At 36.4% G+C, this 126,593-nt stretch overlaps 22 protein-coding genes and 1 pseudogene across 43 annotated transcripts; 16 read left to right on the top strand and 7 right to left on the bottom strand.

Annotated features, from left to right (window-relative positions):
• The first annotated feature begins 3,718 nt into the window (after nucleotides 1–3,718).
• Nucleotides 3,719–8,330, top strand: LOC125213976 (secretory carrier-associated membrane protein 4). Its single transcript, XM_048114804.1, has 12 exons — nucleotides 3,719–3,912; nucleotides 4,857–4,961; nucleotides 5,049–5,111; nucleotides 5,549–5,582; nucleotides 5,668–5,790; nucleotides 6,258–6,320; nucleotides 6,407–6,500; nucleotides 6,602–6,647; nucleotides 6,734–6,801; nucleotides 6,948–6,996; nucleotides 7,652–7,717; nucleotides 7,974–8,330. Exons 1-12 carry the CDS (start codon nucleotides 3,850–3,852, stop codon nucleotides 8,004–8,006), a joined length of 807 nt encoding a protein of 268 aa, XP_047970761.1. The 5' UTR covers nucleotides 3,719–3,849; the 3' UTR covers nucleotides 8,007–8,330.
• Nucleotides 8,331–9,516: 1,186 nt separating this feature from the next.
• Nucleotides 9,517–12,467, top strand: LOC125213975 (phosphoribulokinase, chloroplastic). Its single transcript, XM_048114803.1, has 5 exons — nucleotides 9,517–10,297; nucleotides 11,141–11,225; nucleotides 11,435–11,519; nucleotides 11,611–11,855; nucleotides 11,988–12,467. Exons 1-5 carry the CDS (start codon nucleotides 9,768–9,770, stop codon nucleotides 12,237–12,239), a joined length of 1,197 nt encoding a protein of 398 aa, XP_047970760.1. The 5' UTR covers nucleotides 9,517–9,767; the 3' UTR covers nucleotides 12,240–12,467.
• Nucleotides 12,468–12,592: 125 nt separating this feature from the next.
• On the bottom strand, nucleotides 12,593–15,032 carry LOC125213974 (plastidal glycolate/glycerate translocator 1, chloroplastic). Its single transcript, XM_048114801.1, has 8 exons — nucleotides 14,692–15,032; nucleotides 14,275–14,590; nucleotides 13,904–14,165; nucleotides 13,719–13,834; nucleotides 13,476–13,585; nucleotides 13,209–13,386; nucleotides 12,999–13,128; nucleotides 12,593–12,892 (listed from the first exon to the last, which is right to left on the bottom strand). Exons 1-8 carry the CDS (start codon nucleotides 14,980–14,982, stop codon nucleotides 12,742–12,744), a joined length of 1,554 nt encoding a protein of 517 aa, XP_047970758.1. The 5' UTR covers nucleotides 14,983–15,032; the 3' UTR covers nucleotides 12,593–12,741.
• A 1,562-nt stretch (nucleotides 15,033–16,594) lies between these two features.
• On the top strand, nucleotides 16,595–21,778 carry LOC125215688 (CSC1-like protein At1g32090). The gene is made up of 11 exons (XM_048117187.1): nucleotides 16,595–17,405; nucleotides 18,327–18,479; nucleotides 18,685–18,820; nucleotides 19,080–19,181; nucleotides 19,285–19,404; nucleotides 19,507–19,587; nucleotides 19,660–20,000; nucleotides 20,108–20,353; nucleotides 20,459–20,783; nucleotides 20,865–21,098; nucleotides 21,192–21,778. The coding sequence occupies exons 1-11, from the start codon at nucleotides 17,092–17,094 to the stop codon at nucleotides 21,609–21,611; spliced, it is 2,472 nt and encodes an 823-aa protein (XP_047973144.1). The 5' UTR covers nucleotides 16,595–17,091; the 3' UTR covers nucleotides 21,612–21,778.
• Nucleotides 21,779–23,212: 1,434 nt separating this feature from the next.
• LOC125215686 (probable phosphoinositide phosphatase SAC9) lies at nucleotides 23,213–35,524 on the top strand. Of its 5 annotated transcripts, none has more exons than XM_048117186.1 (14): nucleotides 23,213–23,483; nucleotides 23,849–23,931; nucleotides 24,674–25,269; nucleotides 26,445–26,577; nucleotides 27,407–28,623; nucleotides 29,234–29,341; nucleotides 29,474–29,644; nucleotides 30,284–30,526; nucleotides 30,603–31,079; nucleotides 31,399–32,223; nucleotides 32,389–32,586; nucleotides 33,309–33,764; nucleotides 33,918–34,145; nucleotides 34,893–35,524. In XM_048117186.1, exons 2-14 carry the CDS (start codon nucleotides 23,919–23,921, stop codon nucleotides 35,172–35,174), a joined length of 4,947 nt encoding a protein of 1,648 aa, XP_047973143.1. In that variant the 5' UTR covers nucleotides 23,213–23,483; nucleotides 23,849–23,918; the 3' UTR covers nucleotides 35,175–35,524. The 5 variants fall into 5 exon arrangements, with proteins under 5 accessions (XP_047973143.1, XP_047973140.1, XP_047973142.1 ...); XM_048117183.1 differs by having other exon boundaries at nucleotides 24,671–25,269; XM_048117185.1 differs by having other exon boundaries at nucleotides 23,845–23,931.
• Nucleotides 35,525–41,794: 6,270 nt separating this feature from the next.
• On the top strand, nucleotides 41,795–44,477 carry LOC125216366 (4-coumarate--CoA ligase-like 6). Its single transcript, XM_048118056.1, has 6 exons — nucleotides 41,795–42,969; nucleotides 43,056–43,245; nucleotides 43,320–43,465; nucleotides 43,545–43,612; nucleotides 44,012–44,114; nucleotides 44,203–44,477. Exons 1-6 carry the CDS (start codon nucleotides 41,923–41,925, stop codon nucleotides 44,314–44,316), a joined length of 1,668 nt encoding a protein of 555 aa, XP_047974013.1. The 5' UTR covers nucleotides 41,795–41,922; the 3' UTR covers nucleotides 44,317–44,477.
• A 1,938-nt stretch (nucleotides 44,478–46,415) lies between these two features.
• LOC125209093 lies at nucleotides 46,416–48,154 on the top strand. 2 transcript variants are annotated; one of them, XM_048108695.1, is made up of 2 exons: nucleotides 46,416–47,811; nucleotides 48,013–48,154. In XM_048108695.1, the coding sequence occupies exon 1, from the start codon at nucleotides 46,456–46,458 to the stop codon at nucleotides 47,809–47,811; it is 1,356 nt and encodes a 451-aa protein (XP_047964652.1). In that variant the 5' UTR covers nucleotides 46,416–46,455; the 3' UTR covers nucleotides 48,013–48,154. The 2 variants fall into 2 exon arrangements, with proteins under 2 accessions (XP_047964652.1, XP_047964651.1); XM_048108694.1 differs by having other exon boundaries at nucleotides 46,416–47,805; nucleotides 48,013–48,152.
• A 992-nt stretch (nucleotides 48,155–49,146) lies between these two features.
• Nucleotides 49,147–50,790, top strand: LOC125215434. Its single transcript, XM_048116856.1, has 2 exons — nucleotides 49,147–50,508; nucleotides 50,641–50,790. Exon 1 carries the CDS (start codon nucleotides 49,147–49,149, stop codon nucleotides 50,506–50,508), a length of 1,362 nt encoding a protein of 453 aa, XP_047972813.1. The 3' UTR covers nucleotides 50,641–50,790.
• Nucleotides 50,791–52,175: 1,385 nt separating this feature from the next.
• Nucleotides 52,176–53,967, top strand: LOC125209201. The gene is made up of 2 exons (XM_048108808.1): nucleotides 52,176–53,565; nucleotides 53,667–53,967. The coding sequence occupies exon 1, from the start codon at nucleotides 52,225–52,227 to the stop codon at nucleotides 53,563–53,565; it is 1,341 nt and encodes a 446-aa protein (XP_047964765.1). The 5' UTR covers nucleotides 52,176–52,224; the 3' UTR covers nucleotides 53,667–53,967.
• Nucleotides 53,968–57,734: 3,767 nt separating this feature from the next.
• On the top strand, nucleotides 57,735–59,872 carry LOC125212890. Its single transcript, XM_048113177.1, has 2 exons — nucleotides 57,735–59,440; nucleotides 59,662–59,872. The coding sequence occupies exon 1, from the start codon at nucleotides 58,022–58,024 to the stop codon at nucleotides 59,438–59,440; it is 1,419 nt and encodes a 472-aa protein (XP_047969134.1). The 5' UTR covers nucleotides 57,735–58,021; the 3' UTR covers nucleotides 59,662–59,872.
• A 3,257-nt stretch (nucleotides 59,873–63,129) lies between these two features.
• On the top strand, nucleotides 63,130–66,033 carry LOC125213579. The gene is made up of 3 exons (XM_048114202.1): nucleotides 63,130–63,872; nucleotides 64,483–65,429; nucleotides 65,505–66,033. The coding sequence occupies exons 1-3, from the start codon at nucleotides 63,568–63,570 to the stop codon at nucleotides 65,849–65,851; spliced, it is 1,599 nt and encodes a 532-aa protein (XP_047970159.1). The 5' UTR covers nucleotides 63,130–63,567; the 3' UTR covers nucleotides 65,852–66,033.
• Nucleotides 66,034–66,214: 181 nt separating this feature from the next.
• On the bottom strand, nucleotides 66,215–69,273 carry LOC125213580. Of its 2 annotated transcripts, none has more exons than XM_048114203.1 (4): nucleotides 68,951–69,268; nucleotides 68,274–68,386; nucleotides 68,092–68,176; nucleotides 66,215–66,618 (listed from the first exon to the last, which is right to left on the bottom strand). In XM_048114203.1, exons 1-4 carry the CDS (start codon nucleotides 69,170–69,172, stop codon nucleotides 66,529–66,531), a joined length of 510 nt encoding a protein of 169 aa, XP_047970160.1. In that variant the 5' UTR covers nucleotides 69,173–69,268; the 3' UTR covers nucleotides 66,215–66,528. The 2 variants fall into 2 exon arrangements, with proteins under 2 accessions (XP_047970160.1, XP_047970161.1); XM_048114204.1 differs by lacking the exon at nucleotides 66,215–66,618 and adding an exon at nucleotides 67,792–68,001 and having other exon boundaries at nucleotides 68,951–69,273.
• Nucleotides 69,274–71,080: 1,807 nt separating this feature from the next.
• On the top strand, nucleotides 71,081–79,762 carry LOC125213283 (protein TOPLESS-RELATED PROTEIN 2-like). Its single transcript, XM_048113736.1, has 25 exons — nucleotides 71,081–71,811; nucleotides 72,195–72,374; nucleotides 72,464–72,577; nucleotides 72,693–72,851; nucleotides 73,008–73,191; nucleotides 73,290–73,416; nucleotides 73,512–73,621; nucleotides 73,767–73,905; nucleotides 74,082–74,191; nucleotides 74,307–74,376; nucleotides 74,482–74,555; nucleotides 74,641–74,736; nucleotides 74,809–74,904; nucleotides 75,174–75,301; nucleotides 76,098–76,332; nucleotides 76,422–76,589; nucleotides 76,684–76,791; nucleotides 76,891–77,034; nucleotides 77,311–77,421; nucleotides 77,505–77,687; nucleotides 77,813–77,941; nucleotides 78,560–78,655; nucleotides 78,767–78,952; nucleotides 79,062–79,234; nucleotides 79,370–79,762. The coding sequence occupies exons 1-25, from the start codon at nucleotides 71,732–71,734 to the stop codon at nucleotides 79,554–79,556; spliced, it is 3,387 nt and encodes a 1,128-aa protein (XP_047969693.1). The 5' UTR covers nucleotides 71,081–71,731; the 3' UTR covers nucleotides 79,557–79,762.
• A 619-nt stretch (nucleotides 79,763–80,381) lies between these two features.
• On the top strand, nucleotides 80,382–83,103 carry LOC125213286 (ATP synthase mitochondrial F1 complex assembly factor 1-like). Its single transcript, XM_048113743.1, has 5 exons — nucleotides 80,382–80,529; nucleotides 81,195–81,517; nucleotides 82,115–82,194; nucleotides 82,271–82,329; nucleotides 82,586–83,103. Exons 2-5 carry the CDS (start codon nucleotides 81,206–81,208, stop codon nucleotides 82,888–82,890), a joined length of 756 nt encoding a protein of 251 aa, XP_047969700.1. The 5' UTR covers nucleotides 80,382–80,529; nucleotides 81,195–81,205; the 3' UTR covers nucleotides 82,891–83,103.
• An 848-nt stretch (nucleotides 83,104–83,951) lies between these two features.
• On the top strand, nucleotides 83,952–85,687 carry LOC125213287 (myb family transcription factor PHL11-like). Its single transcript, XM_048113744.1, has 6 exons — nucleotides 83,952–84,302; nucleotides 84,623–84,699; nucleotides 84,762–84,813; nucleotides 84,989–85,046; nucleotides 85,126–85,195; nucleotides 85,286–85,687. Exons 1-6 carry the CDS (start codon nucleotides 84,179–84,181, stop codon nucleotides 85,586–85,588), a joined length of 684 nt encoding a protein of 227 aa, XP_047969701.1. The 5' UTR covers nucleotides 83,952–84,178; the 3' UTR covers nucleotides 85,589–85,687.
• Nucleotides 85,688–86,051: 364 nt separating this feature from the next.
• LOC125213284 (protein ENHANCED DISEASE RESISTANCE 2-like) lies at nucleotides 86,052–94,640 on the bottom strand. Of its 5 annotated transcripts, none has more exons than XM_048113740.1 (24): nucleotides 94,362–94,640; nucleotides 94,066–94,167; nucleotides 93,639–93,992; nucleotides 93,297–93,371; nucleotides 92,463–92,516; nucleotides 91,660–91,725; nucleotides 91,417–91,520; nucleotides 91,087–91,154; nucleotides 90,885–91,004; nucleotides 90,668–90,708; nucleotides 90,454–90,554; nucleotides 89,944–90,039; nucleotides 89,316–89,380; nucleotides 89,157–89,228; nucleotides 88,857–89,012; nucleotides 88,390–88,619; nucleotides 88,272–88,311; nucleotides 88,028–88,182; nucleotides 87,816–87,917; nucleotides 87,615–87,659; nucleotides 87,395–87,535; nucleotides 87,063–87,158; nucleotides 86,560–86,661; nucleotides 86,052–86,330 (listed from the first exon to the last, which is right to left on the bottom strand). In XM_048113740.1, exons 3-24 carry the CDS (start codon nucleotides 93,780–93,782, stop codon nucleotides 86,193–86,195), a joined length of 2,211 nt encoding a protein of 736 aa, XP_047969697.1. In that variant the 5' UTR covers nucleotides 93,783–93,992; nucleotides 94,066–94,167; nucleotides 94,362–94,640; the 3' UTR covers nucleotides 86,052–86,192. The 5 variants fall into 5 exon arrangements, with proteins under 5 accessions (XP_047969697.1, XP_047969694.1, XP_047969699.1 ...); XM_048113737.1 differs by having other exon boundaries at nucleotides 93,639–93,972; XM_048113742.1 differs by having other exon boundaries at nucleotides 90,885–91,001; nucleotides 93,639–93,972.
• Nucleotides 94,641–97,474: 2,834 nt separating this feature from the next.
• On the top strand, nucleotides 97,475–99,537 carry LOC125215707 (cell division cycle 20.1, cofactor of APC complex-like). 2 transcript variants are annotated; one of them, XM_048117219.1, is made up of 5 exons: nucleotides 97,475–97,639; nucleotides 97,742–98,014; nucleotides 98,093–98,362; nucleotides 98,452–99,015; nucleotides 99,105–99,537. In XM_048117219.1, exons 2-5 carry the CDS (start codon nucleotides 97,772–97,774, stop codon nucleotides 99,246–99,248), a joined length of 1,221 nt encoding a protein of 406 aa, XP_047973176.1. In that variant the 5' UTR covers nucleotides 97,475–97,639; nucleotides 97,742–97,771; the 3' UTR covers nucleotides 99,249–99,537. The 2 variants fall into 2 exon arrangements, with proteins under 2 accessions (XP_047973176.1, XP_047973175.1); XM_048117218.1 differs by having other exon boundaries at nucleotides 97,483–97,537.
• On the bottom strand, nucleotides 99,304–102,425 carry LOC125215708 (MOB kinase activator-like 1A). The gene is made up of 7 exons (XM_048117220.1): nucleotides 102,169–102,425; nucleotides 101,431–101,479; nucleotides 100,648–100,756; nucleotides 100,279–100,372; nucleotides 99,999–100,132; nucleotides 99,665–99,828; nucleotides 99,304–99,552 (listed from the first exon to the last, which is right to left on the bottom strand). Exons 1-7 carry the CDS (start codon nucleotides 102,189–102,191, stop codon nucleotides 99,481–99,483), a joined length of 645 nt encoding a protein of 214 aa, XP_047973177.1. The 5' UTR covers nucleotides 102,192–102,425; the 3' UTR covers nucleotides 99,304–99,480.
• A 1,163-nt stretch (nucleotides 102,426–103,588) lies between these two features.
• Nucleotides 103,589–107,424, top strand: LOC125214509 (growth-regulating factor 4-like). 7 transcript variants are annotated; one of them, XM_048115565.1, is made up of 5 exons: nucleotides 103,589–103,888; nucleotides 104,208–104,535; nucleotides 105,043–105,430; nucleotides 106,703–107,166; nucleotides 107,258–107,424. In XM_048115565.1, the coding sequence occupies exons 2-5, from the start codon at nucleotides 104,289–104,291 to the stop codon at nucleotides 107,263–107,265; spliced, it is 1,107 nt and encodes a 368-aa protein (XP_047971522.1). In that variant the 5' UTR covers nucleotides 103,589–103,888; nucleotides 104,208–104,288; the 3' UTR covers nucleotides 107,266–107,424. The 7 variants fall into 7 exon arrangements, with proteins under 7 accessions (XP_047971522.1, XP_047971521.1, XP_047971517.1 ...); XM_048115566.1 differs by having other exon boundaries at nucleotides 103,590–103,888; nucleotides 105,043–105,427; XM_048115564.1 differs by lacking the exon at nucleotides 107,258–107,424 and having other exon boundaries at nucleotides 103,589–103,713; nucleotides 106,703–107,204.
• Nucleotides 107,425–107,919: 495 nt separating this feature from the next.
• Nucleotides 107,920–109,956, bottom strand: LOC125213228 (cadmium-induced protein AS8-like). 5 transcript variants are annotated; one of them, XM_048113646.1, is made up of 4 exons: nucleotides 109,879–109,956; nucleotides 109,014–109,266; nucleotides 108,624–108,874; nucleotides 107,920–108,249 (listed from the first exon to the last, which is right to left on the bottom strand). In XM_048113646.1, the coding sequence occupies exons 1-3, from the start codon at nucleotides 109,939–109,941 to the stop codon at nucleotides 108,639–108,641; spliced, it is 552 nt and encodes a 183-aa protein (XP_047969603.1). In that variant the 5' UTR covers nucleotides 109,942–109,956; the 3' UTR covers nucleotides 107,920–108,249; nucleotides 108,624–108,638. The 5 variants fall into 5 exon arrangements, with proteins under 5 accessions (XP_047969603.1, XP_047969607.1, XP_047969605.1 ...); XM_048113650.1 differs by lacking the exon at nucleotides 109,879–109,956 and adding an exon at nucleotides 109,597–109,735; XM_048113648.1 differs by lacking the exon at nucleotides 109,879–109,956 and adding an exon at nucleotides 109,560–109,656.
• A 143-nt stretch (nucleotides 109,957–110,099) lies between these two features.
• On the top strand, nucleotides 110,100–110,888 carry LOC125213227 (protein PAM68, chloroplastic). The gene has a single exon (XM_048113645.1). It carries the CDS (start codon nucleotides 110,163–110,165, stop codon nucleotides 110,742–110,744), a length of 582 nt encoding a protein of 193 aa, XP_047969602.1. The 5' UTR covers nucleotides 110,100–110,162; the 3' UTR covers nucleotides 110,745–110,888.
• Nucleotides 110,889–120,970: 10,082 nt separating this feature from the next.
• On the bottom strand, nucleotides 120,971–122,268 carry LOC125215399 (annotated as a pseudogene).
• A 425-nt stretch (nucleotides 122,269–122,693) lies between these two features.
• LOC125211449 lies at nucleotides 122,694–124,975 on the bottom strand. Its single transcript, XM_048111246.1, has 5 exons — nucleotides 124,889–124,975; nucleotides 124,137–124,757; nucleotides 123,085–123,215; nucleotides 122,840–123,008; nucleotides 122,694–122,761 (listed from the first exon to the last, which is right to left on the bottom strand). The coding sequence occupies exons 2-4, from the start codon at nucleotides 124,750–124,752 to the stop codon at nucleotides 123,000–123,002; spliced, it is 756 nt and encodes a 251-aa protein (XP_047967203.1). The 5' UTR covers nucleotides 124,753–124,757; nucleotides 124,889–124,975; the 3' UTR covers nucleotides 122,694–122,761; nucleotides 122,840–122,999.
• Between the last annotated feature and the right edge of the window lie 1,618 nt (nucleotides 124,976–126,593).

The raw sequence follows: 126,593 nt of genomic DNA, 5'->3' as shown, positions 1-126,593 counted from the left end.
TGCTCCATATAAATTTCTTCCTCCAATTCACCATTCAGAAATGCAGTTTTCACATCCATTTGGTGAATTTCAAGATTGTGCAAAGCAGCAATCGCAAGAAGCACCCGAATGGAAGTGATTCTCGTAACGGGTGAATACGTGTCGAAGAAGTCATATCCTTCTTGCTGCTTAAAGCCTTTTACAACTAGGCGAGCTTTGTACTTTTCAATAGTACCATCAGTTTTATATTTCCTTCTCAGGATCCACTTGCACCCTAAGGTCTTACAACCTTCTGGCAAGTCTACTAACACCCATGTGTTATTTCTCATAATTGATTCAATTTCACTATTGATCGCTTCTTGCCAGAATGGCGCATCTGGGCCAGACAACGCTTCTGCCAACGACTTTGGTTCATCATCCAACATAAAGGTTATGAAGTCGGGACCAAAAGTCTTAGCAATTTTAACTCTTTCACCACGTCTTGGTTCTACATCCTCAGGACTTAACCTCTTCCTTTTTGGAGGATTAGAACTAGTGGATTCATCCATCATTCTTTCACTAGAACGATCTTCCTGCCTCTTGCAAGGGTAAACATTCTCAAAGAATATAGCATTAATTGACTCTATCGTTGATCCTTCAGCCACGCCAGGCACAACTGACTTATGGACTAGGAAACGATATGCACTACTATTAAGTGCATGGCCAATAAAGATGCAATCAACTGTTTTAGGGCCTATTGCAACTTGCTTCGGAGGTGGCACTTCTACCTTCGCTAAGCACCCCCACACTTTGAGGTATGAATACGAAGGTTTTTTGCCTTTCCACAACTCATAGGGAGTCACATCCCTACTTTTTAGTGGAATCTTATTCAGGATATAATTTGCCGTTAACACAGCCTCCCCCCACATGTTCTGGGGTAAACCTGAATTAATCAACAGAGCATTCATCATCTCTTTCAGTGTTCGATTTTTGCGTTCAGCAACACTATTCGATTGAGGAGAATATGGAGCCGTGGTTTGGTGAATTATACCACTTGCATGACATAATTCTGCAAACGGCGCCACATATTCACCATCTCTATCACTTCGAACACACTTAATTCGACAATTAAGTTGATTTTCGGCTTCATTTTTGAAGTCTTTAAACGCTTCAATTGCCTCATCTTTACTTCTTAATAAGTAAAGGTAACAATACCTTGTGCAATCATCTATAAATGTGATGAAATACTTTTTACCACCTCTTGTTTGCACAAATTTCAAATCACATACGTCTGTATGGATCAACTCAAGAGATTTTGTGCTCCGCTCTACCGAATGGAACGGCAGCTTAGCCATTTTGGCTTCAACACACACTTCACATCTTTCTTGTGAGTTAAACTTATCAACTTTTAGTAAATTAAGGTTTACTAATATTTTTATAGCATTTAGATTTACATGTCCCAATCTATTATGCCATAAATCAGAGCTCTCAAGCAAATAAGAGGATGTGTCATCTTCCTTATTGCATTTTCCTTTTCCACGGTGAATGACTGTAACATTCAGCTCAAAAAGCCCATTCACTAGGTGGCCTTCACCTACGAATTTTCCATTCTTGGTCAATATAACCTTTTCACACTCAAATTCTAGTGAAAATCCATGATTTACTAGAAGTGAGCCTGACACCAAATTATTTCGGATGTCTGGGACATGCAGCATATCCTTAAGGGTAAGAACCTTTCCAGATCCTAGTTTTAGGAACACATTACCCACACCAACTACCTCAGAAGAGGCTTGGTTTCCCATGCGTACTTTTCTACCTCCAACAGATCTGTAAGTAGAAAAAATGCTTCTCTCGGAGCACACATGACATGTGGCACCCGTATCAATAAACCATTCATTTGGATTATTACCATGGTCCACGTCGGAGACCATTGCGACCACCTCGTGATCTTTGTTGTTTATAACAACACGTTCAAATAATTTGCACAATATTGTCTCCATCAATAAGTACACAATTATATTGAACCATATGTGCATTGGTATATTCAACACCACATGCATCCCAATTATTACTACCAAGTCAAAATTGGTCTTACTTGTCAAATGACAAACGATAAACACAATTCTCAAGAGAATAGCTCTCAAGGAATTAACCACTTCATTGCACATCGACATTGCGACTATTCGTTTCTTCCTTCCAGCTTTGGAGCTCATGTTTCCTCCAACTTCGATTGGTATAACCCTGTCTTAGAAGAGTACACTAATTTGTCTTGCGATTGTTAGAAATAATGGGATAAAATTCCCAAGCCGTTACAGGCGGTACTCTAACTATTACAATCGAAGGAAGATAATAACAATAAGTGGAATGAAAATTACAACGGAATTAATAAAACAAACCGAACTATAAGTCGAGTCGAGGGAAGCCCTCTTTCCGCAAGACAAATTACGCCCCGGCTAGTGCTCACGGAATGGCGTATTGCCCCCAAAGATAAAACGACTTCCTCCTAGCGTGTAGAAGCACCTCAAACCCGCTAGGCACCGGCGAACTTGATGGAGTTCCGAGGATCGAGCTATACAATGCTCCTATGATGCACACTATGGTGTAGAGAACTTGAGAGAAGAGAGAATGTTTTTTTGTTGGTGTGTTTCTCATCTCTCAAACCCACCTATTTATAGGATAGGAGTGAACATATGAGAGGTCTTGCCATCAATATTATCTCTTAATGCATTTGGGGTTACCTAAGATGAAAGGCCATAGGTCTTGGCCACCTCAAAGGTCTCCCACATGTTTCACATGTTTTTTCCACAATAGGTCCTTTTCTTTCATTTGCTTTTTATTTTTTTATTCATCTTTATTTACTTTTTTAGTTACAATTATTTATGAGGATTTATTCCTAAATCATAATTAGCTATTTTTAAAATATACATTAATAAAAAATGTAAATAAGGAGAAATAAAAAAACGTAAAGAATCATAACTACAAAAGTAAATAAAAATGAATAAAAAATAAAAAGCAAATGAAAGAAAAGAAGCATACCTACTGCGTTTTATGTTGTGAGCTGTGCGTTTAATGCACCGTATATCCTGCTGTGCTAAAGAGCACAGCAGAGGATCCAGTCCCAACTAACACTACTATGAGACTTTTTTTTAAAAAAAAAAAATTAAAAATAATAATGAATAATTATTTGTTAATAACGATTTCTGGCCTTTGAATTAGATGAAACACTAATTAAACTAGGAGTATGATTTATATTGTTCTACATAAGGATTAGCACACTCCACAGGTAATCCTTTCAATCTAAAATGTTCATTACTCATTTTAGTTTGCATCTGGATATTTAGTTTTCAAATTTGGAAATGAAATTTTCTTTTAGTTCTCTTTATTAAATATTTAATTATTACTCCCTCCGTCCCAAGATAAGTGACTTACTTCTTTTGGGCACGGAATTTAAGGAATGTTATTTAAATAAGTTAAAGTGGAGAGAGTAAAGCATGAGAAAGAAAAAAGTAGAGAAGAGAAGAGAGAAGAGAGAATAAAGTAGGTGAGAAATAAAGTAAGAGAGATGACATTTTGCCAAAAATAGAAATAGATCACTTATAGTGGGACATACCAAAAAGGAATACAAGTCACTTGGGGGACTGATGGAGTATTTTATTTCTATTATATTAATTTATAATTACAACCCAATTTTCGTGCCTATTCAAGATAAATCCAAATATGCTTATTATTGGTATTTATACTGCGTCGTAATAAAGCAGCAAAGCAAAAAAGCACGTTCAGTACGCAGTGTCAGTCCACTGAGGTTCTCTCTCGCTTTACATACAAGACATCTGTACTCTCTGCATAGCTTTACCCGCATTTTACTGCTCTGTTACCGAAGAGTTGGCGGCGATGAATCGCGGAAACGATCCCAATCCCTTTGACGAGGAAGAACCTGAAGTCAATCCATTTTCGGTAACCGCCTTTTCTAATTATTCAGATCTGCCTAAATATAACATTACATTCCTGAATTTCGTGGTTAATTTCGTCAATGTTGCTTCTTTCTGGTTTTTGTGGGAAGTTGTGATACGCTTCAGATCCGAGACCTACGGCTATGTTCGTTCGGTTAAATTTGAGGCTGGCTTTCAATTTTGAAACGAATTGAGTGTATGGGTGCTATTTTGGGAGTGAGATCTCTCTTTGGTTTGGAAAATATGATTGTTGTTTTTCTAAATAACCGATTGCGAATCAATTTGGGATTTATAGCCAAAGACGTGTGACAATTTTATCCTTATTTTGCTTAATATGGAGTATACTAGTAATTGGAACGGCTAAAATATAGTGAATGTATTTGTGTGCATTCTCGTGAGTATAATGTTAGTGTAAGTTAGCATGTGATGTGGCACTGCATTTGAAGCTCCCGTCCATTGCTTATTTCTCAAATGTCTGGAAACATCCTCGCCTACTAACGCTTCTCAATTCTTAATACAACTCTTAGGCATCTTGTTTGCCCCCTCTAAATTTTCTAAATCGAGGCAAATGTTTAAAATGAATGGAAACATCTTCGCCTCCTACCATATCTCAATACTTAATCACTTATCACTAGAAAAACTTTTAGACCTTTCTCCTAAGATACAGACCATCACGGAAAAATCAGGTATCTATTGACTGCATTTATTATGTTTTTATGATGTCAAATGGGAAAAATGATGTTGTAGTTCATTGGTATTACATTTTTTCCATTTATTTAATTCCTATGTATACATAAGCTTAAAATGTCTCACTTAAAATGATGCATACCATAAAATTCTATGCCTTTCGTGGTTGGTTTGAAATGTGTATTGATACTCATGAGAAACTGCTCGAGTTATCCATGTTCTACCAAGTACCAACTAATATGTTGTTTATTTGTTCTCCAGAATGGTGGCAAGTCAAAGTCTCGCATTCCCAATGTGGTTGCGAGTACACTCGGTTTTGGTCAGAAACATGATGCCACTGTAGATATACCCTTAGAGTCGACAAATGTAATCTTTTTTAGAAGCCTACTTGTACCCATAGCCTCACTGTCACTCAATTTTTTTTTATCATAACTCCGCTGCATAACATTTCAGGATCCGAAGAAAAAGGAGAAAGAACTTTCCACATGGGAAGCAGATTTGAATAAAAGAGAGAGGGTGAGTTTAAGTTGAGGTTATATTACAGCAGGGTGATTCCAAATGTTTAAATTCCATCTGATTTTCATTTCAATATAAGGTGTTCATTTAAGCGTACATAGTCTGCCTTTTAGGATTTTAACATGTACTAAGTATTAGTATTCTATCTGCATTACATCTGATCTTCTGCAATATTAATTTCTAACTATCCCACTCTTGATCCGTCTTTGCTAAAAATGAACTAAATTGACAATTCATGATGAGTACTCATTTAACTGATGTAGCCATGTAGGTAATTATGAATTATCAAGATTATAATTTTGTTCGTAGTCTTTAATTCTTGAACTAGATGACAACTAATTTGCAAAAATCATTGGTTTGAGCTCTTTATTCCTGGTTTTTATGTGCTGTCGTATATTTATTGCAATTAAAAATACTCATTGGCTTTTGTCCTGCAGGAAATTAAACGGAGAGAAGATGCTGTTTCAAGTGGTAATTCTATGAGTCCAAGACTAACAAGCTTGTTATTTTTTTTTTGTTCTTTTGTTTCTATTTCATTAACAACACTTTCATTCAGCCAATGTTCCTGTGGATGATAGAAACTGGCCTCCATTTTTTCCCATTATTCATCATGATATATCCAATGAGATACCAGTTCATGCTCAGAAGTTACAGTATCTGGCTTTTGCAAGTTGGTTAGGTGGGTATCCTCTTCTTGTCAATTGTCATCAAATGACACATTCTATTAAAGTGTGGTATTGGTGCAACTTATATCCTTGCCCATAGTTTGGTAAAACTGCACAATCTGTTACTACTTTTTAACTAGATTCTGATTTAGTGACTTGTGATTTTGATGTTTGAGCATTTGAAGTTTGTCCTGATGGAAACTATCTTTCCCAAAGATGCAATACTGAATAGTTTGGTTTAAATTTTTTGAAATAATTGAATTATAATGTTGTTTCAAATCGACCAAGTGCTTTTCTGTAACAAACTTGAGCTAGGGGAATTAGTATGCCTTTGGCTTGTGCAGCTTGCTCATATTTAGTTTCATGTTTACTAAAATTCGATTAATCAGCTCAATGGTATTCCGTCACCTATATTGTTTGATTAAGACTCTGATTTTTTTTTCTGGATCAATTACCTTATCTTTGTACAATTTTGTTACAGGTATTGTACTTTGCCTTGTATTCAATGTCATTGCAGTCACCATTTGCTGGATAAAGGGTGGTGGTAAGTGTGATTGTGTGCTTTAATTTTGGCGGTTGCCAATTTGAAGTTTATGGTCCAATTAAAAAAATGTCATTTACTGTCTGTAGGAGTCAAAATCTTTTTCCTTGCCATAATCTATGCCCTAATGGGATGCCCCTTCTCATATGTGCTGTGGTACAGGCCTTTATATCGTGCAATGAGGTACTAGAGATCTGCTTTTTTTTTTCTATCTCTCATTCTCTGCAGACTTATAACATGTTTGGATTAATTTTTCTTCTTATACTTCTGGTTCTTATCCTCAGGACTGATAGTGCACTGAAGTTTGGGTGGTTTTTCTTGTTCTATATGGTATGTTTGGATGTTTCAGCCTTGAAACTATGTATATATGATGGTAATTGTCCATATTGATAATCTCTGAATTCATTGCATTGCAGCTTCACATTGGGTTTTGCATTTTGGCTGCAATTGCACCTCCAATCGTCTTTCATGGACAATCATTAACGTGAGCAATTTCATTTTTCTTTATAATCTTTTCTCTGAAGCAGAGTTTAGTATAGCATGTTTCAACCTTGTTATGCTTCAGCGTGGATAATGATATCACACAGCCTTGTATTATGACATGTATTATTTGTTTTCCTTCTCTCTCAGTGGCATACTTGCAGCTGTTGATGTCTTCTCTGACCATGTCATTGTTGGGGTGAGTTTTCCTTTGTTACTTAACCTGTGACACCTTACTGTTTTCTGAATTTTCATATAGGTGTTATATTGAACCTTAGTGTACATGCTGTAATGCTGCTTTGACAACTTAGTTAATTTTGGACAGACTTAATTCCAGTTTATGATTGTCTCTGACATTAGTATGGTAGGATTTCTTTGGATATGTTGCATAAGCAAGTGAAGGAAAAAGTCTTGTACTTATTATCCTCCACTTTGCATGCATTTGCTTTAGGAATCAAATTTTCTTATACTTTGTGCTTTCCCAAACTAGTTTCTTATTGATTCAAGATGAGGAAGGTTGAGCTGTATGAAGAAAAAAATAAATTCAATGTCTATCCGTTGTAAATTTGCTCTTGACCTGTTGAAAAGAATCTTATGTTACTGGCAGAAGAAATCTCTATTTCTGAAGTTATACATCCTACTTAATTTGGGAAGAAGTTCTAGATGGGGCCACTAAAAACTATGGTTTTGGAGTATTGTTCAGAATATATAGGGTTATTTCACTGTATTTATGGGTCTGCCTCTCTTTTATTGTTTTGCTCCTAGCTTCTCTGCTTTCTTATTTCACTTATAGGCCATTGTGTATCGTTTCACCTTACACAGTCCAAATTATTTAATCATCCATTCTGTTGCAGATCTTTTACCTGATTGGGTTTGCATTCTTTTGCTTGGAATCACTGCTGAGCTTATGGGTACTCCAGGTTTGACTCACAGATGCATCTTAATTTGAGAACTCCAGCATATATAAAAATAGGTTCAGCAGCAAATAGAGATGTTTCATTTCATGTGAAGCTTATATTCAAGTGTGGTTATTTTTCTATAACAAAGCCAGCTGTTAATAGGGAGGGGGAACTTATATTTCGGGTGCTTTTGGTTTGATTGATGATATAAGATAAGATTGGTAGCTTAAAATCAGGATTGGACTACTTGTTGATCTCTCTCTACTCGCTCTTGCAGAAAGTATATACATATTTCAGAGGAAACAAGTGATTACATCGGAAGGCATCTGAGACTGAGAGTTGTAGCCCTTTTTGGTTGAGCCCGCAAGTATATAGATTTATTTCCCATCGATTGACTTCCTTGTTGATTCGGCTACTTCTGTAATATGTGGAAACGTCTGTGTTATCTACTCATGTGACCTGCATCACTTCAATTTTTTATGTTCATTTGTAACTTAATAATAGCACAAATTACTACTACCATATCTTAAGATCTACTTATTTCTTTTAGTATGCAGTAAGACAGCTGTTTAAGCTGATTTCATTTCCAGCGTGGCTTTGGAGTTATCTATAATGAAGTTGTATGATTGTATCATTAGTTGCATTATTCACTATTGAAATGTGTCATGTCTATAAATTTATTCCTTTTTTAACTGCCTCAATATATTTTTCATCAATTTTTTTTTGTTCTTTTTTACATGAAATAAAAAGGTCTTGTTCCGAGGTCCTACTTCGTTTTAGAGTTCTACCAGTGTCCAATGCCATCATTCTATATTCTTTATTACTACTAGAATTTTGTGTTGGTAAATTTCAATTGAGCATTCCTTTCTCTCATGACATCATCCTGTACTCTTTCAAGCACTTGTGAACATATCAATATTTAAAAGGGAAATTGGTCTCTAAAATCATGAATTTTGCCTAAAATTTGATATTTCCCATGAACTTTGAAATTGGTATATAATATCATGAACTTTGCATTTTGTTTGGTATTTCCCAAACTCACTCAAATAAGATATTTTCATCAAAATCTTATTTAATATAGGCAACCTTGATATGTTTTATAATATTTGAAACCACTTTTTAAGTTCATAACATGTAGCATAAAAAGTCACGTTGAAAACTACGTTGATTTAATTATGCCAAGTATGATAAAAAAGCCTCGTAAGTTAGTCAAATATAGCAATAAACATGCCGTGGGAAATACCAAACAAAATGCAAAGTTCGTGATATTATATACCAATTTCAAAGTTCATGGAAAATACCAAATTTTAAGCAAAGTTCATGGTTTTAGAGACCAATTTCCCTATTTGAAATGGGTTTGTAGATCATTTTCACGGAATTAGTCATAATAAATTCGCTGTTTGGACATCTATAACAAAACACTTCAATTTTTCACTTCACGTGACTCTTGATTGAATTTTAATGAAACAACTCAAATCTTGGATGATTAGTTAGATGAGAAACATCTTAAAATTTCTAATAACCCATTTTTACTCTACAAATGCAGTGTAGAAAGTTCAACATAAAAGGTCCAAAGTCCAAACATACTCTCTCCTCCTCCCCATATCCTCACACCCCTAATCTCTTAGCAGCCAATCATCTCATTGCCACGTGGCACCCAAATATCCGAACTTCAAGATATCACCACCACTCTTCTCCATTCCTCCTACATTTATCACAAATACTATAAAAAAAACATAATTTCATTTATGCATTTTCAAAGAAAATGTTCAGTAAGGTGGAATTGACAAAAACACCCTAAGAGAAACAACAATTTTCCCACTCCCACCTCAAAATCACCTCTAAACCAAGGGGTAATCATAGAAACACCTCTAAACAGTGACATATCACACCAAAAACAGCCTCCTATCCTAAAAAACTTTCATCAGTTACACTCTTACCACACACCATCTTCTTCCTACATCTCTCATTTTTTTTCTATCCTCACAAAAGAAAAAGAAAAACCCATAATTTTCATACACACACACACTAAACCAATAGAGGGAGAGAGAAAAAGTGAGGAGAAGCAGCAATGGCAGTCTCCACAGTGTACACAGTCCAATCCCTCAACTTCTCCACTCCATCAAAACCCTTCTCCCAAAAACACATACTCTTCTTCACCACAACCAAGAAATCCACCCTCACCAGAAGCTACAAACAGATATCATGCTCCGCCGAGGACAAGACGGTGGTGATCGGCCTCGCCGCCGACTCCGGGTGCGGCAAGTCCACCTTCATGCGGCGGCTGACCTCCGTGTTCGGCGGAGCAGCCGAGCCTCCCAGGGGCGGGAACCCGGACTCAAACACGCTGATAAGCGACACGACGACGGTGATATGCTTGGACGACTACCACTCACTGGACAGAACCGGACGGAAGGAGAAGGGCGTCACCGCACTGGACCCGAAAGCTAACGACTTCGATCTCATGTACGAGCAGGTGAAGGCGTTGAAAGATGGAACCGCGGTTGATAAGCCGATTTACAACCACGTCAGTGGTCTATTGGACCCGCCGGAGCTCATCAAGCCTCCCAAGATTCTTGTTATCGAAGGTTTACACCCAATGTAAGATTTCTTATTGCTTATTAGTACATGTGTGTTTGCATGGTGAAGGATTTGGTGAAAACTGAATTTGGATATTTTGTGTGGATGATCAAAGTGATTGATATATTATCCATAATTGTATGGTTGAGGGATTGAGATTTTTGTCTGATTGTGACCCATGCGTCAACTTAAGGGCCATGCAGTCCTTATCATATATAAGGACTCCGTCAATACCTCCCTAATTAAATGCATAAGTTTTAGTAATAAATAAATTTGAAAGGAAAATGAATGGACAGTGAAATATAGTAGTAGGAGTAATTCTTACTTAATACTCTTTGGGTCTCTCGTTAAATATATTATATTGCTATTTTAAGATGTTTATTGTTACATATGTGATTCAATTTTAAGTAGTACTACTATTTTTAGTAATTAAATTTTATATTTTACTTATATTTTATTATAAAATTAATATTTAAAATGAGATCGATAATCCACTAACTTTTTTATTGACTTTCTTTTACATTTCTTAAAATTCGTAACAAGTAAAAGTGAGATATTTAATCTAAATCCATCTTGGACGGATGAAATACTATTAGTTTTATAGTAATAAAATGTGAGTTGAATGAATTAGTGAAATGTGAGATCCATTTAATTTGAGTGTATCTCAAATAGATAAATATTAGTTTTATGAGTAATAAAATGTGAGTTAAGTGAATTAGTGGGATGTGAGGTGCATTTACCAAAAATAGGTACTTTGCATAAAAGTATAAGTGAAATGGGAGATTTAATGGGGACTGAGAAAGAGTGAGGTTTTAAGTTTAAAGATGAATTATTTCTAAATTTAGTTTTATGTTAAATGTGAAGGTACGATGAACGTGTTAGAGACCTCTTGGACTTCAGTATTTACCTGGACATCAGCAACGAAGTCAAATTCGCATGGAAAATTCAGGTAAATTCCCTCTTCAAATAAGCAAAAGAGTTCATAATTTTTAATTGGAATCGACAAATAATATGCTTACAAGTAAAATCACTAAATGTGGTAGTTATGGAAAAGAGTAGCAACTTAAAAAATGTGCCCTCACACTATGATAAAATAATCAAGTAGAGTAGTGTTTCACACTTGAAACATCTGATCATCAAACATTTTGGACAATGCAGAGGGACATGGCTGAAAGAGGGCACAGTCTTGAGAGCATCAAGGCCAGTATCGAAGCCCGAAAACCCGACTTCGATGCTTACATCGGTAACTACACTCTCCTTCCTCTGCATCTTCAAAAACTCACAACACAACACATAGTGAACAGGTGCTCATGAACTTGTTTTCAACAATGCAGACCCACAGAAGCAATACGCGGACGCTGTGATCGAAGTGTTGCCAACACAGCTGATCCCGGATGACAACGAGGGAAAGGTTTTGAGAGTGAGACTGATCATGAAGGAAGGTGTCAAGTTCTTCAACCCTGTCTACCTCTTTGATGAAGGCTCCACCATTTCTTGGATACCATGTGGAAGGAAGCTCACTTGCTCCTACCCCGGCATCAAATTCACCTATGGCCCCGATACTTACTACGGCCAAGAGGTAGTATATACCCCTCCATTTCCAACCAAGAATCATGTTTCATCTTCCACCATTTAATACAAGGGTGATAGGGGGCCTCAGCACCCCCTACAATTTTTATAAAAAAACTTATGTTTCTGTCAAATCTTGCAGGTTTCTGTACTGGAAATGGATGGGCAGTTTGACAGACTAGATGAGCTGATCTATGTGGAGAGCCATCTGAGCAACCTTTCGACTAAGTTCTACGGAGAAGTGACTCAGCAGATGTTGAAGCATTCAGATTTCCCTGGGAGCAACAATGGGACTGGGCTGTTCCAGACCATCGTTGGGTTGAAGATCAGAGACCTCTACGAGCAGATTGTGGCGAGCAGGACGGCTGCTACCCTCGAAGCTGCCAAGGCATGATGAGTTGAGATGAGTTGAGTGCTCTATCTATCTCTGCTTAGAATTTTCCCACTCTTAGCGCGTTGGTGTTGGGGGGAATTGGTATTGTTCCTCGTCGAATGAGGTGTTGTTGTCTATTTGGATTTATTTTCTGAGTTGAAACTCTGTGGAGATTTGTAACATAGAGAAACGACTTGCACATATTTCAAATGGAGGAATCCTATAATTATAAACACATTTCATACATAATTTGAGAATGTCATGCTCTTTACATATCAATCAACAGATGATGTACATATGAAAAATAAGAATATTGACAACAATGAATTTCTATCTACAATCTACATACATATCTAAACCTTGGAACATGTAGATAGAGAGAACAAAAGAAGAAAACACTTTGATGACATGGTTGAATGGCTGATACATGAAAGATTTTGCTGATCCTGCTGAAAATTTTAGCACAGACAGCACCAAATCAAAAGGTCGATTTTGACCAAACTCGACAAGTTACAAGAGACTTTCAGCCGATTATTGCCAGCAAACTCTGTCTGACAGCTGGGACTGAGCAGATCACTGATCCAAAAATCCCGGTTAGGGCATATGCAATCGCGCAAAATGGAAGAGCCTCGGGTTCCTTAGCTGATAATGCAGCCGTTCCTAGTCCGTGTGCACTGAAAAGCATAACCCAAAACGTTAGAGGATGGGGTGGAGAGAAAGTACTAACTTCTCATTGTAGTTGCATGTATGTTTCCTACTATGTTGAAGGTTTTGGAATACCTTGATGCAGTTGCTATTCCACGAGCAATTGGATCGCGGAAACCTAATTTGTCAAGTACTGTCTGTGCAAAATTGGCCCCAACTAGTCCAGTTACTACAACAACAGCTGCTGTAAGAGATGTATTGGCACCTGAAATGAACAAAGGAAGAAGTTGTTACAAAACTAATTCACATTGGGATATAAAATGTGAAATAAATTGAGTGTTTAACCTTCAAAGAAGGATACAATGCTGAGAGCTAGTGCCACAGTTATGCATCTGGGTAGAACTGATAGTGTCAATGATGGTTCCAAACCAATAAGACGCCCAATGAAAGCCGTTGAATACAATGAAAACAGTGTGGAGAGGATCACAGAGCTCAATATCTCTGCAGCATGCCTCTTCACCAGCTGCAGTGTGATAAGATTGAATTACAGTTTATGATATTGAATGCTAAAGCTGCTAATTCCTTCCATATGATAGGAAAACATGCATTTACCTTCCTTTGTTGGAACATGGAGAAGGCGAATGAGAGAATAACAGATCCAAGAAATCCCATCAAAATGTCACCAGCACCCGGATTTGATGAGACCTTTGTCAGATAGTATCCTGCAATATTCAATTTTTTCGCCCCTCATATACACGATATACTAATAGTATTAAACAACAATCAGCAAACAAAAACCGTCAATGGATCATAGGAATTCCAGCATAACATTTCATCATCAATTTAGATCTATACCTAGAACAGGATCGAGTCCAGATTTTGATACGTATCCATAAGCATATGCAGCAAGATCTGCAGCTAAGGAACAGCAGATAATCGGATGGAAAACCTTCTTCACACCAGTTGGCAACCTGAAGCAAACATGAAGTTGAGAGATACAATTTGAGCAAAATCAAGAATGTGTTAGTTCTCTTTCTTACCCAGAACCAAAAATGTAGCCTAATACAGTGGAAGCCAAAAGGAACGGCAAGCACGTCCTAGCATTCGTTCCAAGTATAGTTGGATAAAGAAATGCAGACACAAAAGATACTAGAAATACACCACTCCAAGCCCAAAGCTCAAGCGGCGAAAAGGGGGAAGGCTTAGCCATAGGCTCGGCTGGTATCATTTCAGTGTTCACCAACTTCCTCACTGCTATAGCCGTGAAACCTGCTACAGAAAGCGATGCCAACCAGCCTCCGGCTGCACCAAATTTAGGGTAAGAAAAACACACATTACACCCACTAACACCAAACAAGGCTTGTCAATCTACAATCTTGGATGGAAATGGAAGCTACATTCCTATATATACCAATAATGTAGATGATTTTAAGGCCAGAAGCAGTCGGAATATCTTTGACGGCAAGGGGAAGGACCACCAAAGACGGAACATAAAACAAGGGGAGCCACCGCTGGATGAAGAGCAGCGCCGGCTGGAAGAAGTTGACCAAGCCAGTTGCCGCAGCAGGGACGGTGGAATCGAGAGCTATCAAAATTGTGAATATGCAAAACATTCCGAACAAAGCACTCGGAAATTTGATGGCGGCGGAAACGAACGCCTGCTTTAGCAGCTTGTCAACAGCCACAATGATTCCCAACGAAACCGCCAAATGCAGCAGATTCAGAGCCTGAAACAGAGAAACCGTATCGCGAATCGCATCCAATTCATTAATCAGAGCAAAATACAGGTCAAAAATCAAAATAGGGCATTGTCGATCGGCGCAGTTACCGTGCTCTGGAGAGTCGTCGCCGAGGTCAATCCACCTTCCGATCCGGTAGATTTCACCACAGCAGTTCTCTTGGGATGCGATTTGTTTGGATCGGCGAGCGGGAATTTCGATTTAGTAATTAGTATTGATCGCGATTTTTCCGAGAAAGTGGCGTTCCTGCAACTGGAAGCCACTAGTGACTTTGATGAGATTTTGGTGAGTTTTTGGCATGGCGAGAAGAGAGAACGGTGGCGATTGGGGAGAAGAAGAGAGGGAGTGGAGAATGCGGAAATGGAGGAAGTTGCAGGCATGGTGGAAGGTGAAGTGTGGAGAGTGGAAGTGGAAGAGGAAGAGGAAGAGAAGAGGTGACATTCTTCAATTTGTGTGGACAGTTTATTCCCGGGGATTTTTATCTTTTTCAAATTAACAGTTTTGTTCGTTGCTTAGGTGGGACCGCCAACAGCTATAATATTATTCTCATTGAAATTACTGGCTTTGATTTATTACTATAGCATTTTTAGTGTCATTTTAAGTATATTTATTTTATTTCACTTTTTATTAATGACTAACTAAACCTCGTGTATAGATATACATTGTTTTGATTTACTCCATTCATTTAATGTAAATTTGGCCAAAATTGATTGAAGATTCGAATTATGAAGCAATATCCGAATAGGTGAGATAGTTGCGTTTTGACTAAATGGACGCAACGAAACAATAGACCTGTCCAAATACAAATAATATTACTTATAAATCATCAGTGGTATATAGTACTATAAAATACGATATTTAGAATTCATTTATGATTGTTCTGGGTTTAGACGAGATAATGCTCAAAACTTGTTATAATCTTTCAAACCCCAAACAAACTTATACACTAAACTTAGTCATTCATTATTCAATTATTATCTTTCAAAAATTAAGAACTTCATATGCTATAAATTAGAGGTGGCCCGTTGAACTTCAAATTGGAGATATTTAAAATGTTACAATCTTCAATACTACAAAATGAGATGATGATTGTTTGTGTGTACACTTATTCAGTTTGAGAAATTATGGCATGCGTGATATACAAATAATTTGAATGAAATAAACAAAACATAAATAGCTATCATTATAAAAATGATAGTACAATATTTGTATAATTTGGTGCGACGTAATTCATTATATGCATATTATATTCTATGCACATAATAAGGAACCAAAATGGCTGGGATTGACTATATAACTAGAGGGTTTTTTTTCTCTTCTTTTGAGAATTACATGGTGATTTATTAATATGTAATTATTGCACATATATTGTTTCCTTAATACATATGTAATCATTATAATTTAATGTAGCCAGCTATAGATAATGCCAAAATTATAGAATTTCTATATTTGTCTGCCTTTCCTTTTCAGCTTTCAATTAATATAACTTTCTATGAAAATAACTTGATTCTCTTTCAAATTTCTTTTACTGTGGAAGGGCCGAAGATTCTCTTTCCAATTCGTTATTTATACTCATTATATTATACTATATTTTAATGTACAATTAGTAATAGTATGAGTGAAAGAAAAAGAAAAAAATAATACTACTTCATAAGTTTATTTTTCATAAAGGATTAAAATATATAATTATACTTCATTCTTCCATAAATATATTGCATTTTTCCATTATTGCTCATCTACCAAATTAATCTCATTTCATTTCCGAAAACTTTATTACTACTTGACCCATTTTTGACATAATTTTTACAATCGTTATATTAACACTTATTTACGCGTTTCAGAATTGTTTATTATTTAATTAAAAATTGATTAATTTTTAAGACACTGAAACCGAAAATCGCGGCGAAGGATCCGCAGCGGCGGAGCATAGCCTGAAAATCACGGACAATAAAAGAAAAAAAGAAAGACCTTTTTTTCACACTTTGCCAACTCTAGACACTGAAAAAACAAGGCACAATCACGAGCACAATAAAAAACCAGACGTTTCCAATCCCCAGCTACTGAAATTCTTCCCTTTCAGTTACCAAATCCAAAAAGCAACCAAAAAAGCCCATGCCACTGGTCCCTATATTCCACACGACACACACTTAGCGTGAGCAAATTTCTACTTACCAATACTAATATTTGAAATAAAGCCATCACCCACTATACTCCGTGTGCAGAAATCATACTACTACAACCCATTGGCTGACCTTTTTCAGAAAATGGTCTATTGTAGTAATTCTGTGATGAAGAAGGGGTTTATGTGTGATTGGGCAATTACCAAAATAGTATCTTTCGTTTGGTGTAGCATGATAAAGTTGATAAACTTTGTGTCATCTTTCTAGTAAATACCCACTTTTCTTCTTCTCCTCCTCCTTCTATTTCCCTTTCCCTTTCCTTTCCATATTCTTTTTATGTTTGAGAGTTGAGGCGGAGAAGAAGAGGAAATGGCGAGTCTTGGAGATATAGGGGTGTCGGCGCTGATCAACATAATCAGTGCCTTTGCATTCTTGCTGGCTTTTGCCCTGCTCAGAATTCAGCCAATCAACGACAGGGTTTACTTTCCCAAATGGTACATTGCCGGGAAGAGGACGAGCCCCAGGAGCTGGGGTGGTGTGGTGGGAAAATTTGTCAATCTCAATATTATGACTTACTTCACCTTTCTCAACTGGATGCCTCAGGCGCTCAAGATGACTGAGTCTGAGCTTATCACCCATGCTGGCCTAGATTCTGCTGTTTTCTTGAGGATTTACACTCTTGGGTACTTGCACGTTTCCTTTTTTTTTCCACCCCCTTTTATCTTCTGATAATCAGTTGAGTTTCGTGTTTTGAGAGTTTTTTAGGTGCTTTTTGTCTGTGGTCTTGCCAAAGTTTCATCCTTTTTGCTTGACTTTTTACTTGCTATGAGATTTTTGTCCCTTTTTCGGGAATTGGTATCTTAAAGTTTATAATTTGGTTATCTTGGTAAGTATTTTATCAATGTCGTTGATGCTTTTAAATCTTTTTTCTTCTTATTTTGGTTTATATACCTGGTGGCTTTGTGCATCTTCTGAATACAAGAAACTCATATGGTTTAGGGAATTGATTCATTGATTAAGCTTTAGGGAATTGATTCTTCGACTTTTATTGAAGTACTGATTGAAACTTTAGGAATATGAAGGAAAGATTCTCATATATCAGTACAATGCATTTTGTTCCTCCGTTTGCAAAATTCAGCAATTTTGTTCAAGAACATCATTTGAATTAGGTACCGTTTTGAAACATATGCACGTTTTGAAACATATGTATATATTTGGTTCAGACCACCACTAAATCGAAAGCTACATTACATGTCTAGGATGAAAATGATATGAATATTAGTGCCTGTAGTTGGTGGAATTCTTTAAATTGACTCTTTAAAAGGACCAACTCTCTTGAATGATGAGTATATTCATTTTCTAAACTCTTTCTCTTCGAGTTGTGTATTTATGCCTCAGCTGTCGGATTTACGTTGCAGTTAAGTGAATGTTTTTGAAACATTAAGCTAATGTCCTCATTTAGGGTCCAATCATATTTTGATGAGATAATGCAAGAAGCTTGGTGTTTGCTAATGTCGTTTTGGTTTCAAGCCTAACTTGATTTTGAAGGTGGAATTTCTTTTTACAATATTTACACGTTGCTAATGATGTTTTGGTTCCATCAGGTTGAAGATATTTGCACCAATTGCAGTTGTGGCAATTCTAATACTGATTCCAGTGAATGTATCTGATGTAACTCTATCTTTCTTGCGCCGCGACTTGGTTGTCAGTGATATCGACAAGCTTTCAATCTCAAATGTTCGCCCCAAGTCTAATTTGTAAGTTTATGGCCCTCTTACCAAAAAATGTTGAAATGTCTTGACAGTCTTGTCCTACTAAAAAACTTCAAGTACATTTTGCATGACATAGAAAGCGTATTGTTTGTTGATGTCCGTTTTTGCTTTCCAGTCCATTTCCTTATATTTTTTTTATTACACTTTCAGTTTTACTAGACCATGAAGATGACTGTTGTTGGAATCTCAGGTTTTTTGTCCACATATCGATGGAGTACTTGTTTACGTTCTGGGTTTGTTTCATGCTTTATAAGGAATACAATAGAGTTGCTTCAATGCGGCTTAAATTTTTGGCTTCTCAAGGCAGGCGTCCTGAGCAGTTCACGGTTAGTCGTGTTGTCTTTGCTGTAACTTGAAACATGCTTTTCTTACATGATACTTGATCAAGAGTCAATGGGATAATATCTTTGATAATTCTTATTGGTAACACTTGAAATTGCAAGAAAAGTTTCTTCTTTGTAAAGTTCATAACCTGCTATTTTATGTTCTTTTTATGCTTTCAAAAGTTGTTTTTTGATATGCTGTATCGTGAGAAGACAGGCATTGCCATTTACTTATCAAAGTTTTTTAATATATCATCATCAGGTTCTTGTTAGAAATGTACCGCATATTTCAGGACGCTCGATATCAGATAGCATTCAAACCTTCTTCCAGAGAAACCATCCAGATCGTTACCTAACACACCAGGTCTCTTCCTCCATCATCCTCCAAATCTTGTCATTTTTAATCTCTCGAACCTGCTTGATCTATTTTTTACATTTTGTTTATAACCTTTCATGTGCTGTACCAGGCCGTGTACAATGCTAATAAGTTTGCCAGACTCGTTAGACAGAGACAACGACTTCAGAACTGGCTTGACTATAACCAGCTCAAGTTTGAGAGGCATCCAGACAAGAGGCCTAAGACGAAGGTATAGTCCTTTGTCAATTCGTTACCTTCAAGAGATATTTCCTCAAAATAAGTTTGTCTGGCTTAGAACTTATTTAATATTTACTGTGTTTTCATTGTTTAGAGTGGTTGCCTTGGACTTTGGGGTAAAACAGTGGATGCAATTGAGTACTATAAGGATCAAATTAAATATCTTGACAGAAAAGTAAGTGTGATCAACAACTGGTTTCATTTTGTCCTGATAATATACTAATTTTCATCCCTTGCTTGCTCTTAGTTGACGATGGAGCGCCAAAAGATTCTAAAAGATCCGAAATCCATTACACCAGCTGCATTTGTTTCGTTCAATTCAAGATGGGGAGCGGCTGTTTGTGCGCAGACACAACAGAGCAAGAACCCCACACTATGGCTAACAAATTGGGCGCCTGAACCTCGGGATGTATACTGGAAGAATGTCACTATACCATTTGTTTCACTGAGCATCCGGAAGCTAGTGATATCTGTGTCTGTGTTTGCATTGGTCTTCTGCTACATGATACCTATTGCTTTTGTTCAATCACTGGCCAATCTGGAGGGTTTGGAGAGAATAGCACCTTTCCTCAGGCCAGTAATTGAAAGGTAAGTGTTGATTTTCAAATCAAAGAGCTTAATATCCTTCACGGGCAGTTTCTTTTCTTCATGAAAACACATTTGTATTCTGCTGAAATAATCATCGTTTTTTGCAGGAAGTTTGTGAAGTCATTCCTACAGGGTTTCCTTCCTGGTCTTACTCTTAAGCTCTTTTTGCATTTTCTCCCTGCAATCCTTATGGTTATGTCGAAGGTAGAGGGGCACGTGGCGATATCAGTATTGGAACGAAGAACTGCTGCAAAATATTACTACTTCATGCTTGTCAACGTGTTCCTTGGCAGCATCGTGGCAGGAACTGCATTCGAGCAGCTTCATGCTTTCCTTCACGAATCTGCTACGCAGTAATGTTCCTTGCACGTATCTCTTGTTGTTTCGTGTATTTTAGAGTTCCGATTAATCTAGACGTGTTTCACCATTCAGTCCCTTTGATGTTTGTGTGGCTGCAGAATCCCGAGAAACATTGGTGTATCAATACCAATGAAGGCAACTTTCTTCATTACGTATATAATGGTCGATGGCTGGGCAGGGATAGCTAGTGAAATACTCCGGTTAAAGCCTTTGGTGATTTTCCAGTTGAAGAACATGTTCATTGTGAAAACCGAGAGGGACATGGAGAATGCGATGGACCCTGGAGGTGTCGACTTCCCCGAGACTTTACCAAGCCTTCAGCTGTATTTCCTTCTAGGCATTGTTTACATGGTCATCACACCAATCCTTCTTCCTTTCGTACTCATCTTCTTTGCCTTGGCATACTTTGTATATCGACATCAGGTTAGCTCGAATCAACTCGTGAAATTTAAGAATGGCTTAGGTTCCTGTTTTGTGAAATCGTATCTCCTTCATCATGTGCAGGTGATTAACGTGTATCACCAGAAATACGAGACTGCTGCTGCATTCTGGCCTCATGTTCACGGCCGCATTATAGCAAGCTTGCTCATTTCACAGCTCCTCCTGTTGGGGCTATTGAGCACGAAAGAGGCTGCAAAATCGACCCCGTTGCTAGTGATGCTACCCGTATTGACTCTGTCGTTCCACAAATACTGCAAGAATCGGTTCGAGCCTGCATTCCGCAAGTACCCTCTTGAGGTAACTTCTTGAACGTTGCAGCAAAAACTCCCTTGAATATTGATATTCTGTAATGCTAATGTTGATGCATCTGCCCTCTCTTGGCCTCTTCAGGAAGCCATGTCCAAGGACATGCAAGACGGCGCCACTGCATCTGACGTAGACGTGAAATCCTACCTGGAAGATGCATACCTGCACCCCATCTTCCGGTCATTTGAGGAAGTGGAGTTGGTGGAAGTGAAGGTCGACACAGACCCAACCCCGGCCAAGGAAGCCAGCCCTTCTCCGAGTGAACCCAGCTCATCCTCCCCTCTCCATGATCACCACAGAGGAGACGAAGAAGAGGAAGCATCCCACACCGTGCAACAGTATGAATTCGGACAGCCTCATGCCGCCTACCAATATGAAGTGGAGCAGCACCACCATGTGTATCAGTATGAGAGTGGCTCTCAATATCAGCATGAAGTGGAATCCGCCACCAATGTGCATAGATATGATGAGAGTGAGCCTCACTATCAGTACTACCACCAGTGAGGTCTGGCGCTAGTTTGGTTTTTAATGTAGAGCTCTTAACAGAAAATAACTTCCATTTTTAGTTACAAGTTTTAGCCAGTTGATGCAGATAACTCTACCTTGTTGTAGTGGCAAAGATTATTTACAAATACTTTTTTATTTTTAAACATTGACAGACATATTTTTAATTTATACTAGTATTTATTTTGGGAGCTTTTATTTTCTTCAGCAAAACTAAATGAAGCCTATGTTTCTAAAAGAATATAATATGAAACCACATACATAAACAATTCTTAGTATATGATTATAAATACAAAAAGATAGTAGTAATTCCGTAAACATGACTATACATATAAAAATGGGGGAGTGATCAATTGCTAACTCATCATTTAATGGCTAACTATAACTAATTTAAGGCCATATGATTTTAGAAAACGTTTGTTCTACAATTTGCCACGTGTAATTTTCATTTTTATTAATAAAATAAAAAAAAACTCCAAATTAGGGTTTTGGATGAAAATGTCAATATAGTGTTTCGAAAATATCAACACAATGTTTTGAGAATGTCAACACAATGCTTTAAGAATGTTAACACATTGCTTATATTGACATTTTACATGTATTATATTGACATATTTTATATAGTAGGTTGACATTTCTGCTTTACGAAAAAATTAAAAATTTTTGAATTTTTTTTCAAATTTTGACGTCGGAACATATGCATGTAGGATATCGTTGGAATCCTTATGAAATTATCTTTAATTTGATATATGTTATATGAATTTAAAGTTTTGGGATTTTATTTAAAAGTTAGTTATAACTAAACATGTAGTTAATTGACATTAATACCCCTATTGATATTTTTAAGAATTAATCATATGGCTTTATTGACGTTTTTCGTTGACTGTATTGACATTTAAGGATTAATGATCTAAGTGCGGCGTTTTTCCATTTCCGTCCGTTCCATAGTAATAGAGTCATTTCCCTTTTTTAGTAAAAGTCAACACATTTTTCCACATCTACTTTACTCTCTCTTACTTTTTTCTATCTTCATCTCTCTACCTTTTTCATTTTCCACTTTATTCTCTTTTTACTTAATTCACCTAACACAAATTTTCTTAATCCCCGTGCCGAAAAGTTTTGCCTAAATTATTATGGAATGGAGGAAGTATTATTTAGTTGTAGTTAACAATTAAGTTATGAGTTAGCAATATAACACTCCCTTATAAAAATGAGCGTATTAATTATTTTTGACTCAAAGGAGATGACCAGATCCATGTATTTTAGAAGGAAGGAATTGACTATTTTCTCATTCTCTCTCTGTATCCCAATTGTCCCATTGTTTTCAAATTGTTCTTCTATGAAAATTAATCACTTTCCATAAATTTCATTAGTTCACTAACAATATCATAGTAATTATTTTCTTTTTCTATCTCATTTTTTAAATATTATACTATTAAATTACGTATAATTCACTATTAGGATTACTGGATGGGGACGGGATGTTGTAGTATTTGTTTTCTTTTTCCTTTTTTTTTGGAGAAAAGTAATCCAATGACTAGTCTTTTATGAACGACTTAGACACGCTTTTAAAGTCGTCGGTGTTCATGTTTGGTTTTGTGAAAGTTGCTATTCTGTGATAATGTTCGCGTCTCTTCGCCGTTTACGATTTTTTCTTGTTTCTCAATCCTGAAGGCCGATCTGCCTAGATGTTCGTATTTTGATTCTTGCCACGGCCGCTCTCTCCCCTCCATCGCCGTCTACCCGCCAGAGCCACCGCCATTCCTCTCGCAAAAGCAGCCAGCTACCGGCCGGTCAATCCGAGGACGATCTGTCTGTGATTTGGAGGTTCTCGGAAAATCCCAATCTGCAAAGTCTTGCTACCTAAATCAGGTTATTTTTCTGTATTAAAGTTGACCTAATATCTGGTGAATCGGTTTTGATCTGTCTTTCTAAGTGATTGAATAATCAACTTTTCATTTGTAATTAGATCATACTACGTTTTTGTGGCTGTTAAGTTTAGTCAGCTTATAACTATTGGTTTGTTTAAGCCATAGAAGATTGGCGATTTACTGATGTTTAAACATTGTCAAAATCAGAGCATAATGCATACTTAATTCTGTAAACATTGTTTACAGAATGTTTACAGAATTCTGACTGAATCTCTTTCGTTATGCTCCAATAATGTAAACTATGTGCGGCGAAAGTAATTGGGTACATGGTTGCTAATTTGGATTTCTTCCTTTTCCCTCAGCCAGACTACTCATCCATCCCAGTTTTTGAATCTTACTGCCAATAAAAACTTGAAGACTGGTGAACTTTGAGAGCATGGAATCATCTGGTGAGCTGTTAACTGTTTTTACACACACCCCTTGATTCTTCTTGCTGTCTTCAGCATCTATTGAGAATTTTAATCAGATTTTAATATAATTGTAGGTAAAGACTAGATTGGAACATTCCAAAGATAGGACTGAGCAATCTATATAGTCTTTTACTCGTTCTCTTTCTAGGACTTTTGTCAAGTGAAACATACAAAGACGATGCCTAAATTAATGCACAACATTTCTGTTGTGCTCCTTTTCATTTATAAACTAATTTTCTGTTTATAATCTGTTGATTAGTTCTTTGTAAAAATAAGATGCAAAGTGGTTTCACTCCCTTTATATTCCCCTTTATGAATATCATTTTGGTTACATTTATGGAAAGGGCTGCTTCTAGTTTTTTCCTTGTCTTTTCTTTTTCTGTTTTCCTTAAATTATTTAAACTGGATGGAAACACTTCATATAATCCTAAAGAAATTTCTGTAGTTCTTGCTTTCATAATATAATTTTATGTCATGTGGCCATCAGAGAAGTACGTAGAAGTTCTTACAGATTTTGACTCTAATACTTTTCTGTGTAAAAGGAAGTGGCATTTTGATTCCTAACTCAACATCTATATTTACTTTAATAATACGTAAATAAGAAATTCTCATGTATGGTTGGTGCTGAATAGAAAACTATTTTCTGTCACACTGGTTTATATAGGTACAAAAAAGTTGAATTTCATTCTGATTCCAGAATATTTTTGATCTGTTGCAGTAGGTTCCCTAAGGGATACATCTGTTGTTGTTGTCACGTTGGACTCAAGTGAAGTGTATATTATCGTCAGTCTGTCTACTAGGACTGACACACAAGTTATCTATGTTGATCCTACGACTGGGGAACTTTGTTATACTTCTAAACAGGGTTATGATGTTTTCAAATCACAAAACGAAGCATTAGAGTGCATCACAAATGGTTCAAAATGGCCTTGTAAGAGTATAACACATGCTCGGGCACTCTTAGGCTATGCAGCCCTTGGCAGCTTTGGGTTACTGCTTGTTGCAACTAGGTTGACAGCCAGCATTCCAAATTTGCCTGGTGGAGGATGTGTTTACTCAGTAACGGAGACCCAATGGATTAAAATTTCCCTTCAGAATCCTCAACCACAAAGTAAAACCGAAATGAAGAATATTCACGAACTAACTGAGCTTGACATTGATGGGAAGCATTACTTCTGCGAAACTAGGGACATAACTCGGCCTTTTCCAAGTCGTATGTCAGTGCACAATCCTGATGATGAATTTGTATGGAATAAATGGTTCGCTATGCCTTTCAGGAAGATTGGGCTTCAGCAGCATTGTGTCATTCTTCTGCAGGTTTTAGTCATACTTGGTATCTTCAATTTTGTATACTTGCTAAATTTTCTTTTGGCACATCTAATTTACTGGTGAACCTGCTAAAAGATGTCATATCTACGAAAAGATGCTAGCAGTGGGTACTTTCTTTTGCAAAATCATTTCACCAGAAAAATCGCAGTGTCACTGCTCTAGATTTATTTAGTAATCCAATTATTTGCGTATTTTTTTTTGCTAAGTGTTGCAGGAGATTGTATGTGCACGTCATGTGTCTAATTTTTGTATTAGGAAATCTCGAGTTTGAGATTGATACATACTTATGCTCATCTCAGTTCTACAAAGTATTCTATGACCTGGGCTGAATGTCCTGCTAACTAACTTCTGCTATGTGGTTTGTATCATCACAACATACAATCTAGTCTAGAACTAGAACTTTTTGAGAAAATAGACTAGGGAATTTGCTGATTATAGTTATGGAAGTGATATTATGTAGGCTGCCAGTCATTATTTTTGAGCTGCTGTTGCTCTATCCCAAAAGTTTACACGTCATTATTGATCTTCATGGCAACATGAACTCCGTGACTGTGAAATTATATTCTGACACATCTGAAGAAGAAGCCATGCTGTCTTCAAAAGAGAAAAATACCTGGAGACACAGCTATAGCCTATAAGACATGGATATTTTTGAAGTTGGGCAAAGGAAATTAGTTAGGTACAATGACAAAGAGAAACATTTTAGAAAGACAAGATGGGAATATGACAGTGGCAAACTTAATGAAGAGCATAATTTGTTCAGATAGAATAGATGAAAAATTACACTCACTGAATTTCTAAGCTTGGATGAGCTAAGCTTTTGTTTCCTACAACTTATATCTTTTATAGTCTTTTCTGCTGAGTTGGATAATCTCTCACACTGTCATATTTCAAGCACAACATTTTTTTATTCCATGGGGGATGGAGCAGAAAAAGATATTTCGTATAAATATTATTCAATGTATGGGACAATCTCTAAAGATGTAGTACTCTATCTTCAGTTTTATTATTCTTTGTTTGGGGTGGGGTTGGGGAGGGTTGTAGTTGAAGTTCTCCAGCTCTCGTGCCTTCTGATTTGTCTTTTCATTGTGTATTTTTTAGAGCATTTTGTACTTCGCATAGTTTCTGAACCCAACATGCTATAATTGCTAAACAACATACAGGGATTTGCTGAATGCAAAACTTTTGGTAGCCTTGGGCAGCAGGAGGGGGTTATTGCACTTACTGCTCGTCGTAGTAGATTGCATCCCGGAACGCGATACTTAGCCAGGGGTATAAACTCATGTTACAGTACAGGTATTTTTTTCAATGAAATTAACTAATTTTGATGCATTAGCTTTTCATTTTGTGCCTGTGCAAATGTTAATTGTTAAATTTCATGTATGATTTCATAGAAAATTGCTTACAACTGAGTCATTTGATGTAAAGTATCCTAAGTTCAATCATCAGGGTGAATCTTTTTAAAATTGGTCCAGTAGCAGAATAATGCTGTGCCTTTTATTGGTTAAGTAGCTAAATCTTGAGGTTTAAAATCGTTAACTATACCCTGTATCCTAAAATTGTGATGGAAGTTGACTATGTTCTTGCAAATTAGATTGTCTCCTGATAAACGGCATCCTCTCTTTTCCACTTACTTTTGGCCTTACCATCTGTTGTACTCCCTCCGTCCCAACTAAGTTGAGTCGTATTCCTTTTCGGGACGTCCCAACAAAGTTGAGTCATTTCCTTGTTTGACAAAAAACAAAATCTTACTTTATTCCATCACCTTACTCTTTTATCTCTCCTACTATTTTCCTTTCTCCTATTCTATTTATTTTAATTTTTATCCATTCAACACAATTTCTTAATCTCCGTGCCCAAAAATTTTGACCCAACTTAGTTGGGACGGAGGGAGTATTATGTTTGATTAGTGTAATGTCTTTTGCATGTTTCCTTGCACTTCTCTTTGTCTGATAGATGCCATTGTTGTATCTTTTCTTCCTGATTGCTGGAACATCACCTGATCTGTGCTTTTCATCATCAAGTTTGTATTCCATCATGCTTGTTTCTGATACCTGGCTTCCCACATATATGTTTACTTGTTTTGCTTCTCATTTCCATGCATTTATTTTGGTTGAATGGCTAGGCAATGAAGTTGAGTGTGAACAACTTGTTTGGATTCCCAAAAAAGCTGGCCAAAGTGTTCCTTTCACCACTTACATTTGGCGTAGAGGCACCATTCCTATCTGGTGGGGCGCTGAGTTAAAACTTACTGCTGCTGAAGCAGAAATTTATGTATCAGATCGTGATCCTTATAAAGGGAGCTCGGAATACTATCAGAGATTGTCTCAAAGGTATGATGCACGTAATCTGGATGGAGCTGTTGGTGGGAGTCAGAAAAAAAGTGCTTTGGTTCCAATTGTTTGTGTGAACTTACTAAGGAATGCAGAAGGAAAATCTGAATCTGTTTTGGTTCAGCATTTTGAAGAATCATTAAACTATATTCGTTCCATGGGGAAACTTCCTTATGCTCGAATTCACTTAATTAATTATGATTGGCATGCTAGTGTAAAACTTAAGGGTGAACAGCAAACAATTGAAGGACTATGGTATCTTCTTAGAGCACCCACAGTTTCTATTGGCATTTCCGAGGGGGATTATTTACCCTCTCGTCAAAGGATTAACAATTGCAAAGGTGAAGTAATCTGTAATGATGACTATGATGGTGCCTTTTGCATAAGATCACACCAAAATGGAGTGATACGTTTCAATTGTGCGGATTCTTTGGATAGAACAAATGCTGCGAGTTTCTTTGGTGCACTCCAGGTTTTTATGGAGCAATGTAGGCGGTTAGGCATATCACTTGATAGTGATGTTGCATATGGTTACCAAGCACCTGGTAATTTTGGTGGCTATGTTGCTCCATTGCCTCCTGGCTGGGAGAAGCGATCTGATGCTGTGACTGGGAAAACATATTATATTGATCACAACACTAGGACGACAACCTGGAATCATCCTTGTCCAGATAAACCTTGGAAAAGGTTCGACATGACCTTTGATGAGTTTAAGAGATCAACGATCTTGTCACCTGTATCTCAATTAGCTGATCTTTTCTTATTAGCGGGTGACATTCATGCAACTTTATATACGGGTTCCAAAGCCATGCACAGCCAAATACTTAGCATTTTTAATGAGGAAGCTGGAAAATTTAAACAGTTCTCTGCTGCACAGAATATGAAAATCACCCTGCAGAGAAGATATAAGAATGCAGTTGTAGATAGCTCCCGTCAGAAGCAACTAGAGATTTTTCTGGGGCTAAGGCTCTTCAAGCATTTTCCCTCAGTGATTATCAATCCCTTGCATGTATGTATATTTTCAACAGCTCATTTGATTATGTAGTTTTTATCTCTCAACATGTTGCTAGGCTATTCTTGGCTTTTCTTGAGTTCTGCTCCTTCTGCTAACCTCTACTTTGTTTAAATTTGTTGTTATTTTTCAAATTAATATCCACTTTATGATTTTTTTTTTAAGTGAGGGCTTCTTTCAAGCCTATGAAAATTCAAACCTTTATGTCTCTGCTATGGTTAATTTTGTTTTGTCAACTAAGTCACTATTCTTTATGAAATATAATGCCCAATATGGGCAGTCAAGTTTTTGTGAGCTGTCTTATTGTATAATGATTTTCTAGATCATTAATTCATTTTGCTGAAAAACTAATTTCTATTTTGCACTTCGATATGTAACACGCTAGAAGAAGAGGTCGCGGAGAATTGTTAGACTATCTTAAGATATTCAGAATTGTCAATCTGACCTATTACTCCACACGTCTCTATCAATTCAAAGCAATGTTTAGTTGAAGATACTGTCTTCTGAAATCGTATTGATTTTACATCCACATAAGCTTCTCTGTAAGATGTCAATTGTCTCCTCCCAAAACTATCAGAGTTTCATGAATTTCTGCTGATGACCTCAGGTTCCTTCTCGGCCTTTTGGATGCTTCTTGAAGCCAGTTCCGAGCATGTTTGCATCTTCTGATGGGGGAGCCAGTCTTCTAAGTTTCAAAAGAAAAGACCTTGTATGGGTATGTATTTCATGTTGTTATGAGACTTGATGTTGGTCATCATTTCTTAGTTCTGTATGATTAGCTCATTATTATTTTTATTTAAAACAGACACCTTATCGTCTGAGTTAATTGTTTTTGTATGCACACCAGGTTTCTGCGCAGGCTGCAGATGTGGTTGAGCTCTTTATCTACCTTTCCGAGCCTTGTCATGTTTGTGAGCTTCTTCTCACTGTAGCACACGGTGCTGATGATACTACTTTCCCATCAACAGTTGATGTGAGGACTGGGCGCTATATGGATGGACTCAAACTCGTTCTCGAGGTCGGGTATATCAGTATGTTGATATTCCAGACTGTGCTTTTTACAAGTTACTATCTTTTATTTTTATTTCTAAATATCCACACGATTATGTTTCTTTGTGTGAGTTATCTGTAGTTACTACAAGTTCTTTCTGGAGTCTATCCTTCCATATCTCAGTTATACCGAAAAGTTTGACACCTTATGCTGTACTAGTTATCTTTGTGTTGAAGTCATACCTATAAATTATACTCCATGGATTGAGAGGTTTGAAAATTAGTTTGCATGATGTTGGTAGTGGTAAATAGTTAGCTTAAGGGAGGCTCTTATATCATGCATATTTGATGATATGGTAATGCCTCTTAATTTGGTGTACCTTTTGATGCCTTTATGCATTCAAGGAAATATATAAAATTGATATGCTTCTTCCATAGGTTTACAGACTTTCTTTGTCCTTCCAATAAACAAAATAAAGTCCTAAAAACTTTATATCTGATCTCCATATGTACCCCCACCCCCCATCTTCCCACACCTCACATCCCTTCAGTCTAATTGGCATATCCTTACAATCAAAAGGAACTCAAGTTCATAAAAAATGGTTTTTCTTGTTAGAGGCATCTTCTATCAGCTTACAATTTCTTTGCTGACATTAAATCTTCACAGGGAGCCTCTATACCTCAATGTGCGAATGGTACAAACATTTTGATACCATTAGCAGGACCTATCAGTGCAGAAGATATGGCTGTCACTGGGGCAGGTGCTCGTTTACATGCACAAGAATCCTCAAGCCCTTCCGTGTTGTATGATTTTGAAGAAGTTGAAGGAGAACTGGATTTTCAAACTCGTGTTGTTGCTTTAACATTTTATCCTGCTGTGCCTGGGAGAGGCCCAATGACCCTTGGCGAGGTATGAACAAGTCAAGGAAGTATTGTTGGAAAAAATTGCTTTGAGGATGACACTGTTGAACTTGTTCATAATGCAGGTGGAGATCCTTGGAGTTTCACTTCCATGGAGGTCAATATTTTCACATGAAGAGAGTGGTTCTAGTTTAATTGAATGGTTAAATGGTAACTCAAAGGAAATGAACCCTTTTCTTACTGAAGGAGATGCCAACAGCATAGATGCTGCCTCATCGAATCATAGAGAGGCTTCCCCATTGCAATCAGAATCATCAGCTAACTCGTTTGTGGACCTTTTGACTGGAGAAATAGTATTTTCTGATGCGATTTCTCAACCTGTTGCTCAGACTGCTGTACATGAAAGTAGTGACTTACTTAACTTCTTCGATGATGTTGTCAGCCAGCCAGTTTCTCAGGGAAATAATAACTTGGATGGTGTTGTCAGTCAGCCAATTTCTCCGGCAAATAACAACTCCAAGATGGTTTCATCTCAAGGACCTTCAGATAATGGTTCCCAAGAGTACATCAGATTGTTCAAACTTCTTGCAGGACCTCACTGGGTATGATTATTGATTGTAGTAATAATAGACTTTTTTGTTTCCTGTCTTACCCCTGTAGCAGAATAATGTTCTTTCAGATCTTATGACATTAAGATAATTTTCTTTCAAAGTTCACCTGAGAATTCCCAACTGCTTTATGTTTTATTCTTTTTGTTGTCTGCTGTTGCTTGTGTTGATCGTTACGTAATAAGTATGGTCTGATGGTAACGATTAGTGGTATAACTTGATGTACTATGCAGATATCTGTTTAAATTTAATTTGCAATTGACAACTTGACAAGAAGCATTTGGACTAATAGTCTTATGTTTTTGTAAATTAGCAGGAAAGAAGGTTAGATTTCATGGAAGCTATGAAACTTGAAATAGAACGTCTTCGGCTGAATCTTTCTGCTCCTGAAAGGGACAGAGCCCTCTTATCAATAGGCATTGATCCTGCCAGCATAAATCCAAATATGATGCTCGATGATTCATACATGGGCAGATTATGCAGGGTGGCTAGCACCCTTGCACTACTTGGGCTGGCTGCAAAGGAAGACAAAAATAATGCTTCAATTGGGCTTGGAACATTCGATGAAGACGCGATTGATTTCTGGAATGTTGCTTCAATTGATGAGAGGTGTTCAGGTGGTGCGTGCCAAGTTCGTGCCGAAACTGGGCCAGCTGGTAGTGCATCAGTGACTCCATCGTCAACAACTTCAGGACCCTCTTTTGTCTGTTCTGGATGTGGAAAAAAGGTTTGCAGAGTTTGTTCTGCAGGAAAAGGAGCTCTTTTGCTTGCGTCTTGTAACTCAAAGGATATCTCAGGCTATAATGGTGTAGCTAGCCAGGGAGGATATTCAGCTGATGCTTCTTCAAATCGCTCTGCAACTCTTGATGGGATTATCTGTAAACGATGCTGCAATGAAGTTGTCCTTCAAGCATTGCTATTGGACTATGTCAGGGTCTTGGTTGGCCAAAGAAGAAAATCTAGAGCAGATAATGCTGCTAGGAGTGCCTTGAACGACGTGTTTGGACTGTCATCAAGAAATTTATTTCCTGAAAGAGATCATTTTCTAAATATTGAAGAAAATGCAAAGGTTTTAGGGCAGTTGACTGATGGGAAGGAATCACTTGCAGAGTTCCCATTTTCCAGCTTTCTACACCCGGTATTTAGATGATACTCTTAGTATTTTCCATATGCATTTCATCGGTCTTAACTGCTTTTGGCTTTGGGTTATATGGGATGTGTGTATGTGTTTCTTGTCTTCCTCATGTGTAGCTTTATCAGCATGTTACTGAGTAGAAGTTGTCTGTCAATTTATATTTTGTAGGTCGAAACAGCAGCTGGTTCAGCGCCATTGTTGTCCTTGGTTACTCCTTTGTATTCCGGATCACAAGAGTCATATTGGAGAGCCCCACCTAGTGCCTCATCTGTGGATTTTGCTATTGTTCTCAATGAAATTTCTGATGTGTATGGTGTTGTCCTCTTGGTTAGTCCATGTGGCTATTCAATGTCTGATGCTCCTACAGTAAGTATATTTCTGGTGATCCCAACAGTTGATACATTTTAAACACAGTTTGATTCTCCTTTTATTTCAGAAACCTGGAATTCCTGCCTAATGATTTTGTCAGTTTATTCAGTCTACACGAACCATAAACGTACTTTTCCATGTTACTTTGTACTCAAATTTGTTCTGTAATTTTCAATTTATTTTGTCTTGCATAAACCTGAGGATCCTACCCCAGAATCTAATTAGTTGAACTATGTATCTTGAGGTTTCAGAGAATATCAAAAGTTAAGCAATTGAAGGTTTTCTTAACCATTACATTTGATTGTCTTCCTTTCATTTCAATAAATTTCTATGGTGGTGTAGGATTGTTTCTATCAGACAATTATATGTGAAAGTGGTTTCGATATTTTTTGTGATCTGAATACTTATTTGACTATGTCCTTTGTTCAAATATATTGATGAATCAGTGGTGGTTGATGTCATTTTATTGCTAGTGATTATTTAGGTTAGCTTCACTCCCTGCATACTTCATTGTGCCATGATTTACCTACAGGAACTAAATCATCATTGACACTCTTGGGTCTCTGCCACTTATAAATTCACATTTGTTGTGTTGACTTTTGGATAATAATCATAGTTTTGGCTAACGCGATACTATCTTATTTTTTTTCACTCTGAGGTTAGTTTGCGATTTGACTGATTTTGTTCTATCTTTATGCATCTAACTACTGTTTATACAGGTACAAATCTGGGCTAGCAATACGATGAACAGGGAAGAAAGATCATGCACTGGGAAATGGGATATCCAGTCACTTGTAACTTCTTCATCTGAACTTTGTGGCCCAGAGAAGTCATTTCAAGATAGTAAAGTGCCTAGGCATGTGAAATTTGCCTTCAAGAGCCCAGCCCGATGCCGTATCATTTGGATAACGTTGCGTCTTGCAAGAGTTGGGTCTAATTCTGTCAATCTTGGAAGAGACTTCACTCTTCTGTCTATGGATGAAAATCCCTTTGCAAACCCAAGTAGACGTGCCTCATTTGGTGGTGAGTCTGGTAATGATCCATGCATTCATGCAAGAAAGTTTCTGGTGGTTGGAAAGTCAGTTAGAGGAGAGATAGGAGCATCACCGCAAGGTTCTGACCAAATGAATGTAAGAAACTGGTTGGAGAGACCTCCACAGTTGAATCGGTTCAAGGTGAGGAAACCTTCTAAATCCTATTTGATGAAGTAGAACCTTTCTCCATTCTTGAATTAGTTGGCTGAGAATATTTATTAGTTTCTCCCAACTATTTTATATGAAGAACTTTCTTCGCATATTTGTTGGCTAAAACTTTTTCCAAATTTTCAGGTTCCAGTTGAGGCTGAAAGATTAATTGACAATGATCTTGTTCTCGAACAATATCTATCCCCAGCTTCACCGATGCTGACTGGATTTCGTCTGGATGGTTTCAGTGCGATAAAGCACCGTTTGAATCATTCACCTTCAACCGATTTAGATTTAGGGGGCAGGAACCGTCTTATAGAAGAGAGACTCATATCTCCTGCTGTGTTGTATATTCAAGTATCCGCCCTCCAGGTATTAAAGATGATTTTTGTTTTGCTGCCTAATTGATTTTTATAAACCAAATGTTCCTATTTATTTTAGCTTGAGAATGAGATTATCTTTTTTCCAACTGTGATTACTCATGGGATATTTATCACGGGTACACACCTTATTTGGAATTTACATAACTTAACCCAACCCAACCAATCATTCTTAGTTTATTAAAAACATGAATTAATATATACTACCTCCGTCTTTGAAAAATAGTAACTTTTGGAACGACATGAGTTTTAATGCATAATTGGTAAAGTAAGAGAGAGGAAGAGAAAATGAGTAAAGTAAGAGGGAGGAAGAGAAAAAGTAGTGGAAGTAGGTGTTAGTGGATTATAAGGTCCACTTCTGAAAATAGAAAATTTAGAAAGTTTCTGTTTTAAAGGGACTGAGGTAGTATAATTATGAAGAGCAAACTGAGGACAACTTGTGCGCAGCTAGAAATATAGCTACTATTGCAGATTCATTCCTTAATCTTATTGTAGGGGTTTTTACATTCTCTAGAGTTTTCTTTTTTGTCCTTGGTTATTCTGTATTACATAGATGGGACTGCCTAGATCCACGTTATGATGAAATTTCTCTGACTCGTGCATTTTCAAACTAAGTTGATGGATTGTGAGTGAGATTGGACATTAGGTTGAAGATGGCATAATTTAGACGAGAACACCCAGCTTATAGTAGGATTTTTATTTTGCAAGACATAATCTGAGCCATCATGTTTCTCCACAGGACTCCCATAATATGGTGACTGTTGCTGAGTATCGGCTACCAGAGGTCAAGGCTGGCACACCCATGTACTTTGATTTCCCCAGACAGATAAGCACTCGCCGCATAACATTTCGGCTGCTTGGAGATATCGCCGCGTTCTCGGATGACCCATCAGAACAAGATGATTCAGAATACAAACCGTATCCATGGGCTGCAGGATTGTCGTTGGCGAACAGAGTTAAGTTGTACTATTATGCTGATCCTTACGAACTTGGAAAATGGGCCAGTCTTTCAGCAGTCTGATCAATGCATCAACTCCCTCTAATGCATCATTTATTAGCAAAGTGTGCACCGGAGGTGAGTTCTTGCTTATCTCGTTTCTTTCGTAGCATGTTGTTTGTTAGCTAGATTGATTCTTCAAACAGGAAGTTGATGTTGTTTTTTCTTTTCATTTTTGTAAAAATTAGCCATTTATGAACTATGGTCTGGTTTTTGTTCTTGAGTTGTAATGTAATTGTATTATCGATTCATTGGTGTTAGCTCTCCGTATCATTTCCAACAGAATCAGATGCATTTTTTATGTTTTGAGGGATGATTATCTGTGTGTTTTGTCAAACACATCTATTGCTTACTTTATCATTATTTTTCTTTCATCGTTTTGCTATTGATATACTTCTCTTTATTTTTCGTTCATGGTTTTGCTATTGACGGATCTTCTCCTGCTTTCTATCTCGTCAAATCTTAATTTTTTGATTGGTACTATAACATACTGTATTATACTGAACTAGTGTTAACCCACGTGCGATGCATGACGAAATATTTTTTCATCATACGATTTTAAATTATTAATTGATTAATTAAAATGAGAAACGATATAACTATATAAGATTTAAAAATATAAAAATATACTATATAATAATAATTCAATAATTATATACTCCTCAATTCATTTTTACACCTAAATACATAAAATTAAATATATTTAAAATGGAATCAAGACAAACACAAATATTTGGACAACGATGAAGAGAATATATCAAGTGTTGACACTTTTGAAAAATATTTAAAACAATCCTTCATATCTTTCTACTAAAAAAATGAAAATCACTTTCAACAAAATAATGAATCGATAACTCATAATATTCAAAAGGTCAAAATTATGACCATAAAAAAAAATCGAATGATAAACTACACAAAAATAACATTACATTAATGGGTTGAATTGACATTATTACGCTATGACTTTTTAAATGTTGGAGTATTTATCTTTATTAAACGTGGTTTGTTGAAACATGAAACAACTATACTATTTTTTATGCTACTTTATGGTTCTCAATACTGCAAATTTTCTTTTTGCAAAAATATAGTAGTATTTAATTACTCAGCATGCTCACCTATAGATAAGATAATTAGATTCTCTATATAAAATCAGTTGTATTCCAGAACAATTAAGTGCTAAATCCTAGTTTCAAAGTATTAGTAAATCAAATTTGGTATCAGACTATTTTATTTTGTTTGAACAACTAAAAGTTTGATCGACTCGGTTTTGCTAGGCTTAATTATCTCATTGCAAATTTGATAGCAGACTATTTTAATGTATGCTTTTCTGATTATGTTTGTGATCAGATGAGATACCATGATTTGAAACACTTTTCTCTACTGAAAGATACAGAGAATGACAAGGAGAAGCATAGGCAAGAGGAAATATTGACATTTTTTAGTTTGTTTTCCAGATGTATTGTTTTTTTATACTTGCTTTAAGACATACATTATTTAGTAGTTAAGTATTACATTGTTTTGGAGTTATCCTACTTTATAATTTTATCCATGCTATTATTATGTTATAAGTTTACATTACTGTATACTATTGACCCATGAATTGCTAAACTCAAAGGGCATGCATTCAAGTTCCTTTCAACATTATTCTCTTCAATTTGTACATTGTTCATTGATCTGAATGTATATTATTAGATACTATTAGTACATTTATTTATCGTACCAAATCTTAAACACATTAAAAATGAAATTTGATTCATGTGGTAGTGCTATACCATAACCCCATGGATTACTAAACTCTAGGGGAATGAATCAAACTTCCTGCCTTTGGTGATGGTTTTGTTTATGTGTGAGTACTACAACCTAGCCACATGGATTGCTAAACTCAAAAGACTTGAATTCAAGTTCCTTTCAACATTATTCACTGATCCGTGCACATTATTAGATACTATTGGTATATTATTTACTGTACAAAATCTTAAACACATTAAAAATGAAATTTAATTCATGTGGTGGTGTTATAACCTAGCCCCATGGGTTGCTAAATCCACGAGGAATGATTCAAACTCTCTTCCATTTGTGATGATTTCGTTTGTGAGTGGGTACTATAACCTAGCACCATAGATTGCTAAACCCAAAAGGCATGAATTCAAGTTTCTTTCAATATTATTCTCTTCAATCTGTACTTTATTTGTTGTTACGAATGTACATTATTAGATATTATTGGTACATTATTTATTGTACTAAATCTAAAACATACATTAAAAAATGACAATTCTAAGACAACAATTCAAAAAAGAATTTTGATGTATAAGTTGATAATATGCCCTAGCCCCTTAGATTTGTAAACCACTCTAAATCCCTTCCCTTGTCAATGTTTAGTTAGTGAGTCGGTACTATAACCTAATCCCACGGATTGTTAAACCCTTTCAGGAATGGATTTAACTTCTGTCAAACATTAAACTCAATATAATCTACATTAATCAGAAGGCGGCATATACATTAAACAACCATAATTATACATTAAATTTTGTATGGATCCTAAGACGACAATTCAAAAATGAATTTTGATGTACGAGTTGATAATATGTCTTAGCCCCATGGATTGCTAAATCTAGGGGAATTAACTGTAACTGTCTTCACTTGGTCAAAGTTTTATTAGTGAATCGGTATTATACCCTAGCCCCATAAATTGGTTAACCCTTTAGAATGGATTTAACTTCCACAACACGTTAAACTCATTATAATCTACATTTATATGAAGGCGGCGTATACATCAAACAACAATAATCATACATTAATTGAAGTATGAAACATACATATCAAATTGTAATTACTAAAATAATAAAATATATTTCTACCAAAATACATGTTCAATAAACCAAAATTGCATTATATCTTGCTAGTTGACTATACGAATGGGCTGTATAAATTTTGATGGAAATGGGTTCAATAGGAGTTGGTGGATTATTAGGTAAAATTAAACATTGTTAATTAGAGGAATTAAGTGTAGATTTGCAGATATGTCAATCGTAAAGACGAAAAAGTAAAAAGTTAATTATGAAAAACAAATCAGAAATATATTATCAAACTTAATGGAAAAGAATTAAGGAAGTGAATAATAATAGAGAGAATTATGGAAGTGAATAAACCAATGCAAAAAAAGAACTCCAGCATTACCCTTTTCGAATTCTTTTAATATTTTAACTATTAACAAGTGGCACTATTTTTAGCCGTCAGATCACAAAATCGTGGGGGTGAGATTTGATTGGAAAATGAACCATATTTACAAAAATGATATGAATACATCCCGTACTTATATATACATGAATTTTTTAATTCATTATAAGTGATCAAATATTTTTTTTTTTGACACCATTTAATATAATTATAATGCCAATGACAATATAAATATATAAAAATGATAAATTGTGTAAAGATGAAGATAAGTATTATGTATGTTTCGAGCTAAGGATATTATAATTTCCCCCTCTCCAAGAATTGTAGTAAGAAATATTGGGATAAAATTCTTAAATAATATATACACGGGGTACTCTAACTATTGCAATAATAATAAGAAAAACAATAAATGAAATGGAAAGTGAAAATTATAAAATAAACAAAACTATTAAGTTTAGCGAGAAAAATCATCTTCTCGCAAGACAAATTACATCACGGTTAGTGCTCTGGGATTGACATATTATCTCCAAAGATGAAACGACTTCCTCCTAACGTATATTGCATCTCAAATTCTCTAAGCACCGATGAATTTGATGGGGTTCCAAAAATTGAGCAATACAATTTATGTTCCTAAAATGTACAATAAAATATTGAGAGCTTGAAAGAGAATAAAGAATGTTTTTGTTGGCTTTGTTGGTGTGTAATTCATCCACAACTCAATGTGTTTTATAGACACAAAAGTAGGACATGAGAGATCATGGAATTAAAACATCATAAATTACAAAAATTAAGACATGTAGGTTACAAAATTTGTTTAATGCTCAAAATCCTATTTAAATATACAAATAAATATTCATGAGAGTTATTTATAAATATTTAAATTCCCCTCACCATAATCGTCCAAATATATATATGATTATGATTGTAATTAATTATTTAGCTTAATAGATTTTGTTTATTGTATTTACATTATTTGCACAAAATAGTTATTCAAAACCATCCAAAATTCATCTTTTATATATGTATAGATAAATATATTTAGTATTATAAAACCCATTCCTAATTTTATGAAAAAAATCCATAATGACATTCTTGTTATATTCTCCAAAAACTTCCCATTATATAAATTTGATATATGGAATGACAATATTAATTTTTAATAGTGATTGCATTTGTAATATGTATGCACATATAAGTTAGTTAAATTATGACTATAAGGTCATAACTTTGCATTTAATTGATAAGAATAGAATCATATATTATTGAGCGTCTAGTTTATATTAGACTCAAGATTAACGTGGTAAACAGTTGTTTGTGCTATAGAATTAATTTTGCAGAAAAAAAGGAAATCAGTTTTATTGTAATTAATTATTCCATAAATATTCAAATTGGTCCATAACTTATAAATATTTCAAATAAGAATAAAACTTACAAATATTTCAAAAGACGGTTAAAACTCGCCTTTTATATATGTATAGATACATAGATAAGTTATGATAGATCTTTACATATAAATAAAATAATTTATAATTTATAATTTATAATATACAAAAAATTCAAACACTCTTTGATAAATTATAAACCATCTTTAAGACTTCCGATTCTTTATTAGTTAATTTAAAATTTTCAATTATTTTCTTAATAACTTATATTAATAAAAGAAATATAGTATAGTATATACAAATTGAATGATTATTTTTATTATATTTTTATTTATTACTTATTCGTTTTTATCAAATTATTATTAAATGAGATGGAGAAAGTGGACACCTCTCCTTGCGGTAGGGATCGCCTACTAGAGCTTGTGGAGTAAATTGGATTCGGAATTAGGCTTTAACCGATATGGGCTGTCTTATCTTAGTCCACTTAATCTTGCCAACTGCTGGCATTAACTTATCATATTTATTATTAGCCTAACTTAGTACTACTTATGACAAAATCAATGCCTAACTTAGTATCATGGGTGATTATTAATTTAATTTTATTTTATTTTTATTTCTGGTCAATACTATAATTTTTAAAATAGGAATATATAATCACATTTTTTAATTTATTTAAAAATTATTCTACGATGGTTAAAATCGGTTCTTATGTGGCAAAATCAAGTATGATTTGACAACAAAACCACATTGATTCGTATAAATCGGTGTTGTTTTCATCAAGCTCAACCATTATTTGATTTTGACCACTGAGGAGCAATTTAAAAAACTAAAATATTAGTAGTATAATTTTATATTTAAGTTTATAAAATTATGAGCCTGACCAGAATTACTTTTTTAATTTAAATAATGCTTGTAATTATCTTTGCATTATATAGAGTTTGAATTTAAAGAAAAAGTATTTCACTTATGTCATTTTCAGTTCTCAAATTGTGAAATATCTAATGGGCAAAAAATTAAAAATATTATTGTCGATCTTCATGATAAAAAAGTTAAAATAGTTATTTGTTATTATTTTAAACAAATATTCTTATTTGAAGTTATCATTTATAGAGAGAGGCACAGCTAAAATTGTTCTTATAGTAACAATAAATATAGTAAGTACTATATAATAAGGTATGTGCTACTACCTCCGTCCATGAAAATTCGTCCCGGTTTGATCGGGCACGGGTTTTAAAAAATGTAATGGAAAGTGGGTTAAAAAAGTTAGTGGATTGTTCCTACTTTTATATATTAGTTTTATAATAAAATGTGGATAGTAATGAGTTAGTGGAATATGAGGTCCACTTCCAAAAATGGTAAAAGTAAAATGAGACAAATTTTTAGGGACGGACATAAATAGTAAACTGGGACAAATTTTCGGGGACGGAGGTAGTAGTAAAAATCAATTGTGGATATATTTCCTCAGCCTTCCGTCTCATAAAAATGTGTGTATTTCCATGTGCATTTCATTTTGACATCAACTTATTTACAACTTATATCATCATTAAACACCACTAATAATGTAGGTCTCACTATCCACTGATACTATTTTAACTACATCATTCTCCTTTTCTCTTCCTTTACCAATTTTGTCTTAATTCTCATGCTATATTAATTGTCCATTTTGTTATAGAACAGAGGAGTAATCCCTCCGTTCCATAGTAATGGATGCGTTTCTTTTCGGCACGGAGATTAAGAAAAATTGTGTTAGGTGAGTTAAGTAAAGGGAAAGTAAAGTGGAAAATGAAAAAGGTAGAGAGATGAAGAAGAGAGAATAAAGTTAGGGAGAGTAAAGTAGGTGTGGAAAAATGTGTTACTTTTACTAAAAGGAGAAATGACTTTATTACTATGAATCGTACTAAAATGACAAAATGACTCTATTACTGTGGAATTGAGGGAGTACTATTTATGAAAAAACTGAACGATATAGTTGGTTACGTTGGTTTTTAGAATGAGCACTCCATACTTTGTCATCAATGCAATTATCTGATTTGAATCCTAATTTGCTCTTTTTTGGTCTGTTCTGACTCTCGCGAATTTAGGGAAACACAAATTTATATCGAACTTATCACGTGCTGCTTTCCGATAACTTTTTTGTTTATTAAAATAGGCCAAGAGCAAAAACGATTGCCACAATTTAAGCATTTTGGGCTTTGATTCTCTCTCTTTCTCCAATGGCTGAAGAAGAACATGGTGGGATCAATGAATCATCCAAATCTCCTTTGTATTCACCTCAAACAGGGGTGTATTCCAGCAAATACCCGTCTATCAACCTGCCTTCTGACCCTCTTCTTGATGTTGTTTCTTTCATTTTCTCACATAAACATAATGGCCAGCATGCACTCGTTGATTCACCATCTGGGCTTTCCGTTCCATACTCAAAGCTCTCATCTTTGGTCAAATCCATGGCTGCCGGTCTTCACCATTTAGGCGTGAAGCAAGGTGATCTAATCTTGATTTTGCTCCCCAATTCTGTTTGCTTCCCTTTAGTTACCTTGGGTGCTATGAGTCTTGGTGCAGTTGTGACCCCCATGAACCCTTTAAGCAATTTGTTAGAGTTAAAACATGTTCTTGATTGTAATCCAACTTTAGCTTTTGCTGCAAATGATAAGGTTGATGAGTTAGTTCATGCCTTAGGTGGATGCCCCGTAGTCGGGGTGCCCGAAGCTCTAGACTTGAACTCTCTGTCTAGTGATGATTCTGTTTTTCATAAGCTGATTTCTAGTGATCCTGCAATGGCACCAAGGCCTAGAATTAAGCAGCAGGACACTGCTGCGATTTTGTACTCGTCGGGCACTACTGGTAGGTCTAAAGGTGTTATGTTGAGTCATGGGAACTTCATAGCCATGATTGAGCTCTTTGTGAGATTTGAAGCTACTCTTTATGACTATCCCAGTTCAGAGAATGTCTACTTGGCTGCTATCCCAATGTTTCATGTGTATGGACTGTCGTTATTCGTTTTGGGATTGTTGTCGTTGGGGAGTACTATTGTTGCTATGAAAAGATTTAATGCTGATGAAATGGAGAGAGCTGTTGTGAGATATGGTGTCACTCACCTTCATTGTGTTCCACCTATACTGGTAGAGTTGACAAAGAGAGCTAGGAGAGGTGGTGGTAGTAGTTTTCAGAGATTGAAGCAGGTTTGTTGTGGGGCTGCTCCTGCGGCCGAGAAGAGCATAACTGATATGATTGAGACACTCCCCCATGTCGATTTCATTCAGGTAGTTCCTTCGATAGCCTTGTCTTTCTTAGTTTACTAAAGTTGTTTGTGCAAAATTAGTACTAATAATAATGAATTTTTGTCCAGGGTTATGGCCTGACCGAATCAGCTGCTTTGGCAACTCGCGGATACAATACCGTTGGAGCTCATAAATATACGTCTGCAGGACTTCTGTCGCCTAATGTTGAAGCTAAAGTGGTAGACTGGGTCACAGGTGCTCACTTGCCTCCAGGATCCGCTGGCGAGCTTTGGTTGCGCTCACCTGGAAACATGAAAGGTAATCGTTGTCTCTTTTTTGGCATTATTGTTATAAACTCAAAGACGTCTCATAGATATCAATGTTCGATCCAGGGTACTTGAATAACATCGATGCAACCATGCTTGCACTTGACAAAGATGGTTGGTTACATACTGGGGACATCGTTTATTTTGATCAAGACGGATACTTGTTTGTGATTGACCGCTTGAAAGAGGTCATCAAGTACAAAGGCTTCCAGGTTTGCCTCCATTTATGCAACTCGAGTCACCATTAACTTTGATATAGAGTTACTGTAATGTCCATTCTGTTATATTCAGATTGCTCCAGCTGATTTAGAGTCAGTTCTGATGTCACACCCGGAAATACTTGATGCGGCCGTTACAGGGTAAGTTCAAGCTGTTGAATAACACTGAGTCTCTAAGTGATGAACCTGCCTAATAGGGTGTTTTCCCTACTGATTTTATGTTTGAATTTGATGATATTATCTGTATTGGGATGCTAATCTCATTCGGGTCAGAATAAATTCATTTATGTTGAGAATCACGCGCATTTTGGTAATTTTATGTTATGCTCTGAAACAAACCTCACAAAGCCAGATGATTTAAATGGATCTCACATAGATTAGTGTGGTTCAGTGAAGTTCTTTTTTTGCTATTTCGCAACGCCTAGCCATCAAATTCTCAGACATGTACAAGCTGAAAGTGCAATAGTTATCTCAACTGCTCTAAGACATAGTAGCCCCTTAATTTCTGCTAGTAACATTCTGAGTCTTTGTACGAAACAGGGGCCGGGATGAAGAGGCGGGAGAGATCCCTGTGGCATTTGTTGTCCCCAAAGAAAGGAGTTTTCTCACTGAAGCAGCTGTGATGAACTACGTAGCGAAGCAGGTCACCATTCTTGCTGCTTTGATCACATTTACTGATAATGTTATACTAGCTTTTGTTGTTTTTGACAGTTTAGCAAATTTTGATGCAGGTTGCACCATATAAGAAAGTGAGAAAGGTCTACTTTCGGTCATCTATACCGCGATCACCAGCCGGAAAAATACTCCGGAGGGAGCTCAAGAACTTGTTAGTTTCGAAGCTTTAGGTCTATATACATGAAGCAGAAGATGATAATGGAATGTTTATTCATGTGCTGATTGAGATCAGCCTCACATTTCATCAATAAAATATGTGGACTCACATTGTAGTTAAATCAACAATTGATATTTTATTGATCTAGAAAATTCTAAACTCTAATCCTCTAAATTTAGTGAGCAAATGTGTATCTTAAGCAATTCATGTGTCCTAATTACATCTTATTACATGGCATGACATAATAAAAACTAAAATAAAATTAAAATAAAAGTTCAAATCTGAAAAATCGTCCATTATTCCAGGAATGAAAGTGTACATAGAACTACATGGTGATAAAAATGTTCAAGTGTAATGAAAGATAAACTGACGACTTCTGTTTTTTCTGTTTTAATTAAAATTATATTATGGTATCCATAGCCTAAGTTCACTTATTAGGAATTGATTTCAGTCGAATATGTACACCACAATGACTAAATTCATGTCTCGAATAGCGGTAGGATCACCAAATACTATTCATACGGGCTACAACATTTCCTACTACTCCACTATTGAATAGACATTTGGCTCCTATTTAGTAATAAATAAATCATTTCTCAACACAACCTATCTCCTCTGTCTTCACCCTCCCTAATTCTTCCTTAATAGTATACGTTTCAATAAATACAAATATAAACTTCTTTCCTCTACATTCTCTCCTATTTTCTCTCTCTACTTTTGTTAAGTCTTTTACCAGTAACAAAAATATCAAATAAAATCTGAAACTTTTCTCAGTAAAACTGAAAACTTTTTATTTGTTATATTATCTTATAATACTACTATTTCATTTAGCAATGGAATTAATCTAGAGCATGGTAACAATTTTCATCACATTTATTCTAAATTTATGACAATTTTTTTGTTTGAGCAAAATTTTTTAACTTGTATGTACTATATCATCACATTTATTCTAAATTTATGACAATAATTTTTTTAGTTGAGTACTATAAATTTATAACGTTATGGAACTAAGTTTTATTATTAAAGTAAACTATTTTTATAATTAGTTATACCAATTAAATATTCAATTTTTATTTTTATATCTATTTATCATATATGCCCTCTATTTTTATATAATAATGACTATATAATTACGTAGATTAAGAAAAAAATAGGGAGAGAAGGTAGAGAAAAGATATGAAAGATTTTATATTTATTGGATATTTTTTGATTGGTTATTTATTTAGATTAAAAAAAATAGAGAGAGAAAATAGGAAAGAGAATGTGGAGGAAAGAGGTTTTTCAATGATATTTATTGAATGAAACGTAATTAAGAAAGTTGGTAGAGGAGAGAGGTTGTGTTGAGAAATGATTTATTTATTGTCAAATAAGAGTCACGTGTCTATTTAGTGGTGGGGTAGTAGGAAATGTCATAGGAATAGTGTGAGGCGATCCTACCGCCTTAATAGTAGTAACTAATTTAAATTGATTAGTAAATGATGCATTCAACTAGGCATGGGGAAACGGTTCTTGGTTAACCGAGAACCGAAAGACTAAGGTTAATGTTCGGTTTCGGTTATTAAGTTTAAGCTAATCTCGGTTCCGGTTCTAATCGAGAACCGAAAGGTTAGAACCGAATAACTGTTATTTTCTAAATATTTTATTTTTATATATTTATTTTAGTATTATTATCATTGTTTTAGAAAAGTAAAAATTAGTTTGATGAATGATGTTGGTTTATTGGTTTTGGACTTAGTTTTGTAAACTTTGTAGGAATTTTAGTTTTTTATGAAGGAATGAAATCATGGTTTTTGTCCTTTTGATTTCACGACTTATTACTTAACTTATTATATTGCACTTGAATTCGGTTCCTTCGTTGAAACCGAAGATCGAACCAATCGGTTCCTTGAAGAACCGAACCGGCCGATTCTGGATTTAGGAAAAAATTGGAATCGATTCGGTCTAAACCGAACCGACCGAATTCCCACCCTAAATTCAACCGTTTTTGCGCGGCAATTAGACTCAAATAGGAAACTTTTCTCCTCTCTTCTCTTCTTGTCAAGAAAAAACAAAGAAAAATCTTCAAATCACTGAAATTGTCCTTCTGAATTTGGGGGTTTCTCCTATGGCGAATCATGAAGGGATCCATCTGGATTTGAAGGCTTCTCCTGTGATGAATTACACAGGGGGGGTTGCGGCTGATGATCTCCCTGATGAAATGATTCATCGCATTCAATCTTTCATGGATGCCCGCCCTGCCGCCCAAACCACGGTGTTATTCAAATCCTGGCGCCTCGCATGGCTCACGCGCCCCGACCTCGATTTTCGAGACCAGGATTTCCCATATCCGTGGATCCAGTTCCAGGCATTCGCACGCAACACTTTGCAGAGGTACGAAAATCGCAATCGAAGGATCAACTCTTTCCGTCTAGGGATGGAGACTGTTGTAGATCATCATCTAGCTACAGAATTGATTGTGAGAGCGATCAGATTGGGGGCTACTAATCTCACGCTTCGAATTCCAAGAACCGCTGGTCACATAATGTATTTTTTACCAAATGAGGTTCTTGATTCCGAAACCCTAGCTGGATTATCTGCTCATGATTGCCAAATTATTCTCCAATTTGGGCGGAAAGAAGTAAGTTGGTCCAATCTTAAAACCCTTAATTTGTCCCACTCGTTTATATATGGTGATTTATTCCATGATTTGATTTCGAAATGCACATCTCTTGAGAAAATAGCGTTGGATAGAAACGTAAGCTTTCCAACGTTGTTTAGAGGACCGAGACGACTTAGCCCACCTTGTGAGAGTAAACTCAAACTGCATAAGCTCAAGTCATTGCAATTGATTGGTTTGGGTAGAAGAGACTACATATATAGGCATGAGTTGTGGCCTAAATTTCCTTGCCTGAAAGAATTGGAGATTCGGGATGTTGACTCTAATAACTATGACTGGACAGGCTTAAGAATCTGCAGCCCATCACTCGAGCTCATAACCATCTACACGTATCACAATAAGATTAGGAATGGGACGTTTGATGTTCCAAATATTCGAAAATTTAAGTTGGTGGGAAATTATTTGCCGCAGCTGGATGAGTTCAAGACGAGTAGTAGTAACAGGGAATGGAAGTCAGATATACATGTACAGTGTTATACGTTTACTGCTTCATGGTTCTCTTCGTTGAGCGAACTCTTGATAATGTTGAGCCCATCCCGAATATCTCTCTCTGTACATATGGATTCTAAATATTTTCCCCGAAAGAGTGTATATAGTGGAGATGGTGGTTTACCTACACCCAGAGTAGAGAATTTGTCAATAACGGGTTTTTATGAACTATGCTTCTCTTGGTTCTCTGCTTTCCTAGAGGCTTTGCTCCAGAGCTGTTGTCCCAACTGCATAGGAGTTGATACACGCCTTACAGGGAATGCGAATCTTGAAGCTCTGTTTCAACGGCTGGGATATCGTCCATATGAAACAGATGATTTAAGTGGTGATCAGCAATACCTCATTAGGTTCCAACGGGTATAGGTACCAAGCTTCTTATGTTCAACATCCTTTTGCTTTATGATGAGTTGGTTTTTTAGTAATAGGTTGATACACATTCATTACTTTATTTTGTCAAAGTGTATCTGTTTTAAGTACTTGAATTTGTGTAGTTTTTCATCCCTCATCAATTTGCTGAACTTTTCAAGAATGCTAAATGGGAACTATGCATATGGTTATTTGCAGGTGTGGAGATATGGAGAAAGGAGTTTGTGCACTACAAGACATGGACTAAGGGAATTATGTGTTGTGTATATGCCAACTGCAAAAATGTGACTGTACAGTATCAAGATATCATCATATTAAGTCACACTTACATATAGAAAAGGGATTTCTATTTTTCACATATGTTTCCGTATTGTGTCCCAATGATGAAATGGTAATTATTTCGCTCCTAAATTTGTTGTCTATAAATAATTTCACTCCAACTTCTACCACTCTCCGCATTCTAATGTTAGTTGGTACAAATAAAGTTATATTAATTTCATCCTATAAGAAATGATTTCACTGAAATTGTCATAAACTTCATTACAACATCTATATATTGAAAAAATAAAGTTATATTCAATTGATAATTTTTGGTTAAGATACTAAAATAATTCTTGCCAATGTATGTGATTCAGACTTGCCCTAATTGCTACTTATGTGGGTATTAGCCTATTAGGGGATGATATGATTAAAAAATTTAAAATAAAACGCGAAAGTATAAGTTTAAAATGGAAAATTCGTCTAATTATTGTCCGATTATATCATGTTCTTAGAGTGAATGTATAATAGAACTACATGCTGATAAAACGCTCAGGTCTAATAATGAGATAAACATACGATATAAGTATTTTTTAGAGTAAATGAAAATTGATAAGATAATTTTAGTAAGTACATAATTAAAATTTACAGCATATAAATAGATTCAATAATTCTATTAAAATTAATAAATAACGTTTTGAATAATTAAAACTATCCGTCACTTTTCCTCGATTGCCAAATCAGCTTTTATTACATCCACTCTTCAGTACAAAAGACTCTTCAGTTTCTCCTCTGACTCAGCACGTAAGCAAGCTTTACACCAAAGACACTTAGGAATCGAATTCGCTCAAATCTTTATTCATGAGATATTACAAAGTAAATGACCAAATTCAAGTCTTTATAATATTAAAATTTAAATTGATTAAAAAAATGAAGAATTCAAACCGTTGTTGCTTAAGAAAAAGGCGCGGCAATTAAACACACTCCTCACCTCTCTTCTCTTCTTGTCAAGAAAAAAGAAAGAAAAATCTTCAAATCACTGAAAGTGTCCATCTGAATTTGGGGGTTTCTCCTATGGCGAATCATGAAAGGATCCTTCTGAATTTGGGGGTTTCTCCTGTGAAGAATTACACAGGGGGGGTTGCGGCTGATGATCTCCCTGATGAAATGATTCATCGCATTCAATCTTTCATGGATGCCCGCTGTGCCGCCCGAACCACGGTGTTATTCAAATCCTGGCGCCTCGCATGGCTCACGCGCCCCGATCTCGATTTCCGAGACCAAGATTTCCAATCTCAATTGATCGAGTTCCGGGAATTCGCACTCAACACTTTGCAGAGGTACGAAGATTCCGAGCTAAGGATCTACAGTTTCCGTCTAGATATGGAGACTATTCGAGATCATCAGCTAGCTAAAGAATTGATTATAAAAGCGCTCAAATTGGGGGCTACTAATCTCACGCTTCAAATTCGGAGATGGGATCTTGACTCTTTGTTTAATTTACCAGATGAGGTTCTTGATTCCGAAACCCTAACTGGATTATCTGCTCATGAATGCCTAATTGATCTCCAATATGGGAAGAAGGAGGTAAGTTGGTCCAATCTTAAAACCCTAAGTTTGTCCCATGTGGTTACATATGGTGATTTATTCCTCGACTTGATTTTGAAATGCCCTTCTCTTGAGGAAATTACTTTGGATAGCACCAGAAGCGTGTGGTTTCTTGGTGAACCGAGACGACTTACTCCATCTTGTGATAGTATGATCCAACTGCATAAGCTCAAGTCTTTGCAATTGCATCATTTGGATAGCAGAGACAACATATATAGGCATGATTTGTGGCCTAAATTTCCTTGGCTGAAAGAACTTTTGGTTTGGGGCTACAACTCTGACTATGACTGGAATGGCTTAACAATCTGCAGCCGATCACTCGAGATCATTACCCTACACACGTATGCCAACAAGATTACGAATGGGAAGTTTGATGTTCCTAATATTCGCAAGTTTAAGGTGGTGGGGGATCATTTGCCGCAGCTGGATGAGTTCAAGACAAGTAGTAAAAGGGAATGGGAGTCAGATATACAAATACCATATGATAATAGTATTACTTTGTCATGGTTCTCTTCGTTGAGCAAACTCTTGAGAATATTGAGCCCATCCCGAATCTCTCTCTCTCTGTGTATGGGCTATTCAAGTGTTACACAATTATATTTTTATTTTGGAGATGGCTTACCTATACCTGCAGTAGAGAATTTGACGATATGGGGTTATCCCCTAATGTCCGTTTTCCTAGATACTTTGTTCTTTTGCTGTGACCCCAAAATGGTAATCGTTGATGCACGCTTTATGGGGGAGGTGGATCTGGCAGCTACATTTCAACAGGTGTCGGAAAATCTCTTAGCTCAATCAAGGAATCCTCCTCAGTTCCAAGTTATATAGGTACTAAGCTTATTCTTGCACCCAAATCAAGTAACAGAGCTATTATTAACTTATGTTAGTTAGCACATGATGTTATTATAGCTTTTGTTGTTGTTATTGTCAGCTGTCACAATTTAGCATTGTTTGCTGCAGGTTGGAGCTTTTCTGAAGTGAGAAAGGTCGACTTTCGCTCGTCTATACCACCTGGAAAAAAAATACTCCGGAGAGAGCTCATGAACTTGTTGGTTTTCAAGCTTTAGGTCTATTCATGTGCAGATTAGGATAAGCTTCACATTGCATCAGTAAAATATGTGCATTGGTCTTTTCTTTTTGTCATTACAATGGAGTTGAGATTCCCATCTAATGTCGTTAAATCAACACTTACATATCATACAGTGTTATGAGAGTATATAAAAGCTATTCAACTTTGCAGATTAGAAGGTGTGGCTTGGTTTGAATTTCTGAATATAATTGATTATGCATCTCAGTGTATTTTCATATAATGAGTTGTTTTCGATGGATTGATTCCATGTATTTTACAAATTTGGAATATTCTAATACTTTGCGCACAATATCTATATTCCACAATACCCTTAAACTTTTCCATGTTTATATTTTAACTAAAATACCATAATTATATTTTTATTTTAATCTATATTCTCCTCTCTTGAAAATGTCTCTGTGTATGACCTATTCACATAATGCACAATATAGTGTATATGTAGGAGAATGAAATGGCTTCTTGCATCAACTTAGATAGCTGTTAACTTATGTTAGCATTACTTTCCTTCATTCAAGATCATTTTGCTTTATGATGATTGATTGGTATTTTTAGTCATTGATTGATAGACCTTCATTACTTCTCCATTGTCTCTGTTTTTTAGTGCTAGTTGAATTTCTTATATTTGTATCATTGTATGGTTTTTCATCGCTTATTACTTAAGAATGCGAAATAGGCTGCAGCTGTGGGAGATGTGGAAATGAGATTCTTCAATAATGATAAGGATTTATGCAATGAATGAGCCATTATCGATCCTGAAAAATGAGGCAGTATCAAGATATCATTAGAAAATCCATTTTTCAACAATTATGTAGTACTATTATACATTTCCATACCTCACCCCACATTCTAATGTTAGTCGGTACAGATATTTTGGTACCTTTAAATTTAATAAAATCTTAAACTTCAACGAAGTTCATAATTTTAAGAATAAAGTTATAGTCTTTTAATATTTCTTTGTCGAGGTACTAAAATTTATTTTGGCCCTATATCTGAGTTAATCATTATATATGTGTCATTATTAATGCAATATTTGACTTTGGAAATTAAAAATGACAATTGGTTTGTAATATCACCTAACTTTGGCCAAAATGCTATTTTTTCCACGAACTTAATATTTGGTCAATAAAATAATGAAATCTGTTATACTATATATATGATCAACGATCCCGGCAAAAGGGAATCATGTGTATCCTTATGCGATTCAGACGTGCCCTAAATAATTACTATACCACTTATGTGGATACTATATGGCATGACATGAAAAAACTAAAATAAAATGCAAAATAAAAATTTTAAACTGAAAAATATGACCAAAACCAAATTCACAAAATTTAAAATGAAAATGAGAATTAAACCGTGGTTGATTGAGAAAAAGGCGCCACTCAAATAGAACACTCTTCTCTTATTGTCAACAAAAAAAGGAAGAAAAATCTTCAAATCACTGAAAGTTTTCTATGGCGAATCACGACAGGATCCATCTGAATTTGGGGGTTTCTCCTGTGAAGAATTACACAGGGGGGGTTGCGGCTGATGATATCCCAGATCAAATGATTCATCGCATTCAATCTTTCATGGATTCCCGCCTTGCCGCCCGATCGACGGTGTTATTCAACTCCTGGCGCCGCGCATGGCTCACGCGCCCCGATCTCGATTTCCGAGAACAAGATTTCCAATCTCGATCGATCGAGTTCCGGGAATTCGCAACCAGCACTTTGCAGAGGTACGAAGATCTCCAGCTAAGGATCAACACTTTCCGTCTAGAGATGGAGGCTACTGTAGATTGTCCTCTAGCCACAGAATTCATTGAGAAAGCGATCAGATTGGGGGCTACTAAGCTCACGCTTCGAATTCGGAGATGCACTCGTAACATGTTTAATTTACTAAATGTGGTTCTCGATTCCGAAACCCTAGCTGGATTATCTGCTCATCAATGCCTAATTGATCTCCAATATGGGAAGAAAGATGTAAGTTGGTCCAATCTTAAAACCCTAAGTTTGTCCCAAGTGGTTACACGTGGTGATTTATTCCTCGACTTGATTTTGAAATGCCCTTCACTTGAGAATATAACGTTGGGACGCACCAGAAGCGCGTGGTTAAGAGGTGAACCAAGTCCGAGACCACTTACTCCATCTTGTGATAGTATGATCCAACTGCATAAGCTCAAGTCTTTGCAATTGCATTATTTGGATAGCAGAGACAACATATATAGGCATGATTTATGGCCTAAATTTCCTTGGCTGAAAGAACTTTTGGTTTGGGGCTACAACTCTGACTATGACTGGAATGGCTTAACAATCTGCAGCCGATCACTCGAGATCATTACCCTACACACGTATGCCAACAAGATTACGAATGGGAAGTTTGATGTTCCTAATATTCGCAAGTTTAAGGTGGTAGGGGTTCATTTGCCACAGCTGGATGAGTTCAAGACAAGTAGTAAAAGGGAATGGGAGTCAGATATACATATAAAGTGTGATCAGCTTACTGTTTCATGGTTCTCTTCGTTGAGCAAACTCTTGAGAATGTTGAGCCCATCCCGAATCTCACTCTCTGTGTGGATGGCTTATATAAATGTTGCACAATTATTTTTTCATGTTGGAGATGGCTTACCTATACCTGTAGTAGAGAATTTGAGGATATTGGGCTATCCAATAATATTCTCTGTTTTCCTAAGTGCTTTGTTCTATAGCTGTCGCCCCAACTTGGTAATCGTTGATTCGCGCCTTATGGAGGAAGTGAATCTGGCAACTATTTTACCTGATTCAAAGAATCCTCCTCACTTCCAACTCATATAGGTACCAAGCTTCTTCTTGCACCCAAATCAAGTTAGCACATGATGATATTATAGCTTTTGTTGATATTGTCAGTTGTCACAGTTTAGCATTGTTTGCTACAGGTTGGAGCGTTTCTGAAGTGAGAAAGGTCTAGTTTCGCTCGTCTATACCAGCTGGAAAAATACTCCGGAGAGGAACTTGTTGGTTTTCAATCTTTTAGGTTCATGTTCAGATTGGGATAAAGCTTCACATTTACAAAATATGTGCATTGGTCTTTTCTTTTTGTCATTGCAATGGAGTTGGAGAGTGTTATAAGAGTATATAGACGAAGCTATTCAGCTTTGACACATTAGAAGGTGTGGCTTGGTTTTAATTTTCTGGAAATATTACTATGCATTCCCATTTCCCAGTGTGATTTACTGATTTACATATAATGAGTTGTTTTCGATGAATTAATTACGAAGTATTTTACGAAATTTGAATATTCTACTCCGAATACATTTCATTATTATTGCAATATTTATGATTGTTTCCAAAATTAATTGCTAAATATCACGAATTTAGTTGGATTCCAAATTTTCTTATTACAAACTTATAATTTAATCATAAAAATTATGCACTTTATTGTAATACATGAAATTTCCAACGATTAATGACCACGGTAAAATGGAACAAGGAATAATGGGTAAGCGAATATGATGTGCCCTAGTTGCTACTTATGTGGATTAAAGTGGCACGACATGGTAAAAACTAAAATAAAACTGTAAAATAAATCAAAAACTGAAAATGATTTTTTGGGTCATAATATCTATATTCCACTATACCCTTACATTTTTCACTAAGTTAAAATTTGAGAAAAACATGAACTTTGCCTATTCTAAAAAAACTGATTTATGTGTGAAAACTATATGACGTAACATGACATGACACGACAAAAACTAAAATATATAATAAAAAATGAATTTTTTTTATTATCACCCTCTCTTTTCGTCAAAGGACTAAAAGATAATCATACGGCTTTTAGTTTCTGTTTTTTGTTTTATGTTTTATTTCCGTGTCATGTCATGCCAAGCCACGTAATATCCTAAGTAGTCCGGTCAAAATCGGGTCAAGTAGAAATTGATTTCGATCGCCAAACATGAAAATTTTAAAAATTATTTAAAAATGAAGAATTCGGCCGTTGTTGCATAAGAAAGAAGCGCGGCAATTAAACTCGTTTGAAAAACTCCTCTGCTCTACTCTCCTCGCAAGAAAAAGAAAGAAGAAATCTTCAAATCACTAAAACCATCTGAATTTCGTGGTTTCTCCTATGGCGAATCACGAAACTTTCCATCTGAATTACGACCTCGATTTTCAAGACCAAGATTTCCAATTTCCAGAGGTCCAGTTCTCGGAATTCGCAGTCAAGACTTTGCAGAGGTACGAAGATCGCAATCAAAGGATCAACTCTTTCCGTCTATGGATGCAGACTGTTACTCACCACCCTCTAGCTAGGGTATTGATCTTGAAAGCGATCAAATTGGGGGCTACTGATCTCACTCTTCGAATTCCGAAGATCACTCCTGACGACGTGTTGTGTATTTTACCAAATCAGGTTCTTGTCTCCGAAACCCTTGCTAGATTAAATGCTATTGAATGCCATATTGATTTGGGATTTTGGAAGAAAGAGGTGCGTTGGTCCAATCTTAAATCCCTTAGTTTGTCCCATGTAACCACATCTGGTGATTTCTTTTGCGATTTGATTTCGAAATGCCCTTCTCTTGAGGAAATTACGTTGGATACCACCACAAGCTTGAGGAAACATGGAGAAAAGAGACGACGTCTTCCATCTTGTGATACTATCCAACTGCATAAGCTCAAGTCTTTGCAATTGATTGGTCTGGATAGCAGAGACAACATATACAGGCATGATGTGTGGCCTAAATTTCCTTGGCTTAAAGAATTGGTGATTTGGGATCACAACTCTGACTATAACTGGAAGGGCTTAAGAATCTGCAGCCCATCACTCGAGCTCATAGCCCTATACACGTATGGCAGTAAGATTACGAATGGGAAGTTTGATGTTCCCAATATTAGAAAGTTTAAGGTGGTGGGCGTTCATTTGCCGTGGCTGGATGAGTTCAAGACAAGTAGTACTAACAGGGAATGGGAGTCAGATATACAAGTACAGTCTGATCAGCGTAATGTTTCATGGTTGTGTCACTTGAGCAAACTCTTGAGAATGTTGAGCCCATCCCGAATCTCTTTCTCTCTGTGTATGGCCTATTCAAATGTTGATCAATATACTCTGTGTTTCAAAGATAGTTTACCTGTACCCACAGTAGAGGATTTGAAGATATCAGGTTTTTGTGGACTACGCTTCTCTGCTTTCCTGAAAGTTTTGCTCCAGAACTGTCGCCCCAGCTGCATAAGCGTTGATACGCGCTTTACAGAGGAAGTGAATTTTGAAGCTCTGTTTCAACTGTTGGGCTATCGTCCATATGGAAGATATGATTCAAGTGATGATCAGATATACCTCATTAAGTTCCAACTGATATAGGTACCAACCTTCTTATGTTAGCACTACCTTTCCATCATTCAACATCATTTTGCTTTATGATGAGCTATTTTTTTACTAGTCATTGGTTGGTACAGTTCATCGCTATATTTTGTTTATGTGTATCTGTTTTTTAGTACTTGATTTGTATGGTTTTTCATCCCTCATCAATTTGCTGAACTCTTGAAGAATGCTACATGATTGTTTGCACTTTGCAGGTGTGGGAGAAGTGGAGAAAGGAGTTCATGCACTACAAGTCATGGACCAATGAATGTGTTGTGTATTACCAACTGCGAAAATGAGACAGTCCAATATCAGGATATCATCATACTTACTCAATCATATGATATGTTTCAATATTGTTTCCCAAATATGAATTGGTTATATTTTCGCTCCAAGTCCAACTTTGTTCTCTATGAGTAATTTTTCATACCTTACCCCACATTCTAATTGTTAGTAGATGCAAATATTTCTCTTAGAGAATCAGTAACGGCCTGGAGTTTTATTTTTAGTTTTGCAATGTCATACCATATACTACCACATAAATAGTACTCCTAGTAGTAATTAAAGTATGTCATAATTGTTTAGTCATATAAAAATCGTTATTGTCAAAATTGTCAGGTGTGTCTAAGATACCAATAAAGTTCAGGATTTAACAACGATTATTAACTAAAGGAGTAAGTTATGCACTCACTTGACAATTTTTTGTCTAAGATACTAAAATAATTCTAAGTAATATACGTGAATTGACCAGATTTATTGCTAGATATGAAGCATAAATTTTTAGAAAGGGCAGCGCACATGCTCTTCCACACTCAACGCATGCTCGGACGGCGTAGCTTCGTGCTTATCTATTACAGAAGGCTATGCTACCACATTAAGTCCGTTCCTTAAAAAAGGATCAATATATCGGTTAGCTTTCCTTTTAGACATTTTCGAAGAAGGTTCAGTTACTAATATATTTACTTTTAAAATAGGAAATGTATTTTGATTCAAAGCTCTACGTCTAGAAGATTTGCGAATTCCTCCTGCTTCTATTAAAACTTTCCAAAGCCCGCGTCATAGAATCCAAGTTGATAGAGATAAATTGAACAACTTCGATCGTCCTCTGCTAGGATGTACTGTTAAGCCTAAATTAGGGTTATCTGCTAAAAACGATGGTATCTTTATGGCAACGAGCCTTTAAATTTATATTTATGAGAATAAAAAAAACTCTCCATTTCACTTAAAGTGACCTTCTAAATTTGGAAGTTTCTCCAATGGCTAATAACGGAAGGATCCATCTGAATTTATATGGCATAACACGACAAAAACTGAAAATAGAAAAATAAATGTTAAAGAGTACATATGGAATTATTATACTTTTGAATACGAAATCAAAGATACAAACCCTAATATCTTAGTATTATCTTTACAGCATTTCGAGTAACTCCTCAGCTAGATTTCCGTCTGAAGAAGCAGGGACCGTAGTAGCTGCCGAATCTTCTAATGATACATGGACAACTATGTGGACCGATGGACTTGCTAGTTATGATCGTTACAAAGGGCGATGCTACCACATTGAGCTCGTTCTCGTAAAAAAAGATCAATATATCTGTAACGTACTCTTTAGACATTTTTTAAGAAGATTCTATTACTAACATGTTTACTTCTATTATAGGAAATGTATTTGGATTCAAAGCTCAACGATGCTCTAAGTTTCGAAGATCTGCGAATTTCTGCCGCTTACTATTTTAAAACTTTCCAAGGCCCGCCCCCACGGAATCCAAGTTGAGAGAGATAAATTGAACAGCTATGATTATCTTTTGCTTGGATGTACTACTATTAATTGAAGTTTTCCGCTAAAAACTATGGCATCAGCCTTTAACAGAAACTAAAAGGGAAAGAAAAATCTTCAAATCACTGAAATTGACCACCTATCTGAATCTGGAGGTTTCTCCTATGGCGAATCACGAAAGAATCCATCTGAATTTAGAGGTTTCTCCTGTGGAGAATTACACAGGGGTGGCTGCGGCCGATGATATCCCTGACGATATTATTCATCACATTCAATCTTTCTTGGATGGCCGCCAAGCCGCCCGAACGGCGGTGTTGTTGAAGTCCTGGCACCGCGCATGGTGCACGCGCCCCGACCTCCATTTCCGAGACCAGGATTTCCGATATCCATTGATCGATTTCCCGGATTTCGCAATCAACACTTTGCAGAGGTACGAAGATCTCCAGCTGAAGATCTACACTTTCCGTCTAGAGATGGTGGTTATTGAAGATCATGAGCTAGCTACAGAATTGATTGTGAAAGCTATCAAATTGGGGGCTGCTGAACTCAAACTTCAAATCCGGTCAAGCGGTCAAACGCTGTTTACTTTACCAAATGAGCTTCTTGACTCCGAAACCCTAGCTGTACTATCTGTTCACGGATGCTTAATTGATCTCCAATTTGGGGAGAAACAGGTGAGTTTGTCCAGTCTTAAAACCCTTAATTTGTCGTATGTGATGGCATATGGTGATTTATTCTATGACTTGGTTTCCAAATGCACATCTCTTGAGAAAATTACGTTGGATACCACCACAAGCTATCCAACATTGGATAGCACCAAAATCTTTCCGACCAGGGATACAGCCACCAGACGACTTGTCCCATCTTCATCTTGTGATAGTATGATCAAACTGCATAAGCTCAAGTTTTTGCAATTCAATCGTTTGGATAGCAGAGACAACATATATAGGCATGATTTGTGGCCTAATTTTACTTGGCTGAAAGAACTGGTGATTTGGGCTTTCAACTCTGACTATGACTACTGGAATGGCATAAGTATCTGCAGCCGATCACTCGAGATCATAAGCCTATGCACGTATGGTAATATGATTATGAATGGGAAGTTTGATGTTCCGAATATTCGCAAGTTTAAGGTGGTGGGTGTTCATGTGCCGCAGCTGGTTGAGTTCAAGACAGGTAGTAACAAGGAATGGGAGTCAGATATACAAATAAAGTGTACTCAGTTTACTACTATATGGTTCTCTGCCTTGAGTAACCTCCTGAGGATGTTGAGCCCATCCCGAATCTCTCTCTCTGTCTCTATGGCCTATTTAGATCATGCACGATATACTGTATCTGTTGGAAATGGTTCACCGATACCCATAGTTGAGAATTTGTTGATATCTGGTCATGAGCAACAACACTTCTCTGTTTTCCTAACTTCTTTGTTCCGGAGCTGTCGTCCCAACTGCGTAAGCGTTGACACACGCTTTGTGATTCAATTGGATCTTGAAGCTAAGTTTCAACGCCTGGGCTATCGTTCATATGGAAAACATGATTTAAGTAATCATCAGAAATACCTCGCTAAGTTCCAACGGATATAGGTACCAAGCTTCTTATGTTAGCACTTCCTTTCCATCATTCAACATCATTTTGCTTTATGATGAGTTGTTTTTATAGTCATTGTTTGATAAACCTTCATTGCTATATTTTGTCAAGTGTATCTGTTTTTAGTAATACTTGAATTTGTATTGTTTTACATCCCTCATCAATATGCTTAACTCTTCAAGAATGCTAAATGGGAACTATATATGATTATTTGCAGGCGTGGGAGATGAGGAGAAAGGAGTTCGTGCACTACAAGAATTTGATTTCTGAATCCTCCTTTTTCTTTTCCTTTTTTTTGAGGGAAAATTTCTGAATCCTCCTAAACATCGATTTAGAGATGGAGTGTTTTATGTTCATTGTTGATTTATTTTTCCTGAAAACTAATTTCGTGCTCTACATTTGAGGCCAAACTATTTCATGCTACTAAATTCATAGTATGTGGGCTGATAATAAAGAATTTATACTGAAATTCAAGCAAGTTTCTTTTTTACAATACTTTCATTTTTTTTTCTAGTGGTATTGTCTCTATGTTGCTTTGATTTGCTAATGCAGTGTGGTGGAACAATTATTCGATCTATTTGGTTATGTAATTGAAAATTTCTTATGACATTAGCATTGCTATATGGGTTAAGTGGGTTGAATTTGTGTGAAATATTGTACTACTACTTGGCCAAATCTCCTTATTTGAATCCATCTTGGTGTAGAGGGATTGTGGTGTCTTTGCATTGCAAGGTAACACCAATAATTATTCATAGCCTCGTACAAGACATTCTTGAAAGTGTTTAGGAATGTCAATGCGATTAATTATTGATTATATGAGTACTACGTTTCAGTATTGATTCCCAATTATGAATTAGTGATATTTCCGCTCCAACTTTGTTGTCTATAAATAAATTTTCATACCTCACCCTACATTCTATTTGCATGTTGGTAACGCACTAGGCCAAAGTTCTATTTTTAGTTTTGCCTGGGCATGTCATTCAGAATTGTTTAAACTTAAAGTCATATATATAAGATTTGATTTTGCCGAAATTGTCAATCGCGGATATCTCAAGGCTCAAAGAGTAAATTATTTAGGATTTTACAATGTTTGTTGACTCAAAGAGTAAGTTATTCATTTGATATTTTTTGGTCATGATACTAGTAAAATATTTCTAATCAATGTATATGAGTAGATCTATTTTAACGCTAGATATGAAACATTAATTTTTTGAAGATGCAGAGAGTAGCATTTCTAATCACTATATCACAGTGCTGACCACATGCTCTTCCACACTCGTCGATGAGGACTCGACTCATGCTCAAGTAGCATATCGTCGCGCTTATCTACTAAGCACGCGATGAAGTTTTGAGCAACGGTCGAACATGCTGTTGTTATTGCTCAATGCTCATATAACAAAATTTTAAAATGATTAAATTATTAAAACTTCGACCGTTGTTGCATTGCATGAGGAAGAGGCGCGGAAATTGAACTCGAATGAAAAATCCCCTCCTTCCAAGAAAAAGAAAGAAGAAATCTTCTAATCACCAAAACCTATCTGAATTTCGTAGTTTCTCAGGCGTAACACGAAATTGTCCATCTGAATTCGAGGTTTCTCCTATGGCGAATCACGATATGAATTTCGTGGCTTCTCCGACGGCGATTCACGGCCTCAATTTGCAAGACCAGGATTTCCAATTTCCATGGATCGAGTTCCCTCAATTCGCGATCAAGGCTCTGCAGTGGTTCGAAGATCGCAATCTAAGGATCAACTCTTTCCGGCTATGTATGCAGACTGTTTCCGACTACGCTCTAGCTAGGGAACTAATCATAAGAGCGATCAAATTGGGGGCTACCGATCTCACTATTCAAGTTCGGAGGTGCAGTCCGACTGCGATTCTGTTTGTTTTACCAAATGAGGTACTTGAATCCGAAACCCTAGCTAGATTATCTGCTCATGAATGCCTAATTAATCTCCGATTTAGGAACAAAGTGGTGAGTTTGCCCTATCTCAAATCCCTTAGTTTGTTCCAAGCGATTACATTTGATGGTGATTTATTCTTTGACTTGATTTCAAAATGCCCATCGATTAAGAAAATAAAGTTGGATTGCACTGTGAGCTGGAGGTTGTTTCAAGAACAGAGACAACAACTTTGTGCATCTTGTGAATTGATTGGTTTTGATAATCTCAAGTCTTTGGAATTGCTTGGTTTGGCTAGTAAAGACAGCATATACAGGCATGATTTGTGGCCTAAATTCCCTTGGCTGAAAGAATTGGTGATTTGGGACCACAACTCTGACTATGACTGGAAGGGCTTAAGAATCTGCAGCCCATCACTCGAGCTCATAACCCTATACATGTATGGCAATAGGATCACGAATGGGACGTTCGATGTTCCAAATATCCGAAAGTTTAAGGTGGTGGGCGTTCATTTGCCGCAGCTGGATGAGTTCAAGACAAGTAGTAACAGGGAATGGGAGTCAGATATTCAGATACAGTGTGATCAGCTTACTATATCATGGTTCTCTTACTTGATCAAACTCTTGAGAATGTTGAGCCCATCCCGGATTTCTCTCTCTGTGTCTGTGACCTATTCACAAGTTGATCAGTGCATTGTATATGTTGGAGATGGTTTGCCTATACCTGTAGTTGAAAAATTGAAGATATCTGGCTCCTATCCACCATTCTTCTCTGCTTTCCTAACTGCTTTGCTACGGAGCTGTCGCGCCACCCACGTACGCGTTGATGCAAGGTATATGGGGAAAGAGAATCTGGAAGCTGAGTTTCAAAAGTTGGGCTATCATCGGAGGGGCAGATATGAATTACTATGATTCAAGAAATCGTCGCCAATTCCCCACTTATAGGTACAGAACTTGGAATTTACTTTTCTACGTTCGAGATCATTTCGCGAGTTGAAAAATAAGACTATTGGTTGTGAACGGATGAGGTATTTCTATTAAATATAATTGTATAGCTGTCAATCTCATAAATTTGCTGAAATCTTCAAGAATGCTAAATAGGAAATGTTACTTATGATTTGCAGGTGTGGGATACAAGTCATGGGCCAATGAATGTGGAGGTATTCAAGTGTTGCGTATATACCAACTGAAAATTGCATTCAAATTGGGCCTATATCTGTTGATAGCTCTGTAATTAGTGGGCCCACCTTTGTTGATGCTGAAAAATGAGACAGTATAAAGATAACATCTAACTAGGTCACACTCTTCTTACATAGAGAAAAAGAAAATCTATTTTTCAACAACCATATGATATGACATGCTTCCGTGATGTTTCCCAATGATGAATTGGTATTAATTTCACTCCAGCTTTGTTGTCTAGGCATAATTTCACTCCAACTTTTACTCCACCCCACATTTTAGTGTTAGTCGGTACAAAGTTTTGATATAGTAGTATTTTTTTAGAGGAACACACATGCTTTTAATTTTGATAAAAAAAAGTACTCATTCAAATTTTAAATACACTCTTTATCTTGTTGATTGCTAAATTTAAGGTAAAGTTGGGAATAAAGAAAAAAGAAAAAGAAAAGTTTTGGTAGTGGAGACTAGTGGAAATTTTTTTAGCCTACAATGTGAACTGTGCCCTTTACCACTTTAGCTCACTACTCCACCATAGGTTAAGTTTCTTATTTTAATCTCCAAAGGTGAAGAATTCAAAGACCTCTCTCTCTCTCTCTCACACACACACACACACACACACAAATTGAAAGTAGAATTTTGCTGTCTTGCTATATCCAGCTCCAAATTATGACATGCTAAGTTCCTAGTGTTGTTAAGAAACAAGAGTGATTGGTTTATAGTATTATTATATTATTGTACTAGTAATAATCATGGAATAAACCAAACACAAACAATGAAAATAGTAAAGTGATTATGATTATGCGCCGTTATCGTTATGAACTAAAAGCAATTTGAATAAACCGAAGCCTCTCTCTCTTTATCTCTCTCTCTATTTCTCTCGAAAACATCACAACCAGCTGTGGACGCTACATAGCTATCAAGCTCTCTGACCTCTCTCTCCTCCTCCACTCTTATTACTACTGCCAAACTCCACAGATTCAACCTCCCAAATTTTCTGCTTTCTGCATTCTTCTTCTTCTTCTCTTTGCTTTTTGTAGAGAGGGAATGGCAGAGATCAGTCCGCAGCAGAAGGAGGATGTGGCAGCGGCTACACCAGACGCTCACAATGCGGCCATGAAAATCCAGAGGGGGCAGGATATGTACAAGGCTGGTGGTGAGGAGAAACCCTCCAAAGGTGAAGTTCTCGGTTGGTACATGTACGGACTCTGCTCCTACTTCGTGCACACCGTCCTCATTCCCATTGTCTTCCCGCTTATTATTAGCCAGACGGTGTCGGATCCGCCGCCTCCGCCGCAGGGCTGGGGGAGGAGCTATCAGGATGTCAAGTGCAAGCAAAGCGAAATGCTACTGTCAGTTTTACTCTTCTTCTTTTTTTCTTTTCAAGCTCTGTTACTAAACCCTAGGTTAATTTTTTCTTTTTTCTTTCTCATCAAAACTACTAATCTTCCCCTCTTTTTTGTTGTGCACACGCATGTTTTAGTAGAGGCTGCTGCTACAGCATGCAATTTGTTGATATTGTAGTTTTTTCTTCATTTTGTAGCTGTTTTACAATTTTTTTGAACGTTTATTCTGTTGAAATTTCAAAATACAACATGAATTTGAACAAGGAATACAAAAATCACTTGTGAATTTGAAGAAAAGCAGCCTAATATGGCTGTCTAGCTAACCCGCCACCTTAATTTAGCTGATTAGGTCAATTATGTTTGCCTGATTAGGCTGGATTTTTGGAGTCAAAATTTGTGAAAAATGTTTTCAAGGATTTGAGGGGGTGGGCCGTTAAAGATCTGTTCTTTGCTTCAAATAACATAAATTAGTTGATAGAAGCATACTGCAGAAAGGCATAGATATGAAGTTGTGAAAATGTTTTCTTGAGATCTTATGTTCTTAGCTAGCTTTTGATGTTATAATATCTGGTATTCTAGTGAGACTAAAGCTAATAATCTCTGCTGATGATGGCAGATATGAAGAACTGGTGCACAGGGCAATTAAACTCGGTGGCAAGAATTTGTCCCCGCTGGAGTGGACTTCGATCTCTTGGTTCACAGGATTGATTCTGTCAGCGCCTATACTGGGCATTGTGTCGATCCTCCTTGATTACAGCCACTATCAGCAGGTTATAGCTGGTGCAGCCACCATAATCGGTGCTATCTTCTGCCTCCCAGCGGGCTTTTTCAAGAAATCGTGGATCTTTCCACCGTACATCGCTATCATTGTGGCAGCAAACACCATTGTTGGCGCAGCTCATGCCCGCCACCTTGGCCTGATGATCCGCGGATTCACAGGCTCCATCATACCACGACACCAGTTTGCAAACAGAAGATCCTTCGCCAGCTGGCTGTCTCTTTACTCAACGGCAGCTGGCTGCTTGGGAGCTGCAATCATGTCTTCCTTCACATACCACATGTTCAGCCACAAAGACCACTTCACAGCTTTGTGGGTTGTTTCCATATTCAGTGGCCTCATATGGGGTCTAGGAATGATCCACATTTTCAGCACGGACAGAGCCACAACAACATACAACAATGCACCATCAAATTCTGCTTCTGCAACCCATGTGGTATCCATCTTCAGATATCCACATGCAGCAGGGAGTCTTGCCGGAGTTTTCCTATCATCTTTCATAACAATGTGCATTTTCGGAGCAGCATTGCTTCATGCCATAGGATACAGTTGCTTCGAAACAAAGAACATATTGTTTCTTTGGCTAACATATTTCATGGTTCCTATCATTTCTCTTCCACTGGTGCATCCACTTCAGCAAGCCATGAAACTAGACGCAGAGAAAATGCAGCTTCTTGGCCTCATATTGTCTACTTTGGCATCAGGCTTTGGTTTCTATTATAAAGGAGCCATGTGGACTAAAGGCCATCTTTTTTTCTTTGCAGCCGTACAGGGCTCCGCTACAGGTGCACACCGATCCTTTTTTTGAGTCCCTGCTGTTTTTCACATGTGAAATGCTAAAAAATGATACACTTTGACAGGTTTCCTGCATGCTTTTGGGAGGGTTCTGTGGTTGGATTGTTCTCCTGCAGGTAAAGAAGGTGCATTTTCTGTGTGGTTTTCATGGGCACGAGCACTGGGAGCTTGTGTGGGATTCGCAGTTTCAACTTCCATACCTCGAAATGTAGGCAGATCGTTTGGAGCAGCGTTCTGCGCAGGGATCATAGGGATGGTTATTCTGATATTTGGAAACATCAGCAGCTTCAAAGGAGCGAAAGCAGCCGGGCATGTCATCCAAAGTGGGAGGAATTCCCCTGTGCGTGAATTCGATGAAGATCATTCCAAGAGTTCTGCTTTATCTGAAGCTAAAGGGAGGACTGAAGTTTAAAGGCTGTTCACCCTTTTTCATTTCTTTTTTGTTTGTTTGTTTTTCTTCCTTCTTTTTCTCTTTCTTGATGTACTTAATAAGTTTGGATCTATTTCATATTCTTTTGTAAAAGAGGCATGGCCTGTGTGGGGGCTGTAAAGTTTACTTGTGATGCTTCTATAAATTATCAGGTTTTACTTTTAGGATAACACGCGCATGAGTCAAATTATATGGATGTATTTATGATAGTACAATATATTCATGATACACTCCATATGTCTACACGTAAGAAAATTCCTAAAATGAATCTTGGACTCTTGGTTATAACAATACAGCAGACAACAAGAATTTTCTATGTGAAAACCTTTTAAGAATACAATCAAATAAGCTGCAACCCACTTATATTTCTCTGTTTTTGGCAGTCAAAACTGTCTTGTTGAAGGATGCACACTAGAACCATGAAGGCAAAATCAATTTAAAACAACGCAGTACGCGCTCCATAAAATAAGTAAATGCAAATCCCTCTATCCAGTAAACCGCAAGACTGCAAAATCCCGGACTAAATCTATCAATCAGTTGGAGGAGCCCTAACTAACTGACTTACAAGCATCTATGGAAATCATGAGATGAAGTATGTTCTGATGATGAGAGCAGCCTTCCTAGAAACAATGAGGCTCTCCTGCAGTGCGAACTTTGCTTCAAGCGCAGAAATTTAGCTTCTTCATTACTTTAGCATAAGCAGCAGGAACAATACCAGGTTGTCTGAGTCGTCGTTTTGACTTCTTAGACTGCAATAACAGACAGTAATTTTATTATACTATGTTAAAGAATACTCCACAAATTAATTACTTCATCAGTATGTAGTTGGTTTTGGAGCATTAGTGTCCTTGTCTACGGATAATTCAGTATGAAATATCTCTAGACCACAAAGGGCAGTCTCTTGTTGAGAAAAGAAACATGGAAAAAGTAAAAAAAAAAAAAAAAACAGAAAACTATTCCACCAGTCGGATAATTGCTGCTACTACTTGATAGGCACCAGGATGAAGTAATATATGTGATCCTCATAAGATTGTAAATGGAAAGTTGCAAGAGTATTTTGTACTACACTCCTGTGCCCCTACTGAGTGTTAGTAGGGGCAGTAATATGTGTGATCCTCATATGATGTAAATGGAAACTACTCCACCAGTCGGATAATTGCTGCTACTACTTGATAGGCACCAGGATGAAGTAATATGTGTGATCCTCATATGATGTAAATTGAAAGTTGCAAGAGTATTTTGTACTACACAACTACTGCCCCTACTGAGTGCTAGTTAACTTGGCTCACCATGCATCAATTATTTATAACTAAAAAAGCATACATTTAATCTGACAAAACTTGGAAAGAAACCAATTCTAACGAGACTGCCAGTGCAGATGTGTCATGTATTCCTCAAAGTGAAAGAAAAGTCAGTGACTCTGACTGATTACATGAACACCAGCCACTGCTTTTAGGCTTATTAGGGTTCTCATGTCTTCTGAAACTTTGAGTAGGAAAGTATATGCTATAGTTCAAAACTGGATAGGACCCATATATCAACAGTTTTGTCGATTTCTCAGATCCAAGGTAAAGCCAAGGGAAAAGTATAGTAGAGGGATCAAATTAAATTAATCAAACTTCTTTTTTAGTACATCTATAACTGTGAACAATACCAAAGTCACAACAAGTGTGAGAATCAAAGCATGGTGAGTAAACATTAAATAGGAAGAACAAAGTCCACCAATCATCAAACTGAATCAACACAACAATACAAAGCATTAGATTTGGTTTCAGAGACAGATATTTGGTTAAATTGGGAGAATATAATATAGAGTTTGAAGTGTTATAAGTAACCCCCTCGAGATAATCAATATGAGTTGATCCAAGTGGATAAATAACCACAGGATACTATGGCACAAGCACCAATGAAGTACAGAGCAATAAACCCCAGAATATGAAATGCATACATGAAGTTGCATTAATTCTTAAACATACTAAATTCCTTAACAAATAGTGTGAACATACAACACCCTATGATATCAACTCAACAGAAAGCTTCAACTCTTCCAAAGTTGAGAAAATCTATGACCACAGAGTGATATTTTACCAGGTCAAGGGCTCTATGAAAGCTAGGAAAATGTTTCAAGTAACCTGTTTCACAACATCCGTACCTGTGATATCTACTCTTTGCCTTTCTCTCTTAATTTATTAAATTATCTAAAAGGGGCTTAGTATGCAAACCTTTGAAAATGCATTGTGCCTCTTCCCCTCCTTCCATCGCCTGATCTGTCCATCATTCATTAGCCTAAATCTGCCTTTATAAGACCTAATAATTAAAAACCATCACATAATCAGTGTTTCTTGACCCTGCTCCTGAATATTAATGATAAAACATGCATCTATATAAAGCATTATATACATACGAGTAGCCTTTGATTTTCACTTTTTTGACTTTTGACACTACTGGAGTCATTGGCTTCCTACTCTTCAACTTCCTCTTCCTCTGCTTGGCAGTGATATACCGCACTTGGATCAACTAAAAAATATAATTTCAATATGAGAAATGAGAATAAACAAATTCGTTCAATATATCAGCAGCGAGAAAAAATTGGCGAAAACACAGCAAACTAATACCAAATTAATACGCATAAAAAGTGTCGGAAACTTGTGAAACCTCATCTGATGTCAACCTTAGATTAGAAGTTCATATGGGCTCAGAATTCAATGGAGTTGGAGGAGCTGACATGAGCATATTCCAACACAAAGTAACAACCTTTACAGAAAAATTAATCACATTCTGCCTTCAGCCGATGATGGATATTGCAATTAGCATTAACAAGTAGTACTACTTGATATCGATAAACATCTCCTAAAATTTCAATCAATAACAACCCACGCTAGATTACCGCCTAGTGTTCAAACAAAAACTGCACAAGGTACAATGTAAAAGACAATTCACAATGGGGGAGCAATGTCAAATAAAATTCGCAAAGATATACATATTCTGAGATGGAAATGACCCAACATCAAGCATAAATGCCTGCTTTCAATAACCAGTAACGCATATACAAAAAAAACAATAAAAGAGCGAGACACTTACAGAGTGAGGCGACTGTGAGATAGGAGAGGGAAAGGCGGAGGCGCTGATGTGGGAGGAAAAGTCGGGTGCAATTAGGGAACGAGTGATGATTGGGGGTTTGTGGAATAAATTGGGAGAAGTGTGGATGAGACGAGAAACGGGGGAGGGACGGAGGTGGTGGAGCTGATTAGAGGAAGCAAGGGCTGCCATGGAGCGGAACCTCCAGCACCATCTCTGCATCATCTCTGTGTTCGTCTTCCAATGGGGTGAGTCGAATAGCGAGAGAGAGAGGGTTTTCAATCGCTAGTCAGTACAGAAAATGGAATTAGTGGGGTGTGAAGTATTATTTGTGATACTTTGGGGTGTGATTTGGAGATACTTATGGATATGAAAAAATAAGATTATTTTTTGTGAATCAAGGAAGTAGTATTTTTTTAGGATTAATTGCATAAAATAGCTAAATGAGGATGATTGGACAAATTCTAATTAAGTTTGGATCGTAAATAATTAATTGGTAATTCGTATATTAAAGTGACGATTTGAATATCTAACTAACAAACAAGAAAAGTTGAAATGAAATAAAATAAATTTGGTCATAAAGACAATTGAGTTTTTGTAAATCTAATGATATGTTAATCAAATTTTGTAGGCGCATGACAAAATAGAAATTAATACATATTTTTCTTGGTTTTATAGGTACTTAACAAAACAAATTAGTAGTACTACTAACAAACATGCCTATGCAGGCCCTCCGGAGATTTTGTAAAAAATGAGATCTTATTTTCATTTGAGAAACAAGGTTATTATAATTGAAAAATTAGAATATTTTTTTTAATAAATAAAAAGAAATGAGAGAATTAAAAAGAAAGAAAAATTAAATGAGAATGCACTGGTAATAACCCTAGGCCCACTTTGGCCCAAGTTTGGATTTACTGACTCGGTGAAGCATTGTTTATAAGTGATATTTTTGGGTCGAAAAATATGTTACTCTTTTTAACTTAACTAAGGTTAATTAAAAAACATAATTTTACCCAAACTTGGCATTTACATCACCAATTTAAAATCGGCAAAACTAAAACAACTCCACTTTGTACATGGTGATTTCAGATTTGTATACATCGATTAAATTGGCTTCATATTCTACTTTTGCTCTACAAAGATTAGTTACTGAAATTGGACAAATTGAATTAAAATGACAAAATGGAATATGTTCAAAGTAGTTACTGAAATCGGAAAAAATTGGATTAAAATGACAAAATGGAATACATTCACATGCAAACTTTCCATGCTATATTTCTATATTAATAATAAGATACAGTATCATTTTTTTCAAAAAGAACAAAATATATGGAATTTGAAATAAGTTTAATGTAACTATGTAAGCTTTTAAAGCGAAGACTTAAATGTGTTTTTTATAACATACGACTCAAAAGATAATTAATGTTTATTTATGCTTACAATAAAATACTACGAATAAAATGGATTTGTGAAAGGGCATCACAACCATCAACAAAATTTCAAAGTCACGACTATTTTTATAAAACCTTTTTTCTTAGTTGGGGGTTAAAAGATTGAGGACCGAACCCTTCTATTCTAAAACAAAACTACAAAATTCATTGCGAAGCAATTTTTTTTTGAACGAGTCATGTAATTAATGATATTTTAATCCTATATATGACATCAATAAAAGTTGGAATTTGTGTTTGTGTAACTATCGCACGACCGAAGATGGAAACATATGCCAGCATTTTTTATTGGTCTGATCACAAGAATTCTTATCCATATCTATCGTTTTGTAATATCACATGACCCATTACTAAACATAGTTGAAATTTCAAACTAAACTTTTTTTCTCACCCAATGTCCCAATTCCAGCTGATACAAAAGAGGAAATTAAAGAAGTGATTTTTACCTACCCTCAAAATTAGCAAGAAGACAAAACCTATCCACAGTTGTCTACTCATTTCTGTTACTTTAAACCCCATTTATTGTATTAGCAGAATTTAAGGTAAAAAAAACTCTAATCAGTAATTATGCTGTGGGCATGTCGTGATTTAGGAAGGGATAAAGTAGTAATTATGTCGCATATATAACAAGCGGTTGCTGTTTCAGAGAGAGAAACATGAGTAGTATATAAAGATGTAAAATGTAGATGTAGATGTAGATGTAGATGTAGAGAGAGAGTGAGAGATAGTACAAAGGAGGAATGTGGGTGGGAGTGTATCTGAGAGAAAGAGAAAAGACAGTATAAAGAAAAGGAGGCTTCTTTACCTCCAAGAAAAACCCTACCTTGTGGAGCCATTAGGACTGAATCTAATTTGTTTCCTTTTCCTTTTTCTAATGAGAATTATGATCCAGATCTATTAGGAGTAATCTATTCTATTAGTTTTTGTGGGTTGGTAATTTGACGGGCTAGGCAGTGAGGTTTATCTGATAGGTTTCGAGAAATGATGAATTTTGGATAGTGAAAGGTTATTTTGCAAGAAAGTTTGAATCTTTGATTCTGGGGTATTTAAATTTTCAATATTTATTTGTTTCTACTTTTTTGGTATGTACAAGTATGGTAAATGTGGAAGTATGAATGTTTAGGCACACAACGCGATTTGAATTGTGTTATCTTTTCAAAATTAATATCGCTATGGTGTTCTAGAATTGAACGTTGTGTATCTGAGACGAAAGGAGTGTGTAGTTTATCTGGGAGTTGGTGACGTAGCCGAGGTGCTTGTTTTTTGACTATATATGTGATTTAACCACCATTGGAGATTTGCGCTGGAGTTGTTGGGCGTGCCCGGGAGTGTCACGATGTCCTCGTTGAGTCGAGAACTGGTGTTCTTGATACTGCAGTTCTTGGACGAAGAGAAGTTCAAGGAGACTGTGCATAAGTGAGTTTTTTAATGGGGTTAAAGCTATGATTTAAGCACTGTTGGTTTTATCTGGCTAATGGTTGATTGTGTGCAATTCATAGAACTATCAAATTAGGGAAAGTAAAACATTTCTCTTTGTTGATAATATTCAGTATAAATCAGCAATTTGTGTGATGGAAAAGGTTGTAATCATTTTAGGCTTTTTAGCATTTATGGTACACAGCAACTTCCTTTTGGAGCAGTGTACTGTTAATCTAAGCTGGACAAGTAAATGCATGTCTTTATTAAGGGGAAATGTAAATGGCTGCTGCCCTGAAGTATGTTACAGTATTTATGTGAGTAGTCAGTTGGATTTCATGTTAATATAATTTCTAGTAAGTCTTGGCTCTTTATTGTTTTAGGCTGGAACAAGAATCTGGTTTCTTCTTCAATATGAAGTATTTCGAGGATCAGGTTCAAGCAGGTGAATGGGATGAAGTCGAACGCTACTTAAGTGGATTTACAAAGGTTGAGGATAACCGATATTCAATGAAAATTTTCTTTGAGATTAGAAAGCAAAAATATCTTGAAGCTCTTGATAGGTACATCTTCTTCAGAATTATGATGCAATGCTTTATTATTTTGTGCATTTCATTAATGATCCTTTTGCAACTTGTCTCTAAATTTCCAGAGACGACAGACCAAAAGCAGTTGAGATCCTCGTGAAGGATCTTAAGGTGTTTGCCTCTTTTAACGAAGATCTTTTCAAAGAGATAACCCAGCTTTTGACTCTTGACAATTTTAGGTAAGTTGAGTTTTATGCATATAGTTCTCAACCTCATGGAAGAAATTTTTTATTTGTTTTATACAGTAATTTAAATATTTTGTGTAATGTGTAATGAAGGTTTACATGTTTCTAGGCAGAATGAACAACTCTCCAAATATGGGGACACAAAGTCTGCGCGGAGCATTATGCTAGTTGAACTTAAAAAGCTTATAGAGGCAAATCCATTGTTCCGTGACAAGCTCACATTGCCTGCATTTAAGGCTTCAAGATTAAGAACTCTTATAAATCAAAGGTATGGACTAGCTTTCAAATGTAGATTGTTTATCTACATTTCATCTGGATAGATGAGTTATGTTGTGTTGCTTCTTGCACTCTTGGGTTTGATTATTATGTTAGTTTCTTTAAAAATCTTGGTACCGATCATGCCAAATTGATCTGCCATTTTCAGTCTTAACTGGCAGCATCAGCTTTGTAAGAATCCACGCCCCAATCCAGATATCAAAACACTGTTTACTGATCATTCTTGTGCTTCAAGCAATGGCACACGAGGGCCACCTCCTAATAATGCTCCTCTTGCCGGACCGGTCCCCAAACCTGGTGGTGGTGTCTTTCATCCTCTTGGGGGTCATGGTGTAAGTAGAATGGTTTCTGTTAATGTTATATTAAGAATTTAGTTGCACATTCATTGCATTCTAACTTTTTATTTATTTTATTTATTTTTATTTTGTAGCTTTTCCAGCCAGTTGTCTCTCCTCCTCCAAACGCTATTGCTGGTTGGATGTCAAGTCCCAACCCTTCGATGCCTCATGGAGCTGTCGCTGCAGCTTCACCTGGTCTCATTCAGGCATCTAGTTCTGGTCAGTAGTTAAAAATTTATATATAACACGGTTAGAGCTGGATACTTATTAAGAATGATGTCATAATGAGATAAGGTCTCCCTTATGATTCTCAGCTGCATTTCTGAAACATCCAAGAACTCCTCCTGGTGGTCCTGGTATGGAATACCAGACTGCTGACTCAGAGCATTTGTTGAAACGTCTTCGAGCTGGACAACCTGATGAGGTGTTGGAAAATATAACTGCTGTTCAATTAATTTGTCTCGCTATATTTTTCTGTGGCCAACTTTGCATCTTACTCTCCCCTTTATGCATACTAGAATTCTTGATTGAACCATCTTCATATTGTGACACACTGTTGATTTTACTAGGTTTCGTTTTCTGGTTCTACTCATCTGCCTAATATCTGTTCACCAGATGACCTTCCCAAAACAGTTGTGCGTAGTCTCAGTCAGGGGTCAAATGTGATGAGCATGGACTTCCATCCACTACAACAGACAGTTCTTTTAGGTTAGCCATTGTTGATCGGTCTTTTGCGTTGCTCTCCTCAATCCTCGATTCTATCCTCATTAAAGATCTTTACCTATTATATTGCTAAATTCTTCCATGATGACATGAAGTGCTGGTTGTATAATAGCGAATTTTCTATTGCTCAAGTATATAACTGAATGCAATCTTCATTGCAGTTGGAACAAATGTTGGTGATATTAGCATATGGGAAGTTGGTTCCCGTGAACGGTTAGCTCTTAAAACATTTAAGGTTTGGGACATATCAGCTTGTTCAATGCCATTCCAAGTGAGTTCTATTGCTTATATAATGTGCTTAGGTGGCACAATTGCAAGTTGTCCTTAATTTTTAAAGCTCATTTTTTCCTGACTTCTTAAAGACTAATTCCACTTGACTTATTCAGACAACCTTGGTTAAAGATGCCACCATATCTGTCAATAGATGTGCGTGGGGCCCAGATGGATCTATACTTGGTACAGAAAATTGTCATGTCAATAGGGCACAATTATTTTTGTAAATTTTTTAAAATCTACCACTGCAGTTGCTGATTTATCTCGTTAATTTTTTTTGTTTTTAAGGTGTTGCCTTCTCCAAGCATATTGTTCAGATATATACATATAGTCCCGCTGGAGAATTAAGACAGCATTTAGAAGTGAGCATTTTTCAAAGCAAAACCCAATTTCAGATTATCTTTTATGTAGTATCAAGTATTACTAATGACTTATTCGATCTTGTAGATTGATGCTCATGTAGGCGGTGTTAACGATATCGCCTTTGCTCATCCAAATAAGCAGCTTTGCATTGTTACATGTGGAGATGACAAGACAATTAAGGTATATAAATTTGACTTTCGTAAAGTCTTGCAACAGGATGCTTGGTGTTTTACTTGGTAAGTTGTGTCACAGGTATGGGATGCAGTTGCTGGCCGTAAACAATATACATTTGAAGGTCATGAAGCTCCCGTTTATTCTGTTTGTCCACATTATAAAGAGAATATTCAGGTATATGATTACATTTGACTTCCTTTTATGTTCCTGTCAAATCTCCACATTATAGGAATAGTTAACTTTTGTTGTACTATTGTTGGTATTTGGTGTCTGTTGATAGTTAGTTGATACTCCATATAATAGTACAACAAATACTCTATTGGTATTTAACTTATTGGTATTTGTTGAATCCTACAAATACTCTATTGGTATTTGGTGTCTGTTGATAGTTGATACTCCATATAATAGTACAACAAAAGTTAACTATTCCTATTTTTCTGCAGTTTATATTCTCTACAGCCATTGATGGAAAAATAAAGGCATGGCTATATGATTCCTTGGGATCAAGAGTAGATTATGATGCCCCTGGACTTTGGTGCACAACAATGGCATACAGTGCTGATGGAACAAGGTGGTTATTCCCTTACCGATCTTTCCTTTTCTAGACATCCTGGTGCACCTTAAGTCCAGCACTATTATCATAGTTATCTATCCTTTGTTTCCCTTTTTATTGGTGACACCGTGACAGTCAGTAGATTTGCAACTTTTCTTTCTGACAATCTGAAATTGAGATAGAGTCAGTATGGTAGATACATTGTATACATCTCTTTCTTTTATGAGGTTTGGGGAAATTAGGTAGGGAAGGGCTCACTGTTCTGCAAAATATCTTGTGGATGGAGAGCTCCAATGTCTGTGGACTATGCCTATAAATAACATACCCTATAAATTGCAGTTTTCTCAAGGAATACCTAATTTGAATAATAAACTTGACTCAGTAAATTCAACAAAGAGATTTGGTTGGAGACTAAATGGAGTATATCTTAAGTTTGATTTCAACTGCAACTTAGTATTGTTTAAGTTTGGAACCCAAAATTTATTAGATTTCCAAGTTTTTTGGTGATAAGGAAGACTTCGGTGGGTTTTTTATGAGGTTGAGCAATTTTTATTAGTTTATAGTATTAGATGCAATGCATTGTAGAATGTTGACAGAGACACCCAATTTAAATAAACATCTTTTTGTTGAGATTTATGTCTCAGTTTCTGCACTTAGACTTCCCACAGGAAATTCCCGTTTTGTTCCTTTATTTTGTCACTTTTTTGAGGGGTAATTGCAACGTATCCTATGAGCATTCTTTTCCTGAAAGTTTGCCGCTTCAGGTTGAAAATAGATATTATTGGTTAATTATTTATTTGAATATTCCTTCCAGGCTCTTCTCATGTGGAACTAGCAAAGAAGGTGAATCTCACCTAGTTGAGTGGAATGAAAGTGAAGGCGCGATCAAGAGAACATACTCTGGTTTTCGGAAACGTTCTTTAGGAGTTGTGCAATTTGACACTACAAGGAATCATTTCTTAGCTGCTGGTGACGAGTTTCAGATAAAGTTCTGGGATATGGATAACACTAACATGCTTACTTATACGGACGGTGATGGCGGACTTCCTGTTAGTATTTATGATAGTCCTGTACAGCTTTGAGTTATTGTGTGGTACATTAAACGATCATAAACTTTTCCTTTGATGCTTTGCTTTAGGCCAGCCCTAGATTAAGATTTAACAAGGAAGGCTCGTTGCTTGCTGTTACGACGAGTGACAATGGAATTAAGATATTGGCCAATTTTGATGGGCAGCGCATGTTGAGAATGCTGGAAACCAGAGCATTTGATGGTTCTCGTGGTCATTCTGAAGCAGTAAATACCAAAGTAAAAAATTATTTTTCTCTGTCTATCTAGTGTTTTATCCATTTTCTTTCTTATATGTGATTTCAATTTCTCCTATGCTACTTTATATCTACAGCCTGCAATTACTGGTGCATTAGGACCCATTGCTAATGTTTCCTCCTCTGCATCCCATGTCGTTGAAAGAACTGATCGAATTCCACAGTCTATGTCACTTGGCAATCTGGTAATGTTCAATTCATTGTTTATTTACTTTCCTATTCAGTAGGTGCATTTTACAATCTTGATCATGGACTTATTTGTTCATTTCATTTGCATGAAACAGGCCACTGTTGATAGCAGCAGGGCTGCAGATGTAAAACCAAGGATTGATACTACTGAAAAAAACAAAAGCTGGAAATTCTCAGATATCACTGATTCATCTCAATTCAAGACTCTGAAGTTGCCTGACTCTCTCCCACCTAGCAAAGTATGATGTTCTGAAAATTTGTTTTAAGTCTAATAATATTTCTTTGATCTCAAGAATCTGGAAAATTATTATTGAATGGGAAAGATATTAATTGTCTTCTTTATCCATTTTGGGCCATGTTTGATGTAATGTTTTATTTTGTAATGCATGTTAATATACTTTTCTTGAAAACTGCTTCTGATTGTCGATGAATATGATGACACACTCTTTGCCCGTGTTCCTTTGCTTCCTATCGTCCTTTAATTCTTGTTGACATTAACAAGCGTAATATTGTAGATTGTGAGCCTCCTATACACAAATTCTGGTTTAGCTGTACTTGCATTGGCTTCAAACGCTGTCCATAAGCTTTGGAAGTGGCAGCGCAATGACCGGAATCCCACTGGAAAGGTCTAATTTTATTTCCAGTTTCATCATGAATCAATGCCAATTACGTTCATCTTTAATCTGGATTCTTTGATATGTATTTCCAGTCTTCTGCGACCAGTGTGCCACAGTTGTGGCAGCCTAGTAATGGGGCTCTCATGTCTAATGATGTAAATGAAGCCAAGCCAGCTGACGATTCTGTTGCGTGCATTGCCTTATCCAAAAATGATTCCTATGTTATGTCTGCTTCAGGGGGAAAGGTCTCATTGTTCAACATGATGACTTTTAAGGTATATAAGCATATTATAAGGTGCATTGGACCGTTTTCATCGATTAACCAAAACTATTCATGATTTTAGATAGTTTGATTATTTTGCTATTCGAGTTACTAATATTGTTCGATTTCTTTTTTCAGGTCATGACAACTTTCATGCCACCACCTCCTGCAGCAACTTACCTGGCTTTTCATCCTCAGGACAACAATATAATTGCTATTGGAATGGAAGACTCAACAATTCAAATTTACAATGTTAGGGTCGATGAGGTAAACTCTCTCTCTGACCTTTGATGAAGAGATTTTTTTAATAAAATAGAGCTAACCGCTTATTACATTCATAATAGCAATCAACTGGGGAAAATTGTATTACCGAACCTTATACTGTCAAAAAGTGTTGTTTATCAAGTTATTCCAATTTCCAAGTCAATCTTTTGGGCATCTCTACAATGAGGTTCACTTTTACTACCCTTTATCAAGACCTTTCTGGCAATGGAATGGCTAAATGTTAACCTTTTATGAGTTTTTAGGAATTTTTGTTTTCTGATTAGCAAAATATTTTATGGGTCTGAAGAAATGTTATACTCCTACTTACTACTATAATCGATAGGTTACATGGTAAAGTCAACCTAGTCTCAAGAACTTGTTTATGCAAACAAATAGTCTTTTTGAAGGCCTAAAAAATTACAATTTGGAAAAATAGTCTCTTTTGTTTTAGTACTAGGTGGATGAATGACAGTATAATGTTATGTAACTTATGTCATGATTCTTATGAGTAATCATGTTTTGCATTAGGGATCGTCACTTGCCTAACTACTAATGCTTGCTGTTTCTGATTAATTTGTTAGTGTTATTGGTTTACCCATCTCTTTGTGCGATACTCAATAGGTTAAAACCAAGCTCAAGGGTCACCAGAAACGGATCTCAGGGCTTGCATTTTCACAAAGTTTGAACATATTGGTATCATCAGGAGCTGATGCACAGGCACGTATTCACTGGATAGAGCTATCTTTACCTATTTTAGCATGTTTCTAGATAAACCCTTGATTTCGGTTATACTATCTAAGACAATATGCCCTTATATACTGAATGCAGCTGTGTGTTTGGATTATTGATGGATGGGAGAAGAAGAAATCACGGCCTATCCAACCCCCTCCGGGCCAACAAACTCCCCTGGTTGGAGAAACCAAAGTTCAGTTCCATAACAACCAATCTCATCTGCTGGTTGTTCATGAAAGCCAAATAGCAGTTTATGATGCTCAACTTGAATGCTTACGTGCGGTGAGTTTCTTGCTCATTATCAGTATAACTATGTTATACGTATCATATTAGCGACAAAAATAACTCTCACCTGAAAGAAACTAAGCTATAGTCATTATAATTCTTGCAGTGGTATCCGAGAGATTCACTCTCGGCCCCCATTTCAAGTGGTATCTACTCATGTGATGGTCTGTTGATATTTGCTGGATTTTGTGATGGTGCTGTTGGAATCTTTGATGCCGAGAGCCTAAGCCTCCGATGCAGGATAGCGCCATCTGCTTACATATCTTCCCCGGCTTCCAGGTACTCAACTTGATGAGACTAATGATATTCTAGAATATAGCTCGGGTCGGTTTTGACTCTGGTAAAACATGATGCTGATAGGCAAGGGAAACATAATCAGAATATTTGACTGTTTAAACATGTGTTGTTGTGCAGCACCTTCCCCGTGGTTATTGCTGCGCATCCGTCGGATGGCAACCAATTTGGCCTAGGCATGAGTGACGGCGCAGTTCATGTGATGGAGCCCTCGGATGGCGACGCGAAATGGGGCAGTGGATCGGCAGCGTCTCAGGAGAACGGCATCGCGTCGAGCAGTCAGCCATCGGAAACACCATCGAGGTGACATTTTGAAGAAATACGAGAGACAAAAGCAACACGGATAGTTTAGCCTAATGTAAAGTCATGAGAAGTGAGGGATCATTTTGTACATCGTTGTTCAACCACATCACAAGCTTACCCTGCCATTGTCGCATTTCATGCTCCATGATTTTTACTTGTTTCATGCTTCCTAATTTTAAAAACAAATGATAGATCCTAATCTTTACATAACTCTCTCTCCCCTACTACCCCCTCTGTTACATATGTATATCCCTAGCGCAAACTACAGATCTTGATGTGTAAAAATGTAGCCGTCATCATCCTTGGCTGACTCCGATCTTCCACCACGATGAAGTTCAGGAGGAGATATCATCCGGATCTCATGCTGTCCTCTATGATGACGGGCATCTGAAACTGTCGGAGCATATGTATAAATCCCTAGAGAAGTAGAGATGAACCGGAAACTCCATGATCGCTTCTGCCTTCTGCTCCTTTGAGTTTCATTAGACATGAAACATTTGATTTGCGGCATGAGATTTTATGTAGTGTTGTTATGTGACTTAATGAAGAGATAATAAAGACAGAGAGATAAAAAGGTAGAGATAATGCTGTTTTCATTTGAGTAAATATTTCATTTCTAATTGAACAATTTAAAAAGAAAAACGTTTCAATTTTAATGAGATACACCAAATAGTCTCTAAATTGTTATTCAACAAAACAAAGGTCTTGTGTTAAGTTTTAATGGGAAGAGTTTTCTATTTAAAGAACAACAAAAAGAATAATGAAAATTTGAAAATTATCTAATTTAATTGTAAATAAATCAAAATTTCTTTTCAGACAAAATTACTACACCTAATTTAATATGGCAGCTCACTCCTCTTCAGTCTTCAGTTTGCACCTACTTCTCCTCCATTCTAGTTTCCATCTTCTCACTCTCTCTTCTTCCTCACACTCGGCAACCGAAGCTGCATTTATGCTGTAGACTCAGAAGATATAAGGTATCTCTGCCGGTTTTGTTTAAATTCTATGATCTATTCTGAATTCTGTTCAGTAATTGCTGATTTCTTTTGTTAACAAATGAGATATAGAGATAAATTATCTCCCAAGATGGAGAGAGATATTTTCAATCTATGATCTGAATTCTGCTCTTCTCTCCGCGTTCAAAATACGCCCTTGGTCTTATTGAAAATGGATAGATTGGTAATGCATTGTAATACAGTTTTGCTCATTAAACCAACAAATGTTGTCCGTTTATCAGTGATCATTTCTTGAATTACGTGAAAAATCGTATTTTGCGGTTATTTCTATATTGATAGGATCAAGCGGATGGTGGTGAATTCAACGCGTATAATGTTGGCCAAGAGTTTTACCCTGAAATTTAAATAGGGCGAACTTGCACTATATATATTACTCATGTTTGCTCTCACAAACTGTTCGATGAATGTCCTCAACGAACTCTATTTCTGATTAGCTCTTGGAACCACGATCAACTAGTCATCTCCTGTTTGCCTGAAATTGTTATGTCATTATGGAACTGAACTGCTCATTTATTTGAGATTTGGATTACGTGTTGTTTCTATCGTGTGTAGTGTTCGTGTCTCGATAATGTGATTGTAAGAGGTTCTTCAATCTCATTCATGTAAATTTTGACTGTTAATTTCAGAATAAATATACATGATGCATCACTTCATGTCCAAGGCTTCGAGGAGGATATTGTATTCGGTTGGAGCTCTATATGGAAATGCCCCATGTTCTTCCATGGCCACAAAACATTATTTTAGTGTAGTACCAACTCTGCAAAGGAATTTTGAGAGTATGCAACCAACACCCAGAAATTTCTGGAACTGGGGATCACAGGAGTTCTGCAGGAGATTGAGCTTTGCGACTGGGTTTGCACCCTTGAAGAAAAAGCCTTTGGAGACAATCCTTGATGTTGAAAGGGCTAAGACTAAATCAGCTGAAGAACTCGCTGACATTTGGGATGATGTATGTTTCTAAAAATCAAATTCAATTTTGTCCTGACCCCTTTCTCAAGCTTTGCTTTCTCTGTGCATCTCTACTTCATATAAGAAAGCGTAAAATAATTGACAATTGCTACAAATTCTGATTATGACTTCCCGTGGTATATCTCAAACACTGTACTGTGACTGCATCTCTGCTATTTTTCTTACCGCGTATGGGTGCAGTTTGAAATTTGTTTGAATATTTATTTTTATAATTCATGGTTCAGGATTATGGTGGCTGCTTGCTATGTTAATACACAATACCTCTGTTATAGCCAAAGGTTGAATCATTCATGTTTTAGAGATGTGGAAGCATGTCCTGATTTTGAATAATTTTAAATCTCAAGAGTCTTTTAGGATATTATTTACCCATGTAATAATGGTACTTCGAGCATTTCATTTTTCAGTCTTGATGACATAATATCATAATATTCATGTTGTGTTCACTTACTGACACGTGCTCACTTATAAATTGTCAAAGTGAAATCTAGTAGTTTTCCTGATAATCTTTTCTTGCATAGAAATTACATGCCTTTCTGCTCATAATCTGGTGGTGTTAATTGCTGGTTTTGCTTTGCAGTTTCATTTGGGTAGGGGTCATATTGGTATATCAATGAAAGCAAAATTGTACCATCTGTTGGAACAAAGAGCTTCAGATTGGTAGTAGTCTACCTTGTTTTTGTTTTTCTTATATGTCTTTGTCAAAAGATTAATGATCTTGTCGCTTTCTTTGCAGCCGATATTTTGTGATTCCAGTGTGGAAAGGAAGTGGGTACACCACAATGTTTGTGCAAGGTTAAGAGATTACTTCTTTGTGTTTTGTGCCATTATGTTAAGGGCGGCCTAAATTGTTAAAAATTAAAGTAAAATGACTCCAACTTCTTTAATGGTCTGTATGACAAATCACAGTATGCAGATTTTACTGAACCCCGCGTTGAGTTGGTGTGTCTGTAGGACAAGAGTTGAGCTTAGCTTAATGCCACACATAGTTTTAGATGTTCATAATATCCGTATTGTGATTCCTTGTGCATCGAATTTGTTTGTCTTACAGTTGAGATGCCACACATGCTTTTCACTGGTCTTGAAGATTATAAAGCAAGAGGAACCCAAGCTGCTCCATACATGACAGCGTCGTATTACAGAGAATTTGCAGAAAGCAAGGACTTAGTGCTTGTTCGTGGCGACATTGTCTTCACTAGCAAGCTGAGTGATGAAGAAGCAAAGTGGCTCATGGAGGCTGCACATTCGTTCTACCTGAATGATGTCAGGTATAAACTGGTCGAGCGTTTCAACAAACAAACTCGCGAATTCGAGTTCAAGGATGTTTTGCAAGCCTTAGAGATGCCGATACTGTAGTCCAAGAGAAAAAAACCAAGCATTTTTGTTAGCTATGAGGACAGGAGGGGCAATGCCAATATTGAAAGACCAAATACTGTCTTGTTCCTATGTTTCCAATATTTATATCTTTGTTTTTATTTGTAATTTAGAGGTCAGGATTTAGACCAAAAAATTAAAATTGATGAGTTAATTGTCTTATTAATGAGCAACAACAATGACTGCTTCTTGGCTGCTGTTGTTTTTATGGATGTTCTAAAATGTTCCATACCATGTATGGAGCAGCTAATAACGTTAATGCGTAATTTGTTACAATACGCATGGTGCCTATAAAAACAAATTTATTGAGCTGAATTTAACACATAATAAATGAATGTACAAAAATTATTATTACTAGTTTATTTTTTTATTATTATTTTCTCTGTCTCAGAAAAATAAACTCATTCCATGTTGGTATGTCCCCTAAAAATAGTCCACTTCAGTTTTTGCCAACTTCTTTCGGAGTGGGCTATTCTCCAATAAATTTGTCTCTTGATTTTTCTTCTATTTTATTAATTATACATTAAAATTTGTGTTATTCCAAATATTTTTATATTTATTTTTATTGGACGAGGAAGTATCATTTTGTTGTTTGGGAGAAGACTCCAAATGGTGAATTGCATAAAATCTTGTTTGGGAGAAGACTCCAAATGGTGCATTACATAAAATTTGAATACAAGGGAATTTGATAAGCTATGACAATTGACAGGCAATGAACACCCAATGGCTGTCTTCAATTTGAAAGGAATATTCGTTTTCTCAGATCTGCCGGCGGATATTCCGCGCGGCCTTACACGTGTCAATGGTTCCACACTCTCATCGACTTGAAACAACAAGGAGACTTCCTACTCCGCGTCACACCAGATCAAGATTCTTCATTTTTATATTACTATATTCGGCAATCATGTTTTTTCAGATTCCTCGCCGAAGTTATCTCCCCATCTCCTTTTTCTTTAGTGCCCAACAAAACCCACGTAACATAAGTCCAAAAATTCGTGAATCATGATATTTTGTGTGCCTATATATATGTCTATACTCTATACACATGAATGCATGTTTGTATTTTATTGCACAAACATGAATAGTTGAAAGTTGAAAATCACGGGCTTGGTCTGTTGTTGGGCAGTCTTAATTTAAGGAAGGCTGATCTCATCTTTCTTCGTCTCTTCCTCGTACTATAACTTATGTAGTGTAACATATGTAAACACAAATATATCTGCATACTCCCTCCGTCCCATAGAAATAGGCACTATTTCCTTTTCCATTGGCGATGGATAGAATGTATACCGGCAGAGGCGTGCTTCTGACGAGAGACCCAAAGCCGCGGCTGAGGTGGACTGCTGATTTGCATGATCGTTTTGTCGATGCTGTCACCAAGCTTGGTGGCCCTGATAGTGAGTACTCCATTCTCACTTCTACTTGTCTACAGTCTCTGTGTGTGTGTGAAATTTCTTGATTTTTTTTAGAATTTCATTTCTTGAGTCTTTTTGCTGATCAAGTATGTATGTTGGAGTTCCATAAATGAAGGATATTTGGCAATCTAGTTGATTAAGAATTTCATGAAATTTAATGGATCACTCCACCTTTCTCTAATTTGGCATACTACTACTTTTGTGTTGTGGTTGGGAAGGCATAAAGACGATCTAGAGCCAATTTAAAGCAATATACAAATACAGTAACTTGTTTGTTTAATGAAAGTGGATGCTGTTTTCAGAAGCTACTCCAAAATCAGTTCTGAGGGTGATGGGTCTCAAGGGACTCACATTGTATCACTTAAAGAGCCATTTACAGGTAAATTAGTCACTCGTTAAACGAACTTCCTTGTCATTTTAATCGATTCATCTTGGGTGCAGAAGTATAGGCTTGGACAGCAGCATTCCAAACAACATAACACAGACAACTTTGGTGAGTTTCCTTATGCTAGTAGCCTAGTTTCATGACTATCTATCATAGGAGATCTGATCTTCAATTTTGAGAACATCAACTTCAATTTGTATGATCATTCACACAGTTGTGTAACACTTGCCATTTTGCTTCATGTAGTTCTAATTAGTTGGCTTTCTGCTTTACTTTTTTGTAGAAAATCCCGTCATTGCAAGTACAAGCACTAATTCATTGAGCATGAACAGTGAACAAGGGTAGGTGTTGCACAACCTCAATCCATACCTTTAGACGATTCCTCTGATTGAAAGTAAGAAATTCAAATATTATATACAGAGAAATCCCCCATGTTGAAGCAGTTAGGTGCCAGATTGAGGTGCAGAAAACACTAGAAGAACAGCTTGAGGTAAACTTGTTCAAGAAACGTAACAACTCAGCTCTATCTCTAGCTTAGGCATTCATTTTGATGTAGACGAATTCATATTCCTACAAACAGGTGCAGAAGAGATTGCAGATGAGAATAGAAGCACAAGGGAAGTACTTGCAAGCCATACTAGAAAGAGCTCAGCGGAGCCTTTCTGCTAACACGAATCACTCTGATAGCCTAGAATCAACAAAACCTCAGCTAACGGACTTCAACTTGGCCCTATCAAGCTTCATGCACACGGTGAATGGAGACAGTGGGAACGGAGATATCATCAAGGATACAAAAGACGTAAAGATCAAGCTTGAAGGGCCTTCCATTCAGTTTGATCTCAACTCCAGAAGTGGCTACGACTTCATTGGCATCACTGGATAAGGATGGGAAGCATTTTGCTACTATACACTAGGCTAATATTGTACTCCATAATTTTGCATGACAAATATATGATTTCGGACGGGAAGTTGATTTTATGAAGGATATTTTTCATACAAACAACTTTGTTGATGATGTCAATTTTGAGGATGATGCAAATTTTAATACTAAATTAGTAAAGTAAGAAAAACATAGAGAAAAGTAGTTGAAATAATGTTGGTGGATAATAGGACCTATATAATTAATCGTGTAATGTGTGGGTGACGATTGACGAAGTTTCTAAAAATAGAAGTGGATTAATTTGAAGGGCTGTGGACAAAATTAGAAAAAAGAGAATACTTTGTTCAGGATGGAATGAGTACAGTACCATACAGTGAGGAACAATATCACCAAATCTAAAGGCTTAACTCAAATCCCAAGTCCAGAACAGCATAAATTTACAAATAATATGAGGATGCTAAAATGCTGAAGTAAAATCAAGACAATTTCACTGCATTGAACTCAATTGTCAGGAAAAAATAATTTCTACATGGTGAGAATTAGTGATATTGAATATTGAATGACTATAGTAGTAGTAGTATATGTACTTGAATAGTAGTAATATCGTTTATGTTTCCAAGTTTTCACTTTTCAGAGAATCTGAAGGATCAGTCTCCAGCACCGGTACAATAGCTGATGATAATTCTATATGAGAGACTCTCACGGCACCTATCAGCCGCTCCGGCAACTCATCTGTACTGTTGGCCTGACCATTACACACAATCTCATCATCGGTATGATAATAACCATTTCGTCATACAGAATTTAGTACTACTACAAATTAGATTAGTTATTAACATTTTCAATCCTAAATAATCATATAATCCTAATGCATAACCAAATTGCCAATCACAAGGCCCGGGACTCCATTTCTGTCCCCATTTCTAAGTTTCTTCCTCACAGATTATCTGAGCAATTGTAAGTTGGATTAATACCTGTATAAGAAAAGCCATGTCAACCACAAGTGTCGTAATAACGCCAACCACAAGGCCCAGGACTCCATTTGCCACAGTGGAGGAACCAATATCAATATCAACCTACACAAAAGTTTTAAAAAAATTATAACCAAAGAAGTGGTGAAATCAGTCAATAAAGGTAAACGAGCAACGTTGCTCTAGTATGTTATAGTATATGCTAAGGCCACTAAGAATCATCCTACATTATCCAATATTACTTGTCTTGATTTCAAATAGGTGGATAACCAAAGGCCACTGATTCTTTTGGTTTCAAGTGGTCAAACGCAGGATGTTTATGCCACCTAAATCCTAATGATTGTTGGGTGTGATTTATACATCTCTTTCTTCTCAATGCATCAAAATGTACAGTGAATAGATTTCTAATTTTACAATATCCTACCTCCTAGCACTAATCATCTTACCCACCAAATTATAAAATCCTCAAGGTAAACAAGCTCTAAAAGTACAGAAAATAGCCTTACTTCCAAGTACTTCGGACCGCGGATATAGTTGCAATCAACTGCTTTCCCTAGTAAACAAGGAGTGCTGCCGACACTCTGGCGTACAATCCAAGAACCCTGCATGGATATAAGAACAAGATTTTTAATATCTGCAATCAGTACAAAGCCTGGCATCATAAATTATTCAGTAGGTTACTAATGGTCATAGCATCAAAGGCATTAACGAGTCAAAGAAGTATTAGCTCCATAACATCAAACATAGTTGGTTTCAAACAGGTTTTTTAGCAATAGGCACTAGTAGCTCCTCATCTGAGGGACTGGGATTCCCTTGCAAATGAACAGAAGAACGCTACCTTAGGTACTGAAGGAATAAGCTTCAGTCTGCTATTGCGGAACTCATCATCTCCATCAACAAACCTCTGCACAAGAGATCCCGGTACTAGTTCCTTGGCCACAAAATAAAATACCATGCTATAATGTGTCGATCCAGGTACCTAGGAGAGAATAAACATTAACTGTTCAAACAACCATACAAAATTAATAGGATGATACTGAACAACATAATCAACTCACTTGAAGATTAAACACAATAGAGAAAAGTCCTTTATCTGAAGCAACCTAAAACAAAAGGAAACAGTATTAGTTATATATCAAGAGAAAGAATGAACAAACTAAAAAATAATCAAATAGGCAAACCAATTCCTTACAAAAGGTTTGCATTATCAGAAACGAATTCAGATCTACTGAAAAGATAAATCCACCAATGAAACTCACCTTAGCTGCACAACCTGGGCGTCTAGCTACATGATCCATTCTTTTTTTATCTTTAAACCAATCTACAGCAACTAGATCCATAAGATGTTTTCCTGCAGGAATCTTCACAAAAAAGGTTGCAGAAATTCCATAAGACTATTTGTTAAGCAAATTTAGGCAGCCTAGACTGCAAGCAGAATGCATCTAAATTACAACAAACAAGAAAGTTTTACTTTTGATTTGTCATAACAGAACCGCTTGCTACGAACTCTGAAGTTGTTTCCATTAGACAATGTCCAACAGTTACGAGCCTTGTCATGATCATCACGTCGAAGGTTACCGGAGAATATGGACAAATCTATTTGGTCTGTGGACTCTTCTTCATATCCTAAAGTTTATCAAAGTAAAACAAAAAACATTTCAAGTGAATCGCAGTGCAGCATTAGCATGATTACATATCACTAAGATAATCATTACCAGTTCTTTTGTCTTCAATCTCAAAGGCAGACGGCATAGCCTGCAGATGTTACAGAAACCCAAATTTTAGTATATACCATAACTAGTATAATACAGAAACATAAGTCTTTTCAGGAACCTCTTGATCAGCCTGAAGATCTTCATCATCATCAGAGTATTCATCCAGTAAAACAGAATTTCTGTTTGCTGCATGTATTTGATCAAGTGAAGGACTGCGATGATGAGCAGAAGATGACTGTAGTTTCTTACTTCTCTTTGAAGAGCTGGATACTGATGTCATATTAACCATAACAGGAATGCGAGGAGCCACGGGTCTGTCATCAGTTTGAGAGTAATATTCTCGCAACCCTACAACAGAAGCAAAACAAAATATCATATCTACAGAGAGCACACCAAATTTACACAACAGAAAACGAGAATAAAGAATTATTGCTCAACTGAACATAGAAGCACCAATTTGAACTTAATTTGGCTACATGAGCATTACAGAATTATTTGAGAAGCCGTGTAGAAATAAATTTGAAAGTGCAAAGGATAAAATCCACTGCATCTCAAGAATCTAAATCATATAAAAAGAGATCTCACCAGCAACACTATTTAACATTTGAAGGAGACAATGCTGCTGAAATGATGATACATAACCCACTCCCCAGCCTTTTAGATCAATTTGCATAAGATGCTGGACCTGTGTCCTGGGCCTCCCATTACGGGGTTTCAGAGGTGAAATATTGTACCCTCCACCTGCAATTGGTTCAGGTGAATCTTTCAGCATGGCGATAACATAAAATAAAGATTGATGAAAGATTCAATTACACTAGATAATATGGCTTGAGAATGGTCGAAGAAACAATTGTGTATATAGTAATAAAGCTAATCTGAATTTACTTTCAACATGAGCTCGCACAAATCCAGGTTGAGGACCACAATTCTCATGCTCCCTAGAACGGAATAGCACAACTGCAAAGTAACATAGATTAAACCAGAGAGATTTGCACTAAAAAAGATTATAAGCACATAAAAGAGGTGAGACACTAAAACTTTTACCATAGCTCCCATCATCATTCCGACGCCAATAGCGTACATAGCAGAGGTCACGAGGCCACACAAACCTGTAATGAATTACAATACTTTATAACGACTGTTGATGGTGTAGCATGCAGAAGCATTTAGTAATATATGCACAAGTTTTTTTGGGATGGCATATGAGTTATTACACCTTTAAATAGGGAACAGACCATTGAACTATACAAACCACAGAATCCACCATGAAAAGGGCCGAAAAGACATAATTTTGTTTTTTTGGGATAAATTTGGCTTGTTGACAAATAAAAGAGAAATTGAGAGATCAACCAAATCTACTAAGGAAACAATAAGGACACAAAAGCAAGGTTTAATCTCCAATACTGATCTCAAAAACCTAAAGCAAATGAATTTTTTTAGATCTAAAGCAATGATAATAGTTAAACCATTTGATATATGAATGTTAAAAGTAATGGGTGGTGAAACATAGAAACAGAAAAAAAAAATGAAAGAGGTATTAGAAAAATGAAAATGGCTGAGATAGTAGTATCATTAAGAAGGACAGTCAATTGCAGCAATGCTCAGGATACAGCGCTGAAGAAAATGTAAATACTAACACTTTTTAGAAGAAGATATGATAAGGGCACATTACAGTGGGAACCAGTCTAACTGAAGCCTGTGGTAAAGTATAGCTGTATGTCCATCTACTTCTTCCACTAAGCTACCATACTGGAAACTGCAATCCCACCTACATGCATAATACACTTTCGTTAAAGTCAAAGAACAAAGATTATTAGTTCTGATCTACAGATACTGAAAATGTAAATTGTCAATTGAGACATGATGCATTACTCCTTTGTATATCAGCATAAAGAATATGACCATCTCTACATACTGCCCACAGTTTTTAGAAAACGCAACCTAAAAAGGATACACAAATTGACTTAACCCAATAAAAAGTTATGAGCAAGTCATGAATTTTCACTATTGCAACCTCCTTGAAGATCATGGAGTACATGATAGTACTTAGGCAAAAATCAACAATCCTTGACAAACCTGTAAATTTTTCTTCTATTAAGCATTACATATCACAGACTGCTTCCAACATGCAACAGAAGCACAAACATAAAAGTTCTCAAAACTGAATTGTAAAGTGACCTACTCGCATCGTGTCGTATCCATGCCCATTATTAGTTCAAATATTTCTTCACAGGTTGCTTCCACCACCCCAACAGCTTTCATTGCTCTACTGCAGCTCTTTGGCTACATAAATAAACTTTGTAAGGAACAAAAACTTTTTGAAAAATCCATGTCAAGCCCATACAAAACAACTTCAAAAGTATGTTGGCAGTGCAACACAGAGAAAACATTCTTACAAGAATATCCACTTCATCAAGCTCCTCGAAAATCCGAAGACCTAAAAGTTCACATGAAAAAGAAAATACAGTATTAGAAGTTAGAAACTTTCCCATATGGAAAATAACTAATCAAGATAATATTATTCCACAAATTATCCTATGACTAACTACTAAAATGTTTTAGGAGTCAACAGCCCATTTATCAAATTCAACTTAAGTTAAGAAATCAACACACCGTTTTGGCACTGGAGAAGGCGCCAATGCTTTCTGGAAAATGCTTGGTTGTTTGAATTTTGATTAACCAAATCAGAATCAAATTCCTTTGTCCAGTCATAAACAGACTCCGGGGGGCCTGCTACGTGAAAAACCATTAGTTAAGTTTCAGTAATATTACAATAATTCTATGGAATCAAGTGGACATGTTAAAGAAGGAAGACCATTTCCTATCGTTGTTCTACGTAACAAACTTCGATGAGAACCATCTTCATCTTCTGCAGCACTATACCTAGAAGAAAAATTATCAAACAAGTTTAGAAGGGGAAAAAGCATCAGAACGGTATAGAAATAAGTCAATAACTGCTGCAGAAGCCCTCCAATATTCATTGTATACGAAATAAACATATGACAGGATCAGAAACCATCCATCACCTACTGAATAAGCCTCATGCTTAGCAAAAACCAAAGGAAGATTTTACTAAATCTAGAAAAGCAATTATTGAAAGTGGAGTATAGTAGAAATACATTCATCTTTTGCAGATAATACTTACTGACTATCATGCTCTGATGATGAAGCATTCCTCCCATTATCTACACCCGATTTATATTCGAAAGAAATGTATTTGTTACCATTAGTAGCTTGAGATTCTTGATGCTGCATGTCGAGAACAATATGTCAGCTTTTTCGCACTAAAACACGCAGGTGATGTATGGTGTCTTTTAAGAAAAGTCACTTCCAACAGTTATATAATAGGAGTAGCAAATTATGGAAGAGTCAACAAGATAGGAGAAACCTGATCAATAACAGATTCAATTTTCTCTTTCCAAATGAGTGCCTCCTGAATGTTGAAAGCTGCCATCTGGAGCCAGGATTATCAATATAAAAGGGTGAATTCCAAAAGAAGGAAGATGAAAATGTTAATTGCTGGAAATAGCACCACATTTACCTAGATTCACAATTTCATACGACCTAAGCATCGCAGTTATAACCACTAAAGATTTTTTTCCAATTACAACATCCCCAAATTTTATTTACAAAACCTACATTGTTTTTGAAACAAGATGTCGTGTTAAGAGTACATGTTGGATAAATTGTGTTGATAAAAAGCTGGGAAGCTGTATGTGGAACCACGGAAGCAAGTTCAACAGAATTTAGACGGCTCAAAACAACACAACTATATTAATCTGTGCATACCAATGCTGACTTCGTTCACTTCTTGTGTTCTTAAACAACTTAGCAAATCTTCCCCTATGAGCATTGCTCGAAAGTCAATAAACCAGAAGCATCATGGTCATTCTTTAAAAACATGTGTTTGCACAAGAAAATTATGTCATGACTATTCATCAACAAAGTCCTGTTAATTGAAATTCTTGTTGCTCAGAATGTCTCATATTCTTGTTTAACTAAAAATTATATTCTGAAGGACTTATCAGGGTGTGCGAATAATAACTCCAGTCAAGTATATTCAAGCAAAGGCTTTTCACATGTATGGAAAACAATATTATGATAGGATCCCTAATGACTCACAGGCAACATAATAATAATGTTGACGAAATATAACAACTGCAAATATCCCCAGATGCAAAAGTAACGCACCGTAATTCGATTATATTTCTCTTTCTTGTTGTAAATAGACAGAACGTACACCATCTGCCAAACATTAGAGCATGTTATAAGTAGGCACCTGAAGAAAGTACTTCTGAACATAGTGTGCGCATGTGCCAAAAGGAAAAAAACCCTCTAAAGGCCAAGATAGATGGAGAACAGGAACAAAGGCAGCATTCAACCATCAAGTAACGAAAAAGATCAGAAACCATAAACCTAGCTAGTAAATAATTATGCCTGATGCTGGTGGACTCAGCTTGACCTACTAACAATGGACTACTATGGCATACTAGCTGAATATGCTGCATACTCTATTATTTTAAAAAGTAAATTGTATTTGTGATCCAAAACCAGCATAATGAATATAACTAAATTCACACTCTCAGAGCACAGTGGAATCACCAAGGGACATGATCTACCCAGGACCAGGCCTTAGTACCAAAATAGAATACCCTGTCAAGAACATCTTGATCCCTGATCTAATGATCAAATTAATTTACAATTACACATTTTCTCCATTGAAGTACCAATGCATCTTCATCTTATAGAATGAATTCCTCCCACAACAATATTTCAGCATGTAAGGACACAAATTTTCCGTCGTAAGAACAACAAACTGAACCACAATGTTGTTAATGCTCACAATAACTGAAACAAGGATATGTTGAACAAAATCATCCAAGAACAACTCTATTTTTGGGACGTCTTAGAGAGTGAATAGTAATTATTTTTTCCATTGTGAAACCAAATCATGAGATCATACAAGGTAATAATCTAATATTCAGCAAGGATATAAAGAAGATAAAAATGTAGATTTAAGCTCACATGTCCATTATGAGTCTTCAGTCCTCGGTCCTCCACCCTACAGTTGCCATCTATAAGAAGCGTCTTGGTAGGCACCTTAGCGCATAAGAAGGACAAGCAATACAAAAATAACTTCAGTATTATTGTAATCAATAGAAATGGCAAATAGTTTCCCTCTATAATAGAAAAAATTGGTTAGCTCCACTCTGTATCAACTAGGCAGTAGGATTTCCTTTAGAATTCGAACTGCAGCTATCTTAAATGAACTATTAACATACGCTCTTGCTGGTGGAGGAAGAGGAAAACCATATCACCATGAATATTAGATAGGAGAGGCAAATACTTATTAGAAAATAAATTTACCACATTGTCTTGGGGCTTCTTCTTGTAATACGCCAACAACCTAGACTCAAGCACAAAATATCGCATGTGAATAAATGATCTTCCAATCTTCCGACGCCCATATCTCACCATCCATCCTTCATAAACCACCTTCGGGTTTGACATCTCTGGAAGTTGCAAAATTTTCAGCAAACTTCCGGTGTGCCTTCTTAATCTTTGTATACTCTTCACAGTTCCAGCAGCAAATACAAACAATTCTGGAAGCTCAGAGCTACTCTTCACTTCTCGAAAGCTAATCAAGCCTATGCTGCTCCAATCGGATCAGTTACCGTTGATAAAATGGAAAGGTCCCGATCTTGGAAAACCGAATAAATTCTGATTCAGACGAAGAAGAAAAAACTAATCGCCATCTCACGAAATCAACTTCTCAAGTCTAGAACAGTTATACCTGAAAGCTAAATTACCACATCCAAACATAAAATTGACCGCAATTCCTGTCAAAAACCGCACCAACTGATCACCGATCGCCTCCAACACCAGCGATCTGCTTCTGCCAAGTCAAAAAAACACCAACAGCTCACAATTAGAGCTAGGAAAATGCCAAACCAGGCAGGCAGCTTCCGCGTGCAGGTGTAAGACTCTCCACGCCCATACATACATTCAAGCACGTCATTTACGAGAAAAATACCAACACATACAAAAATAAATATAAAATAAAACCAGAGAGAAAAATTCGAGCAATACATTAGTGGCGCCCGTGCCAAAATCTTCACAATTCAGCAGCAATTAACACAGGCAAATCCGCAATTAAGTGGTGGCGTGAATAAACGAGTGCGTGTATTTATGTGTGTGAGAGAGAAACACACGTATACATCGTAAATCCAGAGAGAGAGAAAAATTAGGGGAGTTAATTTTACAGCTAGTGATCTGAATATTTTTGAGTCGCAGTAGAAAAACGCCGGCAAGTTCAGGGGAGTTTGAAAAGCAGAGGAATTTAGGAAAATAGAATATACTACTCCGCTATTTTTTGGGGGTTTTTCTTTTTTGACTTTCATTTTGGGATTACCAAATTAAATTTGTTTTTAAATGAATTGAAAGTGGACTGTGAGTTGAGAATGCAGTTCTGTTTGTCTTTATGCATAGGGATTATTTTTTGTCTTATGAATGAGCTACAAAATGAAGATACTGTAATTAACATCCTATTAATTACGCGATACCATTGTCAACAGGCTGCAATATTGGGATGACACGTTTTTAATAAAAGTTACATAAATATTTAGTTAGTAAAAATAAATTAAAGAAGTTGGATTATATGTCGGTTCACAGACGAGATCAAATCATCAAATGTAAAAATTGAAGGATGTGATTATGTCATTTTACATGTCATTTATTTTATCTTTCTCTATTTCTTTTATTTCACGATTTATTTATTCTTATTTAATTTAAAAATGAAATTTACAATCCTAAAATTACATTTGTGAGTATCGAAAATTACATAGCTGAAATCCTAAAAAAATATTATCCCTTCGTCGTCGCCCGAATTGTTATCGATTCATACTTAAAATAATATATTTTGGATGAGAAAAAAGAGAGTTTTTTTAGGGTGAAAAAAAATATGGATTAGAGTACTTATTGACAAGTTTGGGAAGAATTCAGGATTAAAATATTGTTAATAAATTCATGATAACAGATATATTATGATTTTTGGAATGAATTTTAAATTTAATATTAATATTTTTTAAAATATTTTACTAATAAATAAAAAATTCTCATATTAAGCCCACTTGCATGGAGGCAATGGGTTCACGACGCATACTGATTTAAGGGGTGGAGGCGTGGAGGGATAGCCCCTCCTCCACAGTCCCTCGTCCAAGAGACACTGGGGGGATAGAACACTTGCAACGCGTTGTCCCCAAACTCGTCTCTCTGGTTCGAGGTGGAACATTTGAGTTCGGGATGTTCTAATATAGTAATTGAACTGAAAGCATTAAATAGAGTATAACTGCCCGCAAATTATGCTAATTCGCGATAATTAAAGTTTGTTGACATTTGTCATTTGCATGACTACAAAAAAAAAAAAAAAAATTTGCAAATCGTACAAAAATCTCTACAAATCAAACGAAAAAACTTTGTGCGAATCGAACGAGAATCACCAATCAAATTAGTCCACCACTGCTCTCGTCTCACCATCGTCGATTTCTGCTAAACAATATCACCATAATGTCGTGATTAATATACATAGGTATTCTAGTTAAAAATGTATTGTCGTAACTATAATTGCGAGTTTACATGTACTCGATCGAACAGGTAATTGCAACCAAATCGGATATTCACGTACCCAATACAAATTCGAGATTGACATCTAATGTCTAATATAAACCCTAAACCCTAAGACCATCTCCAATCGTACACCAAAACTCATTTTTGGTGTAGATAATTTCTCCAACCGTACACCAAACCTAAACCCATTTTTGGAGTTTTCAATGGAATAACACCAAATATGGTGTTTACTCCAAAATTTTGTTAGATAAATACTCAAAAATGGTGTAAACTTAAAGATGGTGTAAATGATTGGAGTAAAACTACTTTTTGGTGTGACGTATACTCAAAAATGGGTTTGAGTTTGGCGTAAATGGTTGGAGATGGCCTAATATAGATAGGTTTAGGCATATTGGGGCTATCCAGTAAGTAAAATTTATGAAAATTTTAAACTATATTATACAAAAAAACAAGAATAATCATCACAAAATAAAATTATTGGACAACATGCACTAGATGATTAAGAGATAATGATACAATTGATAAATAATAATTATTTATATAAAATTAATATACCAATATATAGTTAAGAAGCTCGGATGAGACCGTTTCTTAATAATTATTGGACAGCATGCGCTAGAGGATTTAGAGATAATAATACAATTGATAAAATAATAAATAAAATTAGTTTCCCAATTTATAATTAAGGAGTTCGCATGTGACCATTTCTTTTTCTCATTCTATTCAAAATACAACCAGTAGTATGTCTATTCCACCTACCAATAAGGGTCTTAAGTTTTAAGTATATTATCATTATAATTGAGTGTGGAGTAATTGTTAATTCTATCAATGAGTTTGGTGCATACCTGCAAAACCTCTTCCTCCATCCTGTTTTTTTTTTAATCTCAACATTATGACAAAAACTTATGAGCAAGCATGTAAAAACAAGCATTAGTTATACTTTCTAATTTAATAAAATTAGTTGTAGAAAATAACAATTATCATAAAGAAAATGACATTTCAAAAATATTTGTCAGTTCAGAATATTCAGTTTTAGGAGTAGTTTTAATAATGTCACTTGTTTTAAAGAATTAGTTAAATTTATGTTTATTTCATCTTATCCCTCGAACACTATATTCTAAATTCTACTACTCTTTTGCAATATGTTAAACCACAAACGATGTTATTTCTCTAACTATTATTAACAAAACAAGTGGTATGATTAAAAATTTCTCAATAATACAAAAGGATTAGAAATCGCACCTAAATTCATCATTTCCACCTTAACGTGAATTGACTAATAATCGTTAATAATGGTATTACATAGATTCATGTTATTGAGATTTGATATAGTATTTCTCAATCTTGACCATATACACAAATTAATTAAACAAAATTACAATTTATTATTAAAATCCATAACTAAATCAACAGATTAATGAAAAATTACTGAAACCGATAGATCTCATATAAGCAAGGTTGGAATATTAGTCGATCAACTTAATATCAATTTTCCTTATAAATAAACAGAAATATCGATTTTAGCCCTCTCGATTTATTTAAACCAGACTGTTACATTAAATCAAGCATCGGTTTCTTCATCGTCTCTCTCTCTCTCTCTCTCTCTCAAAATGCTTCGCAAGAACAAATCCAGCGAAAACGTAAGAGGATGATTCTGTGCACGATCTTCAAAATTAATCTCTTTCCTGTGAAAATTCTTGAAAATATTCAACATCCGATCCGTGATCTTGCTGAATTTATCAGTAATTTTCGAATGAATTTTCCCGCCATAAAATAAAATTAACCTATTGATCTGCGGCTGCAATCTAATCTGCGATTTTTTGGTTTCTTTTGTTCGATTTCAGTTGGACAGATTCATTCCAAATCGATCGGCCATGGATTTCGATTACGCTCGCTACATGCTCACAGGCGCCGCGGTGAAAAACGAAAGCGCCGATCCCTGTTCTTCAAAGTCATCTCTCTACAGGAAGCATCTCGCTGAAATCTTGAACATCAACAGATCGAGGATTCTGGCTTTCAAGAACAAAGCGCCGCAATCTTCAAAGCACACTTCCAATTCTTCTTCTTCCCCTATCCGCCATAGAAAATTAACAAAGCAGAAACGACGAATTCACAAGGTCAGTCGCAAAAAGTCGCGATCCCAGTAGTCTGCAATTTGCTGAATTATTGCTGAATTCCGATTGTTTGATGTGCAGTTTCCAGAGAGGATCTTGGATGCTCCTGACATCATCGATGATTTCTACCTTGATTTATTGGATTGGAGCAGCGGCGACGTCATTGCTATCGCATTGAAAAATGATGTCTACCTGTGGTCCGCCTCCGATGGTTCCACCGTTGAGCTTCTCTCTGCCTCCGATGAAATCGGGCCAGTGACGAGCGTCAGATGGGCTGCAGATGGGAGGCATCTCGCAGTTGGCTTCACTAATTCCCATGTCCAAATCTGGGATACTTCGGCTATGCGAAAGGCATGTTCCTCAATGATCATCATCAATCAATGAATCAATCTAACATTGATTTTGCATTGCATCTAACAGTGATTATGTTGTGATTGCAGCTGAGGACACTTCAAGGAGGGCATCATCTAAGGGTGAGTTCCCTTGATTGGAACAAAGACATCCTAACAAGCGCAGGAATGGACGGTTTGATCATAAACAACGACGTGAGAGTGCAATCGCACATTGTGAGCACGTACCGTGGGCACAACGATGAGGTGTGTGGTCTGAGATGGTGCCCCTCGGGAGGCCAGTTAGCGAGTGGGGGGAACGACAACCTAGTCCACATATGGTCCCTCTCTTCCAATCAATGGATCCATCGCTTCGAGGAGCACTCTGCTGCAGTCAAGGCCCTTTCCTGGTCCCCTTTCCAGAGTGGCCTCCTCGCAACTGGTGGGGGGCTTGGAGACGAGCGCATCAGGTTCTGGAACACCAACACCGGGGCGTGTCTTAACTCAGTCGAGACTGGATCGCAGGTCTGCTCACTGCTGTGGAGCTCGCACGAGAGGGAGCTTCTCAGCGCGCACGGCTTCAGTAGCAACCAGCTCACTCTTTGGAGGTACCCTTCCATGGTTAAGATGGTTGAGCTTGAAGGCCATACTTCTAGAGTGCTTAGCATGGCCAAGGTATTGATTGATGGAACTGATAATCAATTTTTAACATACTAATATTTCTGAGTTGTGGTTACCTGACCCTTCCCTGGCCTCCATTGCAGAGCCCGGACGGATATAAAGTAGCATCAATTGCTGGTGATGAGACGCTGAGGATCTGGAATGGAGTTTTCGCGACTCCTCCAAAGGGGAAGAGCGCGGAGGAGAGGAGGCGGGAGCCCTTTCCGAACATACCTCGTATCAGATAGATCAACTCCATCCCTTGTTGGTGTTGAGATTTTTTGTAGAGCAGTAGTAAAAATATAAAACAGAACAAGCCTGTCTTGGCATTTTTAACATTAATTCTGGATAAAACCATCACTTGAGTTGTTTGTAATACTAAGATGATACAATAAAATAGACCATTTACATGGAACTATCTGTAAACACACATATTTCATATGTAGAATCGATATCAAGATCGATAGACAGTTGTGCTCATTAATATGGGACAATCGATTCAATGAGATCTTGTAATGGAGCGAGTTCCTTCTTGTCTATCAGCGAAAATTCCTGCAAAATAGGTTTTACAGTTAAAAGCTAGTGAACGATGCTCAATAATGTGCAAAACCAATTTGAAAAAGAGGCTAGGACTAATAATAACTGAAAGTATGAGAAGACTTACATATGTAAAAAGTATAAAATGCTTGAAGCAAGTATTTAGATGGGCTTCCTCCTTAAGACTCACAATCTTCTGAAAATGTGAATGGTATATATGAGCATATACGCGGAATAGCCGTTTGAATATGGTCTTCACAACGTCCCTGAAATTAGTAGGAAACGGTGCACCTGCAAATGTTCCTCCGTAAGCATTGAACCTATAGATTTATCAAAATGCAAAATACTTTGCCAAAATGCTGGTGGATGTGAATTAGCAACAGCAGAAAGGTAGTTTTTTTATATCGAGGGTTTCCCATGTGAAAACAGCATTGATAAACTGAACCAGACATGATCATTACCAAGCCTTTGAGGAAATAAGGACTCATCATCCAACTGTGTCTCAATCCAGTCCATCAAATACTCGACATATTTAGGTGCCGAAACTTCAATAGGTTTTTTAATTGTTACACCATCCGCCCATCTATACTCGTACCTGAAAAAGTTTTGTGCACATCAGGGATAAATACTTCCACGTACGTGTAAAATAAACATATACATTCTGCTTCTTGGTTAAAACAACAGTTCTGTGACAAGCATATATCGAGTTAGGGTGAAATTTGAACGATCAGCCAGACATACTTAGGGCCAGCAGTCATTGTAGGGCAGTTTTCTGGTGTACAGAACTCTGTGAGGGTGCCATAGAGAAGATTCACCTGGTTGAAGAAGTCTACAGCTGAAGATGAAAAATCAAGCAACTTTTTTTCATCAGAAAAAATCTAATAAAGCAGATGAAGGATAAGTACAAACTGTTATTCTTTAATCATGTAGAAATTGATATTATGTTTCCTTTCTTTTATGTCTTCATCACACACGATTAGAAGTCAAGAAAAGTAATAACATCATACCATGAGCAATCGATGAGGAACTGTATGCTTAAAAACAGAGACAAGGAGCTAGGAACTGTGTGTGTGTGCAAGAGAGAGAGAGAGAGAGAGAGAGAGAGAGTACTGTTAACAGCCAGCCATTCATTAAAATCTTCACCGGGAGGTAACCTTACAGCTTCTCGCAAGTTCCCACTACCTAAAGTGGCATCAATATGCTGTCTAAGCTGTGCACCCTGCATAGTATGTAATAGAATTAATGATCAATAATGAGGAAAGTCATAACAAAGTCAGTTTAATACGTTCTGCTTGCAGCCATAAGCGATAGTCGCACAGCTGAACACAACGGGAGTGAGATGAACTCCTATTTTCTATCAATATGCTTCAAGCAAATAACCAAGGCATAACTAATCCACCTAAGTCCTATCACCTCTGGATCTCAACCATGCATGATAGAATTATCAGGCAACAGAGAAGGGATTTGAACAATGAAGAAGAAGGAAAACAAATAAATATTTCCTTTACTTTGAACATAGACAAGAACATAAAAGGATAAGACAAGACATCCTCATGCTTACTGAATCAAATCTGACTTTTTCCCTCTTAGTATAGCTGGCATCATGAGCTAGGGCAAGTGAAACTAAAATAAAGACTGGTCAAAATATATTATCCGCTACATGATGCAAATTTTTTGGAAAGCTTGAGGAATAAAAAATGAAGCAAGATTGACCTGACCTAATACCTGACTTATAAAGAAAATTGAAGTAGCATAATTTCATCCCATGTATCGAAAATTAACAAACTAAATATGCAAAATGTGATTTTTCAAGCAGAGGTTCGCTACAGACAGCGTCAATGAAGACCAGAATAGTCATGAAGGGTATATATATTCAGTTAGCAAGAAATGCACCTTACTGCCTGATGGGGCACTTTTCTTAGGCCGGAATGTCCTTTGATTCCTGTCCAAAGGAGGATATCACACATTACATATTTTATCTTCATTAATCATGAACCATGTGTCAAACAACTCATATTCTTTAGTATAAGTAGTCAGCCGCATTTTGCCTCATTTTAAAGACAAGTCCTGCATTTTATCCACCTCATTTTAGGAAGATAAAATATCATAGCAGTGAAAGCATGCTATAACTTTGTAATATACTACATCTCTTCCTCATTAATTCATATTAGCTGGTGATTACGGCATATGAGTGCCTACTTGCAGAAAGAATGTAGATATACACATACATAATCACTAATGCAGATAATCACTGTGATTTGGGAATAATTAGAAAACTTAATTGGGGTAGCTGATCAGAGAATATTCCCGCCATATATTTCTATTCCCTTTTTCTCCACAGTCAAACTCTAAGCTTCAATTCCATGCCGAAAGCTCCATAAATGGGCTATGCTAAATTGCTAACTTCAACCCAAATAACAAAAAACAAAAGAATAAAATACAAATAACATTTCATTTCCTCTTTCTCAATCAAAAATCAATCTTGATACGAACATAAAGCACCCATATGAATCAATCAGCTAAGTGTAGAAACAACACACAACGAAACAACCAACAAATCAGAAATCCAACAAATGAAACGCAGATCCGACGTAAAAAAATCACAATCAGATGAAAAGTGGAAATTATTACCTGCCAATGCCAAAGAGACTCATGGCTGTTGAAAGATAGAGAAAGAGAAGGGTGGAGAGATGATGAAAAAGCGGGGAATATTTACAGAGGAAGAGGAATATTATTATATTTAAAGGGGGGACATAAAACTAGTGGAATTGTCGAAAAAAGCTGTGGAGCACTGACTTGGCTTCCACTGATAAACAGGAGAGCAGCAGCTCGGAATCATAAGCAGATTCCCACTCAATTCAATTTGGTCAAACTCAATTTACAAATTAAAATTTAATTTTTCCCATTCTTATTTTCCAATTCTTGGAAGTAAAAAAACGGAGTCTTTAATTTATACATTCATACCATAGTACTATAGTAGTTAATTGCAAACAACAAAATTGCATAGTTGGCAAATAGCAATCATCATTGATGGAGGGAAGTGTGTGAGTTGTAACTGTCTGCTTGCATTGACCATGTATTTCCTAGCTAAAATTCAACCGCTACTATTAGAATATCAATAAATTATCACATCATCATTAGAGACTGCATTTTTTATTTTTTTCTCTCTCTTATCTTTTGATCAGTAAACTTTAAATGGGCCCAGCCCAGAATTACAAAATCCAATTAGCTGGGCTAGAGCTGACTTATCCCCTTCAAATATGGGCTGGCTCTTTCCAAAATATCAATTCCAAATCTTCTAGTTTCTCACTGAGCTGACCTATTATTTGGGTTGTCTTCAACATTAGGTAAACTTTATTTCTTGAGATTGGTTTACAGTTTTGTGGGGGCTACTTTGTGGTGGAGGGAGCAAGAAGCTGAGAAAGTAGAATAAAGAGAGAATTTTGGGGTTAAAATTGCTCATGGAATTTCGTAGTGGAATTTTTTCAAGGATGCTTCAAAATCAAAAGGCATGATCAATTCTTTATAGATGTTCGCCCCTAGCCGAATAAAAGAAAATGTAAACGTTCAAGAGAGCAAACAATTTTTTTGGTTAGTAATATTTTTGTTTTAATTAAAATCCTTATATATAGATTTTCGCATAGTGGAACTATTGCTAAAAGGAGCTTTGAGCTTATCATTCTAGAGGAGCTACTGGGGATTCTATCCCATGTTATTTTTCTAGCAAAATCATACAAGAAATTTATCACTACTTGACAAGTAAAATACATATTTAATGAACAATATGTAGAAAATCATTAAAGAAAGATGAAAAGTAGGATATTTGTATGTAGCACAAAAGAGAAGATAAAGTTGTTCCATCAAACCTAACAAAATAATGATGAATAGATGGATTTTAATGTCACTTGGAATCTAGGAAAACTTGATGACAAAGGTTGCATACAGAGGTCATCATATCTTCACATGATGTGTAACATCATTGGACCACCACCTCAACCAAACGCCATAATTCAAGCCCCACCCCCCCTCCAGCCCCCCCACCCCACCCAATCCTATGTTGCCTCCCACCGCCCCCCATGTCCCCTCTCATCTCAGCACTCCCCAAAACCCACTTTAATTCTCCTTCCTATTAACCTCTCCAGTCACCAAGATTTCATCTTTAGCCAAGAGAAAAGAGTATGCCCCCATAGCTACCGACTTCTGATTCGTGTTAGTTGCAGTTTTTTGCAGTGTACTTGTAAAAATCCCAGCTTTTTCAATTTTCCTGCACCAGCTTTTTTCACCCCACATTCTCCCTTATCTGCAATCTGCATCGCATGTTTACCCAAACCCTAGATCTGTGCTACAGTTGGTGAATACCCACTCCCCTCTCTCCCTTTCTTGTACACAGACACTGCTAGTGTCTCTGTTTTACACTTTTTATCTTGAGTTCTTTAGTTTATGTGAGCAGCTTTTTTCATTGAAGCAGTTAGTGTGCATGTTTAAGCTGTGTAGCTTCTATTTTTTAATGAAATTCCCTCTTTTCGCTTTCACTTGTATGTGCAGCTGCTTTGTGTTGGAAGTGAGATCTCAAAATAAAGAAACTAGGGCTTTAATAGCATCTTTGCATGTCTGCATATGTTTGCTATGTTGTGTGTTTGCTGATTTGTGTTTATATTTGCTTATGGCAGGAATTGAAAGAAGAAGATAGTTTGATTATCAAGGACTGGTGGAAGTATAGAAGAAAAGAGTGGAAGTAAGAGGGTGGAAAGATGAGTGGGGCAGCATCATCTTCGGTGGGGGTGGGGGTGGGAGTTGGGGCTGGGATAGGCGGCGGAGGCGAGCTGGGGTATGGGGGATATAGGGCACCATTCACTGCAGTGCAATGGCAGGAGCTAGAGCACCAAGCCATGATATACAAGTACCTCATGGCTGGCTTGCCAGTCCCACCCGACCTCGTTATGCCCATTCGTCGAAGCTTTGATGCCATTTCTGCCCGTTTCTTTCACCATCCTTCATGTAATCATCTTGCTGTTTGCTTACCATCTTTCTATATATGTCCGCCTATGTAGATATGTGTGCGCGCAAAGTGTCTATTGGTTAGTGTTATGGCTGAGCCTATGATTGTTGGAAATATTGGTGGCAACTTGATTGATATGTTGCAACTCATTTTATAGCAAAAAATGCTGATAACTCATTAATTGCACCAGTTGCTATATCTATAAACTGGTGAGTTCCATAATTTAAGCTCAGTTTGGATATTGTTATTAAAAGGCTTCTCTTATCTTATTTTGTGAATGATGGGAATAAGTAGAATAAGTAGAAGAATCTAGCATAAGGTTTTGCTTGATTTAACCTGAGCTAGTTTGTTACATTATAGTTTCCTACAGGTCATATTTTGGGATGTATTTAGTGATGTGAAAATGTTCAATGATTTGAAGTGTTGGTTTAATTTTCTTGTGCTGCCCAATATAGTAGTTGTTGCATATCTAACAAGGAATGTAACTTTGGCTGTTCATCATGCAGTGGGATACTGTTCCTATTATGGGAAGAAATTCGATCCCGAGCCTGGGAGATGTCGGAGGACGGATGGGAAGAAGTGGAGGTGCTCGAAGGATGCACATCCAGACTCTAAATATTGCGAGCGGCATATGCACCGTGGTCGCAACCGTTCAAGAAAGCCTGTGGAATCCCAGTCTACTTCGCAGTCTGCATCGACTGCAATATCCCACATATCTAGTGGGTGTGGTAATAACAGTGGAAGCTTTCATGGCAGTGGCAGTGGAAGCGGAAGTTATCAGAACATGCCATATTATTCTGTTGCCAGTTCAGATGGATCATCTTTTGGGAGCAACGTGACAAAGCTACAGATGGAGCCTCTCTCCTACGGGATCGAGAACAAGGACTTCAGGCAGTTCTGTTTAAGCTTATCAATTATCAAAATCATCCATAGTCCTTAAACACTTGGTACTTTATATGCTCAGGAATATAACCCGAGATTTCCTAGGACCTCTTGGTAAATAAGAACCATTATGCTAGGAAAGGAAATAATCTTGAAACATTTGCATGCAGTTTCTAGAGAGCTGGGCTCAGTTTTCTGGTATGGGTATTCATTGATACTAAATTACTTTATAAAAATGATAGGACCATAATTACTTCCCTGTTTGAGACATGATATTGGAAAGATTTGGAACTAGTTAACAATTTATAGGTTGCTATGTTTCTGTAGGGAATTTACTTTCAATTTCTTTATTCTCCAACTCCCAAACAAAGAGGGTCCATCATTTTTCCATCTCAAAAGAAAACTTCCGCACTAGGTCGATACTTATTAAGTTTGGCAATTCCCTCATCCAGAAAGGTTGGAAAAGAATCCTTTACAATGGTCTAAACTTGACTTTCCCCTTCCCCAAAAAGTTAGAATCAGAGACGAAGATAACATGGGGGATAATGAGAACATTTACTTATGTCGAGTGTAACTGACTGAACTCTGTTACCATACAATGTTGAATCTAGGACCAACGGGGAGACATAATTGTTTGTTTTCTGCACATCATAATATAACATTCAACTTTGTCATCACTTTGCCCCTACTCATTTTCTTGATTATGGTTGCATTTCCAAATAATGCTATGTGTTTGTTCAACAATAACTTATTTTGGAATACCAATACTACTCAGCCACCTGATACAGATAAAAAAATAGGTTTATCATGGATCTCTATAGTACTCTGGTCAAGGTTTCAATTGTCACTGCATTGAGTAGCTTTTCCCTCTCTCAACCGACTGCACAGGATAAATATGCACAGGAAACTCATATGTGGGCAAGTGGTTGAAGTCCATGACATTTATTACCTGCTAATATATCCAACTTTTCTGAGAAAATTAGATATAAGTTAGCAACAGAGGAAATGCAAACTCTCTTTGGATACCACTTTATAGCCATCATATTTAGAATGTGATATATGTGATTTGACATCATGTTTTTATGCCATGGGCTTTAACTTTCAAGGAGAGGATGATCAAATATTTATCTTCTCACCCTCTCTGATTTCGCTCTATTTGCATGTGTCTATGTGTGTCTGTTCATTTAAATCTAGGTGATTTGTGATTTAATATTTCCACACTCCAGCATCTGAGTCTATACTTTGTAAACTACACACCTCTTGACGCCTAAGTTGCATATGCAGATATGTTCATGGGGTGACTTCCAATGCTGACGATAATAGTTTCTCACCCGAACCATCTGCAAGTGTTGGAACCCTAGGTTTAGGCTCGAGCACAGGAGGTGGTGGCATGTGGCGACTCCTGCCCTCTCAAGTCTCTTCGAGCTCCATGTTAAAGCCGAAATCCGATTCCCAGTTGCTCGGTCCGTCTTCCACTCAACAGAACATACCTCACACATTCGAGCCCATCTCAAAACAGAGGCAGCACTGCTTTTTGGGAAGTGAGATTGTTTCTCCAGTCCCAGATAAGCAGGAGGAGCAGCATCCAGTTCATCCTTTCTTTAGCGAGTGGCCCACGACTAAGGAATCATGGTCCACTCTCGACAATGATGATGGTTCCGGGAAAAACTTCTTCTCCACTACCCAGCTGTCCATGTCAATTCCGAGGGCTTCTGCCAATTTTTCTTCGAGCGGGTACTCCACACAGGGTGAGTCGAACAGAGAGCTCTGATGAGCTACATAGAAATTGCTAAAGGTGAAACTATACTAACTTGCGGTTTTTGATACGTGTTGACACAGATGCTTGAAGCAGGAAGGGTATGGCTACAGCAATTCCATTCTGTGGCTGTATGCTGATTGAGGGCGTTTCGAGGTTGTTTTCTGCTTGTATGAGATTCGTTTGTCGACACAATGTTAATGTTCTCTTAGGCAACTTGGTATGTTTAAAATTGAATTTCTTGCTTGAATTCGGCATCCTGAATAAGTGTCTAGTTGGCCTCTGGTGTAGAGTTTAGCCTCTTCTGTCTTGGTTGAAACCATCGGCAATAATAAAGCAGCGGTGCTACTGAAATTTAATGATATGAACTGAACTAGAGATCTTTATAATGGTTTTGTTCAGTACTCCATTTTATAAAGCAAATTGCAGCATTAGCACGAAATGGTTGAACATGCAATGTTCAGGGGGGGAGATTCATCTTTCTTTATATTTGAGGTGCTTGTGGGCACCTGTCGCGTTTAAATAAACCAGTACTAACATGATCGTTTTGGACGTGTGTTTTGTATGGTTGACTCAATTCTATAAAAACAATCGAAAGTTTTTTTCTCTGTTGCTTCAACAATCAAATATTGCTTATACTCAAAATGTGATCAAATCTATTTATTACATGGACACAAGTATTTCATATACTTGCACCATGCTAGTTAGTTATCTTTGCTATCTATTTAAATAAAAATTCTACTCATAACCAATAATAAGTATATTTTATTTAAATACTGTACGTCTGTACCTACTACCAAACAAACAATGGATTATGGATGTACAAATAAGCTTAGATTTAAGCGAATTGCGATGGCACTTACATATGATTACACAGCAGAATAGGCACCATTTTTTACAAAGCGGCTTTAGCATCAGACAAACTGTATCTACAAAAACCATTCCGCTTCAATCTGAACTCATAAGAATTTGGAGGTATATTTTCCCATCGTTATAGCAAAAAGGTCAAAGCCTCTTGTATCATCAGGATAGAAGAATTTCATCTGATGATTCATGATTGTTATACTCGTTGGACCTGAAACAGAATCCCCAGTGAGTGAAAAGAACATACACTAGCATTTAGCAAGTTAAAAAGAATAGCACAAAGGAGCATCCGAGCTACTCTATATTGTGATACCCCATCAAACTACTACTATATGCAACGTTATGACCATGCAAAGTTCAATACAGTAACTATCATGTACATTCATTGTGATGTCGAGCTTTTCTAAGCATTGCACAAGTGCCAAAACTGGGCAATCAACAAGATACAGAAAAGTTAAAGTCAAAACAATCAACAAGAAAGCATCTAAGTCAGAAATCACACGCTGTTAGACCATGGCGATGGCTGACTGGCTAACCAAGAGATTAATATAGTAACAAAGCTTTCTAAAGGTCATGTTCACGTACCTCTATCCAGAGGGATTAAGCCTTCCAGACTCTATGTAAACAATCAGTTACATGCTTAGAATACGAAGCAAACATGCTTCTGACATCCGGTAAATCTCTAAAGTTCTTCAAACTGTCATCTCTGAAACCTGAAAATGATGCACCTTGACTTTGTTGTGTGCCAGATATGCCTGATCTATCGGCACCCCAATCGTCTTCCATGGTACTTCTGCTTCCAGTTAGACTTGAACCTTTCTTTTCAACTGATAATTCTGAAATAAACATTAAAGTAACAAAGCCTAAAGTGTTCAGTATAGAATTAAGTTCCATCATACTTCAAATATGTAAAGTATTCTTCCATAGAAATGTGCTAACCGGTCAATAGGAAAAATTACAACACGAAAAACATACCACTATGAGGGGCGGGGGCCCTAAATAGGTAATTAGCAGGAAGACCAATGCCAACACCAAGAAAAGTGATCCCCACATTAAATCCAGCACCACAGCCGGCTCCAACGTAGCCAACTACCTCATGGCCAAAGCCAGGGCCCCATCCTACACCGCAACCAATGCCTATTCCAACGCCCCAAAAGGATCCGATCGTTGGATTCACTGGATTCCTCCTCTCATATCTCCTAAATAAACCCTTTATAATCATTTCTACCTGATAATTCAAGCAGAATTTGATAGATCAAAAACAGTTTGTAGCAGAATTTGAACTTATCAATGCCATCGTAGGAAGAGTTTTAAGAGACACAAACAAGTACTACAAAGCTAAAAATTGACGGACTCCCGGAGCGGATCACTACAACCACCATTTCGTTTTTGCGAAGTGAATACATTTAAATCACAGATATATACATATAAAACAATAAAATTCGCGCACAATGCAGAAAAGAGCACATCAGACACCTAATGTAAACGAGAGAGGAAATATCAACATATACGAAACTTAACGCGCAAAAATTGCATGAATTTTGCTCATTATCTGTACGTGTGTTTGAGCTGAGACAGAGAGCAAGCTTCAACTCTTGCTTGAAGATCAACGAAAGAAATTGGATGATAAATGATAATACTGTCATTTTCATTCACCGCGCACTTCAAATCTGAGGCTGAAATTGGCCCGGTTTTTCCAACTGGGCCGACTGCTGGGGCCCATATTCGACTTATTAGTTGATTCAATCTTTTTTTTTTCTGTTGAGTAATTGAATTATTTTTTAAATAAAATATCAAATGTTTCGAATTGAAAACTGGATGAATCATGTAAGAAACATACCAATCTGGCCAGGCACTGTTTTCCTGATCTAGTAACGTTGATACATACTCCATGTTCTTGCATGCACTAAGGAATCTTATTCTTTTTTTTTTTTTTGAAATACTTTGAGACTAGGTAGAAATTATAAGTCCTAAGTGGAAGATAGGGAAGCATTTCATGGGTATTATGGTAAATGAACAATACTCAAGATAAGGTTGTTTGTGTAACATGATGACTCCTCCTCATTCCCAACCAACCAAAATACATGTAGCTCGAAAGGAAAAAACAGTTGGGATCATCAAAACATGGGAATCCATGCCTATGCAAGAGCGCCTCCCTTATCATTGCCACCTTCACTAACCTCAACCAAAAACACATCCCAATTCAAGATCCTCTCACCCAGAAACCACTCCCACTTAGTCCACCTCAAACCAATCTCAGCTACACTAAATTCGCCCAAAGGCTTTGGACCCGCATCAAAGAAACCAAAAAAATCCAAGAAACCAAACAAGAAATACGAAAGCGAAGACGAAGATGAAGAAGAAGAGGAAGAGGAGGATGAGAGAGAGGAAGGGGTGATTCCGGAGATCGTGACGAATAGGATGATGAGCAGAGTGGGGCTCACAGTTGGAATCCCACTCTTCATTGGACTGCTATTCTTCCCATTCTTCTACTATCTGAAGGTTGGGTTGAAAATCGATGTCCCGACATGGGTGCCCTTCATCGTGTCGTTTGTCTTCTTCGGCACTGCGCTCTTGGGGATCAGTTATGGAATTGTGTCCGCCAGTTGGGATCCGTTGAGGGAAGGCTCACTCTTGGGCTGGAATGAAGCTAAGAAGAATTGGCCTGTTTTCTGGCAGTCCCTTCGTGGTGGTGGCAAGAAATAATACTCTCATTCTGATTTCTTCTCCATTTTTCCATAGTGTGTTTCTTTCATATTGTTATCATGTTTTGTTTGGGTGTATTACATACTCCTTGTTGACAGAGTAAGATTAGGTGTGTTGCCAAATGCAATCAATGACTTCCATCAACCGTCGCCTATGCTTGCTTATATTTTTCACCAAGAAATCTTTTGCCCCGAGTTGGAACACTTTCAACTCCCACATTGTGCAACAAACACAACGTAAAATGTCACTCTAAACAAACTAATCTGGTTCAGATGATCAGGGCCTAGTCTGACTAACTGTAACTGATGCTCGTTCGAAATACTGGAACAAGTGGATGATCCCTCAAAGCTAGAATAGTTTGTTGGTTGGGACATTTGGCAACCAATGTTTAGATAGTGAAAGGAAGGGAGTAAGTTTGCTTGATAACTCCTTTCTGCATCCTCCATCACGCTTTCTTGTTCGAGAGGGCCTCTAAAACGAGCAGAGATGTAGTCGATGGTCTTCTGATCTCTCCGTACCTGAATACATAACCAAAACTCATCCTCAATGTTTCATGAAAATACCATGTGGGATTTTACCACGGAAACAAAATCTTACATGCTTGATAGTGGCAAAGAGTCCGATAAACCCCATGTTATAGGAATGAGGACTTGTGTTCTATTTGGTTCCTGCAAGTCATTCAGATCAACAAATGGACCTCTCAGTCAAAGCTAGAACTTGATGAAGCCTCAAACAAACATAAACAGCCTCAAGTCTTGATGCTTGTATCCAACTAGCACAAATCCAGATTTCAATCATACTTATTTTTCAGAAGCACGTAACAAAGATTATTGTTCAATGCTTGCTTGATTCCTAAAAGAACATATGCTCACATAGTGCAGTGATACAGTAAATTCAAAAGCCTATTTCAGTATACAACACAATAGCATTGCAGAATTAAATTATTGAACTATAACTTTTTGATATTATTGTTGGGAACATACATCATCAGCTATGCTCTCAGCCATTGTCCACCTGGCTTGTTTAACATTACATCATGTCCATGAATCCTGCTCAAATCAAAATCATTCACAAAAAAGCACACTTTTTCACTTGCAAAAACGATGCATTAAAGTAGTGAAATGAGTTACCGTGAATACAGAGGAAAGGTAGAGAAGGGCAAGTGAGCAAGCTTCCTGCAAGCATTACTTGTGATTGGATGCTTAATCAAACCATCCTTGCATTCAACAATCAGATTTTTCACCCTTTATATTTTGACCCCGCCACCCACTACTGCAACAGCACGTCCCACTCAATAAATCTGAAAACAAAACCTCAAAAAAAGGCAATCAAATGAGAGTTCTCTTAGAGTAGAACATAAATAAGAGAAGGTACAACCTTGAGGGGTCATCCCCTAGCTTCCAAATCACACAGTAGTCCCATGGTGTTTCTCTAAATCACACAGTAGATAATTTCTTAATTAAAGGGTGCCTTTATAATATTTGTACTATCTCTTATGCATTGCTACAAAAATCTGTCAGACGAATCTGATTCTCTTCTTGATGATGATATAATGTTATCTTGGTCAAGAAGCTTATGTTATGTGAGTGTAGTAAACCCTCTCTTAAAATGGAGGCTATACATTACTAGTCATAACCTGTATCAAAATTTGATTTATATCTTCCCTGATTATGTAAGAAAGCAGTCTGAATGAATTGTGCTTTTCAAGGTCCATCAGTTTTGTTACCACGAAGCTCCTAGCTCAAACTGAACTTGAATAACTAACATAATCATGATTAAATGGTCCTCAATCTTGATGAACGATTATCTAAGTCAGTTTCAGAGCAAATAAGAAGATTCTATACAAGTAGACTAGTTAAAAGAAGAATCATCTAGCAAAAAAAAAAAACATGTTTGACTATTAAAAGTGAGATTGGATCTGTATATGGTTTGAATCTGTATAACCATCTAAGCCTCAAAAATCAACTTGTTTTACAATCAAAAGTGACACCCACCCAAATTTTTGGAGTTTCCATGTCATATGGAAACTACATAAGAGACATTGCGTAGTTTCCTCCATTTATATGGACATGGGAATGAAGGTAAGAATCTTTGAATCCCAGCAAATGGAAAGACAGACAGAGAAACAACTAAAGTAGTAATTGGCATTTGCCAATCTCTGTATTTATAGCATAAATAATGCAGAGTAGAGCAAGTAGAGTGAAATCAAGATTCCTCATCAAAACTACACTTTCTCCCTTGTTGATGAACTAACTACAGCAAACCACACCATCATACTCAGATGAAAAGAAAATGTTCCCACCAACCATAATATATTAGTAATATTAGAGAATTAAGGTTAACAGTAGTCTTAAAATTTGTACAAGCTCAATTCACATTAAAAGGAAGACATAAATAGTCAAGTTGTATGATGGTCCTAAATTGTGTTGGAGGAGCTGGGAGTCGCATCAGCAACATGAACAGCAACAGGGTTAGTATTGGACCGAAGCTTGTCTAGGGCTAATTGAATGAGGTCAAAATTAAATTTATTTGACCAGTGAGCATGATGAGCATTCATGTTGAACTCCTTCTGGACAAGTGATGCGAACAAAGTAGCATGGAAATGTAAATAATGTACACTTTGGGCTCGGGTTTTGGGGAGGGGAGGGGGACTAGGAGGAGTACATGGCTTTGGCTTCATGGATGGCCTTGGCAGGGTGGTATTATTTGGGCACTGAAGTTGGATTAACTCAAGCTGAAGCAGAGTATAGTAATTTGGGTTTGGGTTGTTGGATGCCCTAGATTTAAGTTTGGATGACAAGACACGCTGAGCATAATTTGGGTGTGGCTTGTGTTTCTTAGGGATAGATTGAAGTTTGGTTAAGACATGTTGAGCGAGAGCCTTGGTAAACTTATGGCACCACTTTGCCTTGAGCTTGTACTCATGTCTGATATACAGTAGTAACTCACTAACAGCGGGATCAATCTTCCTCGCATAGCGCCTCCGATCGGAAGGGGGAGGGGCGGTTTTCCCATTCTGCAAATAACACAAAAGGCAAAGATTTAAATACTACTCCTAACTAAGACAGACAAGCGCTGAGAATAGCTGATCACCGATGCTGGAGAAGAGAGGGGCAGTTTTTCGATTAGGTTTAACCGTTTAAATCCCTATTACTCATGACCATGTTCAGTCCTGAGCTATTCATATTTATATTCAAATTATATTCTTATAAATTTGGACCAACAGTCCAGTTCTCTAAATGCAAGCCCAATCAATAGACAGTGGAAAGGCAGCCCTATGTAGTTGATAAATCCATTAACATCACTTCAACATAAATTTACTACTACTACTAAATAAGTTAATTTTTACCTCATTCCATTTCAAGTTAATTGAGTGAGTAAATAGAAGAGTGGGTGTGTTAGAAGAATTATTTTTTTTAATGTAACTAATTGTGGTTTGGATAAAAACAAGATTATTTATTTGTTAAATGTATTTTATTTAGATATTTGGTGGCGAAAAACATGGATAATGCACTAAATATTAGTAGTAGCTACTGAGTGAATATTGGAATCTAAATTTGTGTGGTGATTTTTTGTTTATTTATCGGCTTGTGTTACATTTTCAAAAGGGTGGGATGGAACTCCGCAATTTTATTTTCGTTTTTTGTGTATTCAAGGATAAAATTTGGTTCATATTTAAATTTGTACGTAGTCTAAATTAAAAAACAACGTGTACTTTGTATCTTTATATGTTTGTGTCGTTGACTTATTTAAATGAGTCGGATTAAAAGTGTTACTACTTTAATATATAATCATGAGTTTTAGTGTATCTCTATTTCCGTTTTTAATAAATTATTCTGTTAGACTTACTTCAGTTGCCTAATAAAATTCACTACTTCATTTAAATTTTACTCCATGTAGTATTTCATTATATCCTATTGAAATGTTAAAAATTAATGATTGCAAAATATGAGTCTATGGAAGAAAAAAAAAATGTCGTAATAATAACTTATACGTACTGTTATACCATGACCGGATAACTTTCTAATATAATGATTTTACAAAATATGTTAATGTCTGTTTGAAACGAATACCTCATTTTTACTATATATTTTATAATTTACTCTTCTATTTTTAAGAAATTGCAGTGTTTTGTCATTTTAATCTTAAAAACAATCTTTTCATTCATGCTCCAAATGATGTTTACATTGCAACAAAGTGCAGTGTGCAACAAAGTGGAAGATGACGATAACAAAATAAGATTGAAGATGATAAGTAGCTAGCAAACTAAAAAAAGAAAAAAAGCGACACTTGGATGTTGTTCATAGAAATGAAAAACACCAATCTTCTTGGAAACATATAAAATAGCATCCTAAGCAACACCAACTAGCAAACCCCTTCCTTCACTCTTGTGGAGGAGGTGGTGGTGGAGGAGGAGGAGACCCGTGAGGTGGTGGAGGAGGAGGAGGAGGAGACCCGGGAGGTGGTGGTGGAGGAGCGAACGTCGGCCCATCTCGAATTAGTCCGTCGTGAGCAGCCCTCAAGATCTCTCTAGCCGTATCATTCATCAGCTCACCATGAAGAAACTCATCTGAATTCACATCAATATCCATGGGCACTCCGAAATTGTACCCTCTCAGAACCGCTTTAGCTAAAGCTTTCGCCCACTTGTCCAAGTCTGGTGGAGGATTATTCATGGGATCCATGTAGATAGAGGGTGAGTTAATTTATTAAGTATAATAGAGCTATATATAGAAGAAGAGTCCATCACATAGGGCTGCTTGAGAATGAGATTACTTTCTGACATTTCTAATGGCATATAAAGACGAATGTATATATTCAAAATTTTGTAAGTCCATAATATATACTTTTCATATTATTGGTAAGTGCTCAATTGATGAGCAAAATAGGGTTTTTCTTTTTTCATCTCTCATGGGAAATATGAATTACATTAGCATATTCTTGGCAAGTGCTCAATTGATGAACAAAATAGGGTTTTTCTTTTTTCATCACTCATGGGAAATATGAATTACATTAGCATATTCCTGGCAAGTGCTCAAGTGATGAACAGAATAGGGTTTTTCTTTCTTCATGAATCATGGGAAATATGAATTACTATATATATACTACTGATAGAGGGGGAGAGATTACTTTCTGACGTTTCCAATGGCATATAAAGACGATATATATACACAATTTTGTAAGTTATATTCTTCCACTGTCTTAGCTTGCATTTCTTAATTACTACTCCCTCCTTCCGTGAATAGGAGCGTTTTTTTCATTTTTGTCCATCCGCGAATAGAAATCTCGATTCATTATTACTACAAATAGTAAAGAGACCTTATATTCCACCAACTCATTTCACTCACATATCATTTAAAATTAATATATACAAGTGAGGTTCATATTCCACTAACTTTCTTTTATTCACTGTTATTAACATTTCTTAAAACCTGTGTTGGAATGAAATGAGACTTCTACTCGCGGACAAAGGGAGTACACAATTTCTAATAATAAGTACTACCTCCATTCCGCTACAAGTGAGGCGCTCTAAATCGGACGTTTTGCAAAAATGATACTCCCTCCGTCCCATAATAGATGACAGTACACTTGGGATTGACACGAGATTTTAGGAGATGTTGTTTTGTGTGTTAAGTGAAAAGAGAAAATAATATATTTATATTAATGTGAGAGGAAAATTTTTCTAAAAAAGAAAATGTGACATCTTTTGTGGGACAAACTAAAAAGGAAAGTGTGACTTCAATTATGAGACGGAGGGAGTAATAAATATTGTAGTTAAAGTAGAGATAAAGTAGAGTAAGTAAGATAATAATGCATATATGACTTTCTTTTATATTATTCTCTCTCTTACTTTACTTTCTCTCCATTTTAACTATTTATTATCATCTTCGCAAAACAACGGTCAAAAAGGAATGCCTCACTTGCAGTGGGACAGAGGGAGTACTAACATTCTGCTGCTCTGACACAGTGGTGGATTCAAAAATTTTGGTATGGGGGTACGATAAATAAATATACGACCTAAAGATTGATAATTAATCTTCTGTCTTCTTTTTAATAATATGTCATAATTTTTCAATAAGAAACTTTATTATTATATAAAAAAAACGGATTACTTTTTAGTGTTACTATTTCAATAACTTCCATTATCTAAAATAAAATTTCTTACTTTGTATAGTACTCCCTCCGTCCCACAAAGATAGTCCCACTTTGACCCGGTACGGATTTTAAAAAATGCAGTAATAAAAAGTGAGTTGAAAAAGTTTATGTGAGTCATACTTTTAAAGTATTAGTTTTATAATAAAATGTGAGTATGAATGAATTAGTGGAATATAGGGTTCACTATAAAAAACTGGTAAAAGTGAAATGAGACAAACTTTGTGGGACGGACGGAAATGAAAAAATGGGACAATCTTTGTGGAACGAAGGGAGTACTATATTATTATTATTATTATTAATTTATTTAAGCTTCTGCAGGGAGTGTTATTTTTAATGCCTAGTCATCATTTGACTTATTTGAGAGAAGTTTGATTATATTCATAAAAGAATATGCATAAAAAACACAAAAGACATAAATATTAAATGATTTAGAAAAGAATTAAAATCGTTTACAAGAATTAGAAGGTCATTTTTACAAATTAAATGCATTAGAAAATTGAAAATATAAAAAGTTAGATATATTAAAAGGATTAAGCTTTATAAGAAAAGAATTACAGGTAATGATGCATTATACAGATAGACTCGAATCCGCGCCTAGAATCAGAAAATGGAGGATTCTGCCGCTCGGTCACTAAGCCTGTTTGTTTTGTAAACGGATCATATATTGTATTAGCATGAACATTATCCCTTGTTCTATGCTGTATCCGCCACTGCTCTGACATGTTTTTTTTAATGAATTATTTATTTATTTTTACTTAAATCTCTAATATATTTTATTATCACTCCTATTTTATTCTTTATATATTTTTTTCCTTCTTTTACATTATTCTCTATTTTCTTTAAAGGATAAGGGACTCCTGCCCAATTACATCTTCACAAGTCCGTCCAATTTGACACGTCTAAAAATGATCTCTCTCTCATTAACTAAACTCTTCTTTTGTACCAAATCGTTTTAGGAGCAAAAGGTTCCGATCTTCCTCTGAAAAGGAGAGCATATAATAAAAGCAACAAACAAAACCTTGGGAATGGGCAAAGATGTACGAAAAGAAGGTTGGGATCTACTACTTGACACCTGTAGATATTGTTGATCCACAATTATTTTAAATCAGCTTTTATGTATCAAAAATTGTAACCAAGAAACAAATTTTTGAAGCAACGTTTAATCATAAACTAAAGCCTAAACCCTGGAACAAAGTCTAATCTTCATTATTCAACACGTTTAGTATTCATGCTCACCAAATTAAACGTGTTCCGAGAATTTGTAATTTACTTTAACTAGTATATGTATAACACCTATGCGATGCAAGCAAAACAAAAATGATTATATGTGAAAATAACAATTAGATATTAACAAATTTAGTAAAGAGGTAATATAGTAGAAAAATACTTTAATTAAATTAAATTCCATGCTGCATGCTAAAACATTTCATTATTTATATTTGTTTTGATAAAAAAAAATCAATACGTAAATAGAACAAAAAAATATCAAAATACTACAAATTTAATGGATGTATAAACTCCAATTACTACAATTAACATGCATGAACCCTTCATTTTCAAACTAAATTTGATAAACTCGGATCACTCACATTCAAAATGAATGATTGATTATCAAAGGTTGAGAATATGCTATTTGAATCTTAATGCCCTTCGGAAAAAAAATGACAATTAAATATTTAGATACGTAAATGACAAGTAATAAAATACTACATATTTAATCGAATTAAACAACTTAAACACCAAGTTCTAAAATTAACATGCATGAACCCTTCATTTGAAACTAAATTTGATAAACTCTGATCACTCACACTCAAAATGAATGATTAATTATCAAAGATTGAGAATATGTTCTTTGAATCTCAACACCCTGCAGAAAAAAAAAATTGACAATTAAATATTTAAGATAAATAACTAAAAAAGCTTATATAAGATAAGAGGTGGCAAAACACATACTCTACAATCATTGAAAACACATTCCAACTTGATGACGAATTTGATTCATAGAACATTGAGGAAGGAGAATTCTATGGTGCAATATGAGAGAAATGAGTTAAAACCTAAGCAAACGCCATATATTTATAGCTATAGATTTTACTTGTATCCATTAATTCTGAATTTATAATATTTTTTTTTATCAAGCTTTTTCTTTTAATTACTAAGTAACTTGCCACATTCGTATTACTTTTCGCAATGCTGTTTTTCAAAAAGATATTATTTTACAACTAAATTAGTGGGCAGTTACAAATAAAGTGTAGGTGTGGCAGTTATAAAAATGATCGTGTATAATTTATACATATAAATGTATTTAATATTTAGAATAGATATAATCCCTATATTTGTGGAATTCATATCTTCAAACGTATAATCCCTATATTTATGGAATTCATAGTTTATATTGCATTGCTAAAATAACGAAGTGTATATGTATATTAGGATTAGATATTTATTACAATTAATTTTTGAAATTTATATTAATTGCATTTGCATCTCTATTATTTAAAACCTCTCCTCCCAAAATTACTCTTTTATATTCCCAAAACTCCCCTTTTATATATTGTATAGATTCAATTGCTGCTCATATCTTTTATACTTATAGCAATCATATTTAATGTAATATTGTGACGAAGCTATACGGGCCCATGGGCCCCTCGAAAATTTTGAATTGTATCCATGTTCAGATAAAAAATGATGTATGTAGCGTAATTGGTTTCAGTTTCTACCTCATGTCATGCCGGTGCCGAATTCGACATCCCCCGACCTCAATATCTTGTTTTTGTTTTTAACTATTCTTTTGATGAATTCTTTTTAACAAAGTAGCGCAGCATAAAAATTTCAGAAATACATTGTTATACGCTTCTTCCGTCCCAATTAAGTTGAGTTGTATTCTTTTTAACAAAGTAGCGCAGCATAAAAATTTCAGAAATACATTGTTTTATACTCCTTCTGTCCCAACTAAGTTGAGTCGTATTTCTTTTTGGGATGTCCTAACTAAGTTGAGTCATTTACTTTTTTGATAAAAAAACACAACATTCAATGATTCAATCACTCTTACTTATTCCATCCGCTATTTTACTCTTTCTTTATCTTTTCTACTTTATTCTTCTCTCTTACTTTTCAATACAATTTTTTAATCTTCATGCCTAAAAGTTTTGACTTAAGGATGGGGTAGTATCATTCCCTTTTCACTTTGTTTTGTTTCACTATTTTCACACATACATTTTGTTTTATTTCACACATCCACCCAATTAACCTACTTTCAAACTCTTATCCATTATGCTCTAACTGTATTCATCAACATCAATACTAAAAATAACCCCATAACTATTACTCTTTTCGTCCACGATTTATAGGCCAGTTTGACTTGGTACGAATGAGATAAAGTTAGTTAAATATGGAACCATTATCCAAAGTAGTAGAAAAAATAAATAGGTCATTTATTGTTGGACAAATAAAAATGACGAAATGAGACGATTATTGATAGACGGATGAGTACTAGTGAGTGGATTGGGGCCTCCAGTGACAAAATCTTGGTTTCGTCACTGACACTGTTATATAGTAGAGTATTTCATAAACTAACTTGTATTTAGAAGTATTACAAGAGCAAATTGAAAATATAGATACTTCAAACGAGCAAATTGTATTTCACATATTACATTATAGGATGGTGTAACCGTGCAAGCGATAGGAACTATTATTCCCTATCGAACGAGCACCAATAGGTCGGGGAACGAGAAGAAGTCAATCACGTTGAAAATAAGCAATTCTAGGTTGAGGCAAAACCTAGCTACCGAAAGTTGAGAGAAAAGTTTGCAGTATTATTGCATTTCTTGATAATTATGACAACTTTCCTATTTATCCTAATAACCCTATGCAGTTCAACGTACCTAGATGTTCGGAAAACAACTGACAAAGAAAAATCAAACAGAGCTTATAAATATGCTCAACACGGCACATTTTAATTACAAAAATAAATAAATAAATAAAGATCCTAACCTAATTCAAAAGGAAAGGTGTGATCTAGAGTGGCACATAGTCCTCCGCATTCTTCTAGCTTGTCGGTGCTTGGACTGCTATATTAGTATCTCTTGGTAATGTGAATCTCCCAACACAGAACCTTGACACATGGTATCGTGGTAAACAAGTTTATAACCCCCAAGAATGTCAAAGACGAGGTTCCAATGCCTGAGAATATCACTGCTGCAGAACACGATAAAGATTCTTATACTTTCAATGGATGTCGCTCTATTTGGACTATCTGGCCTCATATAACTTGAACATGAACTCAGAAGAAGACAACAGAGTCGTGAGTTAAGATGGAGGCTATACATTATTATTCATAACATAAGCGTGTAAGACTAACTCTTAGCAGTTTGTGCAATGATTATAACTCAAGTCCTAAGTAATCAATGACTTCCATCAACCATGAAAAGGTCTCACCTTTGCTTGCTTATAATCTTCACCAAGATATCTTTCACCCTGAGTTGGAACACTTCAACTCCCACCTACGCATTGTGCAACATCCATCAAATGTCACTATAAACAAACTAAATCTGGTTCAGTGTCCGGAGACCTGATGTGTTTTCCTCACCAGGATCGCGGTGTTATCACTTCCACTACCCTTCTTATCTGCACAATCGCTCACCAACAACGGACATTCTGCTGTGGCATTAGCCTCGTTGCAGTCTTCCCCTTCTAATGCTTTGAGGGTGATAATATCTGATACACCCCAGCAGCTACTTTATGTAATCAGCCGCACCAACCAATGTAACCATCTTTATCCATCTGCACACAAGAAAACAGTTTAAATGTCAAACATAATTGCAAACATGGTCCCAAATGGCGACAATATGATGTTTCCATTAAACCTTAGAGACGTTTGGGACTAGTGCACGAAGAGCATACTCCCAATCTTAGACCTCTTCTTCCAGTTTCTCCCAGTCATAAGATTCTTAAACTTGAAAGGCCCCTTTTTTCCATCTTCTGTCTAGTTTTCAAGCCTACTTTCTCATTGCCATAACTACTCAATCCAAAATCTGCAAACTTTCTCCTTCTCAATATAGGTCGGCATAACCCTTGCTTGACTTCTCCAGCTACATCTCACTTGAGACGTGATAATCAGGGCCTAGTTGGACTAACTGTAACTGATGGCCGTTCGAAAGACTGGAACAAGTGGATGAGATCCCTCAAAGCTAGAACAGATTGTTGGTTGGGACATTTGGCAACCAAGGTTTAGATAGTGAAACCAAGGGAGTAAGTTTTCTTGATAACTACTTTCTGCATCCTCCATCACGCTTTCTTGTTTGAAAGAGCCTTTAAAACGAGCAGAGATGTAGTCGATGGTCTTCTGATCTCTCGGACCTGAATACATTACCAAAATTCATCCTCAATGATTCATGAAAATGCCGTGTCGGATTTCACCATGGAAACAAAATCTTACATGCTTAATAGTGGTAAAGATTTCGATAAACCCCATGTTATAGGAGAGGATTTGTTCCCATTTGTTCCTGCAAGTCATTCAGATCAACAAAGGAACCTCTCAATTAAGGCTAGAACTTGATGAATCCTCAAACAAACATATGCAACCTCTCAACTAACACAAATCCAGATTTCAATCATACTCATTTTTCAGAAGCACAACAAAGATTATTGTTCAATGCTTGTTTGATTCCTAAAAAAAGGGTACTCACATAGTAATGCAGCAAATGCAAAAGCCTATTTCAACATTAAACCACAATACCATTGCAGAAATAGATGATTGAACTATAAGTTGTAGATATAATTGTTGGGAACATACATCATCAGCGTTGCTCGGAGTTGTCGTCCACCTGGTTTGTTTTAACATTACAACATCTCAATGAATCCTGCCCAAATCAAATCATTCATGCAAAAACACACTTTCACTTGCAAAAATGATGCATTAAAGTAGCGAAATGAGTTACCGTGAATACAGAGGAAAGGTAGAGAAGGGCAAGTGAGCAAGCTTCCTGCAAGCATTACTTGTCATTGGATGCTTAATCAAACCATCCTTGCATTCAACAATCAGATTTTCACCCTTTATATTGACTCCACGGCCCACTACTGCAACAGCACACCCACCACTCAATAAACCTGTAAACAAACCCCAAAAAATGGCAATCAAATGGGAGTTCTCATAAAGTAGAACATAAATAAGAGAAAGTACAACCTTGAGGGAATGAGGGTCATCCCCTAGCTTCCAAATTACACAGTAGACCCATGGCTGGTTGTTGACAAGGGGACTCAGCCACTCAAAATTCTGTCTCTCTCTCTCTCTCCCCCATTCATCACTACAAAAATCTGTCAGACAAATCTGATTCTCTTGTTGATGATGATATAATATTATCTTGGTCAAGAAGCTTATGTGAGAGTGTAGTAAACCCTGAGTATGGAGGCTATACATTACTAGTCATAACCTGTGTAAAATTTTGATTTGTATCTTCCCTGATTACATAAAAGCAGTATGTATGATGATTATAGCTCCATATTTTGTGAATCGGTATTTATTATAGAAAATGAATGGTGCTTTTCAAGGTCCACCAATTTTTTTACCATGTAGCTCCTAGCTCAAACTGAACTTGAATAACTAACATAATCATGATCATAATTAAATGGTCCTCAATCTTGATGAACAATTATCTAAGTCAGTTACAGAGTAAATAAGATGATTCAATATATGTAGACTAGTTAAAAGAAGAATCACCACACGAAGAAAAAAAAATACTAGTATATCTTTGACTTGTACTATTACAAGTTAAAAGTGAGCTTGGATCTGTATATGGTGTGAATCTGTATAACCATCTAAGGCTCGAAAATCAACTCATTTTACAATCAAAAGTGACGCAAACCCAAATTTTTGTAGTTTCCATGTGACATGGAAACTGGAGTACATAAGAGACATTGGGTAGTTTCCTCCATTTATATGGACAAGGGAATGAAGATTAGAATATTTGCATCCCAGCAATGGGATAGACAGGCAGAGCAATAACAAAAGTAGTAGCAATTGCCATTCTCTATATTGATAACATAGCAAGTAGTAATGCAGAGCAGAGCAAGTAGAGTGGAATCAAGATTCCTCATCAAAACTAACTAAAGCGAACCCCACCATCAAGAGAAAAGAAAATGTTCCCACCAACCATAACATAGCTATATTACTAATAGAGAATTAAGATTAACAATATTGTTAAAACTTTGACAAGCTCAATAACTAGTAGTACTAACAATTGTGTTTGTTGGAGGGGGTGGCAGTCCCATGATCAGCATCAACATCGACAGGGCTATTGGATCGAAGCTTGTCCAGCGCTAATTGAATGAGGTCGTGATTAAAATCTTTTGACCAGTGACCATGTAGGTTGAACTCCTTCTGGATATTTGATGCCAATGAAGTAGCATGCATATGCACATATTTTATAGCTTGGGAGGGGTTGGGCCTTGGGAGGGGCTTTGGCTTAACTGGGAGGGAGGGGGCTTCATTCTTAGGATTTGGCGTGTTGGATCCACGTCGATATTTCTTAAAGAAAAGATCGCAATAACTTCGGAGAGGAGGGTTGCTGAATGCCTTAGGTCCAGTTTTGTTGGTTAACGTAAATTGAGCCATAGTAACATAACGTAGGTTTGGCTGCTTCTTCTTCTTCTTCTTCTTCTTGTTGGATGAGAGAGATTGAAGTTTGTCAAAGACATGTTTTGCCAGAGCCTTTGTAAATTTATGGCACCACTTTGGCTTCATCTTGTACTCAATTTCCATGTACGCTAGCAACGCCGTCACAGCGGGATCTATCTTTCTAGCATATCGCCTCCGATCGGAAGGGGGGAGAGGCGGTTTGCCGCCGGACACCATTATTTCTGCAAATTAAACAATAAAATCAATTGTTTTTTAAACCCAGGTATTTTATAGTAGATATTATCTCTCTCTAGTCTACTTTGATTTGATGGAGTAAAACTAAGTAAGACTAGCGGTGAGAATTGCTGATCACCGTGGTATGCCCGCCGGAGAGAGAGGGACAATTTTTCGAGTAGGTTTAAATCCCTAGCGCAACCCTGTAACTCATTGCCATGGGGAATTCATTTATTTCAATTGTATTTCAAATTTTATTTTCTAAAGAATATTACTGTTCAAATTTTCTTTCATTTTTCCGCAATCTCATAAGTCACATAACTTTGTACCAACAGCCCAGCTCTCTAAACGCGAGCCCAATCATAGATAGTGGCTCTTGAGTTAACAATGGAAACAAAGCCCAATGTAGCTCATAAGTCCATTAACATCACTTCAACATAAATTAATAAATTAATATTTTCCTCGTAACATTCCATGTTAGAACCTCCACAATAATTTCACATATTATAGTTGGAAAAATTAAATACTATATTATATAACACATCAAATTTTAATAAAACACTTACATTGAATAAAATAAGAAAAGTATAATCAATGTCAAAATTAAAAAAACAAAGTTGAGTCTGGGGCTTGAACCCACAAGCTCTATAATTTTTACAGGCACATTTACTATTAGGCTAAACATAAATTTTATATTGATATCTAACAAAAACCTTATTGTCCTAGATCAAAATCACAAAGAAACTTGGAGTTAAAAACCTATCTATAAAATTACCATTTATCCACATCGAAGTCACAATGAAAGTTAGAGTTTGAAAACCTACCATTAAAAATGATTTTTATAATTAAAAATTAATTTTTTTCCAAGATCGTCCTTGTCCGCCTCCTTGCAAGGGCGAACAATCGGGCAGATGAGGGATCGAGCGACCGTGTGGGATGACCGAACTTTCGGGCGACCCACTCGTCCGCCCGATCGATCGTCCGCCTACAATGGTCGGACGATCACGAACGAGCTCGAGAATCATCGATCGGGCGGGCGAGTGAGCAACCATTGTGGATACTCTTAGCTGAATTGTATGTTGAGTTAAGAGGAATTTTTTATTTTTTTTTGGTAACATAAGTGGGCTATGCCTGTTGCACTATTTTGTAACATTAAATAAATCTGCAAGTATACATAGTAGATTTAGTATAGCTAAAGATCAGTACTGAATATTAAAAACAGAGATTGTTATCAGTATCACCAATTGGCTATCTGTTACTAGGCTTCTTCCTAAAAAATTAAATCTTACTGTACTTCGTTTAAATCCTTAAAAATTTTAAATTACATGATTTAAATCCTAAAAAATAAATGGATACAAAGAAGCAGAAGAAGGAGTTCTCTAATGACGATGATGTGCGTTGGAGGCAAAGAACCGACTACTCGTTGCCGAATTTCGCCCAAATATGAACACGATTACATCTTCTTGTAGTTGGTGGTGGGTTTGGTGTCGCGAATTTCTATCCTCTCGCTCACCGATGGATGTGCGCCTCGACCTGGGGGGAGAGCTTGCGGTTGAGGTTATGCGGTTATCGTCGTCGAACCAGTTTGCTGCATTCGGTCTTCGTCATCAACCATCATGTTGTGCAAGGTAATGCACGCGTAAATGACGAGTGGACTAGCGCGTTAGTAAAGGACGCCCACTCGCGAAGGGGGCAAGTGGGATGCCTCGTCATGCCACTACGGAGAGCGCTCGCGTGCCGTGATAAAGGCACGGACGGTGCTCTTCTCCATGGCAACGCTGTAGATGCTCTTATGGTTGTTCATAATTTTATTTTATTTTTATATATATATATATATATATATA

Source organism: Salvia hispanica, chromosome 3 (assembly GCF_023119035.1).
Source record: "Salvia hispanica cultivar TCC Black 2014 chromosome 3, UniMelb_Shisp_WGS_1.0, whole genome shotgun sequence".
NCBI classification, from domain to species: Eukaryota; Viridiplantae; Streptophyta; class Magnoliopsida; order Lamiales; family Lamiaceae; genus Salvia; species Salvia hispanica.
Note: the sequence above shows the minus strand (reverse complement) of the source record. Positions and strands in the feature narration are given on the sequence as shown.

What these genes read in the sequence shown, in the direction of transcription:
- LOC125213976 (XM_048114804.1), top strand. Translation starts at nt 3,850, where the DNA reads ATGAATCGCGGAAACGATCCCAATCCCTTTGACGAGGAAGAACCTGAA. An exon ending in GGCTTTTGCAAGTTGGTTAG is followed by an intron (nt 5,791 to 6,257) that starts GTGGGTATCCTC and finishes ATTTTGTTACAG; the next exon opens with GTATTGTACTTTGCCTTGTA. An exon ending in TTTCATGGACAATCATTAAC is followed by an intron (nt 6,802 to 6,947) that starts GTGAGCAATTTC and finishes CTTCTCTCTCAG; the next exon opens with TGGCATACTTGCAGCTGTTG.
- LOC125213975 (XM_048114803.1), top strand. Translation starts at nt 9,768, where the DNA reads ATGGCAGTCTCCACAGTGTACACAGTCCAATCCCTCAACTTCTCCACT. An exon ending in ATCGAAGGTTTACACCCAAT is followed by an intron (nt 10,298 to 11,140) that starts GTAAGATTTCTT and finishes TTAAATGTGAAG; the next exon opens with GTACGATGAACGTGTTAGAG. An exon ending in AATTCGCATGGAAAATTCAG is followed by an intron (nt 11,226 to 11,434) that starts GTAAATTCCCTC and finishes TGGACAATGCAG; the next exon opens with AGGGACATGGCTGAAAGAGG.
- LOC125213974 (XM_048114801.1), bottom strand. Translation starts at nt 14,982, where the DNA reads ATGCCTGCAACTTCCTCCATTTCCGCATTCTCCACTCCCTCTCTTCTT. An exon ending in TAAAATCATCTACATTATTG is followed by an intron (nt 14,166 to 14,274) that starts GTATATATAGGA and finishes AATTTGGTGCAG; the next exon opens with CCGGAGGCTGGTTGGCATCG. An exon ending in GGAATAGCAACTGCATCAAG is followed by an intron (nt 12,893 to 12,998) that starts GTATTCCAAAAC and finishes TATGCTTTTCAG; the next exon opens with TGCACACGGACTAGGAACGG.
- LOC125215688 (XM_048117187.1), top strand. Translation starts at nt 17,092, where the DNA reads ATGGCGAGTCTTGGAGATATAGGGGTGTCGGCGCTGATCAACATAATC. An exon ending in CTCAGGCCAGTAATTGAAAG is followed by an intron (nt 20,001 to 20,107) that starts GTAAGTGTTGAT and finishes CGTTTTTTGCAG; the next exon opens with GAAGTTTGTGAAGTCATTCC. An exon ending in CTTCACGAATCTGCTACGCA is followed by an intron (nt 20,354 to 20,458) that starts GTAATGTTCCTT and finishes GTGTGGCTGCAG; the next exon opens with AATCCCGAGAAACATTGGTG.
- LOC125215686 (XM_048117183.1), top strand. An exon ending in GACTCAAACTCGTTCTCGAG is followed by an intron (nt 29,645 to 30,283) that starts GTCGGGTATATC and finishes AAATCTTCACAG; the next exon opens with GGAGCCTCTATACCTCAATG. An exon ending in TTCAAGTATCCGCCCTCCAG is followed by an intron (nt 34,146 to 34,892) that starts GTATTAAAGATG and finishes GTTTCTCCACAG; the next exon opens with GACTCCCATAATATGGTGAC.
- LOC125216366 (XM_048118056.1), top strand. Translation starts at nt 41,923, where the DNA reads ATGGCTGAAGAAGAACATGGTGGGATCAATGAATCATCCAAATCTCCT. An exon ending in TCAAGTACAAAGGCTTCCAG is followed by an intron (nt 43,466 to 43,544) that starts GTTTGCCTCCAT and finishes TGTTATATTCAG; the next exon opens with ATTGCTCCAGCTGATTTAGA. An exon ending in CTTGATGCGGCCGTTACAGG is followed by an intron (nt 43,613 to 44,011) that starts GTAAGTTCAAGC and finishes TGTACGAAACAG; the next exon opens with GGGCCGGGATGAAGAGGCGG.
- LOC125209093 (XM_048108694.1), top strand. Translation starts at nt 46,456, where the DNA reads ATGAATTACACAGGGGGGGTTGCGGCTGATGATCTCCCTGATGAAATG. An exon ending in ACCTCATTAGGTTCCAACGG is followed by an intron (nt 47,806 to 48,012) that starts GTATAGGTACCA and finishes GGTTATTTGCAG; the next exon opens with GTGTGGAGATATGGAGAAAG.
- LOC125215434 (XM_048116856.1), top strand. Translation starts at nt 49,147, where the DNA reads ATGGCGAATCATGAAAGGATCCTTCTGAATTTGGGGGTTTCTCCTGTG.
- LOC125209201 (XM_048108808.1), top strand. Translation starts at nt 52,225, where the DNA reads ATGGCGAATCACGACAGGATCCATCTGAATTTGGGGGTTTCTCCTGTG.
- LOC125212890 (XM_048113177.1), top strand. Translation starts at nt 58,022, where the DNA reads ATGGCGAATCACGAAAGAATCCATCTGAATTTAGAGGTTTCTCCTGTG.
- LOC125213579 (XM_048114202.1), top strand. Translation starts at nt 63,568, where the DNA reads ATGGCAGAGATCAGTCCGCAGCAGAAGGAGGATGTGGCAGCGGCTACA. An exon ending in AAGCAAAGCGAAATGCTACT is followed by an intron (nt 63,873 to 64,482) that starts GTCAGTTTTACT and finishes TGATGATGGCAG; the next exon opens with ATATGAAGAACTGGTGCACA. An exon ending in CGTACAGGGCTCCGCTACAG is followed by an intron (nt 65,430 to 65,504) that starts GTGCACACCGAT and finishes ACACTTTGACAG; the next exon opens with GTTTCCTGCATGCTTTTGGG.
- LOC125213580 (XM_048114203.1), bottom strand. Translation starts at nt 69,172, where the DNA reads ATGATGCAGAGATGGTGCTGGAGGTTCCGCTCCATGGCAGCCCTTGCT. An exon ending in TCTCACAGTCGCCTCACTCT is followed by an intron (nt 68,387 to 68,950) that starts GTAAGTGTCTCG and finishes TATATTTTTTAG; the next exon opens with TTGATCCAAGTGCGGTATAT. An exon ending in GGCACAATGCATTTTCAAAG is followed by an intron (nt 66,619 to 68,091) that starts GTTTGCATACTA and finishes CTGTTATTGCAG; the next exon opens with TCTAAGAAGTCAAAACGACG.
- LOC125213283 (XM_048113736.1), top strand. Translation starts at nt 71,732, where the DNA reads ATGTCCTCGTTGAGTCGAGAACTGGTGTTCTTGATACTGCAGTTCTTG. An exon ending in ATTATAAAGAGAATATTCAG is followed by an intron (nt 74,905 to 75,173) that starts GTATATGATTAC and finishes ATTTTTCTGCAG; the next exon opens with TTTATATTCTCTACAGCCAT. An exon ending in ACTCTCTCCCACCTAGCAAA is followed by an intron (nt 77,035 to 77,310) that starts GTATGATGTTCT and finishes GTAATATTGTAG; the next exon opens with ATTGTGAGCCTCCTATACAC.
- LOC125213286 (XM_048113743.1), top strand. Translation starts at nt 81,206, where the DNA reads ATGATGCATCACTTCATGTCCAAGGCTTCGAGGAGGATATTGTATTCG. An exon ending in TCGCTGACATTTGGGATGAT is followed by an intron (nt 81,518 to 82,114) that starts GTATGTTTCTAA and finishes TTTGCTTTGCAG; the next exon opens with TTTCATTTGGGTAGGGGTCA. An exon ending in GAACAAAGAGCTTCAGATTG is followed by an intron (nt 82,195 to 82,270) that starts GTAGTAGTCTAC and finishes CTTTCTTTGCAG; the next exon opens with CCGATATTTTGTGATTCCAG.
- LOC125213287 (XM_048113744.1), top strand. Translation starts at nt 84,179, where the DNA reads ATGGATAGAATGTATACCGGCAGAGGCGTGCTTCTGACGAGAGACCCA. An exon ending in CAAGCTTGGTGGCCCTGATA is followed by an intron (nt 84,303 to 84,622) that starts GTGAGTACTCCA and finishes TGCTGTTTTCAG; the next exon opens with AAGCTACTCCAAAATCAGTT. An exon ending in ACATAACACAGACAACTTTG is followed by an intron (nt 84,814 to 84,988) that starts GTGAGTTTCCTT and finishes ACTTTTTTGTAG; the next exon opens with AAAATCCCGTCATTGCAAGT.
- LOC125213284 (XM_048113740.1), bottom strand. Translation starts at nt 93,782, where the DNA reads ATGTCAAACCCGAAGGTGGTTTATGAAGGATGGATGGTGAGATATGGG. An exon ending in CAGTTAGACTGGTTCCCACT is followed by an intron (nt 89,381 to 89,943) that starts GTAATGTGCCCT and finishes AATTCATTACAG; the next exon opens with GTTTGTGTGGCCTCGTGACC. An exon ending in TGTGCGAGCTCATGTTGAAA is followed by an intron (nt 89,013 to 89,156) that starts GTAAATTCAGAT and finishes AACCAATTGCAG; the next exon opens with GTGGAGGGTACAATATTTCA.
- LOC125215707 (XM_048117218.1), top strand. Translation starts at nt 97,508, where the DNA reads ATGCTTCGCAAGAACAAATCCAGCGAAAAC. An exon ending in AGAACAAATCCAGCGAAAAC is followed by an intron (nt 97,538 to 97,741) that starts GTAAGAGGATGA and finishes GTTCGATTTCAG; the next exon opens with TTGGACAGATTCATTCCAAA. An exon ending in ATACTTCGGCTATGCGAAAG is followed by an intron (nt 98,363 to 98,451) that starts GCATGTTCCTCA and finishes TTGTGATTGCAG; the next exon opens with CTGAGGACACTTCAAGGAGG.
- LOC125215708 (XM_048117220.1), bottom strand. Translation starts at nt 102,191, where the DNA reads ATGAGTCTCTTTGGCATTGGCAG. An exon ending in AGTCTCTTTGGCATTGGCAG is followed by an intron (nt 101,480 to 102,168) that starts GTAATAATTTCC and finishes TCCTTTGGACAG; the next exon opens with GAATCAAAGGACATTCCGGC. An exon ending in CTTATTTCCTCAAAGGCTTG is followed by an intron (nt 99,829 to 99,998) that starts GTAATGATCATG and finishes GAACATTTGCAG; the next exon opens with GTGCACCGTTTCCTACTAAT.
- LOC125214509 (XM_048115564.1), top strand. Translation starts at nt 104,289, where the DNA reads ATGAGTGGGGCAGCATCATCTTCGGTGGGGGTGGGGGTGGGAGTTGGG. An exon ending in TTTCTTTCACCATCCTTCAT is followed by an intron (nt 104,536 to 105,042) that starts GTAATCATCTTG and finishes TTCATCATGCAG; the next exon opens with TGGGATACTGTTCCTATTAT. An exon ending in GAGAACAAGGACTTCAGGCA is followed by an intron (nt 105,431 to 106,702) that starts GTTCTGTTTAAG and finishes TTGCATATGCAG; the next exon opens with ATATGTTCATGGGGTGACTT.
- LOC125213228 (XM_048113646.1), bottom strand. Translation starts at nt 109,941, where the DNA reads ATGCAAGAACATGGAGTATGTATCAACGTTACTAGATCAGGAAAACAG. An exon ending in AACAGTGCCTGGCCAGATTG is followed by an intron (nt 109,267 to 109,878) that starts GTATGTTTCTTA and finishes TTGAATTATCAG; the next exon opens with GTAGAAATGATTATAAAGGG. An exon ending in GGCCCCCGCCCCTCATAGTG is followed by an intron (nt 108,875 to 109,013) that starts GTATGTTTTTCG and finishes TGTTTATTTCAG; the next exon opens with AATTATCAGTTGAAAAGAAA.
- LOC125213227 (XM_048113645.1), top strand. Translation starts at nt 110,163, where the DNA reads ATGGGAATCCATGCCTATGCAAGAGCGCCTCCCTTATCATTGCCACCT.
- LOC125211449 (XM_048111246.1), bottom strand. Translation starts at nt 124,752, where the DNA reads ATGGTGTCCGGCGGCAAACCGCCTCTCCCCCCTTCCGATCGGAGGCGA. An exon ending in CCCCTCCAACAAACACAATT is followed by an intron (nt 123,216 to 124,136) that starts GTTAGTACTACT and finishes TTTGTCTGACAG; the next exon opens with ATTTTTGTAGTGATGAATGG.